Source organism: Anolis sagrei, chromosome 4, assembly GCF_037176765.1.
Source record: "Anolis sagrei isolate rAnoSag1 chromosome 4, rAnoSag1.mat, whole genome shotgun sequence".
Classification (NCBI taxonomy): Eukaryota; Metazoa; Chordata; class Lepidosauria; order Squamata; family Dactyloidae; genus Anolis; species Anolis sagrei.
Genome location: NC_090024.1, coordinates 81,710,185 through 81,815,033, shown reverse-complemented (window position 1 = coordinate 81,815,033; position 104,849 = coordinate 81,710,185). Strand labels below are relative to the sequence as shown.

Genomic DNA, 104,849 nt, shown 5'->3' with positions numbered 1-104,849 from the left:
ATGTCTCTACTGATAATGTACATACTACATAATTGCATATGTGGTTTTTAGAAGATATATTTGCATTTAAATATAACATGTTTCATTAAATAATTAACGTATTGACAGTGCAATCCCACATGTCTACTCAAATGTAAGCCATACTGAATCCAATGAGATCTTTTACCTACTAATTTGTTTATGCTAAAAGAAATACAGTTCCATTTTAAAAGACTATATAGCAAATGAGCTTGAGTTATTTTCATTTCAAAGGCCTCTTAGATTGCTCTCATGGTTCTGGATTGTATCTTCTAAGATAAGAAAGTATAAATAGGTACCAGGCAGTAATTAAGAAAGAAGAGCCAAATATTGAGAATGTACCCATTTAGCAGGTTGATTTTCAACTATAGTGTTCTAGAGCTCATTTTAATGCTAAAAATCATGCCTGGGGGAGATTTTAGTATGGCAATGCCCCCCTCCCCCCCCAATTATTATTATGAGATGTGAATATATATCTACACACATGGATATGTGAGATTTTTGCAATAATGTAAGGTGTAGATGCAAATAATGCTGACTGTTCTGTTAATTTTCATGAGAAAATCTAGATATTATGCTGGCTTTGTGTTAATTTTGGAAAATACTCCCTAGCACCTTTATTCTGCACAGAGAGAAATAAGAGTTGGATCTCCTCTCTGGTGTGTTTTTCATTGGTCTAAGTGCACTGGGCAAAAACCCCCAACATCATATACAGGATTGCAGCTGGATTCTATATTTTCCAGTCTGTGTTACATTCTTCAGGGAGTTTTGGGGAATTGTTTAATATTCAGTGGCTTTCTGCCACCTGGTGGCAATATAGAATCAGTACCTCAACTTTGGTTGACAAGCAAAAGTCAGATGTACAGCAGTCCCAAAGTTACAAACAAGATAGCTTCTGTACCTTTGTTCTTAGGTTGCATTTGTTTATATGTTGGAATATGCCAAATTTTTAAGTGTAACTCCAGCCAAAAATATCTATTTTTTTTATCTTTGGATGATATAGGGAAGGGTGAACACTCCTATGGTGTTTGCCTTGCTGTCTGTGCCCCTGTTCTCTCTCTGACCATCCTAGCCTTCCTTGGTTCTCTCTTTCCTTCCATTACCAGGCAACCAGTCCTAGCAGGGAGTTCTAGCATGTGGCCCCCAAGTCAGAAAGTTTGCCCATGCCTGGCCTAGATAGTCTGGTGGTCATCTGCAAAACGTCAAAATTGAGTTAGAACAATTCTTCATGAAAATGTGTGTAATGCAATCTCTGCTATTTTTAAAGCACTGTTTCAGGAGCAATCCCACACTCATGAACTTAACTGAGGGTGCATCTACATCTCTTTTAACTGCCGCATCTCACTGGTATGGAGTTATGGGAGGTGGAGCTTTATGAGGTCTTTAGCAATTATGTCAAAGAGTGCTTGTGGGGGAGCATAGGGGCCCATGGGATACTTGTAAACAATCCTGGAGGCATACTTTCGCTAGTCCTTATACTCTGTGGTATAATCCCACCCTTTTACAATAGTTGTTAAGGGGGCTCTACTGGGGATCTCCTGGGCATTGTGATGCAACATACCTAGGGTGAATCTACACTGTAGAAATGATGCATTTTGACATCGTTTTAACTGCTAAAGGATCCAAGCAGTTGTAGTGGTGAGTCATCAGTGCTCCTCAGCAGAGAAGGCTCAAGACCTTATTAATACTTACTAACTCCCATGATTTCATGGCATTGGGCCATGGCAGTTAAAGAGGTATCAGACTGCAGTAATTTTGCAGTATAGATACACCCTAAGACTGTCGGAGCAAGGACCTAACAAAATTTAATTACAAGCTGAATTATACGCTTAGAGCAATAGGCTTTTGTTTCTAGGTTCCTCCTACTGTGAGATCCCAAAACAATACTGTAGTCTTGTTTGAGACTGAAGTTTTGTGTCTTCTCGATTCCACATAATCTGATCTGTTCTTTGACCGGATGCTTTATTGTAAATGTTTATCAGGAAACCCACAAAGGGGCAGGAATCAAGGAGCGCATTCGAAAATATTGAATTTTTAGAAAATCTTAAGACAGGAAGTTCTGGTGTGAATTGCCAGCAAATTGCTGAGAGTGTGGCATATACTGCCAGAAAGTGGAATAAATGAAGACTTTAGCTCCATCTCTTCGCCAACTAACAACTGCTGATTGGCTGGTCTTCTTGCCCTTTCATAGAATCAGAATAATACAGCTGGAAGAGACCACGTGGACCATTTAGTACAACCCCCTGCCATGCAGGATAAAAGCACAATCAAAGCACACCCAACAGATGGCAATCCAGCCTCTGTTTAAAAGCCTCCAAGGATGGAGCTTCATTAGCTCATGAAAACTACCCATGGGATTCTGGGAAGGGGAAGAAGCTAGGGCTGTTCAGAAATAGCATAGACATTTTCACCCAATATTGCAAAGGCCAAACAGTTCCCAGTGCTGTATGTTGGGAGTCCTATTCATAGTAGGGATGGATTTGTTGATGACACCAAATGATAATAATGGCTTTGTTCAGACTTAAAACTAAATATGATTTATCTTTATAAGAAAAAACCATAGTAAAACTTTAAAAAAAAGTGACATACTTCTCACGTGGCCATTATCCTGTAGCATTTAGCTAGTCCTCTCAGCCCTAAATTATAATTAACTTTAATTATTATAATCTGTAATAAAAGTCAACTTCAAATAATAGTTTATGAAACTGGTTTGTTTTAACAAACCCCAGCTGACAACACTTTAGTATTCAGGTAACACGTTAAACTATGATTAATTTAAAATAGAAACAAAATATTGTAATCTTTTTATAGTCACATCAATGGAGCAGTTTTTTCTAATAATGGTAAATTCTTACATCTGAATACAGTCTGTGTATATGAAAACTAGGATTTATTAGTTGTAAAAAAATTACCTAAAGATTTTAAAAAGCTTTCTAATATAGCTCATGAAACTAGACTTATATCTGTATGAAAAATAATATATATGCTTATACAATAAATCATTCCTTCTACAATGTAAACAAGTTACATTTTTATTTTCATTCATGTGATAAGTTTACTATTGAAAAATGGCATGTACTAAAGCCACAACATTACATATAGATCAAACATTAGATAGCAAAACTGTATTATATACGCACTATTTGTTGTAAATCTATATAGATATTACAATCAAATATAATATTAAAAAAGGATGATGTACCTTGTAAGGTGCAGTAGGCACAATTTAAATCCTGATCTCTATCTCTGCAAGTGTATTACCATAATTTCACTGTTACAAAGTATTGCAAGTAATCAAAATTGGTATCATAATTAAGTCTTGTGTGCTGAGATCATACATGTACTACACTTCACATTAGTGTTAAAAAGGAATGGTGTGGACTACATAGCCAAACCTTCCTTTCAAAAAGTACAGTCCCTTCAGTCTGAGTTCAGAATTTATTCAGTAGTAATCTATGGCTTTTCTTTGTGTACAATTTTGACCATTTGCATCCACACCTTACAACTCAAAATAAAAGTTGAACTACTCCCTTTACATGAAGAAATATCTATAACTTGGATGATAACTTCTGCATTGTTAGAAGCCATTTTAATCTTCAGCATTCTAGAACTGAATTTTATTGCAAAATCTGCCAATGTCACAGATAATGAGAATGATGTAATTCAATGGTGCATCCATAATGGGGCTATTAGATATAAACATGAAGAGAAGCACAACATTAAAGAATGCACTGTTTCTTTTAAAATATAGAATTGTTCTCATTCATACTATATCTTGATTAAGATTTAATACATAGGGTATTTCAAAATGATGGGCCCAATTTCAAAGCAGCATATTTCATGATGGCAACATATTACAATTACACAAAAAAGTTACAAATGGTTTAATGTCCTATCAAGTTTAACTAACTAGTTCGAACCACAAACAAATCCAAAAAATAGCCTTGCAAATGGAGAATATCTCATTAGGCCTTGCAAATGACTGAGGCTAGGGGCTGCTTGTGCACTGGGAAAGGTATCTACCAGTAACCATATGAAACTCCATGCTCCATCATTTCAAGAGGTAAGGTTAATTCATAGGTTGTTTGTGGAAATATGTACTATATGACAGCTCAGAAAGAAATAATGGCCCCATATTTCAAAGTATATGTTCAGTTCAGATTGTATAGCTAAATGAACATTATGAACTATATACAGCTGTAAAGAGAAAAATGGCCCACAATTCAAGGACATGTTATTAAATATCCAGATAAAAACTTAGTTTAAACTAACCTTTAAACTAACATTGAAACAAATTAGTTCAAACTTGAACAAAACTTCAAGATACCAGCAAACCCACATTGTTCAAAATAAGTAATTGAAATATTCAGCTTCTCTTTCCTATTAGCAAATGTAGTGCTTAGAGTTGTACATTTCCACTTTTGAAAGCACAAGGATCTTCTAGAACTACAGACTTTCTAGGGTCTAGCATCACAATACGATGCACACAGGATCTCAAATCTAACCTGAACGTCTCACCATATTCATACTGTTTCATTTCATTACCAGCCAAAACATAAAAAAGGAATGCATTGAAACATTACAAAGTGTATCATGCAGACATTTGGCCTAACATATTCAGTGAAATAGCCAATAACCTGAATGGTTACATTCACATATTATGTATAAGCTATTTGCGAACAAAGGCAAATTGTTGACATTTTAAGAATATCAGGATGCGTTAAAAAAGTGTACTGTACTGGAACTGTGCAGAGTGGATCCTAAGTACATGGCAAAAAAACATTCATGCCTTTTTTAAACATAACTGTGTACATCAGTATACTTTTTGTTCCTACACAAAGATTATCTAAATGCAGGAAAAATACCATGTGTAATAGCGCCTGTAGTTTGGGGGCACAGAGTATCTGCTTGAAGGGCTTATTCACTGCAGTACAAACTAGTGCTACATCTAGTTCTTCTTGGTGCTGTTTTCTTTAGCCTTGATTTTTTTGGAGATTGTGGACAGTGATTTCTGTACGGGCCGATGCAGTTAAGCCACAATCTCTGTAGGGTCAGTGACCAATCTGGATCCATCCCATGATGTCTTGAACTGTTCAGGAACAGGGAATTCTTTCTGTACAATGACAAGATTGACAATGTCAGTTGGCTACACAAGTAGATATATAAACAGATGCAATGGTATCAGTGACAGGCATGCCTAGATTATAAAAGATATTTCTTCATGCAGATATACAGAGAGAACAAATGTGGGATTTTTTTAAAAAAAAGGTTGCATTATTTATGCTCTATAGAACTGAAGTCAGGGTAGCTAAAATACAAAAAAAAGTATTGACACAGAATAATTCCTATTTTCCATGACATTATGCTTGCCAAATTGGTACTGTAATGTGAAATTGCCTGTGGCTTCTATGAATCAAACACGTAAACAATGTATTATTTGAAAACTCCAGGGAAGATTTTATACATTATATGAAAATAGTAATTGCTTATGTATTGATGTTTAAAATACAAATAACTTAATTTAACTTTTCATGTTTTTTATTTATTTGCAATATTTTTCTCATTTTTGAAGGTGCTTCAATTCCTTATTCTACCTTGTCTCCAGTATCTCCAGTGAATCTGTATTGACTTATTAAACATGAGGCCTAAATTTATGCTTTCTGTATTTCATTTAGAAGTAAACATTACTGAACGGTCAGTCCTGTGCACATCTACACTGGCCATTTAATGAATGCCTATTCCAAGCCCCTCTGCTGATGTCAACATGGGACCGCCACAACAGTCAGGAGCTCTCTTGGTGAACACGGGCTCAATCTATCCCCTTTTTCCTGCACTGATGATGGCAGTAGTGGCCCACGGGGACAGTGGACTGACCTGCGTTTGACTGACCAATTGTGCTGTCCACGCTGTGCCCAAAGCATAGGACCAGTCTGGAGTTTAGCCAAACTTCAGAATATTCCCCGTTTCCCCCATGATAAGGGCTGAAAGTCCCTAGATGTCACGTAGACATTCAGGAGCAACTTCATGGCCACTGCAGGCTTCTGAGCCTATGTAGATGAGATCTTTGTACTACTCAAACTTGAGTTTGATGTGGCTTACTCACAATTAAGTATATATTCAAAGTGCTACGCATGCCTAGTGCTGGGAAGGTTCACTGAACTCTAGGGGATCTGTATCGAGTAACATGTATGAAAGAGGGCTACATGACCATTATATACATCTCCTGAGACGTTCTTTTAAAAAACTTTCAGGAATACTTCTTTTGTTCTACAATGGCTTCTGTTTCTATAGTGACTATTTTTGAATGACTTGGGATTATTTACACACAGAGAGAATCCTAAGCTTCTCATTTTTTTTATTTAATGTGCTTTTTATTGTTAGGTTTTCATGTTGTTGTATGATGCTATGATATCGAGTCAGATGCTGAGTTTAATACATTCTTGGTAAATAAATGTTTCATTAATAACAACCTGAATATGTTTTAATGTGAAGGCCCCAATCACGCAGAGATCTATTATCTGTTCATTGGTAGATTTGGTGTATATTTCATCAGTTTATATTAAACAGCGTTAAAATGCCATACTTACATAATCACCATCCTGTGGGATAAGGATGTTCATTTCGGATGACTTAGCACTCACAATCTCACAGTCTAATGACTCTTCACTGAGGTATATATGGCAGCCTTCAGTCTTGTTAATTGAAATGGTTGGCACTTTCCCTAATACCTAAAACAATACAATTATTTTATAACCAATCCAAACAAAAGATTTTAACATCAGCAGGTGCCACACCCACCCATATCGGTTTAGGCACATTTCCAGAAAAGTCTGTCACCAAATGGGAATTTAAAAGGTCAGCCCTTGTCCCTGCCAGTGTAATGTGGACAACTTGTCTTCAAAGCAAGAATATTTCCTAGGCATGGGAATAAAGAAGCGACCCAACAGGTATTGCTCACTTAAAAACTGCACTCAATGTGGTGGGAATAGAATTAAGTAGAGTGCTGATTTGATGGTATCCTTGAAGTGACTGGCTTGACTCTGAAAGGGCTGGGGGTGGTGACGGCCAACAGGGAGCTCTGGCGTGGGATAGTCCATGAGATCACGAAGAGTCAGAAGTGACTGAATGAATAAACAACAAGAGTGCAGGGAAAAATGTTTTTGCCTGTCACATAAAATCAGTGCAATAAGCACAAGATAAATATTTAAAGAGGCCACTCAATAAGTAACCCAGCCCCTGATACCAGATCTAAGAAGACTTTGTGTTCTCAAGATGGCTGTGCACCTCCAAGACATTTCCAACTTAATGGCAACTCTAAGAAGATCTTATCATGGGGTTTCCTTAGTGAGATCTGTTCAGAGAAGGCTTGCCTTTGCCCTTCTCTGAGGTTGAGAGAGTGTGACCGGTCCAAGATCACCCAGTGGGTTTTCATGGCCAACATGGATTTGAACCCTAATCTAAAACTCAAACCGCTAGACCACACTGCCACTCAGTTCCCAAGATAACCAGATTCTAGAGCAGTGTCACAAACTGAAAGGTATTTCAGAGGCTTCTCTATACATAGTTATGTGAGGAAGGAAGCAAGTGGCTCCTAATAGTGAGAGAAATCTATAACATGGGGACATTTTTATGGGGGAGGACAAATAATTTAAAATATGTTTAACAATTAAAAAGCCCCTTCCCTGTATTATGAAAGGGTGTTTACCTGTATCTGAATATCATTAGAGTTTATAACTTCAACAATACCCACAACATTGTCAAATACAAGGCCAAACTTTTTGCAGTTGTCTGAGGAAAAAACAAACAAACAAAGGAAACAGTTGTTCAATTTGTAGAATTATATTATTTGCCACATATAAAAGTACCATATTGCCAGAACATACACATATTCATGTCTGTATAAGAAACAGGATTAGTTATTGGAGCACTCTACTCTTTCCCAACCCAAAGGTTATTGCATTATTTACTACAGACATCTTGCTGCTGCTCAAAACTGAATATCTGTTTTCTCAATCTCTCCTTTGTCATATATCAATGTTGATGCTGCTACAAAAATTCAAGCTAGGCAGAGAAAAACATGGGAGTCCAAATTAATTTGAAAAGATTGTGTAAAAGGAAGTTTCTCTTGCTCCATCTACACTGCCATATAATGCAGTTTGTAACTGCATTATGTAAGTCTATATGGACCATATAATACTCCAACTACATTATATGGCAGCGTAGATTTGGCCTCTGCCAGAGGCTTTGGCTGGATCTACACTGCCATTTAATGCAGTTTCATAATGCAGTTTAACTACACAGACCTGCATTATATGAGCCTGCACTGCCATATAATGCAGTTCAATGTAGTTATTTGTCAAATAAAATATGGCCACATCTCTATTTATGTTATTATTTTTGTTAAAATGTAATCATAGGTAATTTTGAGATTAAGAAACTTTAAACCAGAGCAAGAAGATCAAATTCGAAGGAGGTACATCTCTTTCCATCCAAGCAGCTTTCCTATTCCAAATACCTGATACTGCAAAGAAATACTTAGTCTGTCTCAAAAAACTGATTTTTTAAAACTCTTAGTCCTGAAATTTTACTGGCATCCATATAATTATAAGTAAGCTACAAAAACAGGGAGTGTAATGAATTGAGACTGTAAAAAGGTGACAAAAGGAAAGTAAGTAAAAGCTGTTGTCAGCTTTGTGGAAAATAATGTTTTCAAAAAGTTGCCCAGCTGTTTGCTACTCTTGCATGTTGAAGAAAGGATGGAGGAGGAGGAGGAGAGAAAAAAAATAATCAAAGACATTTTCAGCTTCATTTTGGTAAGGCTTTTTAATTCAGGTATTCAACTTTAACTTAAAACAGCAACTCAACATTCATTAACTGATAATTTCCCCTCTTTCTTTGTAACTGCGACTGAATGAGATTTTTCACATTATTAATTAATTACATTTTTCAGCATTAACCCTTTTCTATCATTTTACTATGGCCTGATTGTGTTCAATAATGCTTACTTCGATTGCAAATGGACAGTGTAATACCATGGAATGCTTCCAGGGATTAAACACAACAATTGCAATCCAATTTACATCTGCTAGGAAGCAAATCCAACAATGATTAATAGGCTTATTCTATGTAAGTGTGCATCAGACTGCAACATTTTCTCTTCATGCTAGGAATAAGTGCACTTACCAACTGTAATGGAATTAATTTTCCCTTTTATTTGTAATGTAGATTTGTTGCACTTGAAAATATAAGCTACTTGCTTGAGTTCAGTATCAGCAATTACAAGGCCATTCTTGTCTTCCTGGTATTCCTATATTTAAAAAGAAAGTTAACACAACATATATTTGTTATTTGCATTTACAATTTTTCCCTAGTCACTACTGTCTACTGCAAAGTGAGTGAAGAGATCTCACAAAAATCAGTATAGCACCAAATCAGTATAATATCAAAGCAAGACAAATTATTTCAATACCTGGTTCATTTTGGAAAATCCCATGAACATCTTTTTCCTTCCCTGCTGGTGAAAATGTGTATGCCTGTCAATTTATGGTGACCCCCATGGATTTTATAGTTTCCTTGGTACTCAGATGATTTTGCCAGTTCTTTACTCTGAAATATAGTCCATAACACCTGCTATTCATTTATGGTCTCCAATATAAGTACTTACGAGAACTGACCCCACTTAGCTTCCAAGATCACATGGAATCTGATGCCTCTAGTGAAAGAGCAATCATAATACATGCAATAATATTTTGCTGCCTTTTCATAGAACCATGGAGTTGGAAGAAACCACAAGGAGCGTACAGTCCAACAAGAACACAGAATCAAAGCACCCCCAACAGATAACCATTCAGCCTGTACTTTAAAACTTTCAGAGAAGGAGACTCTGAGGCAGCAATTTCCAGCATTTATTATAAGGAAATTGCTCTTAATGTCCAGGTGGAATATCCATGGCTCCATTGTGTCCTAGTCTCCAGACCAACAGAACATGAATTTACTTCCTCCTCAATGTGACATCCTTTCATATCTTTAAACATGTCTCTCATGCGTCTCCCTGCCTTCTTTTCTCCAAGCTAAACATACCTAGTTATCTCAGCCTCTCCTCAAACGGCTTTTCTTACAAACATTTGATCATTTTGGTTACCCCTCTCTGGACACATTCTGGCTTGTCAAAATCTTTCTTGACTTGTGGTGCCCAGAATTGGACACAGTATTCCAGATGAAATCTGACCAAAGCTACACTATGAAACAATGGCACCAACTCATTTTTCCAACTCTATTCCTTACTTTTTTTCAAAAATCCTCATTGTTAACCACTTAAGTGCTTTTTTATACCTTATTTTATGGAAAAATTCTGACCTGCATGCCTTATGAGGGCAATCATTTATTCTAATTATGTAGGCTTTTTTATATTTTGGCTAATGTGCAAGTAGGACCAGATTTCCACTATCTGACATCAGAGTGACCTTTAGAAAAAGAGTCTCAAAGTCACATTGGTAAAAATTCCCCCCAATCTGAGCTAAATCATTTCAGAAATGTGCATTTCCTGAGGGATAAACAGGGTATAGTAGCATAAGTCTTTGACTGGTTTTTTTAAGATACACAGAAAGCCACTGGTGGCCTTGAGCAAGGCACCCTCTCTTGGCCTAGGTGGGAGGCAATGGCAAATTTCCTCTGAATACATCTTGCCACAAAAGGAGCCACCATATATCAGAAATGATTTGAAGGTGCATAAAAATCAGTATTTTCTAATAGATTTTGCAGATTTGTTTAGACATATGTCTCCTGAACAAATGTGGTAACATAATTGCATTAACTTCTACAGCATTTGCTTAAAGGTGCAAATCCAGTAATCCAGTGCTTGAATCCTCTTCCTTACACTGTAATACTTTAACGTGCTGCTTCATAAAAGCATATAACCTACTGCAGAGTGTTATAAATGTGCTATTTTCCACGTTACTTCTAGGTGACAGAACTCACCACTCTCCATTTCTTCCCTTCAAGTTCCAACACAGGGCAGTGGGTCTGTTGAGGCTTGGGAGTAGCTGGGCCTGAAGTATGGCTTTTTGTAGGCGATCGAACCTGGGATCCTTGGGCACGCAGACTAGGATTTTTATGGGTCTTCTGGTCATCAGAGACATGGCGAAGCCCTAGGAAAACCCGAAAACATGAAAAAATCAGCTTTTCTCAATACACATTAGCACAATATGAAGAACCCTTACCTTTAGCAGCCAGAATGTGGGCTTAGCAAAGCCTATCGGCCTGAACAGTTAGAATGTGGGCCTAGCGAATCCTTGGCGGCCACCTTAAGATAGGGAAACAGGGAGACGCCATCTTAGGTCAGGTTTTCTTAGAGGGGGCATGTCCTAGTCCAGTAAGCAAAGAGTAGATGGCCAGGATTGGTTAGGAATAGGGGGCGGAGCCTAACATTCAAATAGAGGGGGAAAGTGTACCTTTTTGAATTTGAGGCTTGAGTTTTGGCAGTTGGGATTTGTCAGTTGGGAGTTAGGTAGTCGGTTGGTGTTCACAGTTGGATAGTGCTAAATAGGAGAATTGGGTTAATATTTTGTAGTATTCAAGGGCTAGAGGAGTTAGCCAGGAATACTGACAGTGGGAACAGGACTTTGCTTATGGTCCGTTTCTTTTATTCCTGAGGAAGGCTAAGCCAAATTTGTTTGGCTAGATTCCAGAAAATGAGAATTTGGTTTGGAATTATCATCAGAGATTAGTTACCTAAGATAATCTCCTGTTTTGTTAACTTTAGATTTGAACCCAGTACCCATCTAAGAATTGTACATAAAACTTAACCAAAAGCTTTTGTGCCATTCACTTACAGAAACCATTACGCATTTGTACCAGAAGAGTTTAAGCCTGTTAAATAAACATTTTATAATAGTTAACACATTATAACAGCCTGTGTGTGAACGTCATTGGTATTTAAACCCTCTGAGGACAATATGCACCATAGTAACACAGAAGGGTGTTACTAAGTATCCTCCCCACACATATAACTCAGCCTAAGAAAAGGTGGCAGTGTGCCCCAACTGAAGAAACAGTTACAAAACCTCTCAGTTCAGACGTCATTCAAATATAGCTATACACAGTTATATCTTTCCCTGTCTGATAAATTCAAATTATTTAAAATCTTCTCTACTACTTGACCTTCCTTCCTCCCTCAGTGTGATATATCTTTATAATTGGTGGCACAGTGGTGTGATCCTTCCTGTAATATTCGTTATAATTGGGGGCATAGCGGTGTGATCCTTCCTGGGATAACCCTTATACAGGACTTAAATGTCTGTAATATTGTATTAAGTCAGATTTTCCCCCCAATACACATTATAGACAAGATATTTCAGGTAACCTGGTGGAATGGAAAACACTCTGGGCTTTTCCTTTCCTAAGAAGAGACAAGTTTTTTAAATTGTTTAATTGGTTTTTTCCCCACTCCCACCCTTCCCTCCTTGTAAATGCAATTCATACATCAAACTACAAAAGTTACATTTGAAATATCAGTCTGTCTTAATTTTTCTGCTCCACATCTTAACACATTTTCTAAATAATTCCTAATTGGTTCCCACATCCTTTTAGCTATTATAACCTTTTCAATTTTATCTATATAATTCCATTTGCAATTTGTTATTTCCACATTTAACATATTAACTATATAGTTATACAGATTAGTCAGTGTCCATTATGTTTTATCTTCCCAACCCCTCACTAAAACAATTTGTGCACACGCTATTAATTTGTCAACCAATTTTTCCTTTTGTATATTCTTCACTCCTGTTGTTATCCGTGCATGGGGTACATTTCTATTAACCATTACTATTTGTAAATGTAATATTCTATTGATTTCTCCTTCAATCATTTTCTAGTATTCTTGCACTTGATCACATTCCCATAGCATATAATTAAACACCCCTCTTTGTTCACAACCATGCCAGCACCTATCCTTTATCCCTGTTGTGCAGGAGTTCTGTACCATTTTTGTAACATTTTCCTTCTTGTTTTCCTCAATACATTATACTTTTCTTTTGTTATATTACTTATTTCCCTTTGGATTGCTTGCCTCTCAATGTCCATATCCATTCTCTATATTTGGAAAATTTCCTCTATTATTTCTTCTTTTACTGTTATGATTTGTTTGTACAGATCTCCTGCCACTTTCTTTTCCCCTCTCAAACATTTCCTAATCACCTTCTCAAATGGACTGTCCTGTTCTCTTATTTTTTTCCCTTTGTCTAAAAATTTCCTGTCTTATAGCCCAGCTTTGAATCCAATTTCCTGACCCAATCCAATTCTGAATTTCTTTTTGTTCTACAGGGTTTCCATCCTCTCTATACAGATCCTCCATTAACCTTTTCCCTCTACTTTCAATTAATCTCAATGTTTTGCCTATAATTTCATCATTATTATAATTCACTTGCCATATAGTTGCCATCTTATTCTCATTGCCTGGATTTAACTTCTTTCTTTTCCCCACACTTTTACTGTTCCTTTAAAGGGTTCCCTAAGTTCTGTTTCCTCTCTCTTCTTCCATTCCCTAAATATGATTTCTTTTCCTTAAATATTATTTATTATCTTCTCCATATTTACCCTTTTTTCCTTATACTGTATTTCTAACAATCTTTGGATTTGAAATGCATCGTGATAGACTTCTATACTTGGGATCCCCAGCCTTCCTCTTCCTCTTTTGCATTTAACTATTAGTCCCTTATTCTGGGTCTTTTCCCTCCAACTGCCCATATTTTTATAGAATCCCATGTCTCTGTGTTTGGTAATGTTTGGAATAACTATAATAATTTTGGTATTATGAACATTTTCAATGCCCTTATTCTGTCCATTCTTGTTAATGTTTTCCCTTCCCAATTCTTAAGTTGTTTCTCTATTATTTTCCATTTTTGTTTGTCATTCACCTTAACTATACTTCAGATTTTTATATATCCATCCATCTATATTTTAGCTTCTTTGATCCTAATTTTAATCCTGATATTTTCCTAATCTCCAATTGTTCTTTTGGCGGGGTGTTAAGACTTTTTGATGTTGACAAATAATCCTGATATATGTATTGTCGAAGGCTTTCATGGCCAGAATCACTGGGTTGTTGTAGGTTTTTTTGGGCTATATGGCCAGCTTTATTTCTTCCCTTTTTCCTCCCTCCTTTTCTATTTTATACCCTCTCCAATTGGTGCTATTCCTAATACTTTCGGCTAGTATTTCTATCGCTATAATAGAGTGGGGGATAATGGACACCTTTGTTTCATACCATTTAAAATGGGTATCTCTCCTGTCCTTACTCTTGCCTTGCAGTTACTATAAGAAGAGACAAGTTGACTCTCGGCTGTATATCTCAGATAAAGCAAGCATACTTTCTGGGCACCCAGAAAGGCAAAGCTTGCTTTACTTGTGGTGCTCTCCTGGTGGCACAGTAATTGCTAGACAGGGCCCAGGGTCCACCTTCAGCTACTGCATGGTCATGGTAGTGTGCTACAATGCCATCAGACTGCAACTGGCTTTCTACAATGAGACTCTAGATTATTTTCCATAATATCTCTAAGGCACAAACACTGGTATAAACATTTGTTATGCCTGCACAGGGCACGATACTAGATTCTAGCATCTACAGAATAACTTTGACTTATTTCAAAGCTTTTAAGTTTGATTAAAATGATAAAGTGATACCTTTTATGAAGATGTAAGACACAGCCCTAAGTGAGATTCCAAAATTAAGGGATTGGTGAAGCAGATTGCAAGGATTGTACCTCCTCCAACCAAAAAGTCTTGTTTTTTTCCTAAAGGTGTATGCTTCTCTGCTTCAAGGAAACCTTTAATATGTATATATCAAATTAGGCTCTGTCTGTATGAAATCTTCTGTCCTCTTGACACATCCTGGATGTTTAAATTGAGAGATGACTTTTCTAATTTCATTTCAATGCTAGAACCAGAAGAAACGTTTAAAATAGCATTTTTCAGAAAAATATTAAATGTATTGTTTCCTTCATACCTTTGGTAATTTTTTCTCCCTGGTTCAGCTGGGCAAATAAAGCTGACCGAGTTGCATTTGCATCATCCAAGACCGGAGGAGGCCCTGGCAGTGGAGGAGGGGGCGGTGGTGGTGGAGGAGGGCCTTGGTTGCCCATTAGTGTAGATGGTTCAGATCCTGCTGAAGCAATAAGCCCCTGTAAGAGAGGCAAAAGTATACAATCACACATATTGATTTCATTAATTTTAAGGAATTTCTACCAAGTAGTGTCTTGCCAGTGTATTACTTCATCTAGAATAAAATCTGAGGACCTCAATACCTAGAAATGAAATAAGGAGGAGGACACAACTCAAATATCAAGTACAATATCAAGGAACATATTGTAAGATTTTATTGTGGTAAGCATGGTTAACAAATATCTAGAATACAGTGACTGTACATTGGTTTATAACATGTTCACAACTGAAAAAGAAATGATTGTTTTAAACATTTGTGGAAATGAACAATTTAGAGTTATGTAGTCTTGCAACTCTGGGAGCATTTGGATGCAACAACAAACAAGTATTTTGGAGCTTGGTTTAGTTTTTGAATTTTAAATGAATTCTGGCTTACTGGGAATAAGGCAGTGGTTTAAGAAAGCATGGGACTTCTGATCCCTTACATAAAGATGAGCACAGAAACCAAATGGCTTTTGGGCCCCTGAGTCTTGTTACAAATGAAGAGTTCCCTAGTTTTCCTAGCCATGTGCTGAAAAGTATGGAGCAGATCATAGTTTGCTTGATATCCAGACACTCCTTCATGATATACAAGTTGTTGTCTAAGGCTAATGATAGAGGCTCATTAGCTTTATCATGAAGAATTAAGGGAGTAGCGTTGTTGTCAGTAGTAATTTCAAACAGGGCGTTTAAGTCAGGTATACTCACAGTTCCCTCCCTGAAAAGTTCTTCAATTTTCAGTTGTTTAGAAGCTTTATGGTATGAGGTTGACTTGGGGGTAGTCCTATTGCGTTTTCTGCTCCCCATTTCAACAAGAGGGAGTAGGAAAAACAAAAATACTGGAGCCCATTAAATCACATCCTGTCCTGCTGAGGCCATCTTACCTAACCTAATTCTGTCTGCTTGATTTAACTGGTCCTATGAACAAGAAATTACCTAGATACCGTATAACTAGGAGCCAGCTGCACATCCAAAGCTGACCAAAATGAAGCCTCCAATCCAGCCTATGGTCCTCCAGGTAAGCAGATTTCTTCTGTTTGGCTGGCTTTCCCATTCCTTCCAAACTACTTGGGCTAGGAGGAAAGGGGATCTCCTCTCAGCCATGCACCAGGAGAAAGGTACCTTACCACTAACTGCCTGTCTATGGGATTGCAAACTGTCACCCCAGTGAGTCAAAAATGTTTTTCTGCTTCAAAAAACTTTTGACAAAGAAAAGTAACATACAGCAGAATGCAGAGGAAAATTGAAAGGGGAAAGGCTTATGAAGTAAAGTACCTCTGTCTCTAAAGCAAAACTGTCATGGAAAGTTGGCACAAGATGCCGCCATACAAGTTAATATATAGCTAGGTTCTAATATCAATCCTATGTAAAACCAATATCATATTATTGCAAGTTTTTGTGGGTGTTTGCTCTTAATTTCCTCCCCATAGCATATCTATTTGGCCACTGTATGAAAAGACAAAAAGAACAACATATGTGTGAGCATGCTATCTCCAACATATAACCTCTGCTAAAAAATAGTAAGTTCCCAAAATTTGCCTTTTCTTAATCCAGCAGGTGTTTGCTGCTGCAAACAGTTCTTTAGATTAAGTGTGAGCAGATGTTTTTAACAATATATCTTTATAAAAAGCTATTTAACTAGCACAAATGTTTATAGCATCTGTCTTCTAGATTTCTGTCAGCTGCCTTTCTTAGGAACAGCTGCTCTCTCATTACAGGCCATTATACTATATAGTTAAGTTAAATAATGCATGGAAGCATTTCTGGCAATGTATCTGGTTAGTGGGACTTCTCATTTGTGAATAAGATCCATTGGTTGCTAACCAAGAAATGTTTTATGACTAATTTGTTCCATTAAATATAGAGAAAAACAGTGTTAAGACTGACAAACTTGCATATTGAAATTGATCACTCTTGTAGTGAAATAAATCATAATGGACTTAATGTTACATCTTTCATTTTCTTATACATTTTCAGGTGAGTATTAAGGGAGAAAGGAGACTTTATTAGCTTTCACAGAACTTAACTGATAATAAACCCAATGCTGGTTACTTGCAAATGAGGATGGGAGCTTAATCAGCTGATCAAATTTCCCATGGTTACATGATCCACAAAAGAAAACTATTACGTCTTTAGTTTTTGCTGCCTCAAATGAAAATCATGTTAAAAGTGGAAGGAGAGATCAGCTTGGAAATTCTCTGATCTATAACTTTGTCACTTGTTTTGGGCATTGTGAACGGTGGCATAGTGGAAAGTTTTGAAATATAGGAGTTCATCATACATTGGTTGATATGATTTGTCACTTTTTTAAAACCTTCAAACACTTAATTGATCATCCCTATCTTCTGCTCTTGGAAGTGTTCCACTATATTTATTGTTTTTAACTTTTGGATATTTCTAAGTAGAATGCCTAGTGCCTTTTCAGGGAAGAAAAACCATTGCAGGGGAAGAAGAACTCAATCTCTAATGCTACGCTGCTATAGAGATTCCATTATATGCATCTTTGTACATATATTTCATCGAATATGTGCACTTTCCCCCCATTTCAGGGGTTTCAAAAACATCTTAACAGTCAATGATTCCCTAGATTTAACATCCCTCCCCCCTTTCAAAGCAGTCTTACCTCCAAGAGAGAGAAAAAGAGGAGGAAGGGTCCCAACCCCAACGGCTTAGCTATGACCCCACCATTTTGTCCTCAGCCTCAACCAGACGGCTGTTTATTTTTGCTAATTGTGGCTTCCTGCTTCTACTGCCTCCCCAAGGGACTCATAGACTTAATAATATAGACTCATGTAGACAGATTACCTGATGGTTTCTTCACAATCCCTCCTCACCCCCATGAAAGATTAAAACAAAAACATGGTATTGCGCTTGCAGAGGAAATCTTGTAAGAATTCCCCCCCCCCCAACATTGAAGTTTCAAAAACAGGGGTGCACTTTTCATTCGATGAAATACAATACAGGACCCACCATCCAACTTGTGACAAATAGCTGTTCATCTTTTGCACTTTGACTGGGGAGATCTGCATTCACCTCCAGCCAGCCATGAGTTCACTTACTGATGATGAGTGAGTCACTGAGCCTAGGTGACATCACAAGATTATTTATAAGGAAAGAGTGAGACAGACAGACAGACAGACACCAATGACCTTAACTGAGGAAAGGTGGATTATAAACATAATGTTATAGTACATTGTAGTGGGGACCCTGCCATTCCATAAACGGTTGTAGATGATTTTGAATTATTTATAACCAAGTGCAGGACAACTGTGTTACATTCTAACATGAATTTTTAGCATTTTTAAATATGCTTATATAATAATAATAATAATAATAATAATAATAGGTAGTAGTAGTAGTAGTAGTAATTTATATCCCATCCTATCAGGACTCAGGGCAGTTAGATAGTGCCATAAGAAAAAACCCTACAATGCTTGGGTTTCAGATAATTATTCTGGTGTGTGAAAGCTTAATTTCAGCATCAATTTCATGTATGAATGACAGTAAGGAGGAATTTATAGAAATGTGGATAAGTAGCATGTAAGCTATTTGAATAGTGAATGAAGGAGACAGGTGGTATGAACAGTGACAAAAAATGAACTAAATCTCCACAGACACTCCAATACAACCAGTGTCCCAAAGGACATATTTTCATTCTCTTAATAAAAAAGATACCCGCTTTAAAAACTCTTATAATCCTGATTACACACTTTGATACCATTATAGAGCAATAGATTATTTTGTACATACATATACATATATAATGATGAGGTCTGTAAAGCTCAAAATATCGTGTAACAGCCTACAAGAACAGGTGGACTATGACACAAAAGACACAGATCTTTTATTAAGGTGTTTCTTCTGTAACTGAACACTAGTGTTGCCTCGCTTAACTATAACATTGAGACCACCTGTCTGTGAACATTCCTCCTTGCACAATGATATGCTAGTTACAAGGTGAAACAGCTGATGATGGCTGCTTACATACCAAAAAATAATAAATCTAATCCATTTTGTCTCTTAGCTGGGTGGTTTATCTGGTTGCCTTAAGCGGAACTCAAAGTGGGCGGTGGAAAGTGCTCTATTTATCACCTGTTCAGGATTTTCATGTTGTCTGCACACCAGTGAAAGTTACATCAGCTACACTATTTAGATTAGCAAGGCAATTTTTCTTGGGGGATTGTAAAACAGACTTAGATAGATTATCTATATATTATCACATGGCAATGTCTTTAGCGCAGGAGAGAAATGCTACATTTTGACTTGTTGGCTTCCCTCATAATTGTGTAGTCAGAATTTTCAATTTTTGGAATAGTTGCTTAATTTCAGATTCTCTGTTCATAGTTACTTGATACTGTGAAAACATTCCTTCAAAAGGAGACAGAATTGAAGATCACAGCAAAAATAAAATCATACAAATTATTTTGGCATTCTTTGACTTTTCTCTCAATGGAATGGCAAGAAATAAAGCACTTACGGTTTTATTCCAGGTGAGACCAGTCGTATGATATTCTTTAATGTATGCCTGAAGTTCTGTCCATATACTCAAGAATGACTTCACCCATTCAACATGACGCAGGTCACTGCAATATAATACGAAAATATTTGTACATAAATTTCCAGTTTTAGAGACCATCTTGTTCATTGGTATCAATCAAAGCTTTGCCATTTACCTCAATATCTATTTAGTATTTTTTTCTTTCAAGTTTTATGCTATAGGACACCAAGTAAGTTATGTTAGTGTTGTTGTACGGAAAGCATCTCCAAATAACAGTGCAAGCAATTGAAGAAAGGTCTTTGCAGGCTATTTATTTGTCCTATCAGGAGCGAACAAAGGGTGCAGTTGTGATGTTTAAAAACTTGGCATTATATTAAGTGTCCTTTGACCAGTAGCTGGACACTTGGAGTGCCTCTGGTGTTGCTATAAAAAGGTCCTCCATTGTGCATGTGGCAGAGCTAAGATAGCATTGTAACAGGAAGGTCTGTGGTTTGCTCTTCTCCATACCCGCATGTCGTGGACTCCACTTTGTGGCACCAGGTTCACGCTACAGAAATGAATAGAACAGGTAAGCCACAACCTTTCTTGGTCACAGCTGCACATGCATGGATCAGGACGTAGGCATCGACCATCTCATTGTTGATCAATGAGCCCAGCCATCCAGCCTCATGCCAGGTTCAGCAGGATGGTAGGAAAGGGTTCCACATAGGGGGACATGACAGGCAACAGCCCCAAGCTAGCAACACCCCTCCCCCTCAGTACCTTGAAGGGATCATTCTATTTTACCAATGCAAGTGTGAACTGGCAAACAGGGAAATAATGCCCTGGATTCACAACCCTTGCCACCTGTTCCCCAAAACTGTGACCAGGTGACAATAGAAAGACATAGTACCTATGCTACACATAACAAACATAAAAAGATCTGAATGAAGGGGGAGTTGGGGGACAACACTCTAAGCCAGAGTTCTCAAACTGTGCTCCTCCAGATGTTTTGGACTTCAGTTCTCACAATTCCTAAAAGCTGGTAAGGTGACTGGGACTTCTGGAAACTGAAGTCCAAAACACCTGGAGTAGCAGAGGTTGAGAAACACTGCTCTAAGCAAATTGCTATATCATGAGTGGGATCAAGAGATAAATATCCCTCCCCCCCCCCCCCCACACACACACACACACCATGTCAGAGTGAAATCCATGTATGGTTCACTCTGGATGGGACTCTGAATGGGCATGACTAACTTATTGGCTGGTGATTCCCACTTTGCTGGAGGCTACGCCAGATGTACAAGTCTTTAGGAAGAGGGAGCCAGCGAGCTGCTATTACCTGGAGGTTATCTACACTCTGTGCCCAGCATAAAATTAATGTGGGGTTCTCTAAGAGAGTATGACTTACAAAAGGTCATTAGAGAAGGAATTCAAACCCTTCTCTCTAGTCACAGTCTAATGCTCAGAATGCCACACTATGCTTTTCATTGTGTGCAACATACTATGTGAAACTTGGTAGACAAATTTGCACATACTGTTTTAAATGATCCATTAAATGATCCATTTGCACATACTGTTTTAAATGATCCATTTTAAATGAACCATTAAAATTCTGCAAAACTTTTAATAATCTCTCAGGCAAAAATTTGTTATTTTTTCTTGCATACTGACAAGAACAAAATGGGGATCAGAGGATTTTAGTGTCCATAAATATAAATATGACTCCCCACTGCTTAATATAGCAGAATTAAGCATGTCCTTAAATCTTTCCTATTGAAATAAGTGTATTGTTGAACTACTTGTTATCAAATCCTATGTGTATATTTATGTGTTATCTCCACATTAGACATGCACTTTTAAAATTATTTTAATATTTTAATTAAATGTTAATTATAATATCCCATTCATTTTAACACTTTTGTCATGAGACAAAAATTAGTCAGGAGCTACAAATATACATTTAAAATGCAAAATATTCAGCTAAGAGGCTAACATGGTCATTTCCCAAGTTTTGATGTGATTCTAGTTCTGCTCCATGCCCTAGCATGTCTGTAGTAGAAAATAGTCCCTCATCCTCTGTTAGAACTCAGTAAAACTAGTCCCAATATGTCATATGAGAAAAGTAGCAAATAATTGAGGGAGGAGGTGGTGATGTACCTGTGTTTGTAGTCTTTTAACACTCTGTTAGTATAAAAGGTAGCAGCATCCGTCATCTCCTTGACGTAAGGCCCTGGTTTTGGAGACTGAGGAAAGATAGAGTGCCATCAGATGAATGTAGAAGGTAAATAAATATGGTAGTAAAAGAGAGAAAATGAACGTATAAAATCATAAGGTAAACTATCCTCATTTTTCAATGTAGACATGAAGAGTAAGATTCAAAGATGAATGGACATAAAGGAAATAGCAGAAACGTATATTTTATTGAGTGGCTTAAGCCATAGAGGACTGAAGAAGAAGAAGAGAGATTCAAGAATGAAGATGAGGTGTCTTTTTAAACCACTAATTTGTGCATTACATTCAGTCCTATTCAGCAAGGTGATCTGGTTGGCTATGGAGAGTAGCAATGTAGAGCACATTATGGAGAAGTCAGCATCCAATACCTCTATTCATTCTGGATGCAGCCCAAATATTATGAAATGTGGGAGGTGGATGGCGGGGAAAGCTACAGCCTCTACAACAGTGGTTCTCAACCTGAGGTCCCCAGATGTTTTTGGCCTTCAACTCCCAGAAATCCTAACAGCTGGTAAACTGGCTGGGATTTCTGGGAGTTGTAGGCCAAAAAACCTGGGAACCCGCAGGTTGAGAACCACTGCTCTACAGCCTTTGCACAAATCAGAAACATTTTCCAGTATCCACATATGCAACTCAGAACTTACAACTGCTATCCACCCAAGTGCTGGAATGCTTTCACTGATAGCAGACAGATGATTAAACATATTACTTCCTCGGTTTCTCTCTCTGAACATCTGGATTTCCTGGATCTTGTCCGAGACCGGTTTTAGAAGAATGGACAATTCATCCTGTAATATTGAAATGAAATTGTATTACTGGGCCCAAAAAAGAAATATACTGGACCTACTGAGAGAAAGAGTAAATAGGAGACACAGACATTTTGAACAATCATATTCACTTGCTGGTTTCTGCTTATCAGCTATTGTTTGTGATCTTCACTAAGGTGGAAGAACAAATAATGTTTTAAATAAATATCTGCTAAACTTCCTTTCATGCTTTCATTGAACACCAGGACCAGAATTTAAGAAACAATTCAATTATTTATTTTCAGATATGAAACACTAAAATTGGTATTTAGTTATACAGGAAGTCCCCAAGATGCAAACAAGTTTGTTCTTAATTTTATTTGTAAGTTGGAATAGGTAATTTTTTTCAGTGCCCCTCCAGCCAAGGTACGCCATATAAGCTTTGGATAGCATAGGGAAGGGTTAATACCCCTCCAGTGTTTGTTTTGCTGTGTGTGTCTCTGATCAGAAGATTTCACCGCATTTTGTCTTTGTGATAATTGGATTTTGAAAAAAATGGGTTGTTGTCAAAACAAGGATTGGTGATAAAGCTTCAGCTGAGACACCTTTCCCCAGGATAACACTTTCAGGAGTGAATTTCCCTTCTGAGGGGTAGATTTCTCTCACTTCCTGCTGTCTCACCCCTGTTCTTAACTATGAGTGGCTTGTAAGTCAGATGTTTGTAACTCGGGGACTGCCTGTACATGGATTTCAACATTCATTAATTTTCAGTCTGGGCTTTTAAAAAAGCAAATATTCCACCCACACCAATTTTGTCGCTCTTTAAAAAATGTGTGGGGGGTGGTGGTGGGGGGAGCATGTTTTGCTCCTTGCTTACACCCTGAACTAGTAGCAGCTTATCCGCAGGAATCAGTAGCTCTTATCTATTGTACAGCAACAATTCTTCTCTTAATCTGCCCTCATCCATCAACTAACAGGACAATGCAATAGTTCATGGACCAGTGTAAATCCCAACTCAGTGACAAATCAGCAAAAGAGCCAGCTTCTGCTGCCTCATCAAATTGATACTGCTAAAACTGGTTTCTCCAAAATGGGGCTTGTTTTCAACAAAATAGTCCTATCATTTAATGTGCTCAGTTTATCCCCCCCCCCCCAAAAAAAAGCACAGTATCAGTTTTCAAGCTGCATTTTTTCCAATTCCATATTTTGTGTCTAACTGCACATGAGAGAAAAAAAAAACCCAGTTTTGGCCCAGTTTTATTTTGAAGCACGTTTCACTAAATTCCCTGGAACACACTTTGCAGAGACTGGCCTGCCTAAGCATGGTTGTTTTAGCAAATCCTCATTTTGAAAAATTGACGCAGCTGTAGAGTCAGCTTAGATCAGTGCTACTCAAAGTAGCAGTTTGGTCTGTGAGCCATCAGCTGCTGATCCATGGAATGTTTTAAGGGAACTATGATAATAATATGGCATAAATATGGCACACTACAGAAAATATTGTTTGTTCACCCACATTTCAAAGACTGAGAAAGTAACTAGACTGAGATCTGCAATACCACTATACACTTGATCAAAAATTGCTTCAAGCTCCAGTGGGAATTTGATTATCTTCTTCAGAAGAGATGGACCATCTTTAAAATGACATTAACCTCCCGCAGTACACCTTCAGTATGCTAATGACATCAAGCTCTACTGCTCCTTGTCAGAGCCATCTAGTGCTGTGTAGGGATGCCCATACAGACAAGGTGAAGGCCAAGAAGTTGGAATTGAATCCCTATATGATAGAAGTTCTCTAGAAGAGTGATTATTGGATCTGGGAACTGTGGCCTGTCTTAAGAGTGAATTCCTAACTGCTGGTAAACTGGCTGGGATTTCTGGGAGCTGAAGTGCACCAGAAGAAGCACAGTTTGAAAAGCACTGGATTAGAGGTATTCCTCAATCCATCTCCACCACTGGAAGCCCAGGAGGACTCCGTGACCCAAAGTTCTTGGGGTCATCTTTGACTAGTCCATCAGCTATGAGATAAATTAACCACACTATTTGCTTTCTGGTCTTGTTAAAATACTATAATTGTCTGAGTTTTATTAATACAGTACTAAAATGTTTTTTCCAGATATAGCAGTACAGAGAATTTGTGTGAAATTAAGTGTCCTCTGCCTAAGAAAGGGACTTGTGGCTTCACAAAAGACAGAAACATCATGAATCCCAAGATGGGTTAATTTACATCTGCTAATGGAATTTAATTTTTATTGTCCTTTTTCTCTGCCCCCACATTGTCAGGAAGGACAGTGGCCTCTACTTGCATTGAGAACCTTCCAGATCAACTGAACTACAGCAGAAACAAAATCTGATAAAAAATGTAGAGCTGTGACTTCAATGTTGTCATGGGTTTTTTTTTTCTTCTTTTTTCCCTTTCCTGTATGATTTCTTAACTTCTTTTGCCTGGTGAAGGAGCCAGCAGAGCTTCAAAAGTTTTCATTTTGTTTTGACAAAAAAAAAAGGCATTGCTCTTTTGTGGATTTTGATTTTTGTTTTATTTTGGTATCTTTCTGAAAGACTAAACCAAAACTTTATAAGTGGAGCTGCCCTTGAATATGACTTGGAAGCTGCTAGTATAAAAGGCGGGAACCTAATATAGAAACCATAACTCAAGGATTTTAAAGGAACTGCACAGGCTGCTAATGTGTTTCTGGTTGGAATTTACTGATACTAATAATGACATTTAAAGCCCTCAGTGGCTCAACAATTGCAGCAGTATCTCTCTTTACATATATTTCAGTGCAAGAAAGGCCCTTTTCATCCAGAAGGAGCTATAAAAACTCGCCCCCCCCCCATTACATTTTTATCCTAATCTACATATTGTATTTGTACAATTTCCAAGCTACTGACAATGTGGCATCTCCCCTGGGAACAGGAAGTCAGCAAAGGTCTGAAAGACTGAAAAAGTTACATTTATTATGGATATGGCATATGCTAAAACTCATCCTATTCAAAATCGAACTAGTTTCAAGTTATCTGTCTGAAAGTCTCACATATTTTGAAATGTATAAACACAGAAAGTAAACATGAGACAAAAAGGTGTACTAAAGACTGACTATTCCTAATATGGAATTACAAAATTTGGTGGCTGAGATAGTGACACCTTTGCTTTTTGATGGTTCAGTGAAAAAAAATTGTTTTATACACAATTTTTTTTCTGTACAAAATTATCTTCAGGCCATGTGTATAAGGTGCATATTAAACATAAATGAATTTCATGTTTAAACATGTCATATCTCCAAGATATCGAATTTTATAGATACAGTAGAGTCTTGCTTATCCAACCTTCGCTCATCCAGCATTCTGTGTTATCCAATGCAGTCTGCCTCCTGCCCAGATCCACAGCTGTTTCAATACATTGCAATTTTTTGGTGCTAAATTAGTAAATACAGTAATTACTACAGAACGTTACTATATTGCATTGCTTTTTCTGTCAAATTGTTGTAAAACATGATGTTTTGGTGTAAAACCATAATGTAATATGACATTTTATAAGCTTTTCCTTAATCCCGCCTTAGTATCCAACATTTTTGCTTATCCTATGTTCTGCCAGACCGTTTATGTTGGATAAGCAAGACTCTACTGTATATGCAAATACAGGCAGTCCAAAATCGCCAATGATCTGAAATCTAAAAACACTTCTGATTCCAGGCATTTCAGATAAGGGATATTCAACCTGTACTATTTTCAGCATATACAGGCAGTTCCCGAGTTACAAACATCCAACTTACAAATGACTCATAGTTAAGAAAAGGGCTGAGACAACAGGAAGTGAAAGGGGAAATTCATTCCTGAAAGAGTTATCATGAGGAAAAAAGGTGTCTCAACTGAAACTTTATCTTGGACCATAACAGCGAATTTTATGGATTTCAATTATGATATATGATACTTGCACAAATGCATACAGAGATTTTCAGTAAACTGCAACCCAGTTGATTAGTCAGGAATAAGATTTCTGTAATAGCTCACACTGTTTTTTATTTGTGAAAAAAAATCCCCAATAGTTGTTAAAAAAAATTCTAAGTTTTTGATTCTCTCAAGTAGAAAAGATGTAGAGTTGTTTTGTAATTTTCTATTTAACACCAAACATCAGAAAGAAAGTTTGGCTAGAGGATGAGTTGCAATCACAACTTTCTCAAGAACAATTCTGCAGGCAACAGGCACTAGCTGGTATTCACAAGCTGTAACATCAGAAGACGGTTTTGTCATGTGACCATTTCCACTCTGAATACAAATATAGAACATGACCATAAAAAGTAACAGAACATTCGCTCTGCTAAGTAATTTATTGTAGTTGATGTAGGATTGGCACGCCAGCTGGAATTATCTTCCCTGCTCTGGCTATTTTTGCATATATAGAAAATAAAGGGCTTCCAAGGTGGGATAAAATGTAAGCATTGCTGGCAAAGACAAAATCTCAACAAGACTGTTTTGAAAGTGCACTTGTTTATGACATTTCAGTTTGGATATTCTATTTTAACTATGGGAATTACTAAAATCCATGACCTAACATTCAAATGACAGGAAGAGGAACAAATCCCAGGTCCTTTATCTACAGTTGATTTTCTATTCCCCTTTTGTGCTAATTAACAGTTACGTTACTTTTTTGTGGGGGTTTATTTGCACCTTAAAGCAGAGGACAAGCCATTTTGTGTAGAATATCCCTGTGTTCCCAGAATGGAGCACAGGAACTCTGCAAATCCCCTCTGTCTCCCTTGTGCTGTTTCTGAATATCTGCAAAGCTCCTATGCCATGATTACAACTAGCCAGTGCAATCACAGTTTTGCATTATTAAAGCAAACCGTCTAGACAACAGAATGACACAATTACTTGCTTTTCTGCAGCATTTATATGCTGTCATCTTATTTTCACTGCTCTGTGCATTCTGATAAATTAATGGATGGCTTCCTGTTTGCATTCCACATTGGCTCTGTGGCTTTAAGTTATATATTCAAGCAGACGCAAATGATATCACACCGACAATGCCATGGGGAGCCCCTTTTCTTTTCGTGCCTGGACTATATTTTCTTTATGCCATAGAAGGCCATCTGCAAGGCAACACACCGTTTAGAAATCAATGACACACATTTCTTGCTTTCAAACAGAAGAAATGAAAAGATATCACAACACTTTTATGGTCTGTGCAATAGGAACTGTCACGCAACAAACTGTCATACACAATTAATTCTGTCAGCTGTTTTCAGGCCCCACTATGATATATTTGAATTGAACTTACCGATAATTTCCAGACTTCTATATAAAAATTAAGACTAATTCCATTCTAACTGTTAAAAACTGACAACTAGTTACAGTATCAGTCAACCAATGTTCTTGTTTAGCAGGTAAACCAGCTTACCTAAAGATCGCCTTCTCCCATGCAATCCACCCCGCACACTTTGGTCTTCTAGGGGGTCTCCTCCAACCAGCCAGAACCCGACTGGCAACCACCACCCAGAGGACCTTTTCATCGGCCGCCCCACGACTATGGAACAACCTGATGGAAGACCTCCGACAGCTAATGAGCTGCCGGAATTTTAAAACCACGTAAAGACCTATGTCTTCCGGCAGGCCTACCCAGACAGTTTTTAAACATTAATTTTAAATATGTGTCCTTTGTATAATCTCTGTTTTAGGTATTTTAATATATTTTTATAGAGATATGTTTTAATGTGTAACATTTATAGAGGTACATTTTAATATGCGTATTTGTGGTGTTTTTGCTGTGATTATGTGTTTTAATTATTCTGTAACCCTCCTCGAGTCATGAGGAGAGGTGGATAAAAAAATAAAATTATTGTTGTGCTGTCAAAAGCTTTCATGGCCAGAATCACTGGGTTGCTGTGAGTTTTCTGGGCTGTGTGGCAATGTTCCAGAGGCCTTCTCTTCTGACGTTTCACCCACATCTGTGGCAGGCATCCTCAGAGGTTGAGGGGTCTGTTGGAAACTAAGTAAGTGAGGTTTATATATCTGTGGAATGTCCACGGTGGGAGAAAGAGTGCTTGTCTGCTTGACACATGGATAGATAGCTACATAAAAGCTCCAACCATCATCCAAGAAAAAAAAATAAGCACAATTAAAGCCCTGGCAGACCATGCAAAAAGAATCTGTGAACTCCAACTCCAAGGTGAACTGAACCACCTAAACTTGGTTCTACAGGTCAGTGGATACTCCACCACAGATATCAGAAGAGCTGCAAGACCGAAACAAGCCACAAGAGCAAAGACAAAAATCCCCACAGAGGAAAAGTGTTCTTACCATACATCAAGGGAACCACTGACAGCATAGGGAAGCTGATGAAGGAGCACAACCTACAAACTATCTATAGAACCACTAAGAAAATCCAAAAAATGCTATGTTCAGCAATGGACAAGAGGGATCCGTCTCACCTCTGCAATAGTCTACCATATACCATGCAGCTGTGGACAAGCCTACATACGGACCACCAAGCACAGCATTGCCAAACACGAATCAAGGAACATGAAAGGCACTGCAGACTACTACAGCCTGAGAAGTCAGCCATAGCAGAGCACCTGATGAACCAGCCTGGACACAACATATTATTTGAGAAGACAGAAATGCTGGACCACTCTAACAACTATCATGTTAGACTACACAGAGAAGCCACTGAAATCCACAAGCATGTGGACAATTTCAATAGAAAGAAAGAAACCATGTAAATGAACAAAATCTGTCTACCAGTGTAAAAAACTATCAAAATCAGGACAGTCAATAAAGAACAACACCCAAAAAACAGGGGAATTTCATTCAAGAATCAATCAAGACCAGCTAACACCTCTCATCATAGGATTCCCCTGGACAGCAACCAGCCAGGCTTTGAAGATACAAGGCCATTCAATGCGAATCAAGGTGGCCAATTGCACCATTCACACTTGCCTCAAGCAGACAAGCACTCTTTCTCCCACCGTGGACATTCCACAGATATATAAACCTCACTTGCCTAATTTCCAACAGACCCGTCAACCTCTGAGGATGCCTGCCATAGATGTGGGTGAAATGTCAGGAGAGAAGGCCTCTGGAACATGGCCATACAGCCCAGAAAACTCACAGCAACCCAAAATGATGATGATGATGATGATGATGATGATGATGATTTAAAGATTGAACTGCAAAGGCTCTGGCATAAACCAGTACAGGTGGTCCCAGTGGTCATTGGCACACTGGGTGCCATGGTAAAAGATCTCAGCCAGCATTTGGAAACAATAAACATTGACAAAATCGTGATCTGTCAACTGCAAAAGGCCACCTTACTTGGATCTGTGCACATTATTCAAAAATACATCACACAGTCCTAGACGCTTGGGAAGTGTTCGACTTGTGATTTTTTTATATGAAATCCAGCATATAGATCTCGTTTGCTGTGACATACTGTGGTGTCAGTAAAATAATACTAATAATAATAATAATTAGAAGGGATCTCTTTGATTGCTTTTCTTTGGGCATAAGAATAAGTTAAAGGTAATTTGCAGGGGAGAGGCGAATTTTTCAATATGCATCATACAAAATATTTTGTGCAGGATCTCAGCAAGCATTTTTACACACTGCTTAAAGATGGAAAACAGCTATCCTGGAAGTGGAGATACTGGAGACACTTAGAAGCTGTTCCATCTCCTCTCTCCAAGCAGTTTTAAGAGCCCTGACTAGCACTCCTTTCCTCAAAGGCCAACTGGGCTGAAAGTGATAGCGGTCCTGTTGGTTTCAGTAGCCACATCTAGAATGGCAAAAATCCTTGTGCAGCCCTGAATTAAAGCTATTCACAGAATTAGCAAACACTTATCGCCTAAATAAAGCAGAGGTTCCATGCAATGTGGTGTAATTTTAAGAGTATAGATGGCTACTACAGGATTCTACTTTATCTAAAGATGAATATAATGTTAAGTATACATGTCTTCCCTAACCCAAAACTGGTTTTGGAGAACAACTGAAATAATATATCTTACAGAAACATTGTAAGGCTTGCAAATCTTTCTTATTTACTGTATAAAGTGCACCTCCTCCCTAATATTGTGGACTAAAACCATTACAAGACCACATCAAAATCCAATAAACATGTAATAGATGTTTAGAGCAGCATTACAAAAACAGCACCATGTCCAAAAGCATTCCATAGGTACATATCTGATTTTTGAAGGGAATGTCTACATCAGTGGTTCTCAACCTGTGGGTCCCCAGATGTTTTGGTCTTCAACTCCCAGAAATCCTAACAGCTGGTAAATTGGCTGGGATTTCTGGGAGCTATAGGCCAAAACACCAGGGGACCCACAAGTTGAGAACCAATGGTCTACATAAAGCACAAGTTTGTATCCCGAATCTCAGATTAAAGTAGGCAAACAGTATCTTCATCTTGTCTAGTCTGAGCCTTAGTTTGTTCACCCAAACTTGACACTAGCACCACCACCTACCCATCCACCCCGAAGCCTAAACAACCTTTCTAAGAAACTCACTAATTTATTAATAAGTCAAAACAGAGTTCTGAAATCCACATAGCAAAGGCCAAAGAGTAAAGCGTAGCCACGTCTCCTAGCACTTCTTCCTGGTATTTCCCCACCAGACAGGTCCAGAAACATCACAGAATTTTACCTCCTGTTCTCATATTAACTAGCCATCCCAGGAAGATATTAACTAGTACAAGCATCCTGGAAGTATCCTCCCATTAGAGGAGTCACCATATGTCTCACATTCCCAGATGGCACAAAACACTCTAGAAATTAGTCTTAATGCAAAAGCTCACAGAACATAACCTTACTGGGCAAAAACACACTGATAATCTCATTGAAAACTGTTATGCATTCATGGTTTATGCCAGTAAGCACTAAACCTATCAACATTTTGCTAAACTCCATTAGTCATTCTAGTTCACTGTTGTGTCATTTAAAATGTTCACAGTTGTTCCAGTATAAACTGTTTTCTTCTTCCTCCTGGAAGATTACTGCTTCTGTAGCTGTACTAATCATATCACATATCATATCACATTTGGGTTCAGTGCACTGTTATGCCTTCTGTACATTAACAGGGCTTAATTTGGTGTGTTTTTTCTTACTGTTAAGGTAAAGTAAAGATTTCCCCTGAGATTAAGTCTAATTGTGTCCGACTCTGTGGGGTGGTGCTCATCTCAATTTCTCGGCCGAAGTGCCGGTGTTATCCGTACACACCTCCATGGTCATGTGATTGGCATGACTGCATGGAGCGCCATTACCTTCACACCAAAGCGGTACCTTCTGATCTACTCACATTTGCACGTTTTCAAACGGCTAGATTGGCAGAAGCTGGGGCTAACAGTGCAAGTTCACCCCATTCCCCGAATTTGAATTGCTGACCTTTTGGTCACCAAGTCCAGCAGCTCAGCAGTTTAACCTGCCAAACCACCAGGGGATCTTATGAAAATCAATTTAAAGACAATAAAATGAGCAAAGGCTGGTAGTTTTATGTTATGATCAGCTTCAAATATAGTTATTCTGTTATTTAGCCACTTTGAGTCCCCATGGGAAAACAGGTAGGGTACAAATAAGGTTAATAAATAAATTTAAAGGATAATTACAGTAAGACCTTTTCTTAGGTATACTGACATATGACCTAGCACAGAGCTGGGAATGTTTACTTTGAAAAGGAGAAGACCGAGAGGTGGAATGACAGCCATTTAAAAATATCTGAAAAGATGTCATATAGAAGAGGGAGCATTTTTTTTCTTTTTTGCCACTCCATCTAAGACACAAACCACTAGGTTCAAATTAAAACATTCCATCAAGCATGAGGAAAAAGTTCTAATGGTAACCATTACACTATGTAACATGATTTTTGTTCCTGGGTTATATTATTGGTGCTATTATAAAAACATGGGAAAAGTTTATTAAATTGCAAAAACTTTGGTTTTGTGGGACATCCTGCAGCACATTTTCTGTAGTTTTCAATGACTATCTCAGAGTGCTTTAACCAATTCAACATAGTTTGTGGCAGCCATAAAAACAAAGTTTTCGAAGTATAACAACTACTTTCAAAGTAAGTAGTGCCATACCGTTAGGGATGAAATAACACTTTCAAACCAGGACATTTTTTTTCCAAATTTTGTTACATAGTGTTATTTCACAATGCACTGTCTTGGAAGTTTGTAGACTCTTCTAGTAATATAGGGAATGTATAGCCTCAGTAAGAAGAAGTCTGGATCAGCTATTGTTGTAGAGTAAGCCCATGGTTTGTGCCTAATTTTATCCATTTGTTTTGCACATATAACAAGCAAACCTCATGTCTGCACCGTAAAAGATCTCACAGAATGGTAGCCATTGTTCATTCATTCAAAGTCAGAACATTACTTTTTTTAGAGCACAGTTCCAAGAACTCCAAAACCATAATGATGACCTCTAGGAGTTTCAGGGTATAACAAAAGCTATCATAAGCTGTGATCTGAACTCTGGGAATAAAAATCAGAGAATTAGCGAAGTTCATAATAGTTATTCACTACCATCCACCACCAAAATTTACACTTCTCCCACTTACCTCCTGAGGTTCTTGATACTGGGAGGCCAATAGTAGAAATGTTCTTTGTGCTTGGAAAGCTGAACGGACCATTTCTGCCTGCAGGAGAAAACGTAAAGTAAACTGAGTTGTCACTATTAAAAACAAACATTGACTAATTGGTATAAGCATATCATTAATATGTTAAATGTGGAAATAACAAATTGCAAGTGGAATAATATAGATAAAATTGAAAAGGTTACAATAACTAAGAGTATGTGGGAACCAGTTAGGAATCATTTAGAGAATGTGCTAAGATGTGGAGTGGAAAAATTAAGACTGAAATTGATATTTCAAATGTAACTTCTGTAGTTTGCTGTATAAACTGCATGTACAAGGAGGGGAGAGTGGAAGTGGGATAAAAAAATAAAACAACAATAAAAATATTTTTTAAAACTTTTAAAAACAAACATTTTTACTTGGGATTTCTTCATTTGAGTCATTAATAGCAAAACCTTCTCTGAGCGCACATCCAAACAACACCCAAAATGCGTGTCCTCCCGCGTTTTTCCCTGGAGTGTCCAAACAGCGCCTCAGTTAAAAACAAATTCCTTCAGGACAAAGCAGGAAAACCCTGCATTGTTTTGAAGTAATTTGACAGCTGGAAAGACCCAGGTCTTTCCAGCTGCTGGTGTTGTGTGCAGGCCCGTAGCCAGGATTTCGTTGGGGGGGGGGGCTGAATTTTTTTCGGGGGGGGGGGTAGGAGGGGCTGAGTTTCGGGGAGGGGGCTGAGTCTGAGTGAAAGAGGGTCTAGCCTAGCAAACCTTTTGTATCATTACCCCAATACCCCCATGCATATGGGATATATTGAGTATGGTGATCAGATCATAATATGAATAAACATAACAGTTTAAATAATGCACCAGTAAGGCCTTTTCGCTAACCACCATGAGAATTTCGAGGGAGGGGGCTGAAGCCCCCTGAGCCCCCCCCCCCCCCCGCAACATGCCTGGCTGTGTGGATTGAGCCTGGGGATCACATTGCACAATTTCCAGTCCCCATCCATACAGGTGTCTTGGGTTTCTTGCGCTCCCTTCCGAAACCCCTTATGAAAGCCTTTAAAAAAGAAAATAACTTACCCAGACGCCATTCTCCCCTTCTCCGATGCTCTCCTGATGTGTAGAAAGGACTTACCAAGAGAAGGGGGGAGGAAAATTGCTCCTGGCCCTGCTTCTCCTGGTGCATCATTTCTACGCACCAGGAGAGCTCCAGATAATGGTGGTTGGGTAAGTTATTTTTTTAAAGGTTTTTATGGGGGGGGGGGTGTTTGTTTTATGTCTGAGTGCCCTGCAAGAAAGTCCCCACACTGGAAAGTGCAAATGTTGGAGGGAGGTGTGTGAACCAACTCAGACCCAATCAAGTTTAAGAAACCCGATTGGGCCTGGGTTAAAGCCCTGTATTGAACCGCCCTGAGTATTCTATTCATTAGGAAACCCTAATGAAATTGATGAGGTCACCAGAAGTTAGCAGGCAACTCTGAAGGCACAATAAAATGATCCAAATGCCCTTTGATTGATAATTCATTTCATGCCATTGCTTTTTTTAAAAAAAAAACATACAAGAGGTATTTTAATCTGAACAAAGTTATAGTTACTATCACAACAGATGAACTTGACACATTCCACCCATGCAGAAAACAAAAATAATTATTTGTTTCAGTCCACTGTTCTTGTTCATATGTGCATGCTGTTTCTTTGTCATATAGGTTGGAAAGGGGCTTAAAATACAGCATGATTTCAAGAAACCATGGATAATAGCAAATTCTATTAACATTAATTACTTCAACAAGAATCTACCATAGAATTACCCCGGAGGAACGAGAAAATTCCTAGAGAGGATATATTTTGTCAGATACTGGTAGGTGGGACAGTAGGTGCCAGAACCATAGGCACAAATCGTACTGTATAAAACGTATTTAAAACCCTTTAATACTTTAAATAGATGTATTTTCCAATATGGTAACATTTTAAAAGTTAATAAAATTGATATCAAGAAAGTATCATAAAGCAACATATCAAGATATTAGATCAGTTGACCTATAATGTATTAATTTAGAAAAATAGGAGATATTAAATATTTTTAAACAAATATTAATCCTATTAGTAAGATTGGGAAAGGAAACCTTTTTCCATGTCTCATACCACTTTTCAAATTGTTGCTATTGTAGGCATCCTTTTTCCAAATCAAATACTTCCGAACTATACTTTCCATTCAAAATGAATGTGGAAGTTTCAATGGATCCCTGCTACTTCCTACCAACAGGAGTTATAGACAGAATAACATGATGAACATGAAGGAAAAGTCCAACTGCAAGCCCACAACTGAATCACTTATAATTTATTAACAGCAGGAGTCAGGCAATTCAGAGACACTCATTTATTTATTTATTTATTTATTTATTTATTTATTTGGTGCATTTGTTAACCGCCATTCTCAGCCCTTTAGGAAGCAGCCTCATTTGGAAGCAGTTCTGGTGTATATGGACTTGTTTGACTTTGAGCAATGAGGGAAATTCACTTTATATAACCAATTAAGAAGTCACAGTTGGAACAATACAATGAATCACGCTTCTCATTCTTGAAGAAAAGCAGTATTTTCAAAATTGTTCAGTACAAGATGAACTTGGAAGTGTCAATAGTTTAGATAAGAGATTCTTAGGTCTCTTGCAAAAAGGAATTGATGCAAAATGGAAGAAAACCACTTAGCTATATTGTGCTTCCTTTGGTGTGGTTGTTAGTTCTAACCGTGATAGCAGAACTAATCAACAGTTGATGCACACAAGTAAAACGCCAACACAAAATCATGTTCTTGGCCTGTTTTTTAAATGTAAAGCTTATTTGGTCTGTGTCAGCATTTCCCAACCTGGGGGTCGGGACTCCTGGGGGGGTGGTACGAGAGGGTGTCAGAGGGGTCACCAAAGACCACCAGAAAACACAGTATTTTCTGTTGGTCATGGGGGTTCTGTGTGGGACCTTTGGCCCAATTCTATCGTTGGTGGGTTTCAGAATGCTCTTTGATAGTAGGTGAACTATAAATCCCAGCAACTACATCTCCCAAACTTCAATGTCTATTTTCCCCAAACTCCACCAATATTCACAATTGGGCCTATCGAGTATTTGTGTCAAGTTTGGTCCACATCCATCATTGTTTGAGTCCACAGTGCTCTCTGGATGTAGGTGAACTACAACTCCAAAACACAAGGTCAATGCCCATCAAACCCTTTCAGTATTTTCTGTTGGTCATGGGAGTTCTGTGTGCCAAGTTTGGTTCTATTCCATTGTTGGTGGAGTTAAGAACGCTCTTTGATTGTAGGTGAACTATAAATCCCAGCAACTACAACTCCCAAATAAAAAAAATCAATCACCCAAACCTCACCAGAATTAAAATTTGGGTGTATCAGGTATTTGTGCCGAATTTGTTCCAGTGAATGAAAATACATCCTGCACATCAGATATTCACAATACAATTCATTACAGTAGAAAGATTACAGTTATGAAACAGCAATGAAATAATTTTATGGTTGGGCTCACCACGACATGAGAAACTATATTAAGGGGCTGAGGCATTAGGAAGGTTGAGAAACACTGGTTTATATCATCTACACATGAAATGAAATCCAGTGGACTGATTTGTTTAACATATATAATATACTTCTCTTAAGCCCCAGTTGAGCAGCATGACCTTTGGAATGAACTAATCTTAGTGGGGGTAGAGGATCATAATCTTTTGTGTTGTATTGTGAGGTTTCAAATGGCTTTTTTTGTCCTCATTATTTCCCTACTCATTGTATACTGCTCTATAATAGAAATTGCTCTCTCTAATGCTTACTTTCAAACGCTAGAAAATAGTCCTCATAAAAGTGCAGACACAAGTCCTTTCTCATCTGGGATAATGACATAATGTCCTGACTCAACTGTTAGCAATACAGCCTGAAAGCCGACACAAATAATTTGGACACAGCCTGATCAAAATGGACCTATGTGTATTTTTTTGCCCTGTGAGCATAATGATGCTGCTGTGTTCATCATGAAGTAGCCCAATAACTGATTTTACAGCCTGCGAGGAAGTGAAGGAAGAACAAATGTGACAACATCTTCATATCCAGTATATAAAACAGAACAGACTGAAAAGAGCAAGTATCTATTGTTTACTAAACGGTAGCCATAAGGAATCTTCCTCTTCGTTGTATTGGGTCTTTTCAGAACTCTTTTCCATTAACTCATTCCTTTGGAAATCTAAACTCTTTCATATTTTTTGTTTTAATTGTACCCCACTAAAACTAGCAGTCTATTCTATTCTATTCTAATTCAACATTTTGTACCCCACATTTCTTCAATTGAATTATTGTTAAATCATAATACATGCTCAACTTATATTCAATAAATTAAAACAACAAATAAATCACATTCACATGAGAAGCCATTAAGTACTACTTAAAAGTATTCACAAGTTTAAGTAGATCAAGCATAGCAAATTCAATGTAGTTTGACACACCAACAGGTATTTGCATGTCTTCTTAATAAAACCTCTCCATTTATGGGAAAGTTTTCAAAAAGGGATGCACTTATCATTGGCTACAGAGATCAGTATCTCCAAAGGATCCAGAACTTACCACCATGGCAGAAGGGTAGGAAGTACAGAATTTCAGATTTTTCCATCCTCTGCTAGTTCAGTTTGATTATTGTTGGGATTTCAAACTGCTTCTACTGAAACCAGCTTCAGGAATGACATAGCTCAGAAACCATCATATTTCATTGCATAATAGTGGCACACCACCCTCCGCATTTTGGGTGGGTGGGCAAACTTGCCCAGCTCCAATCTGCCCCTTCCAAGCTAGATCCATAGCTCAAAAGGGACAGGCTAGGGCAGTGGTTCTCAACCTATGAGTCCCCAGGTGTTATGGCCTACAACTTTCAGAAATACCAGTCAGTTTACTACCTGTTAGGATTTCTGGGAGTTGAAGGCCATAACATCTGGGAACCCACAAGTTGAGAACCACTGGGCTAGGGGGACTTACTGGCCTCTGCTTTCCGATCTACAGAAGTTTCCCCAGCCTGCCCGCCTCCTTTCCTTGGCATTGTAACCCTGTAGCTCCAAAAGAGTAGTCACACCCTTAATTCATGTGTCTGAGCAAGTGAACTAAGGGTGTGACTATTACACGAAGAAAGGCAAAATACCAATTTTACCTTCCCCAAAAAAGGGTGTGACTATTATGTGATAGTGATGATTGCGCCATGAAATATGATACCCCTCATGATAAATTCACTGTCATACCTACAACATGTCTCCAATTTTCTTTCGTTTGTGTTAAATTTCCTCCATCATAGGGATTGCCACAGGGGACATATAAAGATAGATCTTTTTCATCATCTTGAAAGGGAAGGGAAATTTCTAGTAAATCTAATGTTCCTTAAATACCCTTTCACATCTATAGAGTTGCAGCATTATGGCATTTATGTGTTAATATATGAACTAAAAATAAGTCCTATTGAGTATAGGTTATTCTGGACAGAACTTCAGCCTAATGGACCCGAAAAGTGCTTATCACACAATATTCTTATGAACTCTGTCACATGTTATTACCGTATTAAGTCAGGTAAGAAAGAATTTTCCAGGCAACAGGTGTTTTCTGAAACCAAATACAACTTTCTTTTCAACACTCAATGAGAACAACACAGCAGCTGCAAACATAATGCATAGCGCACATGGCCTATTAGACATGCAGAATAAAAACATTCATTGTCTAAATTGTTAAGGTAAAGCACAGATGCTGCAGCCATACCACTTCCAGTAAGGCCACCGACATTTCTGTTTCGTGATGTCAAGTAAGATAGTAAACTTTCAAACAAGTTAACAAGGAAAAGTTAAACTCATTAGAATACCTAGAAATTATCCAACATTCAATATGTATTAATTATGGAAGACTATTAATGTTATTTTTTATACATTGATAACCTCACTCTTGACATCAAACATTAGATTTTCAATATATGAAAAATAATACTAATATATGCACTGATATATTTTGACAGTACAATACATTGTTTTTAAATATTTAAATAAATGACAAATGTGCTCAATTTCTATACAATAGTAAAGAGTTTCCTATTTCTTAGCATAGGGATAATAGTGTTGGATATGGTTAAGAGAATATCAGGCTGAAATATTCAATAAGTCAGAATTTTTAGACATCTTTCTTAGCTTACCTCACATACTAATTTTTAGGGCAAAAGGGGATGGGAATAATGTAGATTTTCCCTTCTCCCAGCCTCCTTAACAGGGTCTGTGGCTTGGCATAAGGCTGCCAGGGGGTTATGTTGTGGCTGGAAATAGCCACAACACTGGGGGGGGGGGGGTGTCCCTGTCCAGTGGCATCGAACTGTGTTTGTCATGGCTGGGCAGTAGGGACTACCTGTCCCCCCACAAGCAGCTGAAGGAGTCCCTTTCAGGTCACCATGCAGGCTTAACCTGGCGTCTGAAACATTGAATTGGGCCCAAATTATCGGTTAGAAGGGCTCTAACAACTTCATCACATGGGTCTTTGCAAGAGTTTTAGGATGCTTGCAAAACACTTCATCTACAGAGCCCCATGCTGCCTGTCACATGATGCACACTCATTTCCAGTGGGACTCCCTAGATGAAGTATGACACAAGTGTCTTAGAACAATTCCCCAAGTACATGGGAGGCTTCTGGTGTTCTGTAGGGAGCAACAGGGCTAGTACAAGGGGAAGCCATGCAGCGATGCTTTCCCACATGTGATGGGGAAGCAGCGCTTTGGGAGAGGTGGGGAGCGGAGCGACAGGATTGCCCCACTGCTCCACGGATTCGCCACGGAGGCTGGCAAATCTCCCGGCTGCCCCTTATCAATGTGATGAGGTCCTAAGACACAACTCACAGGGAATAGGAAATGGAAGTAGAGGAGGAAATTGTGTCCAACAGGAAGTGCTTACTCTGTTCACTTTTTAAGGCCAAGGCACTGTCATTTGGGATGGAGGGAAGGTCATTCCTCAGCTGCTGCGTCTAGGCATGATGGAACTGTGCCTCCCTCTTCTTTTCTCCTTTGGAGGCCACAAAAAAATAAGTTGAGATGAGGAGGGTCATTAATCTGCTACTGAGGCTAAGGCAAAATGTGATTCCAAACTGGTATCCATTTGATAGATCCTAGTAAGACCGAACAGGACATAGGGTTACAGCCTGTGCTTGACAGGGTGATACTCCCCCTGAAGGTGCAGGATCGCAGCTTGGGAGTGATTCATCACTCATCAAGCCTAGAACCCCAGGTCTCAGCAGTGGCCAGGGGAGATTTGCACAGTTAAAGCTTGTGTGCCAGCTGCGCCTGTACTTTGGGAAGTCGGACTTGGCCACAGTGGTCCATGCTCTAGTTACATCCCATACAGACTACTGCAAAGCTCTCTACATGGGGTTGGCTATGAAGACCATCCAGAAGCTGCAATTAGACCAATACTCGGCAGCCAGGCTGCTAATAGGAGTGGGGTACAGGGAGTGCACAACTCCCTGGTTTCGCCAGCTCCACTGCCTGCCAATTAGCTTCCAAGCACAATTCAAAGTGCTGGTCTTAACCTATAAAACCCTATACGGTTCCGGCCCAGTTAACCTGTCCAAACGTATTATCCCCTATGAACCACCAAGAGTGTTAAGATCATCTGGAGAGGCCCTGCTCACCACCTTCGCAGTCGCGTCTGGTGGGAACAAGAGACAGGGCCTTTTCTGTGTTGGCCCCCCGGCTATGGAATTCCCTCCCGAATGAAATTAGATCTGCCCCCTCCCTCCTGACCTTTAGGAAGCTAGTGAAAACCTAGCTGTGGAACGAGGCCTTTGCAGAATGATGGTTGAGACTGGTAATTGACCAAAGGTATTGACCACAATATATGGACTGAATATACGGACTGAGTTGGACATGTTTTTATCTTGGCAAACAGCTTTTATGTAATTTATCTTATATGTATTTGTAAATTTACTGTCGATGTATGATGTTTTAGATTTTTACTGTTAGCATTGAATCCTTGCTGTCAGCCGGTCTGAGTTCCTCTATGGAGATTGAGGATATCGGGATATAAAAGTTTTAAAGAAAATAAATAAATAGTTGGATGGACTTCCATAAATAGTAAAAATGTAAGGCCTGAGTAATTACTTTCCAAGTGTGTACCGAAAACTAAGCCCAGCAGAACCACATATTAGAACAAATTTCTATACCATGCGTGGGAAAAACTAACAACGGATCTACTTACTTGGAAAGCTGCAGCATATTTTGTCACTGATTACTATTTCCCACATGAGATAGCAAAACTATAGAGCGAAGTGGCAGAAAATCAATTAGCCTGCTACAGTGTATACTTACTCCTTTTGCCATGCTGTCGATTTTAAGATCTGATAATGGACCACAATTTATTGACATGGCTTTCAAACGTTTTGCAATTAGCTTTGATTTCAATGTAACTCCTTCTAGTGATGAAGAATTAGAAATGGGCAGTTTGGACAGTGAACAACTTGCTCCAAAAATAAAGGGGACATACAGATCCATTCAAAGAATCAATAAGAGCAATCAAACAAATCAATTAAAGTAACAACATGTGACTTCCAGCATTAGCAGAGTAGAAGACATTTGAAGATTCATATGCTATGATATGGATAAATATGGATAAACGTCAGGGGTAACACGGTGAGGAATACTTACATGTATCTTCACATCACCTTCAAGGATCCTGCTGTTGTTTAGAAACTCAGCTGCACTCCCATTCATTATTCTATCAAATGCTTCAACATATGGTGCTATATCTGATGGAGAGAAAAATATCACTAACTGGTTGATAAGGTTCATTCATTCAGAATGCCCTACTTTGTCAACTAAGAAAAATATATAATACATCTGGAAAACATTTATCACAGAAATTGGTACAGATTTGACCTGCAGCATTTTGTTCATGCAAAACTATAGTACACAGAATGAAAAAGTGACAAATTCTTCTTATATCAAACACAATGGAGCAATTTAGATTTATCCTTTCTGAAATGCAGCATTTAGCCTTTAAGTCACATGGCATCTCTTTGCAACCCATGTAATAGAAATGCCCTAGATGTTTCGCCTTAAAACACTACTAGTGACCTACATAAATTGCATGCCTGCAGAATTACATTCATGTACTTTGAGGCCCCTTCTACACTGCCGGATAATCCAGGTCATCAAAACAGAAAATCCGCATTTTCTGATTTGAACTGGGTTATCTCTGGGTGGTTCCACGTAGCCCTTTAACCCGAGTGCAATCCGTTTTAAAAACGCTATTTTGCTCGTGTTCTAGTCCATCCCTGATTCAGTTTGGAAAACTAGTCCAGCACATGCTTTCTGGGGAAAATATCCAGCTGCCCTCCTGGAAACTTCTGAGAGGACAGAAAGACAGCCCCCATCCCCTCCCAAAAAAACCCTTAAAATTGGGGGGGGGGGGGGAGTTAAATAACTTCCCTAGCTGCCATGAAACTGCTGCCGGAGCTCTCCTGTCACATACAAATGATGCGCCAGGAGAAATGATACAAATGGTACGCCTGGGCCCCGCTTCTCCTGGTGTGTTATTCGTACATGACAGGAGAGCTCCAGCAGCAGTTTCATGGCAGTTGGGTAAGTTATTTTGTCGCCGTCCCCTCTGTTTTAATCGGTTTTGTGGAGGGGGTGTGAGACCTCAGAGTTTCCCAGGCTGATTCAGCCCGGAAAACATGAGAGGACTGTGTGGACAGCATTCTTGGAAATCCCAGAACTTCCAGAAAGCAGCCATAGTGGGTTTGACCCACACCTTTCAAGAAGGCATGGATCTAATCCACTATCAAATTACCTCGGAACAAAGCAGGGTTTTCCTACTTTGTGCAGAATGCAATCATGGTTAAGTCTAAAACATCTGAAGGACCAAAGCTTGCCCATGCCTGCTCTAACTCATGAGAAAGATAGAGGGGTGGGAGGATGAACATTAGTCCTTCCTGGGCTTTTGTGAGACCTTTTCATTTTTTTCTCAATGAATACACCGTTTGCAAGGGGAGGTCACCTCTTTACTTTCAATTCTCTTGTACTCTTTTTTTGTTACTCCCCCCCCCCCTTTTTTCTTCTTCTTTTGCTTTTAAAACATATTTTATATTTCTCAGAGTTGACTATAAAAATACAGTATTACAAAATCATTATGACACGATGCAACAAGGGAAAAAGGAAAGCCCACCCAACAGTAAGTAAACAGAAAAGAACACATCACCCGTTAATAAACTCAGCATATTCTAGTTTACATACAACATCTGTGCAAAATAAATCTCAACAAGCTGGAAAACCACTATTTACATTCCCAACTTTCTTGGCAAATGCTACATGCTCACTTCTGCAACAATTCCTTCTTCAGCTAATTTCTGTCTAACCCAACAGATATTCGTTATACTAAGGGATGCTCCAGAGAGGTGGCTGTAATTCTTAGTGTTTTTAATATCCAAATGAAGCTTCTATTCTCCTGGAATATGTTTTGGCAATTGCAGGTAAAGGTAAAGTCTAGTCATCAAGTCTAGTCATGTCCGACTCTGCAGGGTGGTGCTTATTCCATTTCTAAGCTGAAGAGCCAGTGTTGTGCATATACACCTCCAAGGTAATGTGTCCATCATGACTGCATGGAATGCCGTTACCTTCCTGTCGAAGTGGTACCTCCTGATCTACTCACATTTGCATGTTTTCGAACTGCTAGATTGAGAGAAGCTGGGGCTAACAACGGGAGCTCACTCTGGTCATGGATTCGAACCGCTGACCTACTGATCAGCAAGTTCTGCAGCTTAGCGGTTTAACCCACTGCACCACCATGGCCCCTCATAATTAATGCAGTAATTACACGTACCAGCTGCATTAATTCATGCTCACATTCACATACGTTCCTTTTAATTAGATAACATTATCAGAATAAAAAGGCCTCATCCTCTCTTCCTTTTTAACAACAGAAATATCTTCTTTGGTCCCTTCTACACTGCCAAATAATCAAAATTATCAAATCTGATAATCAACATTATCTGCTTTGAACTGGGTTATATGAGTCTAACTTCCGCATAATCCAGTTCAAAGCAGATAATCTAGATTTTATATGGTAGTATAGAAGGGGCCTGAGTGTGCTGTAATGCATCAACAAAATGCAATTTTGCACTGCAACTCTATAAAAACTCATCCCACCCCAATTCAGGAAAAAATCCCCTTGAAACTCTACAACCACCTCTGCAAAGAACAGTTTTAAAAATCTTTGGAAGAGTTCTAGTGCAGAGCCAAGAAATCACTACAACCAGCTTCACCCACCCTTTGAATTGAATGAATGAACACAGAGGTGGCAACCATCAGCAAAACCCAAGGAGCTATATTACAAGAACTGACACTCCTCGGGCCAACCTGTAAACCCGATAATTTACAATAGAAATACTGAAAGTTCAACAGAAACATGAAACACTGACAACATATCTAGCAGATTAATAAAATAGCTGATCTTTAGTAAGGATATATCCATTACATTGTCGTTAAAATGAAAGCTGTCACTGAGAATTTCCTACTTGAGCCCACAAAAATTTCTTTATTGCTAATTTAAGAGAAGGCTGGAGGCGGCTAGGTATCATTTGGCTTCTTTTAGCACAATCGCTGCACCACATGTCATCTAGTTATTCAGTTCTGCATGTACCAATGAGGAATAAAGCTTCTGGGGGAAAAGAGAATCCTACCTCCATTGACTCCATTAACAGCTCCACATTCCATGCCAGTGCCTTGGTGTGAATGTGACAACAAGGATTCCAGCCTAATTACAGCATTTTCCAACCTTGCCATCAAAGCCATCTCTGCCATTCTGAAAAGGAAACAAAGGCATCAGTAATATGATCTCTCCCATTTCAAGTGTGGATTTCACCCGAACTTTTGAACTCTCTTATCTAGATTAATGCTCTCTCAAGTTGACAAGTTAATTATTTGTGTTATTTGTTCTCTAATATTTTTGACTTTTGAGATCATGGTTCCAAAACATATTTTATTTGTTGTCGAAGGCTTTCATGGTCGGAATCACTGGGTTGCTGTGAGTTTTCCAGGTTGTCTGGAGATGTTCCAGAAGCATTCTCTCCTGACGTTTCGCCTACATCTATGGCAGGCATCTTCAGAGGTTGAGGACTCGGTTGGAAACTAGGCAAGTGAAGTTTATATATCTGTAGAATAATGTCCAGGATGGGAGAAAGAACTCTTGTCTGCTTGAGGCAAGTGTGAATGTTGCAGTTGGCCACCTTGATAAGCATTTAATGGCTAGCATTTTTTTATTGATTTAAAGCATTTAATGTTTAGCATTTATGGATGCCTGCCATAGATGTGGAAAAAACATCAGGAGAGAATGCTTCTGGAACATGGCCATACAGCCCAGAAAACTCCCAGCAACCCATCTTTAATTTATTTCACAGATTTCACACTGTTCACTTAAGGTTGTAAACATTTCATAACCTTAAGTGAAACAACTGTAAACCCTTAAGAATTCAGAACCTACAGATGCTACATAACTCCAGCCCTCCTAGCCAAAATGGACAATTCACAAACAGGATCCTGTTGGAGGTGCAAAAGAAAGAAAGGGACTTTCTTTCACGTATGGTGGTCGTGCGAACTGGTGCAGATTTATTGGAAAAGAATAATAAAGGAAACAAATAAAATGATTTACAACAAAGTAAAAAAGAACCCAGGGATGTGCCTTTTAGGGATATTCAGAGACAGTTTAGAACAGCCAGAGAGAGAAATCTGCTCGTACAGCTTTGCGGCTGCACGCATTACAATTGCCAAAAATTGGAAAGGGGAGAAAACATTAAGCATCAAAGATTGGAAGGATAAATTGTGGGATTATGCACAGATGGCTAAGATTTCAAGCAATTTGAAATATGAAAATAATGAAATATTTGAAAGAAACTGGAAGCTGGCCTTAGCATACTTGACGGGAGAGCTAAAGAAATAAAAACAAGCGGAATTTACTGAATCAGAAGTATAGAGGGTTAAATAAGTTGTGCATAAATCCTGCGTGGATTAGTGACGGAAGTCAAGGTGGTGGGTAGCACTGGGGGTGGGTGGAGGGGTAACTGTATGGAGGGTTGTTTGTCTATGTGTGTTTATTTGTGTATGTGTACATTTTTGCAACATATATGGTTGGTGTATTATCTTTTCAAAATAAAATTTAATTATTTAAATTTTAAAAAAAAGAATTCAGAACCTGCAATTAGAATTCTATTAATCTGTTTAAAGTCTCGTCTATGAACTGTTATGGAGACAGTGAATGCTTCAGGAAGCAATTCTAACCAAATCCTAAACCCACTTAAATACAAACATAGGTTTGTACTTTATGACACATTATTTAAAATTTGTTATTATGACTTCTTTCCACCTGAACATGAGGAAGAACTTCCTGACTGCGAGAGCTGTTCAGCAGTGGAACTCTCTGCCCCGGAGTGTGGTGGAGGCTCCTTCTTTGGAGGCTTTTAAACAGAGGCTGGATGGGGGTGCTTTGAATGTGATTTTCCTGCTTCTTGGCAGGGGGTTGGACTGGACGGTCCATGAGGTCTCTTCCAGCTCTATGGTTCTATGTCTTTAAGTTCAAGTTTGCGACTGCTTTTTTCATGCAAAGATATGTCACAATGTAAATTAATTTGGCAATTTTGGAGCCATGAGAAGGAAACCTGTCCCTCAATTTTTGTTTTGGGTAGCTGTTGCTGGGTTTTTGTTTTGTTTGATGGGAAAAACCGGGGTGAATAATATGAACATTATTTACCTTCACATCGAAAAACATACTTTAGTAGTTTAAGAATAGGTTCCCCATAATCGTGGGACTGACAATCATGGTATCACTTATCCAGTTTCACTTATTTACTGAGAGGCTCCTGTACAAACCACACCCTCTTTGTGGTTCTTCCATCACTTCTCCCATTGAAAATAACAGGTTTCATTATTATTTGAGTTTCATATACTCATATGAAGTCCAGGCATGGATAGTCCCAACACTGGCCAGGACTTAATGTGTTCTGTTGTTCTTCTCTTCTCAGAAGACCATTGGGAAAGCACTTCTTTCTTACTTGAAATAATCCACTAGTGACTTCATTTCGTACTAATGTGCTGCTGCTACTATTTCTGGTGTGAAAGTCTCACTGTGATTCATTGCAATTTTACGTGATCATGTCATGCTCTATGAGTTTGTTGTGGGCCTGACTTCAAATCTTTCATTTGCGTCCCTATCCAGGGCAACTCCAGTCTATTTCTGGTGGTCAAGTGAGGGCCCTTCCCCACTGCCATATAATCCAGAATATCAAGGCAGATAACCCAAAATATCTGCTTTGAATTGGGTTATCTGAGTCTGCAGCCCTTTAGATATTACTTATATGCATGAGTTTAGACATCTACCTTCTGCTTGGTAGTTTATCATGTTCCTCATTAACAACAATGAAATGCATTCATGCTGATTGAGGCTACATAGTATTACTATAAAATATGTTGAACACTTTCTCTCCCAAAAATCTATACACCAGCCTTCAAAGGTATATAATCCAGAATACTCAAGATAGCTTGTATAGCAGAAATGAGAGCTGAATTGAGAGAATAATGGTCTGCCTGGTTGATGCATTACATACATTGATGAGGTAGGATTCTAGACTTAGCAGTTCACATCCTTGGTGCATTAAATCACCTGCTAATATCTAAAACTATTCCTTTACGTCCGGATTTTTTAAAAAACTGCCTACACCAGGCATGGGCAAACTTCGGCCCTCCAGGTGTTATTGGACTCCAACTCCCACAATTCCTAACAGCGTATTGTGGGAGTTGAAGTCTAAAACACCTGGAGGGCTGAAGTTTGCCCGTGCCTGGCATACTAAAATATAAAGAATTATTGTTAAGCTATTGAGCATGTTGGCCAAACATATAAGAGAAGATGGCTCCAAGAACAGTTTGTAAGAATTTGGTAAACACTGATGTACCAATGGTATATCACATTCCGAAAGTTAGTGAAGTGCTATAAAAATATTAAGGAAAAATGTTGGAAATGTGAAAAACATTTGGGTACCTTTTACCACATGTGGTGGACCTGTGGAATTGCAAGCATCTACTGGAGCAATATACACAAAAATATATTTTAAAATATTGAATGTAAGATTTCAAATGAAACCAAAATATTTACTTCTGTGAATGACAGATATGGACAAGAATCAAGATATTCTATTTAATTACTTTGTAACGGCAGCAAGAATAATCTACGCAAGAAGATAGAAGATCAAAGAAATCCCAACAATAGAGGAATGGCTACTGAAAATTGTAAACATTATGAGTATGGACACCAACTGTAGAACGACCAAGGATCTCCCGAAAAAATGACTGGACTTTGTTTAAAGCAGTGGTTCTTAACCTTCCCAATGCTGGGACTCCTTAATCCAGTTCCTCAAGTTGTGGTAACCCCCAACCATAAAATTACTTCGGTTGCTAGTTTATAACTCTGATTTTGCTACAGTTATGAATCGTAATGTAAATATCTGATATGCAGAATGTATTTTCATTCACTGGATCAAATTTGACATAAATACCCAATACGCTCAAATTTGAATACTGGTGGGGTTGGGGGGGGGGGTGATTTTGTCATTTGAGAGTTGTAATTGCTGGGATTTATAGTTCACCGACAATGAAAGAGCATTCTGAACTCCACCAATGATGGAACTGAACCAAACTTGGCACACAGAACTCCCATAACCAACAGAAAATACTGGAAGGGCTTGATGGGAATTGACCTTGAGTCTGGGAGTTGTAGTTCACCTACATCCAGAGAGAACTGTGGACTTAAACAGTGATAGATCTGTACCAAACTTGGCACGAATACTGAATATGCCCAAATGTGAACACTGGTGAACTTGACATTTGGGAGTTGCAGATGCTGGGATTTATAGTTCACCTACACACAAAGAGCATTCTGAACCCCACCAATGATAGAATTGGGCCAAACTTCCCACACAGAACCCCTATGACCAACAGAAAATACTGTGTTTCCTGATGGTCTTTGGCGACCCCTCCACGTGACCCCCCCAGGGGTCCTGACCCCCAGGTTGAGAAACACTGGTTTAAAGACTATTTGAAATAAGAAAAAATGAAAATGATAACTTAAATATTAGTTCTTTTTATTGAGAGAGGAAATGGAACATTTTAATAAAGACTGAAAATTAACAACAATCCACCACCTTGATGTAAGAGATTGGAAGTCATCAACTCCCCTTTCCTATTGATTTTTTTTCCTTTTTGCTATTTTCCTTTCATTTCTACCTCTATATGTTGGGTTCAGTGGAGCTCCACACACACACACATACACACACACACACACACATGTATACATACATACACACACCTGTAAATAACACTTTGTTTCCCTTTTTAGTCTGTATTTAATAAAACTTTTTTTTAAAGAATTTGGTGAGCACTGAAATCTTAAGAAACACCTTGGGAAATGACGGGTGAAAGATTAAGGGATCAGAAAGCAGGGTGACCCAGAGATCAGCTCATTGGAAGATCCAATAGTTCTCCTTAATCATTATGTACATGTGGTATCTCTGTTTTGTTTTTGTTTATGCAGTGATTGGAAACTCCTGACAGTCTGAGGATGAATCTACACTGCCATATAATCCAGGTTATCAAAGCAGATAATCCAGATTACCTGCTTTGAACTGGATTATGAGTCTACACTGCCGTACAATTCACTTCAAAGCAGATAATCTGGATTTTCTATAGCAGTGTAGAAAGGGTCTCAGGCCTTTCTAAACTGCTAAATAATCCAGATTATCAAAGCAATTAATCCACATTATTTGCTTTGAACTGGATTATATGAGGCCCCTTCTACATTGCCATACCAAATCCAGATTATCTAATTTGAACTGGATTATATGGTAGTGTAGACTCACATAATCCAGTTCAAAGCTGATAATGTGGATTATCTGATTTGATAATCTGGATTATATGACAGTGTAGAAGGGGTCTCAGGACGTTTTAGAATGGGGGAATTTCCCAACAATTGCATCAGGATTACAGATTCAGGAAGGCCAGATTCAGCTCAAAGGATTTAGGTTCCCCACTGCTGGTTTAAGTCAAATATGGAGAAAGAAAGGAGCTTTAGGTGAAGAATAAGGGCCACCAATACTCAATTTTATTAAGAGGTACACTAAATTAAATTCCATTTCAATGTGTTCTTGAATTCTTGGGAATTTTTGGAATCTTATACAGCTTCTCTATGTTGCGCCAATTAGCAATAACATCAACCAAACAAGAACTACAGGACTGTCATAAGAAGTCAGATCAATCACCAATGTTTTGAGGTGACAAAGGCTCCTTTTCCTCTACTAATCCTGCCAGGTTACTGAACCAACAGGTTAAGAAAGGAAATCCCCACCAAGCATTGCACATGTATGCAATCACCCAATATTCAATGCAAAAACAGTGTAGTTTGCAAATAATGGACTTTCCACTTTAGAATACCAATCTAATATGAATAGTTATAAGAAATCTACATTTTTGACACTTAAATCTAATGTCTTCCAACACAATGGCAGCCAGGATGTCAATCTTTGTACATAGCAACCAGATTTTCTAGTTGTCCTTCAGATCTTTAATACTGCTTCTGCACATATGCTGATCTTTTGTATAGTATCTTTGAAACCAGTGAAGTGTAACATTTTAAGTAACTCCCTCACCAATGACCATGCACAGCTAAGATCTTCTTTCCTATGCATTATCACAACTCTTAAACATTCTGATGTGTGCACAGTTCCATTTGATGATATGTCACACGCCCAATTACTGGAAAGACGCAACAACCCTGCTGAACTCATACGAAGGACCCTACAGAAGAACATTTTATATTCTAACAGGTAAGGTTCGGTGATTGATGAAAACAAAATGACTGATAAATGTGTGACTATCTTCCATTCCTTTTACAATATAAATATTATTACACCTTTACAAAATATCCACCAGTTAATTGTAAATCCACATCACATATGGAAAAGCAAGGCTAACGATTTGACCAGACTAATCTGCTTCAAATCCCCAATATATAATACAGAAAATTGTATAATAATAATAATAATAATAATAATAAAACACTTTCTTTATATTTTGCCCTATCTCTCCAAGGGGACTCAGGGCAGATCACAGTACACATACACGGCAAACATTCAATGCTGTTTGGACAGACAGGACAGAACAGACAGAAAGGAGGTATGTTATGTCGACTTTCAGCTTTCAGCGCCTTTGGAGGTTGTGCTCAAATCCAGCCACAAGGAGGTGCTGTTGCTTCATCCTCTATGATGATGAACCATCAGGATTTCCTCCTTCCTTTAGTGACAGGCATTTTCTGGTCTTTTTCTTTTATGGTGTAGTAAAATACCTCCTCCACTTTTTAGCAGTACCTAATTTCTCTACTTACAGCTCTAAGCTGTTTTCAAAATGCTTAGGTAAACAGTGAGCCCCGACCCAGTCTTTGAACTGGTGACCTTTTGGTTAGTAGCTCTTATTGCTGCTGCTGGTGATTTGCCAGTTGTCCTATAGGAAATGGAATTTATTATTATAATAAATAGCATTGCCTATAAAGCAGTGGTTCCCAACCTGTGGTCCGTGGACCACAAGTGGTCCGCAAGAACGAAAATATGGTCTGTGGTCTGATCATTAGTACACTGTTGCCTCAAAACCATACAGCAACAAGAGAGACTGCAAAATCCTCTTATAGTGCCAAAGAAACAGGGATTTTGGGAGAAGAGAGGCTGACTACCCACAAAAGATTACTACTACCACATCAGCTCTACATTATTAAATATGGTTTTCTGCAGGCAAGCAAATGATGACTATTGGATGACATATGTTCTGTATCAGAAGCTAGAGCTGATGTGGTCTAGCCAATGCAATTTTCTGAATCAGCACCCCAAATAACCAAACCAAATCTAAAGTTGACCAAAAACTGATTCATAACCCTTTTGGTACTAATGTTGGAGAGTGATCCCTGGTCACGTGGTCCCTAGTCAAACTGGTCAAGTGTTTCTGATAAAAAAAAAAAGTTGGGAACCACTGCTATAAAGTGATTGAAACACCTTTCCTATATAAATCCCCCAATTAATGACGTTTGTCTCTTGCATTATTTTTGGAATTATCATAGAACTATTTAACTCTATCTTGTCACAGTCCAGTGACAACTTTATATTGCTGACTTGATTCTGAAAAAGCAAGCAAGACTTCAAAATATGAAAAGAATAGCACACAATAATGCAATTCAAAGAACTGGATATACTCAGGTATAAGATGACCTCACATATAAATCGAGGGCAAAGTTTGGGGGCTGGAATTATGGATTTGTATATGACCCATGGATAGGTTAAGGGTCATTCTACTGAGAGGGAAAAGCACCAGTGCCAGGTCAGGGGGCCAGTTACTCCTGGTCACCACCAAGATTTCACCATTGGAAAGGCCAGAAGTGGCACCATAGTGGAGAAAGTAGAGGGGTCAGTATCTCTTTTATGTTCTTCTGGGATAGGCTGAGCTCTTGCCTTTCATCATTCTACTGGGAAGGAGATGGTTCCTTTTTTATTAGAAGAAGGCATTGTTTGTTTTGTATCAGGTATTATTGATTTATTATTGTGTAACACTATTTATTAGGACAAACTCAGTCTTCACTTTTCCAATGCTCCCATTGGAAAATGCACAAGGATGTGGATGAACGACAACTCTCAAAAAAGTGTGTGAAGCCTCTCCAAATCCCACCTGTATCCCAAGTTGGTCATGTTGGGTGTGTGTTTGGTCAAGTTCCAATGAATAACGGTGAACTACAACTCCTAGATCCTAAGTCAATCACCTCCAAACCAGGCAGTATGCACAGCTGGCTATGTTGGGTGTGTGTGCCAAGTTTGGTCCAGATTCAAAGTTGGCTGGGTTTAGTGCTCTCTGGATAAGGATGAACTACAACTCCCAGAGCTAAGGTCACTCATCCCCAAAGCCCACCGGTATGCACCGTTGGCCATGTTGGGTATGTGTGCCAAGTTTGGTCCAGCTTTTTTGATAAGGTACATTACTTACTTTGACCCATAGATAAGCCAACCCAAGTTTTTTGAGTTCATTTGTTACCAAAATTTCTGGACTTCTACATTAGTGTATATGTTACCTTTCATCTCCAGTGACATCACTGAAGACCATTTCACCTATCAATAGCTAATCCTTCATTTATCAACAGCCAAACCACCTAGAAACAGTAATAGAATCACAGACCTCGTGGGCCATCCAGTCCAACCTACTGCCAAGAAACAGGAAAATCCCATTTAAAGCACCCAGTGACATGACACAAGGTCACTTCACCTAGCAAAGTCTTTGTGTTCCAAACACAAGACTTCCAAGTTTTATACACATACATAACTGCATCTGTCTCTCTGAATACAAAATACCTAAAATACTCCATTCAAAAAGTGCAAGTTTTTCTTTCTCTTTGCTTGAATTTAAGAAGCAGCAACAATTTTCCCTATGTGAGGTAACTACTAATGACAAATGTGAGGTTTAGAAGTGGCATTTAATATGATTGCCTCTAGATAACAAATCGTGTACATAAGCAAATAAACCACAAATGCTTTCCCAATGGCTATGAAATGAATCATATTTAAACTGAGAGCAATAGAGCTTTTTGCTTTCCAAAGCTCTGCCCTACTCCATTCGATACAGCCTTTCAAATATAGTGGGCTGAAACAGAATATAGGACAAAATTGCCCTTTGCCCCTCCTCTCAGTTCTCCAGCTACCATGTTTTCCTGCTGACTCACAACAACAGAGAACAGTCCAATGTAGGTGCTTTATAAATCATCGCCATCTTTCCAATGATCACAATTTGAAATACATAATGACTTGTCAGTTCTCCCATCAGGAACAGCGCTCATGCCTCTGAGTCCTACTCAGATTAAAGTAGTCCTTCACTAATGTTTATGAAGATGAACATATGATGATATACCACTTTCAGCCCTGTTATCTTTCTAATATGCTTCATTATAGAAAGCTTGATTTGGACGAGTGGAAAACTGACAATGTTCCAGTTGGCTTCCCAAATGTATGAAGTAGTGTTTGGTCCCTAGTGTATCTTCTTTCATAGCAGCTTGAACCACAGTCTCTAATAAATGCCTCAACCAACTAATGCATTAGCCCTACCGTAGTAGTAAATAATGCACAACCCCTTTTCATTTTTATTTAATTAAGAGGACATCTTTTATTCATGTGCGAACACCGACAACACACCCCCTACCTCTGAACAGCACTCAGAAGAAAGAGGCAATCGAACAACAGAAATACTAAGATGACCATGGAGCATTTGACTGTAGCCACTTGAGTCCACTTTTTATATTATTACTAGCCATCCCCTGCCACACGTTGCTGTGGCCCAGTCTGTGTATATGTGTGTATATCTTTGTGTATATAGGTGTGTTTGTGTGTATATATATATGTGTGTGTGATTCTGCGCATGCGTTGTAATGTATTTTTTATTCTTTTGCTTTTAAAGTTGCTTCTGCTGTGTTTTTTTAGTGTTTTATGAATGACGGTCACTCATTGGCCTGATAGGTGTATTGTGTCCAAATTTGGTGTCAATTCGTCCAGTGGTTTTTGAATTATATTAATCCCACAAATGAGCATAACATTTTTATTTATATAGATTTCTATAGGGGAAAAGGACAGTATCTAAAAATCCTTTGCATTTAGGACATTTATGATGATGATGATGATGATGATAATAATAATATGCATCCATTCTACAGTGTAGATCAGTGGTTCCCAACCTTTTTTTGACAAGGGACCACGTGACCAGGAACCACTCTCCAACATTAGTACCAAAAAGGTTTACAAATCAGTTTTTGGTCAACTTTAGATTCGGTTTGGTTATCTGGGGTGCTGATTCATAAAATTTCATTGGATAGATCACATCAGCTCTAGTTTCTGATACAGAACATATGCAATCCAGTAGACGCTATCTGCTTGCCCACAGAAAACCATATTTAATAATCTAGAGCTAATGTGGTAGTAGTAATCTTTCGTGGGTAGTCAGCCTCTCCCCTCCCGACATCCCCGTTGCCTTGGAATCATAAGAGGGTTTCACAAGACCAGTTGCTCTTGTAGGTGTCGTAATGGTCAGGCCATCGACCATATTTTCGTTCTTGCAGACCACTGGTGGTCCATGGACCACATGTAGGGAACAATTGGCTCAGTTGTTTTAGTATATACGGATAGACTGCAATTCCTGCACATGTTTACTTGGGAATAAGTCTCATCAAAGCTGTGGGACTGTTTCTGAGTAAACATACCCAAAGAGTTTTCCCCCAATTTTTAAGAATTCCACTTATTTCTATATCTGAGAGTTCAAGTGTTTTTATTATGCATTCATGATCCTAGGTAACTCGTTGTAGTCTAACATTTCCCCCTAACAATGAGGGCACTAATGCCATTCATTGTTGAAGCATCACTGAACATAAATCCATTGAAGCACACACAGCCAGGTGTGAGGGTCTCACAAAGTGTGCAGACCACAGATCGAGCCACTCCACTGAGAAGGCTGTCATCCTGCATCAAACTGGGCGCCTAAAAAACAAAACCCGAATGACAGCTCCAGCGACCAAAGAAAGGGGGAGCGTTTCCTTTCCTTTTTGCTGCGATGTGCAGGTATCCTCACTGAGGGAGTGGGTGGCTGGGCAGCTTTGTTACACACAGATGACTTCAGTATGAAATGGTGGGCATCAATATTCAGTATCCTCAGGGAACAAGTCAATACGCACACATATTTTATCTCAAACTAAAGAAGGATCGTTCATGCAGGTAGGACTGTTAATGCAACTGTCATACAGGTTGCACATCCCTTATCCTTGATTTGTTTGAATTTGCTTTTAATTACTGGATTTCAATACTTATATCAAGTCAATATAGAGTCTATGGCATGATACAGTATGACGTACACTATTAGTAACACTCAAGCAACCAGAGTGTTGCAACAATTCTCCGGTGCTTACCAATTCTCACAAGAGCCTCCTGTATAAAGGCAGTCAAACAAACAAGATAGGTTCTGTAGGTTTGCTCTTAAGCTGAATTTGTTTGTAAGTTCAACCTAGTATTGGATTGCATAGGGAAGGTTTCTCGCCCCTTTAGTGTTTGTTTTGCTATCTGTGCCCTGCTCAGAAGATTTCACCTCACTTTCTGTCTCTGTGATAATTGGATTTGGAAAATGTGGATTGTTTTGGAAACAAGGATAGGCGAGAAAGCTTCAGTGGAGACACCTTTTCCTCATGATAATTCTTTCACGAGTGAATTTCCCTTCCAAGTTATAGATTTTCTCACTTCCTGTTGTCTCACCCCTATTGGAGCCTCCGGTGGCACAATGGAGTAAACCGTTGTGCTGGCAGGACTGCTGACCAATAGGTCAGCGGTTCAAATTCAGGGAGAGTGAGTTGAGCTCCTTTTGTCAGCTACAGTTCCCCACGTGTGGACATGAGAGAAGCCTCCCACAAGGGTGGTAAAACATCATTCAGGTGTCCCCAGGGCAACATCCTTGCAGACTGTCAATTCTCTCATGCCAGAAGCGACTTGCAGTTTCTCAAGTCACTCCTGACATGAACTCCCCACCCAAAAAAAAAACCACACCCTATTCTTAACTATGAATTGTTTGTAAGTCAAATGTTTGTAACTTGGGGACTGCCTGTATCTCAGATTAAAGAAGGCCCATTCATACAGGTAGGGTGGTCAGAAAGACTTGTCATAAAGGTTGAGCATCCCTTATTCAAAATGCTTGAGACCGGAAGTGTTTTGGATTTTGAAATACCTATCTTTGCATAAGAGATACCTTGAGCCCCTTCTATACTGCCATATAAAAATATTATTATGTTTATTTTTATTTAAATTCTGCCTTTTCCCTCCATATGAAGACTCAAAGCAGCTCACAACTAAAAACAAAAGAACTTAAAATGTACAACTATGCAAATATTAAAACAGTATTAAATGTCATTAATATTAAAATGATTCAGGTTAAAACCGTAAAAGCATATAAAATCACAGATGATCTGCTTTGAACTGAATTATATAGCAGTGTATATAAGGCCCTTTCCACACAGCTGAATAAAATCCCACATTATTTACTTTGAATTTGAATATATGGCAGTGTGGACTCAGATAACCCAGTTCAAAGCAGATACTGTGGGATTTTCTGCCTTGATATTCTGGGTTACATGGTTATGTGGAAGGGCTCTCATATGACCTAGTTCAAAGAAGATCATGTGGATTATGTGCTTTGATAAACTGGATTATATGGCAGTGTAGAAGGGACCTCAGAGACAAGTCCTGAGTCTAAAGACAAAATTCATGTATGTTTCGTATACATCTTACAGATATATGTCCTGGAGTAGTCCTGTAGCCAGAAAACAATATTTGGGCGGGGTTTAAACTTTTTTTCTCTGAGATGACTTTTGAGTTCAGTGTCTCCTGATCTGACACAAGATCTTGACAAGGCCCTGAAATTACCATCACTGTGCAAAGGTTCTTCACAGGTAATCAGTCCTGAATAATTGCTCCCTCTTTTAAACCGGTTCTTTTTAGCCACAAAGGGCAATAGTTTCCACAAATGGCAGAAGTATCTTTCTGTTTTCTTCTTCTTCCTTCATCATTAAGAATTTTTCCACTGTGAATTAGCCTAAAGTGTTCAGCCAAGCACACATTGTTCCGATGTTTTATATGGTGTCTATTGAAGACTTCTATTGCATTTTCCCATCGCACAAATGGTTTCGCAAGCAATGCGCCAAGCTTCTGATGACCACCTTTACCCCCAACTTCTCCTCCAAACACCATGAAATACTTAGAGTGCACCTTGTGCATGAAATTAGTAGGCTAACCAGGGAAATCTGTTGGACAATTTGGGTTGAAATCTTAGATGCTTCTTCTTATCCACAGGAAATACATATCTTGACAATACAGTCTGTGGATTTTGCTGTAATTAAGGTTTCACTTGGTCATCAGAAACAGTCTTGTTCATATAAAGGTCTAAAAATGGCACAGCTTCTTCTCTTTTCTCCTGTTCCATGGTTTCTTTGGCAGGGTTTGGATTAGATCAGTGGTTCCCAACCTGTGGGCCGTGACCCTGCAATGGACCGCGAGAACGAAAATCCGGTCCTTCTTCTTTATTTATTTTATTTCTGCTCCTTTCTGCACAGCTAACCAGCCCCACCCCTTTTGGTACTAATGTTGGAGAGCAGTCCCTGGTTAAAGTGGCCCCTGTTCAAAACAAGGTTGGGAACCACTGGATTAGATGGTTTCCACCTGCAATCCAGGTCAACCCCCCCCCCCCCACTCCATGCCCCTACTTGCAGGCTGCTGTCAGGCCAACTTGGTCGCTTTCATTATGTCAGCTATTGCAGATAAGGTAAAGGTAAAGGTTTTCCCTTGACATTAAGTCCAGAAGATGCAGGTCAAGAATAGGGCTCCACAGTCACCTACGGATCCACAAGAATACTGATCCTGGAAGACTATCCTACTCAGCCAATGAGGGATCGCCTAAGTAAGTAAGACCAGTCCTGTCTGACTCTGGGGGTTGGTGCTCATCTCCATTTCTAAGTGAAAGAGCTGGCATTGTCCATAGACACCTCCAAGGTCATGTGGCCAGCATGACTGCATGGAGCGCTGTTATCTTCCTGCCAAAGAGGTACCTATTGATCTACTCACATTTGCATGTTTTCAAACTGCTAGGTTGGCAGAAGCTGGGGCTGACAGCGGGTGCTCATGCCGCTCCATGGATTTGAATCTGCAACCTTTCGGTCAACAAGTTAAACAGCTCAGCAGTTTAACTCACTGCGCCACCGGGGCCTCCAATAGCTATTGCAGCTATCGCCATGTATATTGGTAGAAAGGTTGGTAATGACAGTGTGAATAATCAAAATGTGGTTGAGATAGTGCTTGGAGTTCTGGAGAGATGCTAATTTTTGTCTCAGAAACTGGAAGCAATTGCATTTTCCAATACTGAGGGATAATTGTAGAAATGGGTATACACCAGACATGGGCCAACCTGGGCCCTCTCTCTAGGTGTTTTGGACTTCAACTCCCACCATTCCTAACAAGGAGCTCCAGGTGGGGCAGTGGGTTAAACCCTTGTGGCGGCAGAACTGAAGATCCGACAGGTTGGAGGTTTGAATCAAGGGAGAGCGCGGATGAGCTCCTTCTATCAGCTCCAGCTCCTCATGCGGGGACATGAGTGAAGCCTCCCACAAGGATGATAAAATATCAAAACATCCAGGCGTCCCCTGGGCAATGTCCTTGCAGACGGCCAATTCTCTCACACCAGAAGCAACCTGCAGATTCTCAAGTCACTCCTGACAGGACAAAAAAAAAATAGAACATTATAATAAAAAACCATTCCTAACTGCCTCAGGTCCCTGCCTTTCCCGCTTAATCGGCTGAGGGGGGAAAGGAAAGGACCTGAGGCAGTTAGGAATGGGGGGAGTCGCAGTCCAAGAGAGAGGGCCCAAGTTGGCCCAGGCCTGGTATAGACACTGAGCCAGGCGAAAGCAAAGGCGACCTGGTTGCCTCCAATGCGGCCAATGCGGGATGCCCGGATGAAAGGATGCTCAGCCTGCCTAGAGAAGGGGGGCTGTGTGTGTGTCAAAGGCAGCAGAGGCGTTTGCCCAACGACGCCGCCCCCTTGGCAGGCAGCCCCTATATAGGCCCAGGGAAGACCCTGGCTTGCTTCCTCCTCCTCCTGGTTGCAAGCAATGGGGAGCCTCTCCTGGGGAAGAAGGCAGGCGGGAGAGCCGTGGAATAGCCATGACAATGCAAACCCCTCGCATACATAGAGGAGACCAACCTTGCACACACACACCCGCGCGCCTGCATCCTCTCCACAGAGAAGGCCTTCCCGCCTCCCACGCCTCCCTCTTTCTGCTTCCCCCACTTTCCCCTCGCGCCCTGCCTCGCCCAGCCCTCTTTCTTTGGGGAGGGCACGGCCTCCCTTAGCCCCTCACACACACACACCCCCCTCTCTTTTCCATAGGCTTGCCCTTGCCTTACCTGCCGCGGAAGAGCTTCTCTTTCTCTCTCCTCGCAAATCCCTGGCCGCCTACTCCCTTCCTCGCCTCTACCGCCTCCTCCTCCTCCTCCTCTTCAGCCTGAGCTGGTGTCACTCCCCAAAAGCCAAGCAAGGAAGGGAAAGGCAGCCCCCACCCCCTCCCTTGCTGTTTCCGGCAGCACCAAATAAAGCCCCAAAGATGACACACGCGGAGGGAGAGAGAGAGGCAGGAGAAGATGGAGAAGGAGAGCGCGAAAAGGGGGTGGAGTGTGTATAAGCAGAGCAGTCAGGCGGGGAGAGAAGTAGGGCTCCACTCTCCCTCGGGGGGCACTGCCTGAAGGAAGATGAAGGGGGGGGGGGGGGGCGTTATTTGAAGGAAGCCCCTCTGAAAAGGTGGGAGAGAGAAGGAGGGATACGCTTTACTGTCTGGAAGGGACATTGTAGCATTTGGAGGAAATAGAGAATCCTTGAAGCAGAGCACTTGATGAACCAACCAGGGAACAGCATATTATTTGAGAACACAGACATGCTGGACCACTCCAACAACCTTCATGTCAGACTGCTTCCACACAGCCCTATAGCCCAGAACATCAAGGCAGAAAACCCCACAATATCTGCTTTGTACTGGGTTATTTGTGAGCCCTTCCACACAGCCCTTAATCCCAAAATACCAAGGCAGAAAACCCCACATTATCTGTTTTGAGCTGGGTTATCTCTGAGCCCTTCCACACAGCCCTTAATCCCAAAATATCAAGGCAGAAAACCCCACATGTTTTGAGCTGGATTATCTGTGGGCCCTTCCACATAGCCCTGTATTCCAGAATATCGAGGCAGAAAATCCCGCAATATCTGCTTTGAGCTAGGTTATCTTTGGGTCCTTCCACACAACCCTATAACTCAGAATATCAAAGCAGAAAATATCTGCTTTGAACTGGGTTATCAGAGTCCACACTGCCATATAGTCTATTCAAAGCAGAAAATGTGGGATTTTATTAAGATGCGTGGAAGGGGTCCCAAAGGGCACATCCACACAGCCCTTTAAACCAGGAACAATCACATTTTAAAAACAAATGGGGCCAGGACTGATTTTCCTTCTGCCCCCTTCTCCTGGCACGTCTTTTCTACATTTAAACATTTCTACATTTAAACATGGAATTAAAAGCATGTCAGTGTAAACATTAAAATCACACAATCCAACAATCGTAGTCCAGGCTGTTCCAAATATATCTATTGCACATAATTCCTGATCATTTCTTACACTGCTTCCTGCCCAAAGCCAAGTTTTTACTTTTCCTCTAAAGGCCAGGAGGGAGGACATTGATCTAATTTCATTGGGGAAGGAGTTCCATTAGCATAACCATTTAAAATACAGTGGATATGAAAATTAAAACAGGATTAAATATAAACAGTATTTTTAAAATCCCCATTGAAAACTATTAAAACAAATCCAAAGTCAAAAACCGCAGCACCACCTGAATTGATCTTAAACACCTTCATCTTTAAAGGCCTGCCTGAATAAAAAGGTTTTAGCCTGCTGCTGGAAGGACCGCAGGGAGGGCGACATTCTGACTTCCCTGGAAAAAGGGGGATTCCAGAGTCGAGGGGCAGCCACCGAGCCACATTTCCTCCTCAATGTGACATCTATTTAAATATTTAAACATGGCTGTCGTGTCCCCTCTCAGCCTTCTTGTCTCCAAGTTCAACAACCCCAGCTCCCTCAGCCTTTCCTCCTCAAACCTCTGTGGAAAAAAAAAAAAGGGGGGGGGGGAGGGAGCCAAGGCTCAGGTCCCAAAGGTGGAGAGGCTCCTTGGGTATGGAGGTGAAGGAGAAACCAACATCTTAGGACAGGATTTGGGGTTTCGTCAAGGAAGAGGTGAGGAGGGGCAGGAGGAAGGAATGCTTTCCCAGGAACTCTGTGCACATTTTCCAGCTCAAGTTTCACCTCCTGGTTGTCCCTGCCCCACCTTCTCAAGTCCAGGTTAAACATAGCCCAAATAATGGACCCTGGAGAGGCCTGCTTACTCGTTCTGTGGACTGAAGTGAACCTGGGGCTGGGATGGTTTTGAAATCAGAGGCACTCACTTCTAGTCCTGTGAGTCGGCTTAGGGTCATGTTACTGGGCTCCTTCCAAAATAAAAGGTCCCACTGTAAATAAATAAAAAAAGATCAGGAATCTTTGGTCAAGTCACACTATGCAAACTATCAACAGTATATCATTTGTCCTGGCAGAGTATTTTCCACCAGTGCATCATCATTACTTTTGCTGAACCCAATATTCCCAGCTTCTTGTTAGGAGGTCTTTTGGTTCTGTTCACTTGTCCAATATAGAGCATTTGAAGGAAAGAGATGACTGGAAGAGTACAGAACAAGATGACGATGACTATGATGATGACTCCTATCCCACTTTGTCTCTCTTAATAAGAGACACAAAGTGGCTAACAATAAAGGCAATGCAATATATAATTTAAAACTTAAAAACCCTGCAAACATTAACATAGAATTAAACATTGAAACTATACTATGCAACACAATTTTTGTTCCTGGATTATAAATGTCATTTCCTAATTGGTTCTACCATAAAAACATGAAAAATGTTTATTAAACTGCAAAACTTTGTTTTTGCAGGACATCTAGAGGCACATTTTACTATAGTTTTTCAATTTTAAAAAAATTATTGTATCAGAAGCAAACCAAGGATACAGTTGTAATGTATGTTTAAAAACACAACGCAAAAAAATGGCATTATACTAAATGTTCTTTGACCAGTAGCTGGCCACTTGGAGTGCCTGTGGTGTTGCTATAAGAAGGTCCTCCATTGTGCATGTGGCAGGGCTCAGACTGCATTGGAGTAGGTGATCTGTGGTTTGCTCTTCTTACTCACATGTCGTGGACTCCACTTTGTGGCCCTATTTCTTAAGGTTGGCTCTGCATCTCATGGTGCCAGAGAGCAGTCTGTTCAGCACCTTCCAAGTCACTCAGTCTTTTGTGTGCACAAAGGGGAGTCATTCATTCGGTATCAGCCATGGATTGAGGTTCCGGGTTTTAGTCTGCCACTTTTGAACTCTTGCTTGCTGAGGTATCTCTGTAGATCTTAGAAAACTATTTCTTGATTTAAGGCGTTGGCATGCTGGCTGATATCCAAACAGGAGATGGGCCGGAAATGTCACTGCCTTGGTCCTTTCATTATTGGCTGCTATTATTGGGGATGAGCCGACAGATGTCAGTTGGTGCTATGCCAGCTATACAGTATAATTTCTTCAGTGCTGTAGGAAGTAGACATCCTGTGATAATGCAGCATGTCTGTTTTAGCGTGGTGAGATGTGTTCCACACTGGGCATGCATACTCTGCAGCAGAGTAGCAAAGCACAAGGACAGATGTCTTCACTATATCTGGTTGTGATCCCCAGGCTGTGCCTGCCAGCTTTCATCTGATATTGTTTCTAGCACCCACTTTTTGCTTGATATTCAAGCAATGCTTCTTGTGGGTCAGAGCATGGTCCAGGGTAACTCCCAGGTGTTTGGGTGTGCTGCAATGCTCCAGTGGGATTCCTTCCCATGTAATCCTTAGAGCTCGAGATGCTTCTTAAGATGGAAAGCACACATCTAGATAGATTAGGAATCAGCTGGTTTTCCCTGTAATAGGCAGTAAGAGCACCTAAAGCTTTGGAGAGTTTCTGTCCAACCATTTCAAAGCTTGCTGCTTGGGCAGTGATGGCACGATCATCAGCATAGATGAAACATTCTGTCCCTTCTGGCAGTGGCTGATCCTTTGGCTAAATGTTAAACATTGATGGAGCGAGCACACTCCTCTGATATTCAATGAATATCTCATAGAGTCTCAACCAATTCAACATAGTTTGTGGCAGTCACAAAAAACACAGTTTCTGGAGTATGATAATTACTTTCAAAGTAAGTACTACACAATTAAACAGGAAATAACACTTTCAAACCAGGAACAGAACATTTTTCAAATTTTGTTACATAGTACTATTAAAAATAAACAGTTAAAACCATTAAAACCAATTTAAAATCTATTCATATAGCTAAAACAGTTCACAGCATTCCCCAACTTGATCTTAAAATATGTTTCTGTCAATATAAGCTTTAACTTAGAACAATGCGTTTTTATAGAAAGTCTCTTCCAACTCTATGATTCTATGATTCTATACAGAGGCTGGGTGGCCATCTGTCGGAGGTGCTTTGAATGCAATTTTCCTGCTTCTTGGCTGGGGGTTGCACTGGATGGCCCATGAGGTCTCTTCCAAAGCTATGATTCTATGAAGTGTCTATCAGTTTCCATTCTTTTTAGCTAAAAGACACATAATATTATATGCTAGACAGGCTTGGAGACAGGCTGAGAGAAGCAAAATATGTGCAGGGCTTGGACAATAGGGTGAATTCTCACAGGAGACATAAAAACAGGAAAGATCACATGTTAATTGCATTCACATAATTAATGCCAACTCTAGTTTGTCTGGTTTATGCATTTATTTAAGCCAATTTATCTTTTGCAAAAGAGAAATTCAAGGCGGTGCATATGCTTGAACAAAGACAACACAATCCCTTGTTGCAAACTGTTTGTTCATCACGCAGGTAGAGCTTGATCCCTGGAAAACAGAGCTTTTGACAGACTGTGCCAGCAGAAACAGTTTCCAGACCCACTTTAGGAGGGAGAGCAATGAAAATATCCAAATGTGGAATGCTGCAGCACAGAGTGTTCTGGTGCCAAGAACAAATGCCTATGGAATGACACCAAATGCAAACGTACATTAGTGCAAATAGAGCATTGTGACACCTTTGTGTTCTGTATAAAATGCATTCAAAGTATCCACAGATTCCCGTTTCTGCGGTTAATTGGAGGAGAACCCACATATAAGCATGCACAAGAGATGTGAGATTTTAAATGTAAGGAACTAATATTTTCAAAATGTGCACATGTTAATGGGCTTCTTGTTTAATTTTGTGAAATGAGTGCCCTTTGTTATGGTGGATAGAGGGAGAGAATGTCCAGTCATTTCTCTCTTCATATAAACATATCAGTTCCACGTGAGCTACTGTGAAACAATGCAAAATTATTGTGCCCAGTTTGCTCCTCGAGGTGATGAACAAAATGGCATCCTTCCATACTCCATACACAAAATTGAACTGGGTTACTAGTTTAATCTTTATCCCTGACAGTGCAATAACATCCCTCAACATACTTAAAGCCAGCAGGCTTTCTCCCCCCCCCCCCCCCATATTACTCCAACTATTCTGAATTGGCAGGGACAGCCTTGATTACATTATCACTTCTTTTCCAGCCCCTTTAAAATGTCTCTATTTCTCTCTCCTTCTCCCATTTTCCTTTCAGTGCAAAAATAATTTAATTAAACAGTAAGAATAGTCCTTCCAAATAAGCTCAGTCAAAAACAAACTGCTGCTGCTTCACCTAACTTATGAGCCGTTTTGGTGCAAAGAGTTAAACTTTTGTGCCGACAGACCTGCTGACCTGAAGGTTTGAATCCGCAAGATGGGGTGAGCTCCCTTCTGTCAGCCCCAGCTTCCCATACGGGGACATAAGAGAACCCTCCCACGGGATGGTAAAACATCCAGGCATCCCCTGGGCAACATCCCTGCAGACGGCCAATTCTCTCATACCAGAAGCTACTTGCAGTTTCTCAAGTTGTTTCTGACACAAACAAAGAAAACCTAACTTCTGTGTTGTTCCTCATTATTAACCTTTGTCATCTTGTATTCTCAAAGGCTTTCGTGGTCGGAATCACTGAGTTGTTGTAGATTTTTTGGACTGTATGGCCATGTTCTAGAAGCATTATCTCCTGACGTTTTGCCTGCATCTGTGGCAAGCATCCTCAGAAGTTGTGAAGTTTGTTGGAAACTAGGAAAATAGGGTTTATATATCTGTGGAATGTCCAGGGTGGGAGAAAGAACTCTTGTCTGTTGGAGCTAGGTGTGAATGTTTCAATTGGCCACCTTGATTAGCATTTGATGGCCTGACAGTTTTTAGGTGTTGCTTGTTACTGCCTGGGAAATTCCTTTATCATCTTGATTGCACTCCAGTATTGTCTGGTCATATGTGTCCCTGTTTGCACCTGTGAAACGTTGGAGAGCATGTTGTCCTCTGCTATTAACACCTTTCAGCATTTGTTGCCTTAAACAAGCACATCACTCTTCCTAATGAAAATTATTTACTTGACATGTTTATCTTGATTTAAATCACAGCGGACCAGCAAGGCAGTGCAGTCCTACGCCTGAAGAGCAGTGTGAATTGGAAACGTTGTTTACAGCCCTGAATCTGTTGCGAGAGAAGAGTATATCCCCCCTTTTCTTACCTATGCTGCATTAGAGAGTTGGAGGGCAAAGTTCCACATCCTTTAGATCAGACATAGGCAAACTTCAGACCTCCAGGTGTTTTGGACTTCAATTCCCACAATTCCTAACAGCTGGTAGGCTGTTAGGAAATTGTGGGAGTTGAAATCCAAAACAACTGAAGTTTGCCCAAGGCTGCTTTAGATGCTTAAAGAGTAACGGTGGTGATAATGAGGTGAGCATTGGTAAGAATAAGAGGAAGTCTTTCTCCTCTCATTCTAATGTATGCCTTCTCCCTGATCTTGCACATCTTGATTGCACTCCTTTAGAAACGTGCACCATCCTGAACTTGTGGCTATGAGTCACATCTCCCAAATAAACTGTTATTGCTGTTTAAGGGTCCTGTAAACTGATAGGGGATGATTCAGGCCAAAATGACTTTGGGGACTGTCACTAAAGATCTGCTTTTTCCCACATGACAACCAAAATACCAAAATCCCAGTCAGACTCCCTTTGCTGCCTGAGCAGCAAGCAATGACTGGAGAGAGGATCTGCCCTATTACCACATCTCTTTTGGGGAATGTCCTCCCAAAGAAGACTTGTGTATCATCAAACAGAATATATTTTCAGGGACAAATGAAGAGGCCTTCTGAGCCACCACCTAACTAACACTTTGGGAACGTTCTCATTTCTTGAGCTACATTATCTATAGAAATAAAACTGTAATGTTCGTTTGTGGGATTAACATAACTAAAAAACCACTGGGTGAATTGACACCAAATTTGGACACAATATACCTATCAGGCCAACAAGTGACCATCACTTATACAAATACTGGAAAACACAATGAAAGAGACTTAAAAAGCAAAAAAAATTGCATTGCAACGTATGCGCACAACCGCATAAATACACAAATACACAAATACACACACACGGATATATTTTTCCTTTTCCTTTTTTTCTCTTTGTTTGCCCGTTTTCTTTTCTTTGAGTTGTGGAATGCATTGGTTTTGTTAAAATCACTTAAATAAGGTTTGAAGTCTCAACATGAAATTCACATATATTTCATGTGCACCTTATAAATTGTCCGAAGGTAATTTTATACCCAATAATTTAAATAAATGTGTGCATGAAACAAAGTTTGAGTACATTGAACAATCAGAAGCCAAGGTGTTTCTCCTCAGTTTCCCATGTGTACAATGCTGGATTTTGGAGCATTTTGGATTTCCAGATATGGGATAAACCTGTACTTTCTTAACAACACCCATGTTTAACATTTCATGTGAATACTGTTCACTCACAGAGACAAAATTTCAATACAGATTGTACCTATATTTAATATCAGATGTGACAATTTCTATTAAAATTGTAACACATCCTATATACCAACCAAAACTGTGTGGAACTAAAGGCTTACCAATGATTCAGTGCAATTACTAATACCCAGATAAGAATTAGAATTAAATCCGAGTTACATACTGTACAGAATCCCTAGATGGGATTCCAGTCTAATAATCCGTATCAGCATGACACTTTAATAGTGAGGATTAACTATCACTTACAAAGATATACTAAGAGTAGGAGATTAACACTATATTTTCACAGTGTTTTTTTTAGGAAAAGGGGGAAAGTTATATTTACCAATAATCACACTTTATATGACTCCATCTATGTAGAATGTTGTGGAGTTGCCTTCCCTAAATCAATTTTATTGGCACTAGAGATGAATTAACTATTATTCTGAGAAAAGACAAGTAAGGTAAAGGTAAAGGTTTCTTCTGGCATTAAGTCCAGTCGTGTCTGACTCTGGGGGGTGGTGTTCATCTCCATTACTAAGCCGAAGAGCCGGCGTTGTCCATAGACACCTCCAAGGTCATGTGGCCAGCATGACCGCATGGAGCGCTGTTACCTTGCTGCAGAAGTTATTGATCTACTCACATTTGCATGTTTTTGAACTGCTAGTTGGGAGAACAGTGGGAGCTCACCCTAACAGTGGGAGCTCACCCCGCTCCCTGGATTTGAACCATTAACCTTTCAGTCAGCAAGTTCAGCAGCTCAGCAGTTTAACCCGCTGCACTCTTGTTAAATAGACTCTTGCAATAGGGTATGTCTATATTTTCTTGGAGGTGGAGGTTTTTAAATCCTCTGCAATGTAGGTCTACATTTTTCAGTTTCTTATGGCCACTCTGTACCAAGAAGAGACCTTTTATTTGCAGAAAATATTTCCTAGCTAACATATGAGGTAAAAAAACAAGAGAGAGGAAGATTTGTGAGTCCTCATTCTTTGATGCCACTTAATAGATAACAAAGCCCCCAATCCATTTTGAATACTTCCAGGTGGAGCTTTTAATATGCACTGTACACCATTTATCATAGTAATTTTACAGGCATCCAGGCACTGCATTGTCTTCTAGTCATTAACTCATGTTTTATCTTCCCTTTAGTTGTTCTTTTTCTCTTAATGAGGACAACCCGTTTAGTTGGAAGGCTTCAGTATGGTCCATAAAAATATTTCATGCAGGTGTATAAAACTAGTGTACTTGTGAGCGGCAACAAGGGAAGGACAGGGCAGGAAAGAGGTTAAGGTAAGTGAAATTAATTGCAAAGAAGAGACCATGACCCCCCATTTGCCGGCTACTGGTGTGGTTGGTTAAATTGCAACAAAATATGTAAGAAGAACAAAGGGCATAGGCACTATATTACCTTTTTGCAAAGAATAAATAACTGGAAATGCTACCAGATAAGGTGAATCAAGGCTCAGGTGTGGAAGAAAGCAAATTAGGAAATAATCACACTCTAAAGCTTTGAACTGTTAGAAAGGGAAAAAGAGAAGTCAGGTATAAAGAACCACGTTATGGTGAAACTGTCCCCCATCCTAATACATGTGTTTTATTTTTCAATCAACATGTTAACCTTATATATACATTTATTTATATATATATGTTTATTCATACATATTATAAGTGAATAGGTATATACATTGATCTATACCATATCATAGACTTGAGGATAAATCCAAATTATCCGCTTCATCATATTTGTTAAATTCCACCGAGTCCTACACTTTAGAAGTGTTAAGCCATGGTGTTCACCACATTAGGTTGAGTTCAAGTGTAGGGTAGAGCATTCTTTCTGTATTTTAAGCAAGAGGGGAGCAGCTATCTCTTCATACATTTCAGGAGATGGTTGAAAAGTGGATTTTTGGTAATGATCCGGATGTAGATGGGCAAAATGGCAAATTCTGTAATGTGATGGCATTCGTTGCTCTCAGATTTAAAATGAAACGTTTTCCCAATTTGTGGAAGGAGCCAAAATACCATGGTTAGGGAAAGTTCTGCCATTACCATTTGCTTATCAAGTTTTTACTTTGCCAAACATTTCTTTAAAAAAAAAATAGCTTCCTTTCCTTTCCTTCCTTTCCCTTGTGATATGTCTGTGCCTTGTGTTGCATGGGAAAGCCAGGACAGAAGGACACCAATCTCTGGGTGCATCTGCACTGGAGAAAAAAAGCAATAAGGAACCGCTTTAAATAACATTGCTCCATATGATATAGTTCTGGGAGTTATAGTTTCCCAAAGTCTACACCCTTCTCTGGGTGCATCTGCACTGGGGAATAAAAACAGTTAGGGCCACTTTAAATAACATAACTCCATACTAAATAGTCCTGGAAGTTATAGTTTCCCAAGGTCCATACCCTATTTTGGGTGCATTTACACTGTGGAATGAATGAGGTTGGACTTTAATTTAAATGCCATGTCTCCATGAGATGGTCTTGGGAATTGCAATTTCCCAAGGTCCATGAACCTTCTGTGGGTGCATCTATTTATTAATTAATTAATTTGCTTCACTTGTATATTGCTTTGCTTACCCCAGGGAGGGGACTCACAGCAGTTTCCAACATATTTATGGCAAAATGTAATGGCTCACATACATAAAAAAAACCCCAGCAACCATGACATATAACTATCAATTAGATCATAAAAAACGTAATGTTTAGACAAAATGTGGAGTTAAAAACATATTAATATAAAAGTTAAAATCACATAATCCAGAAATCATGGTCCAAGGCTGTCTCAAATGTCAAATAGCAATTGCACATAATCTCTGATCATTCCTTGTATTGCTTACTGCCCAAAAACTTCATCACACAGCCAAGTTTTCACTTTTTTTCTGAAGGCCATTAGGGAGGGCACTGATCTAATTTTGTTGGGGTGGGAGTTCCATAGTCGAGGAGCCACCACTGAAAACGCCCTGTTTCTCATTCCCAGCAGTTGCACCTGTGAAATGAATGCAGCTGGACCTTACTTTAAATATCATAGCTCCATACTATGCAGTCCTGGGAGTTATAATTTCCCAATGTCAATACCCTTCTCTGTGGAGCAGCTGAGAGAGGGGGGGGGGAGAGTGCATCACTGCTTTCCCTCCCTGCTTCCTTGCTTCCTTTCCCAGTGGGCAGCTGAGAGAGAGAGGCTAGAGAGCTCAGGGAATTGAAGATACGTAACAGCTGACATTTCAAAGGGGGGGGGGTTTCCACAAAGAACATGGAGGGGAAGGATGGTGGGAAGTGCCTAGAGATTACAGTGTGATGGCAAATCAACTGAAAGAATGCTGAGTACAACTGAGTCACACAGATTGATTTAACAGTATGATGAAGGTAGGGAAATAATCTGCTTCATTTCAAAATGGAATATGACTGAGCTCTATGATAAATCTACCAAACACTTCCCTGCTTCAATGTGATGAAGGCCAATGGATCAACAGTAGATCTACCCTAAGCACAGCAAAGTTAAGATCCAAGATATGATAAATTATAAAATTAATATAATAATTAAGCCAAAGATAATATAACTTGCACTAACAACTATAGAAATCTAACTCTAATTAATTGTCAGAAAATTAAATTTTCTTAATACAATCCATCTATCTTGATTCCAATATTTGTAAATGCAGGCTACTTTTCTTCTAGAAACTGTCTCATGAGTTACTTTTCCATAAATATTTATAGTTCTTAATTTTATTCTCAACCACGAGGATTCTTCCAGCTCTGTGATTATATTATTCTATGTATAATTATAGTTGTATTTGAACTTTTTTTTCAAGCAGTATGTATACGTGTTTTAGATTGTACAGCCTCCTGCTTCTTGATTTCCCCTTTGTAAAATGTTATTGAAAAATAAACTGAAGTTTCCGTGTATATATGTTGTTTCTGTCCTTGAGATTATATTTATCAGCTCTATTTAAACAACCTTCCAAAATGTGGCTGATAGCAGCTTGTCACATTATAATTTCTCTATGTCAAAATATATTGGATGATCTAATGTGGAAAGGCAAGATGCAGTGTCACAGTGAGTATTCAGTTTCTTTGGAACTAGGACGCCATTGGCTTTCCCACATAACATTTCTTATTAATAGAGTTCTACGTGTTGTCATGGATTATTGATAGCATTTGATAGTTATGCAGGGCTACAAGCTAACTCTATTGCAAAACACAAGTCAGCTTTGTATTATTTTGAATAACAAGATTATACAAATCTTTTCCCACATAAAGCAATTGTCAAACATTCAATAGATATCTTGAAACCTCAGGGAAAACACTGTATACTGTATCCATATGCTGACCGGGATTGTTGATACTACCAGGAGAGTATGGAGAAAACACAAAGGGTAGTATAGGAGTCCTCAAACTATGGCCCTCCAAGGTCATTTACCCAGCCCTCGCTCAGAGTCAACCTAAGTCTGAAACAACTTGAAAGCACACAACAACAACAGTCCTATCTCATCAGCCAAAAGCAGGCACACACTTCCCATTGAAATACTAATAAGTTGATATTTGTTAAAATTGTTCTTCATTTTAATTATTGTATTGTTCTAAAGTGTTTTTTGCACTACAAATAAGATACGTGCACTGTGCATAGGAATTCATTCATTTTTTTCCAAATTATAATCCGTCCCTCCAACAGTTTGAGGGACTATGACCTGGCCCTCTGTTTAAAAAGTTTGTGGACCCCTGGAGTAGTAGGTCATACCCTAAATCAGGACTTCTGATTGAAGTCCACTTTCCCTTTGTTCCTCTATAGAACTGTTGAAAAACTATTTTTAAAGACACTAAGCATGTATTCACAGACATATGCACACATACAACTATTTTTCACGCAGCACATACAAGAGATTTGTACAGTTCTTTCCTCTTGTCTGGAGCTAAGCACACCAAAACCGCAGAATTTGTGCTCTTGTCCTCTACCTGGAAAAGACTTTTGGCCAGGTTCTGAGATCTGGAAACCTTAGCGGCCAACCAGTTACCTATGGGAAGCTCACAAGGACAGGACTGAAACAGCATCTTCCTGTTTGATGTATCAGTATAGTCCTTCCAATGCATAATCAACCCGACCAGTAGCCACAGGTAGCTGCCTCCTTTATGATTCAAAGACTTCTGTAGTTTTAACCAGCAAAAGCTAAATCTGGAGCCCCTGGTAGCGCAATGGGTTAAACCCTTGTGCCGGCAGGACTGCTGACCGACACGTCGGAGGTTCAAATCCACAGAGATTGCAGATGAGCTCCCTCTGTCAGCTCTAGCTCCCCATGCAGGGACGTGAGAGAAGCCTCCCACAAGGATAGTCAAACATCAAAACATCCAGGTGTCCCCTGGGCAATGCCCTTGCAGATGGCCCATTCTCTTACACCAGAAGCAACTTGCAGTTTCTCAAGTAGCTCCTGACACGAAAAAAACAAAACAAAAAAAAACCCAGCAAAGGTATTGTATCTGAGCACTGGCAGTGAGAAGTAAAGTTGGGTTTTAAAATATATTAGGTGGAACATGCTGAGAGTCCAAAGGGGCCAGAACCTGTCTGGTCTTGGAAGCAAAGCAGGCCTACGTCTGGTTATTACTTGGATACTAGGCACTTATAAGCTATATTTCAGAGGGAGGCAATGGCAAACCGCCACAGGACTTTCGTGATGGAGTTCAGTGTCATTTGCACTAGGAACTTATGAACAAGTGGTGGATAAGTTTCTCAAAGGCGTATCACATGAACCTCGGAGCCTGTAATCCTATATACACCTACTTTGTGGAGTCTACTAATTGAATGTGGCAGACTTAATTCAGAGTGGACATGCATAGGACTGCTTGTAAGGTAACACTTCCCCTTATGATATAATACTGGTATATTACTTGGAATAATGGAACAGCATGCCGTTTCCCTAACTTTCACAGCATGTTGGCACTGTTGTGAAAGTTACCCATGTTCTGGGTTGTTGTAGGTTTTTCGGGCTGTATGGCCATGTTCTTGAAGCATTCTATCCTGATGTTTCACCTGCATCTGTGGCAGGTATCCTCAGAGGTTGTGAGGTTGATTGCCACAGATGCAGGCGAAACATCAGGAGAGAATGCTTCTAGAACATGGCCATATAGCCCAAATAACCTACAACAACCCAGTGATTCCGGCCATAAACACCTTCGACAATTCTTGTCTAGGACTGTAAGCCTCATATATACACATTTTTTGCATTTGTTTGTTCTATGTTGCCATGTACTGGTTAGTGATCCCACTTTTATTATACTCTAGGCCTGTCGGTTTCGTTTCGTTAATTCGTTATTTCGTATTAAAATCGTTATTTTTTGCATATCCGAAGCGATATCAAAACATATTTTTAAACCCGGAAGGGTTTAAAAATATCGAAGCAGCAGCCCCATGTATTTTACGAGCTGAAGCTCCGCTCGTTAATGGCATGGAGGCTGCTGCTGAGTGGTGCTGCAGTGCTGGTGCCTGGGAGCCAATCCGGCGCTCCCAAGCACCCCAGCAGTGCACCGTGGCAGAAGCCGGATGGCGCGCGGAGGCCGCTTGTGAGCGCGCGCGCGCCATCCAATGGGCTCCGGCTCCTGCGCCCCCCTCCTCCTCCTCCTCCTCCTCCCAGCTGGGAGGAGGAGGAGGAGGAGGAGGGGGGCGCAGAAGCCGGAGCCCATTGGATGGCGCGCGCGCGCTCACAAGCGGCCTCCGCGCGCCATCCGGCTCTGGCTCCTGCGCCCCCCTCCTCCTCCTCTTTAGTGCAGTTCACGGTTGAGAAATCTCCCCCTAAGATTCCCACGGGGTGGCACGGGGGGGGGGGTGTTGCCCAGGCAACCCCACTGAATTGGTCGCGGGTGGAAGTGGGAAGCGCTTACCTGCCAAGCCCACCCGTCCCCGGAGCAGCCAGCTGCATTCACTCCGGCGCCGCGGCTGTCATGCTGCCACTGCTCTTCTTCCTTTTCCCGGTCCCTTTCTCCGCCTGACTGGCCTCGCGACTAGCAAACCAGCGTGCCCCGCAAGGACACCTCACTTCCTGCCTGGGCTTCCCAGGGTCCTCTGTTTTGTAGTTCTTTGGGCGCCTTTGCTGCAGCCACGTGGGCGGATGGGTGTCCCCGTTTGCAGCATGAGTGAAGGCGCCCAGAGTGCATCTACACCACATATGGCATACTTGGGGCCCTCCAGGCGCGCTCACAAGCGGCCTCCGCGCGCCATCCGGCTTGTGTAACTTTTCAGGGCTGTATGACCATGTTCCAGAAGCATTCTCTCCTGACATTTTGCCCACATCTATGGCAGGCATCCTCAGAGGTCTGTTGGAAACTAGGCAAATGGTGAGTTATATATCATCTAATACTATGGAATGTCCAGGGTGGGAGAAAGCCATTCAATGCTAATCATTACTGCAACATTCACACTTAGCCTGTTTGATCAAGAAAATTTTTTTTTCTAAAATGTTTTGTAAAATATTTACGAAAATTCGTAAATAACAAAACATTTTTTTGGAAAGTTTTGTAAATATTTTTAATATCGAAACAAAAAAACACCCCAATTAAGAATCGAATTTAGAAACAAATTTTTTCTTGATCAAACAGGCCTATTATACTCTGTACTGATTTTAATCTGAAAGGCTAGATGTCCTCACAAACTGCATGTCTGACCCTGCTGAAGATGCAGGACTTTTTACTACTTGCAGTGCATGAGGGAACATATGTGACCCTTAACTTGCTAGTTTTCAGTGATTTTAGCTTGTATCAATGAGGTTTAAGATCACAATCTCAGGCCATTTTGTGTGCTGGTTCCAGTAGCAGCCAACCATGTCTCTGGAAACATGGTTGGAAGGAGATACTCACTCTTTTGAGTGCGAGATGCTGCCAATACTATTTGGGACTCATTCACACAACAGAATTATAGCACTGTTGCTATGGTTCCATCCTAACTTGGAATAAGCACTATAGAGAAAGGTGTTTATAATTTTCAGGAACCTCTAGTTCCTCAAGCAAATTACAAACCGCATGATTCTATTGAATAGAACCAAGGCAGTTAAATTGGAAGAATAGCACTATAATTGTGTAGTAAACAGAGCCCTAGATATAGAACATTCTCAAAGAAATTTTGCAAGGTGAAAAAAATTGCTTTCATAGACATGGCTTGAAATTCACAGGCCCTTTCTTGGCTTCTAGGTCCTGGATAGATATACTGGCTGAACCTCCCTTTTATAGGCTCTGCCGGGAGATTCCATTTTAATTAGCATGGATAACTGTTGGGAGTTGTAAAACTGTCACATTTTTATAGCCATGTACACTAATAGCTGCACATTGTAATAGTAAACCCCATCAGTGATTTATGCACTGTAGATGCACTTGTTTTCATCTTAACAATTAACACAGTGGTTCTCAACATTTCCAATGCCGTGACCCTTTCATACAGTTCCTCATGTTGTGGCGACCCCCAATTTTTGTTGCTACTTCATAACTGTAATTTTGCTACTGTTATGAATTGTAATGTAAATATCCAATATAAGGATAATATATTTTCATTCACTGAACCGAATTTGGCACAAATCCCCGATACACTCAAATTGGAATACTGATGGGGTTGGGAGGATTGATTTTCTCGTTTGGAAGTTGTAGTAGCTGGGATTTATAGTTAACCTAAAATCAAAGAGCATTCTGAACTCCACCAGCAATAGAACTGAACCAAACTTGGCACACAGAACTCCCAGGACCAACAAAAAAATATTGGAAGAGTTTGGTGGGCACTGAAATTGAGTTTTGGACATGTAGTTCACTTACATCCAGAGAACACTTAGGACTCATACAATGATAGATCTGGACTAAACTTGGCATGAATACTCAATATGCCCAAATGTGAAGACTGGTGGAGTTTGGAAAAAACAGACCTTGAGATTTAGGGATTGTAGTTGCTGGGATTTATAGTTCACCTACAATCAAGGAACATTCTGAACCCCACCAATGACAGAATTGGGCCAAACTTCCCACACAGAACCCCCATGACTAACAGAAAATGCTATGTTTTCTGGTGGTCTTTGGTGACCCTTCTGACACCCGCCCCAGGGCCTCCCTTCCAGGGGTTCTGACCCCCAGGTTGAGAAATGCTGTCTTAACACATAACAAATCAAGTTTCCTATATATAATGAGTTCCATCTCTGAAATGACTAAATGTCTTCTTCCCATAAGTGGAGCAGTGTTCTCCTGCTTGCTACTTTCCTAATGTGTTGGGACTACAGCACCCATCACCTCCACCCAGCATGGCCAGTGGGGAAGGCTGCAATACACTCAGAAAACAAATTAATACATTTCCATTTGGTAACAAACCATTTCCGCACACCCATAAATGTGTTGGATTCAATAATATTTTATTTTTTTCTTTTAAATACAAGAGTATAGGTTAGAAGATTTGAAACATTATAAAGCAATATACATAATAAATAACATGTGAGTCATGTTATCTATCTTATATAACACTGGCTAGTGTTCAAAATAAATCCAGTGACATCGGACAAAGTCCATAAAAATGCTATCCTGTCTTCCCTTGTATGAAAATTGTTCAAGTATAAAAAGATTCCAATACAGTGTAAAATATTAAATTCCTTTTTTAGGTCAAGAATAAAAATTGCAAGTTATTGCAGTTTCACAGGACAATGTAAAGCAGCGTTTCCTAGCAAAGGAATAATAGTTGGTTTATACAGAGATGAAAGTGAAAAAACTACCCTTTTTTTCAGTAGGAGAAAATACTGACAACCCACCAGAAACACATTATGTGGATGATGTTATGTGAGGATTGTTTGTTTTTGTCCGCAATTAAAACTGGGACTTCAGACCCAATCTTCCTAATCTGGTTGGGATTAAGTCACATCAAGATCAGTGGCCCAATTAAATGCTACTGTTGTGTCATGGGAACAGTTTCTGTCAGTGTACTCCCAAGTGGCCCCATGTTGTCTATAAATAGGAACTTCATGAACCAGACAAATCATGTAGTCGTTTCCCACATAATTAATCTGATTAATAGGATTCCCATTTGCAGATGTTATTGGTGAGACCAGACCTCACAGAACTGCTTCCGTACAGACAACAGAAGCACATTCATCAGATCTTATTCCTGAGCAGGTATGCGGAGTTTTATGGCCCAATCCTTTACCATTTCCCTCTTTCAGGGAAGCAAATTCTCCTGAAAATGAATATAGGGCTCTTCCAAGAAAGAAGGTTAACAGTTAAGGAGATAGAGGGAAAATCATGAAATTAGCATTTTTAAGATCAAACCCTTTTTTAAAAGTATTTTAAAAGCACCCTTACGAAAGGGTGTACTTACTGAATTTAAATAAACCCATGTCAGCATCCTTAGTTGATTAGGTTAATATTTTATATACTACTGCTAAACCTACAAAATAACTTATACCATGAGATGAATACATAATTTTACAGTTTCACATCCAACGTTGTTTCCTTTCGAGCGCAGCACAGTACAACTTTCAAAATAAATATATCTTTAAATAGCATTACATTAAGGCACAATATAACCCACATAGTATTAACCCTTGAAGAACTGCAATCTCAACAAGCTATTTCATGAAAAAGACCTCTTTAGCAAATAAATACTTTTAAATAGGTATTAAATTGTATACAAATCATTCCCTCCCCGCCCCCCGCCCCCAAAAAAATCCCTTACCACAGTTCTTAAAGGTTTAAATTCAGCAAATTTCTTCCTGCCTTTATTCGCAAGCCATGAATAGATACAATAAATAAAAAGAGAAGGCTGTTGTAGTAAAAAGCTGATCCTATTTCAGAATCAGAATAGCTGACGCCAGCAGTCAAAGTTTCCTAAAAGTGAAACAGGATGGGGAGAGGGATTAGAATGTGACAAGCTCATCAAACGAGCACAAGTGATGTGTTCTTTCCAGAATGGTCTGTGTTATTGATTGTCTGTACAGCTGTTGCACCCATTAATTCCACACCACTTGCTCCATAGTCCCATTCATAGAGGACAGATGAGAAAAATAACTTTGGTGTCTGTCCACCCTTCTCCCCCAAAGGCCACGTTCCTTAGTTTGTTCGATGCCCGTTATGAGATCGGCAGAAGACACGTTCTTACTCTCCAAAGTTTTAAAGGCCATAATGAAAAGTAGCAAAAGACAGTCAGTGCTTTCGACATTTAAATAATAGTAATCTTCAACTTGATAAAGGCTATGTATTGCTCACCTGGACTTTTTTTCCCTGATATTGTAAAACACGCCATCTACCCTCACTCTCTTTCTGTATGTGTTTCAAAGATATAAGTTTTCTTTTGTTACTCCTGTCATCCTTTCCAGATAGAAGGATGGCTAGACTGACAGTACGAAACCCTTACAATGCCCACCCCAGAATACCACTCGTGAGATGGATGTATACTGTACGAATACAGTGGCATTTGTTTTCCTTTTATTTGTAATACTATATTGCATTGTAGCTCTCCTTAAAGCTGGATTAGTTATGGTTAATTGCCTCTTGTACAACTATTTCTATTGGAAGGCTGGAAGGTAAAATTCTACAAAGAATGAATAAGAAATAAACTTTCTTCATGAGTCCATCCGCTATTGCATACGATCTGTTTGCAGCTGTTGTGGCTGGTATTGCCCAAAAGCTGCTGCAGCTGCGGCAGCTGTTCCAGGAGTGGCTGCAGTGAGTGGTTGCTGGACTGCATAGCCGTAGCCCCCGGCCGTGACATATCCTGCAGCAGCAGGGGAAGCTGCATAGGGATATTGGTCGTAGGCTGCTGCAGCTGCGGCGGCCGCAGCAGCAGCTGAATACTGAGCATAGGCAGCTCCAGTGTAGTCAAGGTAAGGTGAGGTGGAGGCAGCAGCTGCGGTCGGCTGGACATGTGGGATAACTACTCCTGGTTGCACAAAAGCCTGTGGGTATACATAGTGAGCGGGGATCCTGTTGAGAAACAGAAGATAAAGTTAATACTCACAAGTAAGGGTTCCCTTCCAGGTTCTGAATTTAAAAACAAACCCAAATTTAGTTGTTGTTATGTGCATAGGGTTGCCACAATAACTGGTTTCAACAGACAAATCCATCACCTCAGAAGCCAAAAGGAGAGAAAATACCCCAAAAATTGAAAAGACAAATTACAGTGCCATTGTTAGCACTGTCTTGGCAGGACTGATCAGATGGGCTATAAAACCACACTACTAATCACTGAAAAATACTTAGGGGGATATTGAGATCTGTGTGGTAGATCTACCAAAAGAAGAAATAGTTACTCCACTATTACGGAAGAATGTATAATTCAAAGCCACATAAAGGTGACTCACTTTCCCCTAAAGCCTCCTGATATAGTGAAGGTTTATAAAATTCTTAATTCCATAGTACTCTGCTACAGTTTTTTTAACTTGGTAAGTTTCATTTGACAATGTACTCCAGCACTTCTGCATTTGTTTGATCTCATTACACAAACGTATTGACCTAAGGTAATAAAGGTTTTGTATCGTGGCAACCCTACTTGAATTGCTAGGCAGACTCAGCACACATTAATTCCTCTGCAACCTCAGTCACCCTTATTAAAAAAAATAATTTAAAAAAACACAGGCGACAAAGGAGTTTAAATAGTTCACAAGTGTGGTAAACACAGCAAGAATCACACTTTTCAAACGGACTATAGTGCAATTCACTCTGTCACAAAAGGCCACTGGGGAAAGCTGCAGAGATGCCATTAAAATCTGTAACAGTGATTCCCTAGGCAGATGTGCATCACACTTCTGAAGAGGTGGTAAGGCCACGAAAGTCAAACCTGTGGTGACATATCTGGCCACTGGTGTCCTGCTTTGTGCCAGCGTGTTTATTTCTATACAAGACATAGCTTTGCAAAGGATAGGGAGAGCAGATTATGTTCACAAAGATCTAGTGTTTAACAAAAGCAGAAAGAAATATTTTGAGGAACAACTCCACTGTTACAAGATACATACTTCACAATTCTACACATCACGGAATGTGCTTTTTTCTATGTACTCAACAGCACAAGCAGGCAGTGCTGCTGCATCACAAAACACAGCATTTTTGTAGTGTTTCAAAGGCACAAAGTATTCAATGTATACTGTATTTTTAAAGTAATGCTTATTTATGAACAACTCTGCAAGCTGATCATCATTATCGTAGATAGAGAACAGAGGATGAGAAGCAATTGTTTGTTTAAGGTTAGGAAATGCCTGCATTATGATGAAAACAGTGCTTGAAACATGAACTTCTCTGTTTACATTCTTAATCCACAAGACTGGGCCAGGTATTTGTCATAAAATATGTACATGGATTCACCTCTGATATCATAGAGAACTCAAAATGTATTATTTCCTGTCAGACTAATCATAGTATTCAAAGCTTTGGCCAGTGGCTGAAACTATATGAAGGAAAACAAACCTTCCTGCCCAGATGAAATGCAGCTCTAATCGGAACCAACACACGCACACCCAGACACCCAAACACACACACACAGAGCTCTAGATGCAGAATAAAAACTTTCAACTTCTCATGCAATGTCAAAAGTTTTCCTTTCCAGCTGTTACACAAGTCAGCTCCACCTGGTCATCCTATATAAATATAGTTCAGATTAATTTTAAAATGTGTTTCGATAAAAAATATTTTCAACTTTTATTTAAAGTTGCCAAGCAAGAAAATAGTTTCAGTTTAGCAATGTTGTTGACTCGTAACTATTTTTTCAAGACTTCTAAAGCCCAGATCTGTAAGCTTGGCCCATAATAACTCCTCCTTCAATGTCTGAAACTTTAGCAGCAAAAAATTCAGAAACTACAAAAAATATTTACAGTCAAGATGGGAGAACGGCAGTGTGTTAAGAGTGAGGTATGGAAAAAGAAGTTGACCTTATTTAGTAATCAATAGCATTTGCAAATTAGTTCTAAAATAGTGAGATACTGAATCAACTTTTTTAATGTATAGTTAAGCTAATTCTAGAGATATTTAGAATTTTTGTTATACTATTTTGGAACTATACAAAATGTTTTTAGATTATGTCATTTAAAAGAGATAGTTCCAGAGGCTTCCTTCTGCCAAGTCCAACAAAGCAGAGTCTTTAACAATCATGTGAAGGTCAGTCTATCATAGGAGTTAGCAGGAAAAGAAAAAAAACACCCTCCAGCTTTCTGTGGCAACAGAAACATAGTCATCGTGGATTATAGGGCTTGTCTCCTTGTTAAAAGAAAAAAATCGACAGACATAAATGAACATAAGCTCTTGTGATTTGTTTTATTTTAGCCAAGAAACTTAACAGGTGGGAAGTTAATGAAACTTTATCCCTTTAGAACCTCTTTAAGTTCATAATATGCCCAGATTCTTTGCAGGCGCCCCACTCTTATGCCATTTTGTGCAGGGTGATTGACAGGACAAGCTGCAGCTGGTCTATTTTTGATCATCTGTCATGCGACAAGGGCTTCCAGCTGAGTAAAATGACTTTATAAGGCCAAAGTAAACTTCCATCTGTTGGAGAGGCCAGCATGTAGAGATCTGCATGATACTGAAATGCTAGATCCTTTTATGCTCAGCAAGGTCAAAAGGTTAAAGAGTGGTTTCCCATTATGCTGCTCAGGCATCTTTATTCAATAGCTTAAGGGGTGTTCTTCCGAACCTATTCTTTAGTGGATGATGGTAGTAGCAATGGAAATACACAGAGTTTCAGATTTCTTTCATAAAAATTTTGGATTCACTTTGATATATAGGAAATGAACATTTAAAAACTGATCTGTCTCATCCTAATGTTGCATTACAAAATATGCAGAGTTAGATGTAAGGGTTGGTTAAATACAGTGAGATTACATTTTAAGAAAACATGCATTATGTCCCATTGACTTCCACTATACTTAATTTTAGAGTAAATATGCTGTAGATTACAGAGATTTAGCTCTGTCCTACCTATGGTTATTCAGAAGTAATCGCTCTGTAAGGGGAGGAACTTAACTAAGTTTTAATAAAAGAAGCTATTAAAAGGCTGAATCAAAGATATCATGCAGCATAAAAACCTATGGGGGGGGGGAGGTAGAGAGGCCTGAATACCCTAAAAGCACCACAGTCTATCTGATCTTGGAAGCTAAGAAGGGCCAGACCTGGTTAGTACTTGGACTGCACGCTACCAAGAAATGCCAAGTGTTGTAGGCTATATTTCAGATGAAAAAACTGGTAAAACCGTCTTTTACGTATTCCTTGCCTAAGAATGTGTGAAATTAATGGGGTCGCCAGATGTTAACAGGCAACCTGAGGACATAGGAGTACACACATACAGACGGAGAATCTAGATTACCAAAGTTATAAGAGCAATAAAGTTAATTCATGTGTATATATATTTCTTGGATTTTTAGAGCAAAAATATATTCAATTGCCTGAATTCAACTGACAGTTCTGTTATAGTCAATAGGTTATAGACCTCTTGACTCTAGTGGATTTGCATTGTGTTGTCTTATTATTCAGCAACTGATTTAATAGGTTAAAATTAATAATAGGAATCATGGCTTAATGAAGACCGGGTTGTTGTAGGTTTTTCGGGCTATATGGCCATGTTCTAGAAGCATTATCTCCTGACATTTTGCCTGCATCTATGGCAGGCATCCTCAGAGGTTGTGAGGTCTGACCTACAACAACCCAGTGATTCTGGCCATGAAAGTCTACGACAATACATTAATGAGGACCATTTCTGGTAGAAACCACATTTCATACCTGGTCAATGTAAGAATAATATTGCTTATTTCAAAAGATAAAATAGCAATAATTGAAATCAAATTGATATAAGACTTAAAATAGTCCCTAAATGCTGAGTCTCTGACAATTTTTTTTTGAAAAAACATACTTTATCATTCATACTTTGGTTTTCCCTGTATTGTGTGCCTACCATTTGTCAAACCATCATGGTGCTATTAAGGCAGGCCTTCCTTTACATATTCCTGGGCTTGTTTCCCAATTAAGAACAGGAATGAGGAGATTATAAATTATATAAATTTTATTACTGCAGTAGAAAACTAACCGGTGCCTTCTGGAATAGCCAGGTTTACCACACAGAACAAAGAAAATGGCAGCAATATTTATACAGGTCACACAGAAAATCACACAGAAACACACTAACACTTCTTCACCTTTCCCAGTTCCACCTCCTTTCCATCCCAGCTCCACCTTCAGCTCTTGTCCTTCCTCTAACTCCAATTTCCTCATTCATTTCTCATTCATTTCCCATCCCATCCAAAAAAGTCACTATTTTACCGTTTACGATGGTTTTATCTTTTTTTCTAGCCGTTTTTATAGGCTGAAACTTGGGATAGTGTGTCCCATTGCTGTGGAAACCTAGCTCTCCATATTCCAGCTAAGATTCTTACTCTCAACTTCCCTCTCCCATTTCTGTTGTGTTACTGAACCAACATTTCAACATGACCATTTAATACATATTTCATTATCTAAAAATGAATAAAAATTATGTTATTCAAGCCAATTGTCTTCTGTACTACTTCCAATCACAAACTCTGTCATATCCCTAACATGATTATTATACCAATTTCTTAAAACTATCACTCAGCTATGAAGTGGAGAATGAATGGAAAGTGCATAGAGGAAAGCAAACCACAGATTGGCTGAACATTACTTATCTTGAATGTAAAAATAATACAACTGGCATTAATGTCTAGAAAAATTAGGCTACTAGTAAAGTGAAATATGACACACACAGCCCAAAGTACAATTTTTGCACCACAAAACAGTGACATATTTAGAAATTATTGCTTTAGGAACCCTAACGATTTCCTCATTTTTCTCTAAGACTTCATACTTGTACTGCTCACAGTAATGTTGATTAAAAACATTTAACTCAACCATATGCACTAAATGTCAAGACATTTCGATGCAATTAACTACAATTTATGGCTTAAACATAGCTCGCATTGGGCACAACCCTATCCATGGGTATTCTGAATTAAACACTGAGTTCAGTGGGATTTACAGATAGGACTGCAGGCCCTTTGGGAGAGCTGACAATGATGAAGGTTCACCAGTCACAAAATTGTGACAGATTTGGAGCATGGTGTGTAATCAGCTGTAAATTAGCAAAATAATTTTTTAAATATCATTTTAGATGCTAAATTCTCTGCTATTAGAAGGTTTGTCCATTCCTCGACTTTCCTCAAGCTAAACACATAAAGTGATGCATAAGGAGCCATACTCAAGGCAGAATTGGCTAATCCAGAGGTCCAGTGTGGAGGATTTTATTATTTCCCCATCCTACGTATCTTTCAAACACATTTGGGAAAAAAAGGGTGGAATGTGGCACCACTTTTAAGACTACCTGGTTTTCATTTTTACATGAGCTTTTGTGGATATAAACTCATTTCTTCAGATGCAGTACAGTGTGATGTTAAACTCTTTCACTATCACATTTATTTTATAATCTAGTTTCCAAGAATGCAAATTATGCCCATCTTCAATTTACTGGATGGGTTGAACCAACTAAAATAGTACTGAAATTCAAGGTAATCAATAGTGTAGACCAGGGGTTCTCAAACTTTTTAAACAGAGGGCCAGGTCACAGTCCCTCAAACTGTTGGAGGGTCAGATTATAATTTGCAAAAAGCATGAATGAATTCCTATGCACTCTGTACATATCTTATTTGTAGTGCAAAAAAACACATGAAAATACAATAATTAAAATGAAGAACAATTTTAACAAATATAAACGTATTAGTATTTCAATGGGAAGCGTGGGACTGATTTTGGCTGATGAGATAGGATGGTTGTTGTTGTGTGCTTTCAAGTCGTTTCAGACTTAGGTTGACCCTGAACGAGGGCTGGGTAAATGACCTTGGAGGGCCGTATCTGGCCCCCAGGCCTTAATTTTAGGACCCCTGGTGTAGACCTTAACAAAAGTTCTGTGCAAAATGGAAGTTTATAAGGCTAAAATGAAAGTGAATTTATTTTGAAATACTATATTTACTCAATTCTAATGCTCACCTTTTAAAAACGAAATTACTCTCCCCAAATTAGGGTGTGCATTAGATTAGCGTAATATGGTAAATATATTTTTTTTATTTCAAGGTTTTAAAAATTAAAGTGTGAATTACATTCAATGGTGCATTAGACTCAAGTAAATACGGTATGTCACAACTTTAAATTCTTCCACTTAGGGTGCATCTACGCTGTATAATTAATGCTGTGTAACACCATTTTAGCTGCCATAGTTCTGTGCTATGAAATCCTGGGATTTGTAGTTTGTTGAGACACCATAATTCTTTGATAGAGAAGACTAAAAATCTTGCAAAACGATCATTCCCATTATTCCATAGCACTGATGCATGCCAGTTAACATGTGTCAAATTGCATTAATTTTATAGCATAGATGCACCCTTAGCCATGTTTGGAACAGAGGCATTTAGCATACATTATTAGGAATACTTATCTGAATGTCTTCCATGTTCTAAGCAAATAATTTCCTCGACAGAAGTAGTACTCTTATTCTGAAGTTCTCATGCTGGAATCCCTAACTTAAATCTAGCAATGAACATGCATCCTTCCCCATTAACTTAAATTAAGAATATGGCTGCATAAACACAAACTACTGTGTACATCTGTGATTGGTGGAACATACAAGATTACAGGGACCTCGCAGATTCCAATGAGGACACCATCAAAATATTGTGAGCTGGGCCACTTCATTAATGCTGACCTTGGTAAAGCTCACATACTGATGAAACAGAACTGCAATGAGTTCATAAATTGATAAAATAGCCAAATATTCTACTTTATTTTCCAAAATGCATGTGAAGATTGCAATTTGATAAATAAATAAAAAACCCAATCCCATACACACTTGCCCAAGTCCTATAGAACTCAGAGGGATTTACTTCCAAGTAGAAATGTACAGGACTTTAACTAAGTAACTTTGTTTTTGCCTTTCTATGGCAAATTTAGAGAAGCCAAATATAAAAGTAGAGAAGGTGCCTGCACTTTTAAAAGCTGTATAGGAAATCTCTTCTTCTACCCAGCTACTAAAAGGGCAGAAGTCTTATCTGTCTATCCTATTTAGCAGACTGGCTAAGGTCAAACTAGACATGGTATGAACTGTTTAACAGCAATTGATCTCTGGTTGTCAAAAATTTAGATAGCAGCCACAAGAAGAGAAACCAAGGCTCAAAGATATAGAGAAGATGGTGAATCTTTTCCTTTCAGTTTGTGATTACACTGATGTCAACAAGGTTCTTTTAATGCAAACGGCAACTCTATTCTACTTACATCATAAAAAGAGAACAAAAGATCTTGTGGCAACTTAACGATTGCTTATTCACCTCTTTATCTATTTACACAAAACCATCTTGTAATAAGTATACTGAATATATATTGGGTTTAAATATAAACACAATGTAAGGAGTTATTTGTCTAATATTATAAAATAATTAACTATTTCTGAACTATTTATAGTTTAGGAGAAATGAAAAGACGGTAATTCAAAACAAATGGCAGGTCGGTCATCATAGTTTTCTGCAAAAGAAATATAGGTGAACAGAAGATAGCTACAATTTTATAAGCAAAATTTAATACTCAATGGCTGTCTGGAACTAGATGCCACATGCACTTGCGAGTTTCTCTTGATTGTTTAAGCAAAAGTGATAGGCAGCAAACTTAAAGCAGTAGAACAGTAGTAGGAAGGGGACAGCTTCACCCTTTCCCTTCTTATGTTACTTCTCTCACTGAACACTTCTCTGCACACGTCACACTACAGACAACATGCAGAGCACACAACTCTTAACATCAAGTCTTCCCTGCCTTCCATACATCTAGTTTTTGAAACACTTTGCCTGATGAAGAGAGCTAAAATTCTAGAAAGTTTTTAAACAATGTTGGATCCTTTTGGTTGTCCTAACAAACTTATTACCATAAGAATTTGGGGATGTTCCTTCTACTCAACCTGGATACTTTTGCATCTTCCCTACATACATTCCCTACATTATTCATTATACATGTAGGAAAAGATAAAAGTTCCCACATCTTTGTTCCCTCTAGTTGAAAAACACAGCTGAGGGGGAAACGAAGCAAAAAGACATCCAAATGGAAATGTAGTCATTTCCCATAAACTTTCCAGTCCTCACTTTGCTTTCCACTTTTCAATTTTGGTCGGCTTTTGGCAAAGTTACATGCAACTGTACCCAACTGGCTGCATTAAAAAGCAATAAAGTGTAACTCTACACATTGGGTAAAACTTCAGTCAGGGAGGCAATTTTCACCAATCACCCACCCTTCTAGCAACCCCACAATGACACCCAAAATCTACTTTGGAGGCTAAGGTCACTACACAAAGAAGTAACTGAGAGTGGAGCTGGGGGCTTTTTTTGTGAAGGAGGAATCACAAAACACTATCTCAGGTCCTCCTCTCTGTGGATGGAGACTAACGGGTCTCAGGATAGATCTACACCATATAATCCAGATTATCAAAGATGATAATCCAGATTATCTGCTTTGGTACTGTTCCATTATCTGAGTGGAGAACAAAAAGGGGACAGACAGAGAAGGATAGTCCATTTTAATGGGGGGAGGGGGTTGAAGGAGGGAAACAATTTATCCCGTTTTCACTGGTTATTCCCTCTCCCCACTTCACATATTATAAACGAGGGTAGTTTCCATGATGGTGACATGGGTGGAGGGAATAACTGGAAAACAGGGGGAAATGGTTTAACTCCTTCAAACCCCCCTCCCTCCAGGCAATGGACTATCCTCTGTTTAGCGCCCCCTTTTGGCCTCCGCCTGGATAATAAAACAGTACCTCTGCCTTGAACTGGATTATATGAGTCCACACTGTCACATAATCCAGTTCAAAGCAGAAAATCTGGATTTTATATAGCAGTGTGGATAGGGCCCCAGTTACTCCCAACAATTGATGGTGGTCTTCTCTTCACAGAAGATCAGTTCTAGAGCAATCTAATTTATATTTTGGTTGTCATTTCATGAGAATTATAGTACAGGCATACCTCAGTTAACAAAGTCTCTGAGAAAGGAAGCCCTTTTTCCACATTCTTTCATGCCCGCTCAGTCCTCTTATGTGCCCCCCCCCCCATTCTGACTAGCTGGAATGTCTAGTAGAATGAACATTGGGAGGATGGTGAAGGACTGTGGAGGAAGAGACTTTACATGTTGGTTTGCAGCAGAATATCTGCAGTAAACTATGCAACAAAGCTAGAACTGGGAGAAAATGTAATTGTAATATAGCAATTCTCCTGTATACATGTGTGCCTGCCTACAACAGGGTAGGTAAAAAGCAGCTGACCCAAAAATCCTTCAGTGAGCATGTCTGAACAGAAAGAGAAAAATAGAATGCAGATAGCTTGCTTCACCAGCTATCCTAAAGATACTTTAAAAAACATCTATTTTGAAAGAAGCTTTCAAGTCAATTCCATAAGATCTGTAAAGTTTTGTTTACCTATGCAAAGCTTATCAGATCTGGTTGTTTTATTTTACAAGTGCATAGTGTTAGCTTTGAATAAATGATTTATGGAAACATGTTAAATGCTTTTCTTTTTTATGGTTTAGGAATCTATCCACATACTTTCCATGCCTTTGGTACTACTTTTCTGTTAAAGAAGTAATGTCTACAAACACATCTTGTTTGTTAACTGAGATGTACCTGTAGTTCAAAAATTGTCAATTAGGCTTGCATGTTATGTAGACCTTGAGAAAATGCTTTTTAAAAGTACAACTCCACTGCCAACATGGCCACTGTATCTGTATAACCTATCCCCTTTCCTTTCTTGTTAATTACTTTATTAATATATTGTGTCTTACTCAGCCAGAATTAGAGAAGAGATAGTGAAAATGAAATATAAGCAAGCAGACTTCAAGGTCCTATTTTCATGATTAATTGCAGAACAAAGTAAGGCAATTTTAAGAATAACCTACTTATAAGTAAATTACTACCTATTCAGTCTAAAAAAATCTTTCACTGATGGGAAAGTGCAAATGGATGTATGCTGTTAATGTAGAGAGCTCCACACCCTTCCCAAGGAACAAAACCAAAACTGTAACATGCAAGCAATATTGATTTTTCTTTTTAAAAAAAAGAAATCAAAAAGGAAGTCACACAAATTTAGCACTCACTACAAAATATGGTTAAAAAGAAACCCAAAGAAGTCACAGGCTTCAGCTTGAAAGCAAAACAAAAACAAAAACAAAAAAAAGGGAATAAGCCCCTTTGGTCCCCATGGCAAAGTCAACACTTCTCACAAAACCAAAATGAGAAGACCACCAAAAACTTTCACTACAGCTCTTTCAATTAAATAAAAGCACACAGTTTAGCTATCAACACCACTTCATTACTGTAATAAATAAAAAAGCACACAGATATCTATTGACTATATAGAAAAAACATACATGCATCGTTAATCACCATTTTAGCTTGTTTGTGTGTTTTGAGTCTACTGGTTACAGAGTTTAATTCCAAACAGAACTATTCCACCTCTTATCATCATATCCTTCTCATCAGTTATCTTAACTGTAAACGATCCCTGTCAGATTAGAAAGAGATAAATAACATTGAGTCAAGCTAAAGAAAAACACTGAATGGGGCACAGTGGCTTGTTTACTAAAGGCACACCTTCTTGTTTTACCACCACATGAAAAGCTCAGGACTGCTTGAGTGCAAGGTCGGCATGCTTCTTACACCACTTGACTCATTCATTAAGAGAGTTTTTAACGAAGTGATGGCAATTTTATCTGGAAATTTGGAAAACATATAACTTCATTGCCATTATATTGCCGGTATAACTTTATTGCCATTAACATTTACATATTATCTTTTCCCCACCCCAAAAACTAATTTAAAGTAGACTTACCCAAAAGGCCTCTGTATTAATGCCGGATGAAGCTGCTGAACACCAAAGGCAAAACCTAACAACAAAACACATTACATTCTCTATATGAGTGTCTGTTCACTGATATTTTCTATGCCTATACAGTAATACTGCACTTATCCATTAAGAAATAAGCCCCACTATGCTTAAGGGGAAATAGCCTCAGATAAATTAGAGTAAGATTGTGACATATTAAATACACACTTCTCAGTGATGATCATATTCATTCTTAAGGAAGGAAAGCAGACAAAAATACTAAAATGTGTATTAACTGCAAATAAAAATGACACTGTTCAGACATACAAATTAGAGTAAACTGTATTTTGATAAAATTAGCAGTACAGAGTATAAAACCCTTTTTAAAATTAATATGCAAATAATTGCTTCTTATATATCCCTAGAGTTTGGTGTAAAATGTGAAAGATTTATACATAACTTGGAGACATAATGTTTACAGTTCCCAACTTGGGTTGTCAAATGTTTGCATGTTTTATTCTCTTATGTGAATTCCACCTTTTGGTTTAACCATAATGGAGACTTACTAGTATCAGACATGATTAACACTGAACCAGTTTTTCTTCTTAACTAGAATTCAAACTGGGTTTCTAAAAACTTGGTTGCAAGTAATCTTGTTAGTGCAAAGCTGGCTAACTAGCACTGGTGCAGAAATAATGCCATATTATTATTAAAAGAAACCGTGGAATGAAGAGCAGATTTCATATAAAAGACATAAAAAAGTTAGGATCATGGGATTCTGTTGCATGTTCTTAATCATGTTCAGGAGATCAGGAACATTTTCTGTACATGAAGTCCTTATGATACTAGTTTGGCAATTTTATCTGGAAATTTTATCCCAATATTATCCCTAACCAGAGTTCCTGAGACAGAGGTAACACAGCTACCTAAATTATGGTTATTATTTTTAAAGAAAGGTAATATATACTTTTGGTTTCCTCCTTGTGACAGCAACAGGAGGTAGAAGGAAAAGTATAGAAGTTTGAGGCTTCCTTTTGTTCATTCACAAAGCCTTAACTAACCCATTATTTAACAATTTCATCTGAAATAAACAAACTGAATACTGACAGTAATTAAAGTAGTAATTTAGTTGCTTGTATTTCTTGCCTTTTTAGTATTCAGTTTCATGAGTTTGCTCTTTTGTTCACAGGACACAACCTCTGTAACTAGGAAAATGTCTGAAATAAGGATCTGTCTATTCAGATATCATAAAAAAAATCATGGTACAAACTATGGTTTGAAAATCAACACCAAAGGAACAGTTTCCAGCTTACCAGCCAACTGCAAATAATGGCATTTCAATTCAGTCATTAACCCAAACTATAATTAAGCTTGCGTGGTTGACATGATGTCAGATCTGAGGCATTATCTAGAAACCAATTTTTGTCCGAGCATGCAATATCATTCATTCCCATAGAAATAATACTATATTCCCAAAGTGTTCATTGGAATGTATAAGCAATGTAATCCATAAACGGCATAAATGAGTTCTTAGTACTCCAAGCAATGAAACAATATTATTTTCATGTTAGTTGTCTCATTAATACGTTAATTAGAATTTCTGTGTAATTAAAAAAAACTGGTGCAGCTCAAAAATATAAGCTAAAGCATGGATTAATAGGCTATACCAGGCAAGGGCAAACTTCAGCCCTCCAGGTGTTTTGGAATTGTTAAGAATTGTGGGAGTGAAAGTCCAAAACACCTGCCGAAGTTTTTCCTTGCCTGGACTACACTGACTAAGGCTGTTGTGGGCTGCATTCCAGATATATTCCAAGAAACGTGCATCCTTGACCTAAAAGGTTCATTGGAAGTAATACAATAGCTTATAAAAATGTTTGAGAAAATGGGGACAAATGACCTTTCATAGTGAGAATGGAAGAGGTTTTTCAGAATGAACTGGTGCATTACATAGAAATTCTGTGATGATTTTATGTTCATACACATACTTTTGATTCCAGTGGCAATTAGTCATCCTCCCTATAAGAGCTGAAGCAAGATTCTCCAATACAATACGATATTTCTAAAATCAGAAGCACTAAGAGTTTAACTCACTCCAGTGGTCTAAGGTGTGTGTGTCCTGAACATGAGTTGCTCAGTAGTCACAGAAAAGCATTTTGCTGAGCTCTGTTAAGTTTTAAAGCTGAAGCTTGGTCCACCAAAAAGGGAAATACCATTTTAACGTAAGAATGCCTGTTAGGGGGTCCTTGACATCTGCTTAGGTCTGATTACAGGACACTCCTTCCCCTTGTGAATACCTAAGTCCATAGACATTCAACTCCCATTATATACAACGGCATAGTAAAACTGTGTCCTTTACACACAAAAATCTGAAGTTATTCCAACTCTCACTTAGCTTATACCCAATTTCTACAACAACAAAAAAATGGAAACAATGTGCAAAGATAAAGAATGACCAGGATGACTGCTGATTTTGTTAACCTGTGTCATCAACAGTTCATTATTACAAGAGTACATGGTCTATGTTTGTTGTTTTAATTTACCAGAAGTATCCAAAGTATCCAAAGGAGGACATTAGATCTAATTGACATACCATACAAAACAGATACCTACAGAAACATCTCCACTGTAGTCCTAGCCCTGTGTGTCTTCCATTCACATACATTACAATGCCTAACAGTGCATAATTGCATTGATCGTATGCAAGGAAATGTGCACATAATCAGGCACTTAGTTTTCAATTAGCAAATTTGTGATGGTGTACAATTTCAAGGCTCACATACAAGTTATATATGGGCTCAAAAAGCAGTAATGTCATTCTGATAACCAACCTGTATATGAAGCAAACGTATATGAAAAATACAAATGTTAGGTTTTATATGCATTAGAACATGATACTTTGTACATATCTTGGTTGAGAGAAAAGTCACAGAATGGGATGACAATATAATACTGTTACAGTTGGGTTTTTTTTTAATTAGGACACAACTGTAAAATTAGCCATTGTGACCTTGTCTCACTGACATAAGATAGGGTTTAAGCTGCCATTTTCTGCTCCTGTGATACGACAGAAAGCAAAGAGAAATGTTATTAATACCTGGCTGCATTATCCTTGGTTTTGCTCCTAGGTATGCTAGGTTCACATTTGCCTTTCTGCCATCAATGATCGGATTAGGATCCTTGCAGGCCCTTTCAGCAGCAGCTCGGTCGGCCATCGTCACCTTGACAATAAACAACACAAGATGTCAAAACTTTTATGTTCAAAACAATTTGAAGAAAGCCAGTGTTGTACTTCCATGTGAAACAGAACAGTTTTATGATCTCCTTGCCCAAATGAAAACACTACTAGAGAAAAGTCATATTACTGTTTGGGATAAAGCAGTAAATGGACATCCTTCCATCCATATCAAAATAAGGCTACAAAGCACCTAAGACCAGTCATGATATAATGCAGAAAGCATAAGAAGAAGAAAATCCCACAATGCCTCTCTTCCTTCTTGGCAGTAAAAGTACAACAATACTAAAGTGTTTCAGATTTCAGAATACCTATATCTGCATATACATACAGTCTAACCACAAAATTAATGTATGTTTCATATACACCTCATACACATAACTCAAAGGTATTTTTATTGAAAGTTTTGATTAATTCTATGCATGAAAAATGGTTTGTGTATACTGAATCATTAGAAAGCAGAGATGTCACTATCTCAGCAACGTGTGTGGACAATTTCGGATATTGGAGTGCTTAGCCTGTCACAACTACTTGCCTATTCAACACACTCATTTTTTGCCTCCATCCCAGTGGGTTGTATCTTGCTAGGCAGTGTTCCTTTGCCAAACTAGTTAATATATGCAGCTATATAAAGAGCATTTTTAACCCTATATACTCATGTATATGTTTAAAAGTTTAGTAAAAAAAAATAAACCCAAAAAATCTGGGTCAAATTATCCATGGGTCAATGTAAGTACTGTACCTTAACTTTTATTTTAAAAAGGAACTATCTTTTTGCTAGGTAGGCAAAAGGCTAGAGCAGGGGTCCTCAGACTTTTTAAACAGAGGGCCAGGTCACAGTCCCTCAAACTGTTGGAGGGCCGGATTATAATTTGAAAAACATATGAATGAATTCCTATGCACACTGCACATATCTTATTTGCAGTGCAAATAACAAATAAAATTAAAAACAATACAATAATTAAAATGAAGAACAATTTAAAGAAATACATACTTGTTAGTATTTCAATGGGAAGTATGGGTCTGCTTTTGGCTGATGAGATAAGATTGTTGTTGTTGTGCTTTCAAGTCATTTCAGACTTAGGTTGACTCTGAGCGAGGGCTGGGTAAATGATCTTGGAGGGCTGTATTCGGCCCTCGGACCTTAGTTTGAGGACCCCTGGACTAGAGATTAGTTCATCCTAGGAGAATCTAAAAGAGGCATTGTCCCCTCTCCACTGCAGTGTAATTTTGGGCTTTTAAAAAAATACCTGGGTGGAGAAATGCCAGGGGCAGTCAAATGCAACTGACCCTGAAAGGGCATTGGTGCTTTCCCCTCTCTGTGGAATGACTCTCAATTTATCCATGGGTGATAGAAAAACCTATCATTTTTGTCTCAGAAACTGCTCTCAACTTGTACATGAATATATATGGTAGCTTCCTCCAACACAGCACTAGAACTTTGCAAGCTCGAAACACCAATGACACAGTAGCATGTGCAGGAGGAGATAAAAATGCGAACATGTGGTATCAGTACATAACCAGCTGGCTGCATCTCATGCCAACGATTCAGTGGCAACTTCTCATTTGCAGGTGTGAGGCAAACATCCCCCATCCATAGCTCATCTCCCCCACCCCAATATATACAATCTTCAGGGACGACAGGGTCCTTTCAAAACCTGCAGTTGAAGCAAACCAGAGAAAAAGAAAAACCCCTACAGCAGAACTTTCCAAACTATGTGTTGGCATGTCAGATGCAGTGTGTATCTGTGTCACACAAATCTAACAAGAAACCTTTGAGCCTGTGTGAAATAAGCAATAAATCATACATTTTAAAATATATAATCTGCCCCGAGACCCCTCGGGGAGATAGGGCGGAATATAAATAAATGAAGTCATTCTGGAGGCGTCTATGGACAACACCGGCTCTTCAGCTTAGAAATAGAGATGAACACCACCACCCTCCAAGTCAGACACGACTAAGCTTAATGTCAAGAGGAAACCTTTACCTTTACTTATTTTATTATACATGAAAGGTTTTCATAAGATATGTTATGTCCCCATACATTCCGTCATTGCAATTTCTGTATGTGTCTGTATCTTTTATAAGGGGTTGGTTTAAATTTTGGTTTGCGAGTAAAACCGAACCACTGTGTTGTTAAATATCTGAAAAGTGTGTCCCCCAACATGACATTTTTGAAAAGCCTTGCCCTATAGCAGAGCTTTTCAAACTGTATGTCGTGACACACTGGTGGGTCGGCTGTTGTTTGCCAGTGCGTCACAAAAACCTCCCCTTGCAGAGCACCAGCAGTGGTGATCAACACTTGGCCAGCTCTAAGCCTGAGGCCACCATCCTTCACATCTCCTCAGCTGTCTGACTCACTCCTAACAGTGGTCTCTGGGGGGGGGGGGGAGTAAAGAGGAAGAGGAGATACTCTCAAAGGGCATCCAGCCCAACCCACTTCAGCCAAGCAAGACAGTCAACCAACCATAGAATCATAGAGTTGAAAGAGACCTTGTACGTCATCCAGTTCAGCCTCCTGCCAAGAAACAGGAAAATCAGATTCAAAGCACCCCGACAGATGGTCATCCAGCCTCTGTTTAAAAGCCTCTAAAGAAGGAGCATCCACCACACTCCAGGGCAGAGAGTTCCACTGCTGAACAGCTCTCAGTTAGGAAGTTCTTCCTAATGTTCAGGTAGTATCTCATTTCCTGCAGTTTGAAGCCACTGTTTTGCGTCCTAGCCTCCAGGACAGCAGAAAACAAGCCTGCTCCCTCTTCCTTATGACACCCTTTCACATATTTATCCATGGCTATCATGCCCAGCTCTTTAAGCCACTCCTCATAGGGCTTGTTCTCCAGACCCTTGATCATTTTAGTAGCCACATACCAGCTTGTCAACATCTCCCTTCAACTGTGGTGCCCAGAATTGGACGCAGTATCCCAGTGTGATCTGACCAAGGCAGAATAGAAGGGTAGCATGAGAACTCCTCAACAGACAGCCATCAAAAACCTCCAGAGAAGAAGAATCTGGGGACCCCCAAAGGGCATCTAGTCCTACATCTTCCAGCCAGACGGGAAGACACAGTCAAAGCAAAGCTGGGTAACCATCCAGTCTCTGTTTACAAACCTCCAGAGAGGTTTAATCACAAAAGAAGCAGAATACCGACAAGGTTCAAGTGTAGGTCAGGTTAAAACTTTCATAATTTGCACAATTTGTGGCTTGAGGTGAAGTAATCGCCACTAAAATGGACAAGGACACCTGTTGACAATGTTTTGTGAGGAACCCCGCAGAGCAATTATAGAGGAAAACCATACAAGAATCAAGCGTAGGACGTAAGAAGCAGAAAGGGAAAAAAATCCATACAGTAAAGAGCTTATGAATATTATATAACACACACATACATATATATAAAACACATACATATAGCATACAATATATCATAATACAGTAATATAGGTGGTGTGGTAGGGCAGGCCCCCTGGCGAAATGTGTGTGTGTATATATATATATATATAGTTTCATATAATATATATATACCATATATACTAGAGTATAAGCCGACCCGAATATAAGCCGAGGCACCTAATTTTCCCACAAAAAACTGGGAAGACATATTGACTTGAGTATAAGCAGAGGGTGGGAAATGCAGCAGCTACTGGTAAATTTTCAAATAAAAATAGACACCAATAAAATTGCATTAATTGAGGCATCAGTAGAGTAAATGTTTTTGAATATTTACATAAAACTGTAATTTAAGATAAGACTGTCCAACTCTGATTAAACCATTATTCTAACCTTCTTCAATGTAAATGTGCTTACACATCCTTCAAATAGAGTAAAATAATGGAAATGTAATAATAACAGTGATAATAGAGTAAAATAATAAATGTAATTATAACAATAATAAATAGAGTAAAATAATAAATGTAATAATAATAATAAAGTAAAATAATAAATGTTTTTTTTTGTCGTGTCAGGAGCAACCTGTAAGTCGCTTCTGGTGTGAGAGAATTGGCCGTCTGCAAGGATGTTGCCCAGGGGACACCTGGATGATTTGATGTTTTATCATCCTTGTGGGAGGCTTCTCATGTCCCCGCATGAGGAGCTGGAGCTGATAGAGGGAGCTCATCCGCCTCTCCCCGGATTTGAACCTGCAACCTGTCGGTCTTCAGTCCTGCCGGCACAGGGGTTTAACCTACCGGGAGCTCTAATAAATGTAATAATAATAGAGTAAAATAATAAATGTAATAAAATAAAGACAATAACAGAGGAAAACAATAAATAACCTTGACTCGAGTATAAGCCGAGGGGGACTTTTTCAGCCTTAAAAAGGGCTGAAAAACTAGACTTATGCTCAAGTATATACAGTAATATAATATACATATACATATACATATATATATATATAATATGAAACTCTTATAAGGGGTTGGTTTAACCCAGGCCTGGGCCAACTTGGGCCCTCCATGTGTTTTGGACTTCAACTCCCATCATTCATAACAGCCTCGGGTCCTTAAGCGGCTGAGGGGAAAAAGGAAAGGGCCTGAGGCTGTTAGGAATGGTGGGAGTTGAAGTCCAAACCACTTGGAGGGCCCAATTTGGCCCAGGCCCGGTTTAACTCTTGGTTGGCTAGGGAAAAGTTTGGAAAGTTCTACCTTACAGTGCTATTCCTGCCTGCTATGTATATTGCTGCTCTTCCAGTCAGAAATAAGTTTGGAGTGAAGTTGCAGGAAGTTCCTCTCCCCTCCCCTTCCAAATTTTGGAGGCCTCTTCCCCCGACTCCCGCGGCCTGACTTACAAATCCGTATCCGCGGGACTTGCCCGTCTGCCGGTCGGTGATGACGACGGCTTCCTCGATCTCCCCGAAGACCTCGAAGTACTTGCGGAGGCTGGAGTCGGTGGTGTGGTAGGGCAGGCCCCCGACGAAGATCTTGGTGTACGTGGTGTCCTTCTGCGTCGTGTGCATCTTCTTCCCGAAAGGGGGGACACGACGAGAGCCTCCCTGACCCTCTGAAAGGAAGGCCCCTTCCTTCCTCCCTTCTTTTCCTCCTGGAGGGCTCTGCCTTGAGGTAGAGAAGGTCCTCAGAGACAGAGAGAGAGGGGGAGCAAAGGCGACACGACTGCTTCCCGCCGCCGCCGGCTTTCGTGTGAGCGCCACCCGCTCGCGCGCCCCGGCTCAGCCCGGCTCCTGCTCCTCTTCCCCCCTCCCTTCGGGGGAAAAGGGGGCGTGGCCTGGCTCTGCTATTGGCCCAGCGCCGTTAGGGAGAAACAGCTGCTTGCCTCCCGGAGGGAGGTGGAGACGGAACAGCCGGTGGGCGAAGGGGCAGTTTGGCTCCAGGGAGAGCAGGCTGGGTGTGTGCGTGTGTCCTTGGAGACCGCTCTTCCTTTCTCCCTCCCTCCGTTGTGTACCTGACTGACGCGCGCGAGGCAGCCCCGAAAAACAGTAGCTGGGGAGCTGTTCCCCCCACCACCCGCACCTCCCTCCGCAACGCAGGCTCTCTTCTTTCACTCACACCCTCTCCCTCCCTCTTCCGCCTCGCGCACGTGGAGGCGCCCTGATACCGTTGCTAAGCAACTTTTTGGAAGTGGGAGGGCCCCTCGCTCCTCTGCTTCTAATCTAGGCCAGGCATCCTCCAACTGCGGCCCTCCAGGTGTTTGGGCCTCCAACTCCCAGAAGCCCTCGCGAGCATGTTCAATTGTCAGGAATTCTGGGAGTTGAAGGCCCAAACCTGATCTAGCCCCTCTTGTGGTTGTCAAGGCCTTCATAGAATCATAGAATCAAAGAGTTGGAAGAGACCTCATGGGCCATCCAGTCCAACCCCCTGCCAAGAAGCAGGAATATTGCATTCAAATCACCCCTGACAGATGGCTATCCAGCCTCTGCTTAAAAGCCATTGTTCCTTTAGCCCCCTCAACTCAAGCCAGGATAAAGTGGGCCCAAAGTCCCCTTTTGAGGAGAGCCTTGAGTGTTTAAGGGTCATAGAATCAGTTGGAAGAGACCTCATGGGCCATCCAGTCCAACCCCCTGCCAAGAAGCAGGAAAATTGCTTTCAAAGCCCTCCAGACAGATGTCCAACCAGCCTCTGCTTAAAAGCCTCCATAAAAGGGACCTCCACCACACTCCGGGGCAGAGAGTTCCACTGCTGAACAGCTCACACAGTCAGGAAGTTCTTCCTCATATTCAGATGGAATCTCCTTTCTTGTAGTTTGAAGCCATAGTTCCGCATCTTCAAAGTAGCAGAAAACAAGCTTGCTCCCTCCTCCCTATGACTTCCTCTCACGTATTTATAGATGGCCCTCATCATGTCTCCTCTCAGCCGTCTCTTCTTCAGGCTACACATGCCCAGTTCTTTAAGCCGCTTCTCATAGAGCTTGTTCTCCAGTTCTCATTTTAGTCGCCCTCCTCTGGACACATTCCAGCTTGTCAATATCTTCCTTCAATTGTGGTGCCCAGAATTGGACACAGTATTCCAGGTGTGGATCAGGACATCCGTGGGGATACGAAGGTGCTTGTTTACAAATCTTTTGTCCTCCCAAATCTGCTATATGCCTGGGAAACGTGGACTGTCTACAGTCATCACACTCAACTGCTGGAAACATCAGCGTTGCCTCTGAAAAATCCTACAAATTTATTTATTTACAGTATTTATATTTCGCTCTTCTCACCCCGCAAGGACCTTAGGGCGGATTATGATTCACATATACATGGCAAATATATATGTTGTATGTCTAATTCAGTGCCATTAGACATACAACATATATAGACAGTCTCAGAGACAATTTAACATTCCAGCTTTCTGGCTTCATGAGGGTATGTTCGATTCCGGCCACAGGGGGAGCTGTCGCTTCACCGTCCACTTGTGACGAGTCCTTGATGGAGTACTTCCTCATTCTTACGTACACTGCTGGAAGGTTTTTATGGTTACATCCCATCTGGATTACTGTAATGCGCTCTATGTGGGTCTGCCTCTGAAGAGTTCTCTGAAACTTCAGCTGTTCCAAAGAGCTGCAACCAGGTTACTAACAGGGGCTGGCTACAGGGAGCAGGCAACCGCTGTTGCAGCAGCTCCACTGACTGCCAATCTGTGTCCAGACACAATTCAAAGTGCTGGTTATGACCTTTAAAGCCATAGATCAGGAGTCCTCAAACTTTTTAAACAGAACACCAGGTCATAGTCCCAAAATTGTTGGAGGGCCGGATTATAATTTGAAAAAAACATGAATGAATTCCTATGCACACTGCACATATTTTATTTGTAGTGGAAAAATCACTTAAAAACAATACACTAATTAAAATGAAGAACAATTTTAACAAATATAAACTTATTAGTATTTCAGTGGGATGTGTGGACCTGCTTTTGGCTGATGAGATAGGATTGTTGTTGTTGTGTGCTTTCCAGGGTTGAAGAGAAACAACTGCAAAAGCTGCCATGATATGAGGATTTAAAAATCGAACTGCAAAGACTATGGCACAAGCCAGTCAAAGTGGTTCCAGTGGTGATCGGCACACTGGGTGCAGTGCCTAAAGACCTTGGCCTGCACTTAAACATAATCAGCACTGACGAAATTATCATCTGTCAGCTTCAGAAGGCCACCTTACTGGGATCTGCACGCATTATTCGCCGATACATCACACAGTCCTAGGCACTTGGGAAGTGTCTGATGTGTGATCCAATACAACAGCCAGCAGAGTAATCTTGTTTGCTGTGGACTCATCTTGTTGTGTTTCAAATAGTAACAATAGTAATAATAATAATAATGATAATAATAATAATTCACTGGAACGCATGTCATAAGTACCACCTACCAGCAGTAAAGAATTGGTGGGATCATAAACCTGCAAAGGTAGTGGAAAATGAACACGCAAAAATACTGTGGGACTTTCAGATCCAGACTGACAAAGTTTTGGAACACAATACACCAGACATCACGATTGTGGAAAAGAAAATTTTCTGGATTACTGATGTCGGCATACCACGTGACAATCGCATTGAGGAAAAACAACAAGAAAAACTCAGCCGTTATCAGGACCTCAAAATCGAACTGCAAAGGCTCTGGCATAAACCAGTACAGGTGGTCATTGGTGCACTGGGTGCCGTGCCAAAAGATTTTAGCCGGCATTAGGAAACAATGAACATTGACAAAATCACGATCTATCAACTGCAAAAAGCCACCTTACTTGGATCTGCACGCATCATTCGAAAATACATCAGACAGTCCTAGACGCTTGGAAAGTGTTCAACTTGTGATTTTGTGATACGAAATCCAGCATATGGATCTCGTTTGCTGTAACATACTGTGGTTTTATGTCAGTAAAATAATAATAATAATAATAATAATAATAATAATAATAAAAACTGAGAGTGGGGGATGCATCCAGGATGGACCTCTCTCAGCTAGGAGCCTGGCAGTGGCGAAATTTCCCACTCTTTCTTAAGGTAGCACCTTGTATATTGTCATTGACGGAGACTTTGTGGTTACAAAGCCCTGTGAGCCCAGTTTGAGTTATCCCGCAATAGATGAAACTGATGAACCCATTGAAGCTGATTTGGGGCGGGGGGGGGGGGACCTACACACAGTTCTAGCTATCTCTCCTTCTGTGTCCCTCAGACTTGCTTTAGATCAAAGAATAACCTCCAGACTGGAACTTGATTCTTCTTTGGGAGGTTGTAACCTTATCAGAAATTGCAGCATCCTTGTTGTCAGTCCAGACATACCAACAGTTCCTCCGCCTCAACTTTCAACCTGCAGCATTCAGTCCTTTGCAGCTGTCAATGATTCCACTAAGAAGTGTTGTAAATGATAAGAGTGCCATTAGCTCGCTCTTTAGTTGAAATTTTATATGACTCTTAGTAGTTTCGTAGAGGTGTTCAATGGCATGATTTGGAGGCCCACTGATCCGTTAAAATTGTGGGTGGGAATTATGCGGGTCTCTGTAAGATGTGGAGTTACAACTCCCAATATTACTCTCTGTGCTTGGAGTTACACTCCAAAAACATCTGGAGAAATCCATAAAACTCCCTCATCTTTGCAAAAAAATATATGTCAAAGGGGAGACCCATATTACTTGAGCATACCTTTTGAAATCACTAGTACACTCCTATCAGTAGGAATCATTAGAGAAGGATATCCATAAATTGAATTAAGTAGAATACAAACAAGTTGAGAGTTCAAGTTTCCCAAGTGTTCTCCTGAAATGCCATAGTCTCACTTATCTGGGACAGATACTAACCCACGTTTATTTTGAAAGGTATGGAAAGGATTTTCATGTAAATGTTTCAGTTGTAAGAAGAAGGGTTTATTTTTCTTCTTACAATTTGAAGAAATTATCAATATTCATTCAGGGTATAAATTAAATGGTCTTAAATGTCATTTGGGAAAACAATCAGATGGTTTATTGACTCAGAACCTAAGGCTATCACTTACAATTAATAGTTTTAATTCATATATTTTATTATAGTCTTTCTGTCAAAGTAGCAATGAGCAAACAGCTTGCCAGCTTACCAATTGCAACCAAATTCAATGGTATTAACGTTAACTGTATTGTCAGCCTTTTTATTTATTTATGTGCACCAGATGCCTCTCATGTCAGAGAGCAGTGGATGTCATGTAGTCATTCAGTAGGCTGCTGAAGACAACAAAGGCTCTCTGATTATATTCCACTCTATTTATTCCTCCCAATGGTTTATTTCAGCATATGATAATGACCCAAAAGGACATTTGGAACAGGGCATTGTGACCTAACAGTGCAATCCTATACATGCCTACTCAAGAATAAACCCTACTGAGTTGCATGCGACTTGCTCCTAGGCAAGTGTGTATAGGATTGCAGCCTAAACAGAGGGTTCTTTTGATGGTAGAAATTGAGAAGGAGACATCAGAAAGTATGTGAGGATTAAAAAAAATGACACAGTCTGTGTTCTGCTTGGCTGGTGAAACACACTTTAGACTCGTAAGATCTAAATTTGGTGTATCACAGTGAGCCAGAAATTTTACAGAATGTTTGGTGCTATATTATTGCACTCTGAGTAACATTTCATCAATGAAATACATATAATTATGTCAGAATATCTTACATGCCTGACTTTGCCAGAAAGTCCCAACAACTACAGTAGGACAACAAGTGACTGGAAAAGTAAATTGAGTATATGCCAACTGTCATGAGGCTCTAAGGAATTTATTTTGTAATTAGATTTAATTACTAAACGTTAATACTGAGCAACTATTAAGATGTTATTTTACAACTTTGTATTTGGCCTGATTGCTTCTAACCCCAACCAAAAGAGCATAAGATAAGTATAACAAACAATATGTCCCCATTATTAAGTGTGCAAATGTCTTGAGCAAATTAAAGTATTTAAAAAACAATACTGTCATGTTACATCTACGGGGGAAGCAGATCAATAAGGAATTGAGCTACAGGTTGCTAAATAGATAACCAGTAAGATTAAGTAATCAAGTCACAGTGGCAGCTTCTTGGTAATAAAAAGTACGTCTGAGTATAGTTTGTTTTGCTGCCGTATAGTAGGAAAAAACATTCTGTGTATCTATATGTCTTTCTTCAGTATATTGCATGTTGGAGGTATATCTATAGCCAAAGTAGTGGCTTAGTAGTTGCTGCAATCCCTTGTGTCCTCTTTCATGGGGACTGGAATGTACATAAGACTCTCAGTTAACCATAATTTAAGCAACTGGAACTCTCAAGCAACTGGCAAAAAAATCCAAGAAATAATACTTTAAATAAAAATTAAAATAGATGTAAAACTGTGTTACATCAAGTTTTTGATTTATCTTTATTTGCCTTAATTTGCATTTAATTACTGTATTTCAATATGGATATTAAGTCAATAGAGAGTTTATGGTATAGTATAAT

General features: G+C 39.4%; 2 protein-coding genes across 2 annotated transcripts; both read right to left on the bottom strand.

Moving 5' to 3' along the window:
* Positions 1-3,034: 3,034 nt before the first annotated feature.
* On the bottom strand, positions 3,035-60,587 carry CAP2 (cyclase associated actin cytoskeleton regulatory protein 2). The gene is made up of 13 exons (XM_060774850.2): positions 60,335-60,587; positions 44,972-45,093; positions 41,937-42,037; positions 33,223-33,300; positions 22,573-22,716; positions 21,854-21,939; positions 19,694-19,799; positions 15,023-15,197; positions 10,996-11,165; positions 9,202-9,325; positions 7,724-7,806; positions 6,606-6,746; positions 3,035-5,131 (listed from the first exon to the last, which is right to left on the bottom strand). The coding sequence occupies exons 2-13, from the start codon at positions 45,090-45,092 to the stop codon at positions 5,048-5,050; spliced, it is 1,413 nt and encodes a 470-aa protein (XP_060630833.1). The 5' UTR covers position 45,093; positions 60,335-60,587; the 3' UTR covers positions 3,035-5,047.
* An 18,733-nt stretch (positions 60,588-79,320) lies between these two features.
* On the bottom strand, positions 79,321-99,148 carry RBM24 (RNA binding motif protein 24). Its single transcript, XM_060774851.2, has 4 exons — positions 98,775-99,148; positions 93,856-93,979; positions 90,768-90,822; positions 79,321-79,851 (listed from the first exon to the last, which is right to left on the bottom strand). Exons 1-4 carry the CDS (start codon positions 98,940-98,942, stop codon positions 79,506-79,508), a joined length of 693 nt encoding a protein of 230 aa, XP_060630834.1. The 5' UTR covers positions 98,943-99,148; the 3' UTR covers positions 79,321-79,505.
* Between the last annotated feature and the right edge of the window lie 5,701 nt (positions 99,149-104,849).

Coding starts and splice junctions, on each gene's coding strand:
- CAP2 (XM_060774850.2), bottom strand. CDS start 45,092: ATGGCAGAGATGGCTTTGATGGCAAGGTTGGAAAATGCTGTAATTAGG. Junction 21,940..22,572: donor CACTTGGGTGGATAGCAGTT/GTAAGTTCTGAG, acceptor ATCTTTCCTCAG/TCTCCAAAACCAGGGCCTTA. Junction 9,326..10,995: donor AAGGGAAGAAATGGAGAGTG/GTGAGTTCTGTC, acceptor TTTTAAATATAG/GAATACCAGGAAGACAAGAA.
- RBM24 (XM_060774851.2), bottom strand. CDS start 98,942: ATGCACACGACGCAGAAGGACACCACGTACACCAAGATCTTCGTCGGG. Junction 90,823..93,855: donor ACCAAGGATAATGCAGCCAG/GTATTAATAACA, acceptor TTTTGTTGTTAG/GTTTTGCCTTTGGTGTTCAG. Junction 79,852..90,767: donor TTAATACAGAGGCCTTTTGG/GTAAGTCTACTT, acceptor GTTTCTCAACAG/GATCCCCGCTCACTATGTAT.